Here is a 121896-nt window from a genome sequence, read left to right on the forward strand (position 1 = left end):
GAGGAGAAGTGACAAGGTGGTCTTCTGCGAAGTTCTGCCTGCGCCACGTGCCAGTCCAGGTAAGATTGACATGATTAGAAAGCTTAACGCGTGGCTCTAATCTTGGTGTAAGGTAGAAGGGTGTAGGTTTATTGGTCATTGGGGAGTCTAGGACACGCCGGGTTTAGAACTGTACATGGAGGAACAAACAATACTCTAAAAATAAAAACCCAACTTTTAAATGCAAAAGTAAAATAAGTAACACATTTAAATAGCTTGCCTTAATACTGGGAGTATCAAAAATAAAACAAATGAGTTGGAGTTGTGTGTAGCAGAACGTAACGGAACAATAACAGAGACCTGGCCAAACAACAATGATGGGGACAAGTATAACATAGAGGGATACCAATTTCTAGAAAGGATATAAAGAACAAAAAAGGAGGTGGGGTTGCTGTTTATGTCAAACAGAAATTTAAACACAAGACCTCTTCAGTTGGACAATGAGCCTCACATTAGTGAGGACATGTGGATTTGCCTGGAAACCATTAGAGAAGGAGGCCTTATTTTAGGAGCTTGCTATAGACCACCCAATACAGACTGTAAATTCAACATACATCTTTTTAGTAATATTAAAAAAGAAACTTTACAGGGGGATATTATAGTCATGAAGGTTTTTAACTCTCTGAATATTAACTGGGATAATCTTGCAAATAGCAGAGAACAAGAGCAGGAGTTTTTAGAAGTAATCAGTGACTGTTTTTTAACACAGCATGTTAAAGCACCAACACGGGTGAAGCCTGTCTGGATTTAGTATTTTGTAATAATCAGGAAAGAATTGAGGGTGTCAAGGTGATTGAACCACTAGGGTCAAGTGACCATAATGTAATACATTTCTCAATGTTGTGGAAGAGTGCAGATGCAAAGACTAAAATTATTAAGTTTAACATTGGTTGGGAAAATTTTGAGGAGATGCAGCAAAGTCTAAGTAGGATAGACTGGGATAAGCTTTTAAGTGTGGAGATATTCAAGGAGCAGTGGAACAGTTTTAAAAATGTTTTACATGTAATGCAGGACAGATACATACCTAAATTTGGAATAACAAAAAAATCTGCACTTGTTTAATAAAGCTGCAAAGAAAAAACAGCTGTATAAGGTGCATAAGACTAATAATTTCAGTGTGAAGCATAAGGCGTATGAGAACATGACAGCAATCATTAAGAAGGATATTAGGGAGGCTAAAAGACTGTTAGAGAGAGATATTGCAGATAGATGACCCAAAGAGATTCTTTCAGTATTTTAGTAGTAAAAGAACAGCTAAGGAGGAGGTGAAGTGCATCAGGAATAGTAAAGGGGAATTAAAAAATACAGACAGTAAAATAGCAGATGCTCTAAACTTGCAATTTTCTGAGGTCTTCACACGTGAGTAGATAACCTCTAATCGGCAAAAGGCACTAATAAGGAGGTACAGAGTGATTTGGAAATTGTAGAGGGAGAAGTACTGCTCAGATTAAATAAGATGAAATCAAACAAATCACCAGGAAAAGGTAATAATTAAGTTGGGACATGAACCAGGTTGTCCCATAAAAGCTAAATGGCTTTTATACAAGCAAAACTCACGAAAATCAAACAAAACAAATCGCCACTTGGGCTTAACACGATAGGCTATGCTTAGGCAGCTGCTTGTAATGAAAAGGGTGAATCGTTCAGGAGCTCCGTCCAGCGGTTTGCCCTCTGGAAAATGACAATGGAGCATCTTATGGCGGCACATCCCAGAAGAGGTGAAGCTAAGTGCACTCATTGGACGGTTTCTCTGAGCTGTGAGGAAAGAACATAAGCAACAGTGCCCCTCTCGCCCCAGCGGGTTATCACATACCTTGTCTGAGCCCATAAGGAGTTCCTCCGATGCATATTTTTAAGGAAGTCACTGCTTACTGGGGAAATTCAAAAGGAATGGAAAATGGCAAATATTATTAAAAGGGGTGACTTGGCAGACCCAAGCAACTGCAGGTCAGTAGGATGAACGTGCATCACAGGAAAACTAATGGAAGGAATTACTACGGATATGACTGGGCAACACATGGCAAGAACGGGAGTTTTACTGAACAGTCAGCATGGGTTCAGAAGAGGGAGGTCATGTTTTACCAACATGCTGGAATTCTAAGGGGAGGCAACAAAAGGATACGATCAAGGTGGAGTTTATGGTATTATTTATGTGGACTTTCAGAAAGCATTTGATAAGGAGCCACATGGGAGATTGGGCATCAAACTAAAAGAAGTGGGAGGTTGGGGTTTAATTGTAGATAAGTGCAGAATTGGCTCAGACACAGGAAGCAGAGGGTGATGGTGCAAGGAACCTCATTAGAGCTGGCTGATGTTAAGGGTGATGTTCCACAGGGGTCAGTGCTGGGGTCGCTGCTATTTTTAATATACAGTATATAAATGATTGGATAGGATCATAAGTAACAAGTTGGTTAAGTCTGCAGATGACTCCATAATGGATGGATTGGCAGATAATCTGCAGTCCGGTGAATCTTTACAGAGGGACTTGAACAGCATTCAGGTTTGGGCAGCTTTATGGCAAATGAAACTTAATACATGTAAATGTAAAGCATTACATGTAGGAAGTAAAAAATGTTAGGTTTGAATACAGAACAAGAGGTCTGAAAATTGGCAATACACATCCATGAAAAGGACTAGATGTCATAGTGGACTCATCACTATGAACTGCCAGACAGTGTTCAGAAGCCATTATGAAGGCTAATATCTGGGCTTAACGCCTAGGCCTCATCTGGAGTACTGTGTGCCGTTTTGGTATCCAGGCTACATAAAGGAGACAGCAACTTAGAAAAGTGAGTATTTACAGTACATGCACCTTTGACAGCTATGACAGCTTTAAGTCTGTGTGCACATGTCTCTATCAGCTTTGAACAGTCCAGAGAAGAGCGACTAGGCTCATTCCAGGGCTACAGGGAATGGATTATGAGTCTTTTCTGTTTAAGCACAATAAGATTAAGAGGAAAACATGATTGAAGTATTTAAAATAATGAAGGGAATTAGTACTGTGGATCAAGACTGTTATTTTAAAATGAATTCATCAAGAACACAGGGACACAGTTTGAAATTTGTTAAGGATCATTTTCACATAAACATTAGTAAGTTTTTCTTTACACAGAGAACAATAGACACTTGGAATAAGCTACAAAGTAGTGTGGTAGACTGTAGGACATTAGGGACCTTCAAAACTAGACTTGATGTTTTTTTTAGAAGAAGTGGCTGGGAATGGCGTGTTATGTTGGGCTGAATGGCCTGCCCTTGTCCAAACTTCTGATTTGCTCTTATGATTGGATGTTGGGTAACCTCACGACCTGTGGGGAGAACCTGTCCCTGAAACTACTAGTAAGTGGTCCTGTTCCATTTGCCAGAACAAACAGCAGGGCAGGATGGCTGAGGTTTTTAATAACACTGTTTGCCTTTTGAAGGCAGTGAGTGTTTATACAGTATGTCTTGAAGAAAAGGATGCTGAGTGTTGGTAATATTCTATGCCACCTTCACCACCCTCTGCAGAGTTTTACAATCTTAAAATAAACCGGTGCCAAGACATAATGAAATATAATCTAATCTAATGGGATGAGCACCATATAAAAAATGATAAAGCTACAATTATGGGTATCCATTACAAAACAAGACACAGAACAAATGGCAATATAATATTATTTTATTTCAATCATGTAAAACTTTATAAAGACCTCATAAAAAATCATGATTCGCACAAATAAAAAGCATTAATAAATTTAAAATAACCTTACAAATTGTGATATGCAAGAAGGAATCAGTGCTTCAGTTTAGCATTAAGAAACCACAAAGAATGAAATCAACTGTACAGCACTTTTCTCTTTACTCTCACCAATCAAGTAAATGCACAATTTGCTCAAAATGAAAGGTTCATTAAATTGTGAACACACATGATGCATGATAAAAAATAAGTCAGTTAATTTAAGGTAACCGATGCATGGACACCAAGTAAATTAGAAATTGCTTTGGTCAGTACATTTGTCATTCGTTGTTCCCCTCCACAGTTGACTATGGTATCTCACAGCCTTTTTAACAACTAATTCTCTATAAGCATTTTATTCTGCATCCTGAGGTAGTCCAAAGGCATCTTAAAGCCTGCACATTATGTTGATTTCCTTAGGACATGCAAACATTCAATACACTTTATACTGAAATGGAAAACACTGGATTTCACACAGTGTGAAGTGGTTTCATGAAGTCCTTCACTAAACTGTTTATTTGTATTCATGATTATTGCTGCACCCTCAAAGAAAACTACAATGGAGATAGCAGATGTCCATGTCCTCTGTGTATGTAACAGGTAAGTACAGTATGTGTGCAGCTATCTTTGTTCTGTAATTAAGTATGCTGTGAGGCCCAGATTTTTTTCTTGATCAAGTGATCACCATACTGTCAAGCTGCGTTTCAGAAGTTTCCCTCATCGTTTTGTTCCAGGTGTTCAGCAGTCATTTGCCAATAAGCGCTGGGTCACGGCTAGACAATCAACGCTTAATCATCAACTATCTCTCAATGCACTCAGCATGTGCCATGAACTTAAACTACTCGTGTTGGGTCATTAAGTTTGTTGAAACTGTGACGAAAGTTTTCAAACATTGTCATAATTGAAAAGTAAAACAAGGAACATGTGATTGGAAAACTGTAAAGCTTTTCTGTAAAAACAGTCTGAGACCACCTGATTGTGCTTATTCGAAGATGTTATTATACTGGGACAGATATACAGTTTCATGCTGCATTTTAGCAAAGCCTGCAGAGTCTATTATTGTAGTGGAGGGGACACACTGGACCGTCCCTCTAAGAAGCACACATAGCTCTCATTAATTTGTTTACTTTTGTTTTCTTTATAACAGAATAGCATGGTCTGTCTTTGGCACACTTTCTATTGTGCCACTGAAGTCTACGGCTTTGATTGCAGGAAACAGCAGTTGCTTTCCCAATCTCCAAGCTCTACGGCTCTTTTTTAATCTTTTCAAGTGTAGTGAGTGTGTTGATCATTCTAAAGGAGTCAGGTAAGCACCTAATACTGTACTGTATCTCCTAATGGTTCAGGGATGACCTAATGTTTAATAATAAAATAAACACGTCTTCCACTGTTCGAGGGCAGCATGGCAAAGTGGCCGAAGCATAGGACTTTATCACCATCACTAATTTGAGTCTGATCCTGTGCAAGCTTCTGCTCCCACTATAATATATAGATGGTGCATGAAAATATACTTTGCTGTCTGTTTGGAATGATGTTCCTATAAGGCTGCGTACATAATAAAGTCTGTTTTTTATTTGTTAAATGAAAAATAATCATTGGGTTAAATCTTTTGCACTTTTAAGTATGTTTTAATATGCTTAATATTTCATTGCATACATTATTCATTCAAAGTACAACTTAACTATACACAGTCAAAGGAAATAACAACCAACCACACTTCAAGTCAAGCATTTAAAGTCAATGCCTCATCAAATACAAGCAATTTTGGCAGCTACAGCACCAGAATCTCACATGATGATAATATGTTTGTTACAGGTTCCAGCATGTGCCTCACGATACTGTGGTTGGCTTGGCAGTTTGTTTGGCCATGGTAAGCCAGACTTTAACTGTGCTTGTTCTACAAGACTGTGGACCCACCACAGTGGTTACATTTCTCCTAGCACACTCCAATGCTAATGCGGTTTTGATTTCCTGCTTTTTACTGAAACTAACTAAAGCTTCTGCTAATGAGCTATCTGTTACATGCTGTATGTTAGACAGATACAATACCATACCATTTTCTAAGCCCTCTTATTTCTGAGCAGGGCCATGGGAATGCTAAATATATAATTAATGCTAATAAATAATAAATCTGTGTAAGCATTTTGATGATATTTAGATTTAAGGTTATTTCAATATGATGTGCCATCACTAGACACTTCATAAAGTAGAAGTACTCATTGACTTATGACCACATTCAGTTCTGACGGACCAGTCGTAAGGATCTGGACGTAAGACAGACCAATATATGTATTCAAACTTGACTGTATGTATAGTACTGTACAATAAGTCCCTTAAGTCATAGTTTGTTTAACATGCTTTTTTATCATCATTTTAGCATATTGTGTAGATTTTCTATATTTCTTTTTTTGTAAATTATTTTATTATTTTGTTCAGTTATTACTGTTGCTCACATGGGTGCCAAACATTTAACAGCTTTGCACATCCTTTCCTTGTCTTTGTTATGTTACGTTATCAGTATGAGCCTCTCCTAGTGTTCATAGTGTTAACTGTGAGAGGAGGAGTTGCACTGGCAGACTTTGAACACTAGTATGTTTTCTGTTTGAACATTTCAGCCTGTTAATAATAAGCACTAACAGATAAAGGAGTTCAGTGTGGTTTCATTACCCCTTTGTGAGTCACAACGCAGAACCTTTGGAGGTTAACCAGATTCAAAGCCAAAGTGCAGCAGTACAGCACTTGCAGTGAAAACCGGTTAGAATGGGATAACTTAAAGTCACAAGCAATCACATTTGCTTTCTTTCCTCTCTCATAACTGCTTGACCACCTTAGTTTTTGTGGCAAGATCAATTGTCTTTTTTCTGGCAATTGTAACAGAACATAGTCAAAACAGCTGTGTGTAATAAACTGAGATCGAGATTAATGAGTCACGGCATAGAGAGCTGGTGTGACAAAAAACTGTCATTTGCCTGTGAGATGCAGTAGCGGTCGTAAGTTGAATGGTCATAAGTTGACGACTGCCTGTATATACAGAGAATAAAACCTCAACACTAAAAGAATATGATCAACAATATATACTAACCGACAAATTCAGATGCCCATTCCATCCTACTTAAGTGCTTTGAGTAGTGAGAAAAGTGCTATATAAATATAAAGAACTAGCTGAAGCCCGCTGTAGCATACGGAGGTGTAAGAATAGGAACGGAAAACGGTGAGAAAGGAATTCAGTATAACAAAGGCTTATGAAACCACCGTCGCAGTATAACGAAAATAGCAAGGAGCGAAACCAATGCCAATGGTCGAGAGAGTACCTTCCTGTAGCAGGCTGTGGAAAACATAGACATATTTAGATAGACGGCGCATTAACTGTGTTGCCCAGTTGACACGGTAAGTCAGCCTGTCCGCCCTATTGCGAGTGGTAAAAGTGCCATTTAAAGTAATATAGGTAGATGTGGAAACCGGGTTTTCTGATGCAAAAACAATAACGTTTTAAACAGTATCGTTTTGGCAACTCGTTTACATGCAATTATTTATATCCATTTATACACTAATAATGGCAATTATTAAATAATAATAATAATTATTATTATTAAATAATTCCTCCCATATAAGTAACATTTCTCAGACTGCTTTCTTCCATCTCCAAAACATCTCTAGACTTCGTCCTTTTCTTACGCAACACAGTACTAAAGTATTGGTTAATGCCCGAGTCACCTCATGTATAGATTACTGTAATGGTATTCTATATGTCATCCCACAAAAATGTATCCATCGCTTACAATTTATTCAAAATTCTGCTGCCAGGATAATAACCTGTTCTAAATCCACTGAACATACTACACCTATTCTCTCTCAACTTCACTGGCTCCCTGTTAACTACAGAATACTAAATACCGCTCTTAACATTTAAAGCTCTCCACAGCCTCACTGATCTTCTACAGATTGACACTCGTCTCGCTCACTCTGATTCTCATCTGCAGCTGTACTTTCTGTACCACACATCAGACTCAGTGCTCTGGGAGCTCGAGCGTCTCTCATTGTGCTCCTCAACTCGGGAATTCCCTTCTCTCTCATATACATCAGCTCGATTCAATAACACATTTTAAAACTACCCTCAAAACTTATCTTTTCAAACTGGTATACCAATTGTGAATTTTCCACTGTTACTGCCAGTTATCTTTGTTTGTTTGCTAATTATTGCTGTTTGATCAACAGCGATGGTGGACGCGAAAGTAGGATTAGAGATGGTGGGCGGGGCTCTGTCGTGCGTATCCCATGGTCTTAGAGTTGGTGGGTGGGGCTCTGTGAGTTGGAGGGCATGGCTCTCTGTCTTGCATGCGTTCTCTGTCTTGCTTGCCATTAGTTAGAGTTGGCGGGCGGGGCTCTGTCGAGCGTATCTCATGGTTTTAGAGTTGGCGGGCGGGGCTCTGTGAGTTGGCGAGCATGGCTGGCTGTCTGTCTTGCATGTGCTCTCTTTCTTGCTTGTGCTCACTGTCTTGCATGCCCTTAGTGAATTACTGTATATATATAGATTATTATTATTCTTATTACTAAACAGACAGCATTGTAAAGTAATTATCATCAAAGGAAGGACAGTTCTTAATTTTGTAAAGATGGAACATTGAAAGAAAAAAGTGAGAAGATGTGGATTTTAATCTCAATTGCAAATTCAAGAACAATGGATCCTCATAAATAAGCCTAGGAATGGAGTTCAATAGTGTAAAAACTACTGTGCCGAAAGATTATTTGCCAAGAGATGCTTTGAAAGAGTATGGAGGCCAACATCAGGAGATCTGAGCTGTTCAACACACTGCAATATTTCTTTAGAGTGTTATTCAAAATTATCTGAGTCTGGCAATATAATTAAAATGACTCAATGTTCTTAACTGATTAACTTAACTGGATTACCTAGTGACGGATTAGTAGAGATGACTGCTGCAACTGAAAAACTGTAGAACACCTCTTGATAGTAGGCAGAAAAAAAACTGGGCTGTAGTCTTAAGGTATGTACTTATTAAAACCAAAAACATGCATTTGTGACTAAGATGGTTTGCCACCATTACATGTCATAATGAAAAAAGAGAATGCAAGACTTGTAATGCATTTTCAAGTTCAAACTTTAATGAAGCAAAAACAAGCACATTTAACCTGCTGAAGCAGTGCCACATCTGGGATATTTCTTTGTCTCTAGTGAAGAATGGCACTGCACACTGCGCAGTTTTAGCTTTGGGGTTGTGAGAAAATGAAATGCAACCTGCCTTATGAAGTCCAGTATTTTCTGTATACCTATTTTGCATTTCATTTTGCTTAATCCTTCACACCACTGGAATGGCCCAATGAAGAATACATTAAAAAAAAAAGAAAATGCCTGCCTTTATAAAAAAAAGAACACTTAGATGTCATACCTGTCTCATCATCAAATAGCAAACTCAAAAGCATGCACTGAGGATTTTAAATATAGTACAGTACAAAGACAACTGAGTGGTAAAAATTCAGAAAATAAAAAGTGTGTTTCTCAGGCAAAAATGAGACAAGGACCACAAGGCCTTATGCTGCTCCTTGACTCAGAGGGTTAAATAAATCTTTTGAACACACAGGTATCACAAATGCATGTACAAAGTAAAAATCAAATCCATAGCCACCTTCCTGATTACAGCAGCTCGGACGTTTACACTAGAGAAGCTATGAGGTAGGCTGCTTGCTGTAAACAAAAAACAGAAATTAATTGTCACATTACCATTCATGAACAGCATAAATTATTACCTTACGCAAACGTCATGTAAAAGGGAACCCTGATGTTCACATAAGTATAACAATAGAACATTAAAGATACTTTCATATGAAATAAAACAAAGCCTTATCTGATTATCAGAATTGCAGGACTATGTAAAACTCAAGAGGTAGTTACTAGTATATAAATCATAATTATTACACACTAACGCTACTGTCAGTTTGTTCATAACACAGCAGAGAGGCAGGCTATAATGAGATGGGGGAAAAAAAGATACTTTTTTGGTATATTCCCTGAGTTAAATTATGTATCCTGAGATGCTTTAATTCTTTGTGCTGTATGTGCGTACACAGTGTGTATGCAAATATACAAAAATACACACACACACATATATACTGTGCAGTCATGTAAAACATTCAGAAGGAGATTTGTTTTGGTATGTGCTGTTAGGGATTTATATTTTTTTGGCGCATCTCTGGACTTAATCCAGATACACTCTGAAAGATCAATGGAACTTGTTTTGTTTTAATAAAAAACAAAATCTCAATCCTGATTTTATGTATTTTTTTTGGTTTTATACAAGCAGGGAATTCCAACTGTAAACTGAATCATGCAGTATGTTTCTGTACGAACAAGAAACTTTGGTATACGATTTTTATTTGAATTTCACCTTATATAGACTTTAATTTGTTGCTTAGCCTAGATAAAAATGAAATAAAACCATCCTGATTTGTCAATACACATTAAGCAAAGTACCAGTTCTCTAACAAACAAGGGTGTCACTTCTGCCGGTACAGTTTCACATTCAATATCGTCAAAATAGTGGCAATGTATCACTCTAAGCATACTGATAACCTGTTGAGTGCCTCTTGACAATAATTCAGCAAGTACAAGTGTGGAACTATGTGACTCTTGCTGAGTTTTTGATAGGACCTCACGTTATAACAGACCTATCAAACTAAAAAAGTAGACAGTCAAAAATTTTTTTTAGTGATCTACACTCCACACATTACGGAGGCATTTTGTACAGTACAATTTTACCACTGAAGGGTATGTTTGACAGATTTTGAATTCACACTTAATAATTTAAAGAATTTGATTATTTTTTTCAGTCATTTAGAACACAAACTTAATTGAGATGTAAACACATTATGTAAACTCGATATTGCATTATAAAAACTGAAAACAGTTTGATGAAAATGAGTACTACACTATCTACTGAAAGTAAGGCTCTTCATTTAGTAATACACACAGTCAATACTTAAAATAGTTTGTTTTTTGAGCTAAAATATGTGATTATTATTATTATTATTATTATTATTAAGAGCAGTCAGCTATCCAGAGTATAAAACAGGCTCTTTAGTTATATGCTAAAAGGTGACTCACTCAGATGGCTACTGCCTGAGTATTACACACTAACAACATATAATGATGACATTCTGCTCTGATACATTTTATATACATACACATGCTCCTCACAAAAAGGTAATGACCAGCAGTTAGGGTTTTTTTTACTGTCATACAAACAGTTCATTTGTTAAAAATATTAATCAGGAAAACAAACAGATGTCATATTTCTTTGTTATTTTATGTACAGTGAAATTTTTGATTTTTACACTATAAACATATATTTCTATCTCATTTCTGATTATTGGGACTCCAAATACACATTTATAAGGTGAAACAGGACTTTTGGGAGGAAGATTATAATTGGATTAACCCTGACCTCTTATGTGCAACCAAGTCCCAAAATGAGTGCTACTGGATGTGGTAAAACTACTTAACCACTGATAGTTTGTTAAGAAAAAAAAAACTGCCATTCAGAAGATGAACTGAAGAGCCCCAACATCTGAGACAAACTAACGTGGCTAGCAAAATTTATATACTCAGGTAAATGGCTCTTTTAAGTAAACTGAGTTCATGATTATAATAGGAAGGCTTTCTGTGAGCAGCACATATATGAATATAATACATACGAAAGAATAGGATAGCTTAACAGATATCAACACATTCAGTAAAACAGCACTTGATGAAACACAGGCACACAAAAGAAACATTCATTATTTAGGGTAAGAAAATATCCTGATGGCAAGAGCCAAAAGTGTACAAAAATGTCTAGGCTTGGTGAAACACCAATCTATTATTTGCATTGTATTTTTCTCAATACTTTACTTAACATTTTCTTTGTGTTTTCCTGATTTGTTTAGTGAAGCAATCCTTTGGTTAATTGGAAATTTATTAACAGTCACTGTTGTCTGACAAAAAAGGAATGGTTCAGAATCAGATAAAAAGGCCTTCCAGAAAATGGATTTCCTCATCCAATATAAAGAAACTGATTGAAGGTTTTTGTTTGCAAAAAAGTACAATACATGATCTGAGCACAAAAAAGGATGGCAAGTATTGTTGTCAAGGATTCTATAAAATTGAGGTACGATTGAAAGCCACCCTTAAATGTGCATCTAGGTCCACAAAACATGTGTAGCAGGATTAGTTAAGGTTAAATAATTTAAAAATATATTTATATATATATATATATATAATAGAAATTCACAGTTTTACACAGTAGTTAAAAAGCAGAGCTGCTTTGAGTGAAATTACTTCCCCTGTACTTTTTCAAGTATGAGGTAGATGTGGTATGTATATCCAAAGTTGGTAAAAAGATGTGTATTTTCAGAAAAAATTAAGTTTTTTTTCTTTTCTGGACAGAAGGCCCTTTCCTGTTGGGATCTTCCAAAGAAGATGAAGGCTTACTTGTTGAAGCTTCTTGAGAAGGGCGCCCAGATCGTTCCAAGCCCTCCAGTCTTCCTTCCAGGTGAAATGGTGAGGCAGAATAGACACCTTCTCTCAGGAATGCTGAACTTGACGGCACAGACTCTGCTTCATATCTTCCCTGAGAAGTACTGGGCAGCTGCGTAAGAGTTTTATGAGGGCAGTTGGCTACCATGTGAGTGATGCTTTGACAGTAATGGCACTTCTTTGGCTGAGGTGGTAAGTTGCATTCCTTAGCATGGTGATCAAGACCACCACAGTTGTAGCATCTATTAAAAGAGGAAGAAAAGAGAACCTATATATTAAAAACTGCAGATGAATTAAAGCATAACATTAACAAATGTAAATATGATAGGGTGACAAAAAATCCTTCAAATGGACCCTGGAAAATTTGTACTATCATGAGGCATTCAGTGTCCACTACAGATAATTCACTTCTTTAGTTTTGAAAACTGCACATTGGGAAGTTAACCAGGTTTTTTTTTTAATTCTCAAAGAGTTCTGATTGATTTAGATGATCCTGCAGAATTCTTTATTTATATGATAAACCATATACTCAAAGAAACCACTGGAAAGTAAGGGGGTGTGTGTCCAAGATGAAACCCTGGATGGTGAAAATCAAGAAAAACTCTCAGATCGTGTGGATAAAGTGAAAACCCAGATGGCTTAAAAATGTCTGGATGAGATAGGATACTAAGACAACTTAGCTATTAAGATATCCAAAAAAGTGAAGAAGTGAGTGGTCTACTAGTGTCTGTAAATTTTATTTTGATCTAAATCAAGCTGACAATCAAATTTGAAAAAGAAAACGCTTTTTAGGAACAGTTTCTAATACATTTGAGGTGTTCAAAAAGTTAAGCTCAAAGGGAAAAAAGAAGTCACTATTTGGCTTTATACTAGACATTCCCCTCATTAATATGTATTCTTTATGAATCAACATTACTGTATTTATCAAAATCGATGAAATCTACTGTATCTATGGCATGTATAATAATAGTAATAATTCTTTACATTTATATAGAGCTTGTCTTACTATCAAAGCGCTCTCAACGCAGGACTGGATTTAGAAAGCATTATAACCCCTTCAATTACTGCACATTTTATTGTGTTGTAGATTTTATTTGAAGTGGATACATTTGACATTTTCCCCAAATATATAAACTCAATAACTCAAAATGATCACATGAAAAATTAACAGTCCTTCATGGACACTCTTTTAGGTCCCCCCTCACACATGATAGGGCTACTTCATTTGAAATGCTCCCTTAACTGAAAATCAACTTATTTAATTTTTTTTGGTTAAAGAATAAAATGAGCAGCTGGAAACCTTTACCTTTTCAGCCTAACTTTTTGAGCTCATCTATATATGTTTTAGTTAAATATAGATTTTACATGGCTTGTCAGTTAATTTATAAAACTGTTTATTGGTTACACAGTGTGAAGTGATTTGTGCTATGTAACCTCAAGGCATTTCAGGATGAAAACAACAATGTGCTTGTTAGTTTATTTAGAACAAAGCACTCTGCTTTACCACAAAACTATTCCTGCAACAACAAGATATTTGTAAATCGCCTTTAAAGATTAAATATTTCATTTTTTTTAAATAGTATTTTATTAGCTACACAATGTTTCCAGAGCTGAAAATTTATTTTTTTTAATTTTAATTGTGTATATGCTGTACCTTTAAAAAGAAATTGGTATAATGTGAACATTGGAATTATTGCAGAATACAGAATTTTCCCATTATATATTAATATTAATTTAGAAAGTTCAAAATAGGGTTGGCATTGTGAGCACTAACATCTCACAGCTTAAAATCAAAGGGTTCAAACTGTAGTCTGATCACAGTCACTGTGAGACCATCTACAAAATAAGCATATGGAAATTTACTTTGCTGGGGGCACAGAAAACATTCTGGGGGGCAAGGTGGCACAGTATTGTGTGGTACGCACATGTTCCTGCAATTTTGTTTTTGCAAAGATGTGTGTGTCAGGTTAATTAGTCAACTTAAATTACCCCAGTGTGAATACTGTGAGTGGTTATGGGTTTGCTTTGTTGGTTTATGCCATGTGCCTACATCTCCCAGGACTGGGCTCATCTCCTTGTGACTTTGAATCAGATGGATAGAGACAATGGATGAATGGGGAAAATTATGATACTAAAATAGAGAGGTAACAAACAAAAAATATTTTTTAGGATTTAATATTGAGTGGGATTCAACTAGAGGAAACTTCTAAATTAGATGTATTTTTTTATTTCTTCACCAAAAGACTTCAATGTGCATTTCCATGTTGAATGCATGAAATTGTTTACATTGAAATTAGGACTATGTTAAAACTGAGTTAGTAGTTTATCATATATATTATATAGACAGAAACAACGCTTTCATTCATATTTTGCATCTAACAAGATCTTTTACTTTTTTTCACTTCCTTCACATACTGTTCGAAGAAGTCAATTTTACAAAATTCCCAGTAGATGGCGCCATATCTAACGATTAAATTAGGCAAACTGCGATGAACAATATAAACAGGATTTTACAATGAATTAAGAAGGCCATGCAAGTACTTAAGTGATAAACTGCAGTTATTTGTTATTATGTAACTTAGGTCACTTCCTTATCATTCTATATCCATTGACTACTTTTTTAAGCATAAGAAAAATCACACAAATACTTTCTGGCTACTGTTTCACTATAGTATAGCATTCCAACTCATCAAAACTTGGGAAATACATCAAATAATAAATAACATAACACTAAAGAACATAACATTCTCAAATGGTTAACACAAATATTCAAAAAAATGAAAAAGGACCAACAAACACAATGTAACAAGAGGCTGGAGAACTAACTATGTGTAGCAAAAGAAGACATGTCTCATTCAAGTGTAAAAAACAATAACAGCTATCTATTAAAAAAAGAAATTCTAGTTCCATTTCTACCTATCTTATCCTATACAAGCATCAGACAATACACTTTGACTTTAATGTATACCATAAATATTTTTCATATTAGATATTATTTTATTCATAAACCCCTACTTGCGCGTAACAGGTCAGCTGAGAATCACCAGTCTATGAAACACATCCTTGGTATCAGTAAGGGAAACCATGGTACCTAGAACAAAAACCTATGGACCCCTGATGAATCTGCAGACTCCAAATTCCACACTCTTATATATATATATGTATAAAAAGTGAGAAAACAAGAAAATGCATGTGTTACACTTAATGTATAGACTTTTGTGACACTGAAAGTGCATGTTGGAACTTGCATGATACACAGTAAGACAGCAGAAATTTACATTAAATTAGCAAGAAAATGTTAGCCTTTTAAATACCACAGGTATTTGCTAATGACAAACTACTCAAATACAACAAATTGGAGATTGAACAAATCCAACCATGAATCTGTGGATGCACAAAACGCGAAGATTTCCAAACACAATGGTGCATGATAATTAAAAGGAATCACAAATAAATATTAATGTAAAGAACAGAAAGCTTGAGGAATCTGAGGCAATAAAGGGAAAAGAAAAATTAATGTTAACTTAGAATTCTATTATTTGTTAAAAGTATGTAGATAGTATTCAGATAAAATATAAAAAAATAAATACTGTATATGTCCATTCTGATTACAAAAACAAAATGTTTTACACAGCCTGGCTATGCCTTCTAATATTTACTGACAAATGTAATTTTATGTTTGATATGGCAATGCTTTTGAAGAGTCTAAGAATTTTAATTAACATCATGAACAAATGCAGGCCTAGGCACGTGAACAAATATTAATAATATTTTCAGTGTACCATAATACTATATTATTAACTGAATGAAGTAACACATCTCAAGAACAGTTTAAAAAAAAAAGGGAGAAGCTGTAGCACATGCATTTAAGAAAATGATAGCCAATGGGTTTTGTGAAATTACCTTTATATGTGAATACTATACTTAGATTACAAATCTACACTCGAAATATATTTAACCAATTAAGCATAGAACTCAATGAAAACACTATTTAAGTGTTCCTAAAGGATCACAGACATATTACACATTTACAAACAATACATTGGTACCTTTCTAGAAGTATATACTGTATTTATACATTTGTATGTGTTGCATTCAGATTCTTAAACACAGTTAGAAAACAAAACTATGACATCAGTCAGCCTGTTCACTAGATGCACAAGGATTTCAATGAAAAACAAAGATAAACAGAAAATCCTTAAACATAAATTACTGTGATTACTATACTGTACAATACAAGAACATTTGTTTTTTTCCATATTTTTAGATAACACATGATTAGTCACTTCTGCAAAATTAATAAAGACTTCTGTATTGTAATAACCATATTAATAATAGTTTAATAGTTGGGCAAGTAAACAACATTGTTACTGACTTTAACTTTATGCATTTACATCACTTTCTGAAGTGTCAAAATGTAATTTATTATTACAGTAAATTGTTTATTTGGATAGCTTCAATGAAAACAGCTCTAAGCACTGACATGTAAAATATTCTTTGATAAGAACTGACAATTAATAATACAATAAGAATAATCCTGACTCAATTCTTTCCACTTAAATAATTTTTAAGTGTGAAAATTAACCTCAGATATCTCAAAAATTTCTTCATGATATTTATTTAAGATATATTTCACAAACATCAGTAAAATGAGTAAATTTAGCTAAATGAGTCCTTGTAAGATTTGGCAGACAACAGTTGAGACTGGTATGTTTCACGCTAAGATGTTTTTTAAATATATAAAAATGTGAATTTCAAATGATTGGAACTAAATGAATATTATATGTCAAGAGTTACATGTATATTATTACTTTTCATACATAAGTAAAATGTGTTGAACACCATTCTAGTCCCAATGTTATTTAAACATTGAGAAAAAAACACTGCTTTGAAAAATATTAGAATTATTTTCTTTCTTTTACATGTGGAGGCATGGATGAAAGCAAACTAAGCTTGCAAGCCACTGCAGCTGAATTTGAAGTTTCCTCTTTCTCTTTTATTACATCAGTTTGTAAACCCTAAATTCAATATAGTACACCCTCCTTGTATCTCAACTGTCTTCTGGTGATGAAGAGAAAGTCCTAGTTTGTAGTGTGTCAGAGTAATTTAACGTGACAACAGTTGACAATGGTTGCTAATGGTATATTTCATAATGAGTCCTTTCATTGTTGTTAAAAATGAAGATGAAATGAAACATTTCACTTCAGCATGGGTAGAATATTTGGTACATGAACTACTTGTTCTTGGTATATTAAACACATATCACGATGAAAAATAATACTAAGTACTGCATTCATTATCATCTCACTTCTAATTTTGACATTAACTATTCTCTAAATATAACTGAATTTATATTTAAATTATTTTTCCCAAACTGGAAAAAATGAAGTACTGTATGGGACTTTACTTTCAGAAATAACATACTTCCCTCCAAAGAATGGTCCATGCCTTATGTCTGATACTGCTACTGTAGGGGGGTCAAGTTCCAGCCCCTTGCAACCCAGTATCAGATTAAGTATGTTAAGAAGACAAATTAAAGGAAAAATATGTTTTTATATTTAACCTTACGGAAACTTAACTGAAAAATGTTTTTATACTGTAGCTCCCAGGGCAGGAAAATGGCAAAAATACTTTTTTATTAAATGAACAATTGGAAACACATGAATGCAGCAGACAATAAAAGAATGATTTTTATTGTGAAACTGCCATGACTTTATTATTGCAGCTTAAGTGTTCTTCAAAGATGAGGATTTTAGGATTCGTGTCATAGGGTAGCTAGCAGGGAACAATGGCAATGGACAAACAGATAAGTTACAATGTTAAGCTCTAATAAATACCAATTTTTAATAAATTAAAAGACATTAAAATGTCTGTAATCATTATCCCCTAAAAAGTAACATTAATTAAATCTTTTGAATATGATAAAACCTGCCTGCTTTCATAAATGTAATACAGTCAGAATCCAACAGTAGTAATAAATCATTTTTAAATACAAAAGCACTGCTTTAGAAAAAGCCAATTTAACTACTCTCTGATATATAATTTACTGAACCATTTTACTGCAAGGCTGATGAACCAAACTGCCATTATGCCCTGATTCAACAAAGTCTTCTCAGTCATGTTCTGTATCATCTATGTATTAGTTGCTCAATTTGTTTAATTGGCCACTGCTTCAGACCACTGATAAAAACAGAGAGAATAAACTGCACAAAGAATTACCAGCAGTGATGAACTCAGGTCACACATATGGGTCTCTTTGAGGAAAGCTCTTCTCAAACAACAGGATGGCTTTAAACTGTATGCGCGCCTGTTAGCATGTGCTTTAGTTCTAGGGGGAGGGGTGGTATTTATTCTGTTCTTCTGACTATTTATTCATTCCATGTCAATCATTCCCTCTAGCTGCACAGATCATACCCCTATTCTGAAATGCTTTCGTTCTCAAGGGATTTACAGCAAAATGGAAATGGTCAGCCACCTCTAAGCATAACTGCATCACTGGAGCATGCTCACATTGCCAGTGCTCTTTAACCCTTTTTATTCTGCAAGAGCTTGTCACTACACAACCAGAAATGGAATATCTAAACTAATTATATCAACTACTTATTTAACACACCTACATATAAACAAAATATCAATTCCAGCACATCCAAACAAATATATGCACAAAATACATGATCCATGTTTGTAAAAAAATACATGTTATGAGTTGAAAAAGACATACATTGCAATAAATCAGAATTGTTTTAATGATAACCTTTAAAATTCACCCAATAAACACTGAGAACTAAAGTGTAATGCCATATGCAAGCTCATAAAAAGGCAAATCAGAAAGTCTAAATAGCTACTGCTACTTCCCTCGCTCTTTTTAAAAAGGTACTTCTACAAGAGGGCTGGCTGACACAAAGGAAATAACCCTTCCATTCATTTGAGGCCGCCTAAGTTACTAGGTAGCTTCCTGTTTTTAAGGTATAGCATGTAACAGGGTAACTTTCAGCGTGGAAGGGTATCCATCACCCAAGGAATATGAAAAGAGTTTGGATTTTGAACATGCTTAATAGTATATTATAGTATAGTTAATTCAAGACAAAAAGAAAGAATATATAAAAACAAGAACATTATACACCTACAATGGAATCTCTTTTTCCTACATCCATGTTTTCTCACTGAGGAGCATTTAATTAACATCAAACTGATATTAATCAATAATCAACAGTGTACAAAAATCTTGAAGGTGTTCAGAATTATGCATCTTCACTTTCACAACTGATATGTTAATTATATTTTCAAAAATAGTATGATTACGGCACATCTGTAATTCTGTCACACAAAATGAGTCACATTCTCAAAAAATAAATGCATCCAAAAGCCTCTGTTTTACAGTCCTGGTAAACGTTTTGATAATGTTATTCATTTATTCAGGGAATAAATGAGCAATCCTTAAAATACATAATGCAGTTCTTTTTAGGATACTGACCAACACTGAAGCACGAATAATAAAATACTTAGATATGTTTTAATGGTTAGATATAGAGTATACATCCTAAAAAGAAGTATGATACTAGAGTTTAATCTGTTACATTTTAGTCACATCATCTTAATCATAAAAGACTTAAGAGAGTGGCATTAATGTTGCTGTTAATCATAAAAACTTGATGTAAATAATTTCTAGTATGTCACATAATTAAGGTACTGCACAAATGTTTATGACTTATTTCAAGAACAAAATATTCTACCTTATGGAATTGAAAGAGTAAATGAATAATAAGAAAACATGCTTTTACTTAGGTTAAGAAATGTTTTTCAATCAACCTAAGATCTATAGATTATCTACAAAAACCAAAATGACTTGTAAAATTTGAATTCTCAATCTCAAATCTTATCACTAAAATTTGATTCTCTTTCTTCTTTTATATATATATATATATATATATATATATATATATATATATATATATATATATATATATATATATATATATATATATATATATATATATATATATATAATTTTCCTTTGATGTTGATCTGTACTCTGTGGTTCAGATGTTTCCTTAACTATCAATTCATCAAAGAAAAAAAGAGCTGAACTGGGCCAAGTTACAATTAATAATTAATGAAGTGTTTCAGTAAGTATATTCATGAATGGGGCTTGGTATGACGAACCCCTTTTCCTGAGTCAGCTTTACAAAAATCATTGATGTTTTCATTTATGCTTTCACGGATTTCTGAATAATTTAACAGTTAATATACAAATAATCAAAACTAGTGTTCTCTTTCTGTTAGACAAAACATCAAATTATAATTGCATGTTTAACCAGACACAGCTCCATTTAAATGTATACAAGAAAAAAAATCCATAGACTCAATGTGTGTATATGAAACATATTTAAATGCTTATCAGTTGCTTTTAAATGAAACAAAAAGTTCTACATGAATTATCTGGAAGCCAGCATGGGGTCAAGCATGGTGGCATCTTAAATTAGAGCAGGCAAAGAGGGGGAAGGGCACTGGAATTTAGGTTAGATTTGCACTCCTGTGGGGCCAACTACCTATTCCTGCCAACCCCCACCTTTCACTTCATTCATGCTCTCAAGAAACTGTTTTAGCCAGTGAAATTATCATAGCTATCAACTCAGCTAAGGCACAGATCTACTACAGAAAGAAATGGAGGACCAGAAATCAGCCTTTACCTCAGGTTTCATGATTATAATAACACAAGAAATTCATATAAAAAGAAAATAAGGAAAGAAAAAACAAGAAGAAAACAACTGATGGTTACATGCTACTTCCAACATGCGGTTTGGCTTTATCTCACTAAAGATGTGACTGTGGTTAACTTTGTAAGAAGAAACTGCATTACAAGTTTAAAATGTATACAGAAAATGCACAGTTTGCACTTTACCAAATAATCCGAATGTATTATGTAATAATGTAATAACTGATTATAAAACAAATTAGCTGTTGTAATAAGCTATTAGAAAAACCATCATTTAAGAAATCTTCAATAATGTCAGTAAAACTGAATATAACGTATTGTAAAAGAAAAAAAACAAAACACCTCAATAATTTGAACAAAACTACTGTATACTAATATGAAAACTACTTCATTCTCAAATTCAGAACCATAATTAAATTCAAATAAAAAAAAAACTGTGAAAGCATTTATAAAAATGTAAACGTTTGTTCTGTCAACTTGTTTGATTTATTAACTTTGTAATAAAATCATTTTAGTCCAAAAGTTTCAACTGTTAAAATCAACTAGAACCAGACAAGCCAATATTCTTTCAAATTATTTATAGTAGTACTAGGGTGTTGTACTGTGTTAGCCATTATGAATGTAGAGAAGAGCCAATTATTTGCACATTTTCAACGTGAATTAATCTGACAAAGGGAGTTTAATCACATTGGAGAATTCATAAAGTACAGTATAACTAAAATCTTTTCATAACAAAAAGTTGGAAATCTGTAAAGATTTTTAATGGAAAAATTAATTAATCAGCCAGTCAGCCACCTTTAATATTATAATTAATTGCGTTTAATAAGTACTAACTATAATGCCAGTAACATTTATTTTTACAAACTGTTGTTTCAATGGAGTTCTTTGTGACTTATGTTTATGATACACAATATTGCAAACATTGTGCTAAATCGTTGATTGATTCAGTTAATTAAAATCATTCTTAATAAAAACAAATTTAATCAGCCTAAGCAAAATGAAATTAGTTTTAAATATGCTGTAAATTGTACAGTGACCAATACCTTTTGTTTTTACTATAACATGTACAAAATGAGTATTGCACTTAACATTATATTATAAAGTTAGGTTAATTAAAAACAGAAATTGAAATAACATGCTCAATAGTCACAGAAAGAGACATGATTAAGAAAAGAAAACAGCTATTTCAAAAGGTTAATATATGAGGTTAAAAAAGACTATGACGTTAAAAAAGACAGATGCAGGTATTAGAAAAGATTTGTGAAACCAAGTCATGTCTATCTTTTTACAATTAGTTAAGTACTAAAAATAATGTAATTTGTTTTAGTCTAATATTTTAGTACATTCAGACATGGATGAAAATTACATAATTGGATCAGTATGTTTAATTTTCAAAATCTAATTAATTACATCAAATATGAATAACTATATTCACATTTCATTATCTCAATGAATTACATCTTCAATAAATCTGTTCATCAAAAAATAAGATGGTGTTCAACAGAACTAAAAATTAAATTTAAACAAGAATTGTATACCACCTCAATTTTGAATTTTAATCTAAAGTGATACTATGCACAATGAGTATAAGTAACATTCAACAACACAACACCAAATTTCTCAGAAACATGTTCAATTTACTGACCATAAACTTATAACTTTATAATATATTAATATTGTAAACTGCCAACACCATAATAGCATACAATTAGCTAGTTGCACTCCATAATTAATTAGAAAATAAGCAAACTCTTTGACAACTTTGATATTTTTGCTTCTGAAATGTGCAAGCTAATTTTTCCATTCCAGTTACCATTTCAGGCTTTAAACTGCCTTAATCTCCTGCCCTCAGATGTTGACCTTGCAAGAAGAGAGTTCAAAGGTCAGAACAGGCAGACCATAAAAGATGTGGACTGATAATTCATGCCTGAAAGAACTCAATTTCAAAAACGAAAAAGCTATTAAAATCACACACATTTAGGTGGTTTGAAAAACATGCAATGTGAATTAAGATTCAGTACTTAGAATTAACTTGTTTCCTGAGTTTTGAAATTCTGAAAAAAGGATGCTTGGACATTTCCCACCAGGTTTTATTTTAGTTGTTTTGAAGCATACACTAGTTTCTGCTTCTTTATTGTTAAAATATCTGGATGAAAGTGAACTATCAATGGCAAACATCTTTTAAATAAACATTTAAAAGTATATGAAAATTAATATGTGCATTCCAGCCTGATGTTCAGTTGAGCATGTTTGATTTAAATGCAGACAAAGAACAGGAATCTTTACTAAAAATAAAGTAACAAATTAATGTAATTTACAGTGTTGTCCCCATCTAAATATCTAGGTAACTTTTAGGGTAATCTCACTAAAACATCTTAAATATCATTGGGAAAGTACAGTGGAACTCAATATATCTTCAAAGTAAAATTATTCTTGGCATGGTGTGCTTAACCTGAAAGCTATGGGAGGCCGTGTTGTAACCAGAAGCAATGAAATTAGAGCAGTCTGTGGTTTGTAACTGTTACAACTGTACTGAAGTGTCTGAACCTTAAGATAATGGTTAACAAATTATCAAAATATACCTTCCACTATAAAAAATTCTTAGAGAAAGAGAAGGTTATTAGATTTTCAAGCTTTCTCTGAAATGAGGATTATATCAACAATAATCAATTAAAAACTACTTAATATTGTCTCACTGATTATTTCATATTATTCAAATAAATTAACATTAACAAAAGCACATGTTGATCACAAAATACTAAAATAAGTCATATATAATATCTAAATACAAAAAAAAAACACAACAGTCATTTCAATGCACTTTCTAAAATCATTTACAACTCTACAACAAAGCAAAATATAAGTAATTATAGCTGTCAGTAAAATATTAAACACTTACTGAACCTCTATATGTAATGTATTAATATGTTACTTAAGATATATGGTCAAAATTGAAAGGCACTGTAAATGTGTTCTAATGATATTTCTTTATGACACATATTCACGCTGCATTACGTAAATATGCTTAAAAAAATCAATATAATTTAGAAACAATATAATATCCACCCTATTTTAATGTATATGCTGAAAAGAATAAAGATTTTTTTAAAACATAAAAATATATTCAGACATTATTTTTAAGATGGTATGTTTTCGTTCAATTCATCAATTCATAAAAAAACATCATGATAAGTCTTGATTGCTAAATGAATAGTTCTAGAATTTTTTACATTTACTGTCATAATATATTTACATTTTTGGAAAGGTAAGGATTATGACCATTATGAATGTGGTCTATATTCCACATAACATAACATAACATAACATAACAACATCTTTAAACCAGAGGAGCCAGAGCCTATCCCAGCAGCACTGCATGCATTGTAGGAAATAGCTCAGGGCACAAGTCAAACTAAGTGTCCATGCTTAATATTAGATTCAACAAAATAATACATTTAAGGCTAAGAATAGGGATTCAAGTAAAATGAATATTACGCATTTATGCAAATGTTAAAAAAGTTCAAATTTTCCTTTCCTAATTCTATAGTTATAACTGTGAAAATCAGAGAAGGTAGGTTAAAAACTGTAGAATACCTCAATACAAAGAGTACATTTCAAAATTACAATTTAAACTTTCAAATACAAATTCATGAACTTAAAAAGGGGATTATCCATGAATAAAACACCCAACTCATACATAGTAGATATAGAAAGAACCAAATCAAAAATAAAGGTGCTTACCTGTCTCCCTTTGGTTTTCTTTTTTGCACAATCTTCCCTTTCGGTCGCCTTTCACTACCAACACAGGGGCTGCCTCCTGGACCCGTTACCCGTAATGATTCTAAACCTTTGGAAGATTTTTTAAACGTGAATTCTACCAACTCTCCCTCTTTTAGGCTCCGGAATCCTTCCATGAAAAGTTTGCTCTGCAAAGTGAAATAAAAAATTCCCACTAGAAATGTAAAATCTCTGCAGCATTTTAATGGAATTAAAACAAAATTTAAAAAAAAATTCTAATATGCATATTTTAACAATAAAGTCAAAATAAAAAAAAAAAACGCACATTTAAAATTTTTACTTAGAAATGTATATACTTAGAACTGAAATTAATGGTGCAACCTCATTTAATCACAATTGTTGGAAATAAACCACACTTATACACTAATAATAACAATAATATGCAGAAAGAGATGGTAGGCTTATAAAGGCACAATGGAAGTCCTTTCCACTCCTCTACACCTTCCGTCTTTAACTGTTGCCCTGGTTACAAGTAAGTGAAATAATCACAGAAAATGTGCTCCAAGATGACTTACTGTAGGTTACTGCCTAGACAGCAAGCCTGTAATGGGGGAAGGGGGTGACAAATGGATCATTTCTTTCTGTGAATGGACTTGCCTCTTAGCCTTATGCCCGTCTTTTATTTTACTGTAGTTAATTAAGATATTGTGCACAACAGCCTATTGTAAACAGTCAAAGGTAGTTCAAATTTATACACAAATGCAATCTATGAAAAAATAGCTATGTTCATATACACATTATTAATATTTTAATGTGCATCTAATGTGCACAAAAATATAAACCACTGAACTTCTTTATTAAACTGCAAAGTTAGCTAGTAAATACTGCAGCCTGGAATTGTAAGTTGTACAAAAAATGTATTTTATCAGTTAGTTAGATTCACTGAAGAAGGTCTTCCAGAATTGGAAACATACCATAACTCAAAATAAAACATAATTTAGAGGGAAAGCAATGTTTATCAGCTAAAGGCAGAATATACCACTGAATACTTTCAAATACTTGAAGTAAGCAAATTAAAATAAACACAAACAAAAATATATTTTTGGAAAGTGTTAATCTTTAACCATATATACAGAGTACAATATATTTTTGGTTTATTAACTATAGTGTAAAACATCAAATTATTTTGTCTTATTCAGTTTACTCACAATACAACTTTGAAATGTTCTTTAAATGTGTAACAGTTCAATACATACTATATATGCTAAATTGCCTTTCTAGTGGCCATACATAGTGATACTAATTGCATACTTCATTAGTTTCCTTTACAAACTGTTATTGAATACAAATACAAAAGAAGACTAGCTATTGTTTCACACAAAACAATTTTTAAAGCATGAATTTTTCCCATCTCTGTGTCAGAAGATAGGAAATACATATTTTCTTGAGAATTTTCCTTGGACTCATAAGCTTGCTTTTAATACCTGACACAGTGGTCAAACGTCATTGCCAAAGCATTGCATTATTGGACTAGGCTTAATAAAGGAGAATAAGACCCCAGAATCATGTCTTCTGTGTTGTTAGTTTTCAGGTAAGCAATCTGTATTGTTTGCTTGGAATGCAACTAAGACTATGAAGAACACTTCATTAAATCTTTAAAATGCCAAAAGTGATATGAGCAGTAAGATGATAACATTTGCAGAAGATTATGTGTTTTAAGAAGTGAGAATTAAATTGTGCATTGAAGCTATATAGTACTTGGCTGTGAGGACCCACTAATTGAACCATAGCAGCAACTATCAATTTTTGGTCTACCACACAAAACAGTTCACTGCTGTGCATATTCAATGTATTGCTTGTGTGTTCAGCAGCAGGGGCTTAACAGCTTTTTTCAGTATTTTTGGGCCTTTCAACTTGGGACAAATCTCAAGCAACATGCAAATCAAATCCAAGGGTTTTGCTCTTCACTATCTGTGTCAGATTATTTTTTCAAAATGCTTTGGAGTATAGGAAGGTACACTATTTTCAGATTAGCCATAACAGCAAATTAACTGTATAATTTTGAATTTGAGGTGGGTGGTATTTTTGGCTTTTTGTGAGAAGGTCACTAGAAGTATTCTGAAATGAGTAGTGAGCCAATACAATAATACAAATGAGGGAACTATTTAGTCAAAATGTTTACAAAAATACATTACTATGTTAACATCTTTAGAAGGAGAACTCATAAAAATAAGTGTTTAAGTGGCCCAATTTTTTTTCCAAACCCAAAGCAAATTATTGAAATATAAAAATGTCAACATGTATACAGTGTATTGAATACTTATAGGAATAATGAGTAAAGGTCATACATGCTCATTATAAATTTTATTTATTCATAATGTCCAAAAAATACAGCAAACAGAATATTTTGCTGACTAGATTGTACACTAATGTGTTGCTTAAAAGAACATTGAAAAGGACAGTGATTACCATGCTGGATTGGTTGCAGACCTGCAATTTGAGGATGCTTCCTATGTTTGCAGCTAGGATCAGGAACAAAAGATACCCCTGTTGTCTCTCAGGATAAACTCTAATGTTCTCATGGTCTCTGTTAACTTCATGCAACATTTGGCAAAGTATAGATAAAGAAACATACATAATAAAATACATTTTGTGATAGTGTATCAAAATATTTTGCCAATATCATTTCCACAGCAGTGTCAATATGCACTCACCTAAAGGATTATTAGGAACACCATACTAATACGGTATTTGACCCCCTTTCGCCTTCAGAACTGCCTTAATTCTACGTGGCATTGATTCAACAAGGTGCTGAAAGCATTCTTTAGAAATGGTGGCCCATATTGATAGGATAGCATCTTGCAGTTGATGGAGATTTGTGGGATGCACATCCAGGGCACGAAGCTCCCGTTCCACCACATCCCAAAGATGCTCTATTGGGATGAGATCTGGTGACTGTGGGGGCCATTTTAGTACAGTGAACTCATTGTCATGTTCAAGAAACCAATCTGAAATGATTCGAGCTTTGTGACATGGTGCATTATCCTGCTGGAAGTAGCCATCAGAGGATGGGTACATGGTGGTCATGAAGGGATGGACATGGTCAGAAACAATGCTCAGGTAGTCTGTGGCATTTAAACGATGCCCAATTGGCACTTAATGGCCTAAAGTGTGCCAAGAAAACATCCCCCACACCATTACACCACCACCACCAGCCTGCACAGTGGTAACAAGGCATGATGGATCCATGTTCTCATTCTGTTTACGCCAAATTCTGACTCTACCATTTGAATGTCTCAACAGAAATCGAGACTCATCAGACCAGGCAACATTTTTCCAGTCTTCAACTGTCCAATTTTGGTGAGCTCGTGCAAACTGTAGCCTCTTTTTCCTATTTGTAGTGGAGATGAGTAGTACCCGGTGGGGTCTTCTGCTGTTGTAGCTCATTCGCCTCAAGGTTGTGCGTGTTGTGGCTTCACAAATGCTTTGCTGCATACCTCGGTTGTAACGAGTGGTTATTTCAGTCAAAGTTGCTCTTCTATCAGTTTGAATCAGTCGGCCCATTCTCCTCTGACCTCTAGCATCAATAAGGCATTTTCGCCCACAGGACTGCCGCATACTGGATGTTTTTCCCTTTTCACACCATTCTTTGTAAACCCTAGAAATGGTTGTGCGTAAAAATCCCAGTAACTGAGCAGATTGTGAAATACTCAGACTGGCCTGTCTGGCACCAACAACCATGCCATGCTCAAAATTGCCTAAATCACCTTTCTTTCCCATTCTGACATTCAGTTTGGAGTTCAGGAGATTGTCTTGACCAGGACCACACCCCTAAATGCATTGAAGCAACTGCCATGTAATTGGTTGATTAGATAATTCCATTAATGAGAAATTGAACAGGTGTTCCTAATAATCCTTTAGGTGAGTGTAAGTGATTGAACAGAAATGACAAGAATGAAGAACTGAGATAAAAATCAAAAAGTACCTCAGTAGAATGCCAATGAAGAAAAAAAAAAGACTTACATTATGGAAGAAACAGAAACTGCATTTTGTGATGCTTTACAAATATTCTATAAATTAACTACCTGACTAGCTTGTTGTACAATCTGAGAAAAGTTTTATACTCAACTACAAACTAACTGCAACCTTCTTTATTTATTAACTAGAAAGGCTCAACAGCATTTAATCAAAAAACAAACACTGCTTTTAATTATTATGCTTTTAAGCAATCACTGCACAAGACAAGAGTAGCAAAATCAATTACAAATATTTTTTAAAAAACTGATCCTGCTTTTCCACATATCATTTATTATCTTTCCACAAGTCACATATCACTCATTCTCATTACTTATCATAAGCCTTGGGAACTTTTTGCAGCATAGGAATACCACACCCAGAAAACTGTCTATCTGAGGGTCTAATGAAAGAAAGATCCAAAGGATAGAATAGCAGAGATACAACAGAGTAAAATGGTGTAACCAAAGTATGGATGAAATAACGTTGGTATTAGTAATTTAATTCCATGAAAACTCAAAGAAATGCATAAAACACAAAAAATGCATAGTGAAAATTTAATTATTGTAAGACTCACATTTGTAAAACAGAACAATTTATCAAAATGCATATAACGACAATTTAATAAATTAATAAACAAACCTTATGTAACAAATCCAAAAAAAAAAAGAAATTTGTACTGTGCATATTCAAAAAGACAGAAAATGTTCATGATCATGACCACAAAGATGGAACAAATTAACAAAATAAGAGACTGATGAAAGAGCATACTTTTTTCATAATGGTGAAAGCAATGAGGAAAGCACGGTGGCACAGTGGTAGCGCTGCTGCCTCGCAGTAAGGAGACCTGCGTTTGCTTCCTGGGTACTCCCTGAGTGGAATTTGCAGGTTTTCTCCATGTCTGCGTGGGTTTCCTCCCACAGTCCAAAGACATGCAGGTTAGGTACACTGGCGATCCTAAATTGTCCCTAGTGTGTGTTTGGGGTGTGTGTGTGTGTCCTGCGGTGGGCTGGCGCTCTGCCCAGGATTTGTTCCTGCCTTGCACCCTGTGTTGGCCGGGATTGGCTCCAGCAGACCCCCGTGACGCTGTGTTAGGATAAAGCAGGGTGGAAAATGACTGACTGACTGGAAAACAATGAATAATATAAGAAATAATTAATCAAAAGTGCCCTAAGCACGGAAAAGGAACTATATAAATAAAATGTATTATTATTAATGCTAACATGAGTTTTACAATTAATTGTAGAGTTAAAAAAAAATCATGGTGAGTAGGTGAAAACAGCAAAAAAATGACAACTGCAGATTACCCTGAGATGTATCACATAATAATAATGAGCAAAAAAAGAGCTTGTTTACAACAGTGAAATTAAATAGTATCTGGAGCAAAAATGAGAATGTGAGACAACAAGGGCAGGAGCCCTAAAACAATGCACTCTCAACAAAGGAAGAGTGGGAATTGGGTATATTGTGCAAATAGCAGAGGTGCTGCAAGTGCCTTTTTTAGGACATGCACATCAGAGAGAGAAAGAAGTTAATAAAACATCTGCAATGAGTCAATAAACTGACTTTCACAAGTAGTTAATTTTTTATTATTTACGTTAGCTAGAAAGTAAAAAGGACTTTTATTTTACTAGTGTGCATCATCTCGCACTTGACATTAAACATATTTATTTCTGCATTGAACAATATTATGCAGTACATAGGTTGAAATAAAGAATTTCAAATTTCTTAGGAGTACACTGAAGCCCACTAACTTACTGATAAAGCAGTCTCAAATGTGCTATTATTGGTCCTTTGTACCATTCAGCAACTTTCAGCCTTTTCTTTGCATTCACATACAGCACTACTTCTCTGACAGCCATATGGACAATCAATGAAGTGCTTAGAAGTTTCAGAAACAGAGTTATAGACGGAACATTCCCTCTAAATGTAATCATGGGATTTCTTTGGCAATACCATTGTGTTTGCTTGTTTATATGCGTATAGTATATAATTTTACTGCAGCACACACTGATGGATACAACTTAAAAGAATACATTTTTCAGTTCTTTAGACTACTTTTCAACTATTACTTTTTACCATTTCATTATAATATGACTACTCTATGACATTTGTATTTTGTTAGTCTGTCTTTTCCTTCTAAAGTTACCCCTTCTGATTTTTCTCCAAGTACACAAAACATACAGTATGTCCTCAAGATTCTAACACAAACTCCTACAAATCATTTAATTTCCATGCAAAAAAATTTACGATGTAGTAGCAAAGGTGGAATAACCATATTACTTATCCTGAAGCTAAGGATCACCTGTTGACAGAGATTGCAACTTCACCACCCCTTTACAGCTTGTGCTTTTAAAATGATGTTGAGAAGCATGATCTCTTGTTAACTGAATGTATCCTGTTAAACAACTAGGTTAACCTCTGCAAAAGAAAAGTACAGGGAGATTCATTCACTTTACAGAGTATTCATTTTGTAAATGTTATTTAAATACAGTAAGTACAACCTTTTCTTTTATTTTTTATAGTTTTTTCCTTGACATCAAAAAATTATTGAAATTTTGCTTTGGGGATTTGAGTGGTCAAAAATCCGTTAATTGGTGGCTTAGATGTGCTATAATATTATTCAGTCAAAAGAGGCCCTGAATATTCTGTTGTAACTCCATTTAGGATGAAGCAATCTGAACCAAAAAAATACGATATATATCTTGACGTATGTGTAATCGATTGCATTACATGTGATGCTGGAAGTAGTTTCCATTATCTGCCAGACACATTTCGACGTGGCTCTCCATGTTCCTGAATATATCGACAAGTGTCTCTCGGGGGATAGCAGCAATTTCATGTTGGATGTTTTTCTTCAAATCTTCCACAGTGTGAGACTGATAGACTTATCATCTGAGCATAACTCAAACGAAGTCTGGTGGTTTCAGATCTGGCGACTGTGGTGGCCAAAGCCCCTGTCAAATTACCCCGCTGCAGAAGAAGGACTCAATTTCTGCCATGCTCCTTGCCAATGTGTGACACATTGCTCCATCTTGCTGTAAGTAACCTTCTGTTAACTCACAATCATCCAGTTGATTCTGACATCACTTAAATGAATTGGTGACCCAATAGGTTCACATCAATACTGTACACCACCATCCTGATGAGAAGTTGAGTGACTGAGTGACAGGCGGTATGCACCTAAAAGTTGCAAACAGAGGTTAACTGTCGCAACGGTTGTCCAGCGCCTACCTCATCGCTCCGATGCAGGGGCATCACTGTTTGTTTGAAGCTCCATATACTGAGGAACACAATGCACATTGTTTCGTTCAGAGTTCTTCGTCCTAGAAAGAGTTATTACAGAATATTCAGGGACTCTTTTGAGTAGAACAAACTTTACTGCTACTGGCAATGCCTCCTCTGAAAAGAATACATTTGGAACCTCAGTTCCCGCCCATAATTTGTTCCAAAACTCTGGTTGTAAACCGAAGCAATTTCTCCCATAGGATTGTTTGTAAATACAATTAATCCATTCCAGACCATACGAACTGTATGTAAATATATATTTTTAAAGATTTTTAAGCACAAATATAGTTAATTAATCGATAGAATGCACATCTAATAGTAAAATAAATGTAAAAACATTGAATAACCGAGAAAACCTTGAACAACAGAGAAAACTAACATTGCAAGAGTTTGCGCTATAACCTTATGACCCGATCGCTGTAAACACTTTTTTTAAAATGAGTTTTAAGCACAGGGAAAAAAAAGGAACATTTGAACAAATCCGAACTTTATTTAAAAACCAACCACAAGCAACCAAGAAAGTAACATTGCAGGAGTTCACGCTAATAGCCTTACAAACCGATCGCTGTAAACACTTGTAAAAATGAGTTTTAAGCACAGGGGAAAAAAAGGAACATTTGAAAAATCCACAACTTAATAAACAACCAAGAAAAGTAACATTGCAACAATTCACGCTACGAACCGAAAAATTAACATTTGAAAAATCCGTAATACAAAAACTAATCATAAACCACCAAGAAAACTAACCTTGCATGAGTCGAGTTCTGGCATGAAGTGAGGATGAACTGGGTGGAGAGGAGGTTACAGTGCTTAGAAGCCATGGTTAACTGCAAAAGCACACGAAATACTGTAGAGCACAAAGAGATCACAGGTAAAGCGCGCACGTCTGACTGAGAACAATGAACAGGGAGTGGCTCAACACATGCTTAAATACAGTAATCGGTGCGTACAAACCGGAAGGGAAATGGAATAGAGCACAAAGAGTTCACAGCGAATGCAAGTCTGACCGAGAACACTGCAACACGTGCGGAAATCATCAGCGCACACAAACCAAAAGGGAAACTGGCTTGTTTGCATATCGAGTATGTGGTTGTGAACTGAGGCAAAAGTTTGCCAAACTTTTTGGTCGTAAACCGAGTTATACGTGTACCGAAACGTTAGTGAACCGAGGTTCCACTGTACGTCTCCCAGATTCAGAAATTACTCAGATTCCAATCTTCAACCTATAAGAACATTATCAATAAAGAGTAAAGCTATTTCATCCTTAAAGAGAACAGCCTGAGTGATAACTTCATTGTTCCTTCCTAAGTTGTGAAATTTTTAAAGCTACCTGAAGATAATTATTTTTGTCCACACCAAATGCAACCTACAGTGCATCCGGAAAGTATTCACAGGGCATCACTTTTTCTACATTTTTTTTATGTTACAGCCTTATTCCAAAATGGATTAAATTCATTTGTTCCTTAGAATTCTACACACAACACCCCATAATGACAATGTGAAAAAAGTTTACTTGAGGTTTTAGCAAATTTATTAAAAATGAAAAAAACTGAGAAATCACATGTACATAAGTATTCACAGCCTTTGCTCAATACTTTGTCGATGCACCTTTGGCAGCAATTACAGCCTCAAGTCTTTTGAATATGATGCCACAAGCTTGGCACATCTATCCTTGGCCAGTTTTGTCCATTCCTCTTTGCAGCACCTCTCAAGCTCCATCAGGTTGGATGGGAAGCGTCGGTGCACAGCCATTTTAAGATCTCTCTAGAGATGTTCAATTGGATTCAAGTCTGGGCTCTGGCTGGGCCACTCAAGGACATTCACAGAGTTGTCCTGAAGCCACTCCTTTGATATCTTGGCTGTGTGCTTAGGGTCGTTGTCCTGCTGAAAGATGAACCGTCACCCCAGTCTGAGGTCAAGAGCGCTCTGGAGCAGGTTTTCATCCAGGATGTCACTGTACATTGCTGCAGTCATCTTTCCCTTCATCTTGACTAGTCTCCCAGTTCCTGCCGCTGAAAAACATCCCCACAGCATGATGCTGCCACCACCATGCTTAACTGTAGGGATGGTATTGGCCTGGTGATGAATGGTGCCTGGTTTCCTCCAAACGTGACGCCTACCATTCACACCAAAGAGTTCAATCTTTGTCTCATCAGACCAGAGAAGTTTGTTGTTTCTCGTGGTCTAAGAGTCCTTCAAGTGCCTTTTGGCAAACTCCAGGCGGGCTGCCATGTGCCTTTTACTAAGGAGTGGCTTCTGTCTGGCCACTCTACCATACAGGCCTGATTGGTGGATTGCTGCAGAGATGGTTGTCCTTCTGGAAGATTCTCCTCTCTCCACAGAGGACCTCTGGAGCTCTGACAGAGTGACCATCGGGTTCTTGGTCACCTCCCTGACTAAGGCCCTTCTCCCCCAATCGCTCAGTTTAGATGGTCGGCCAGCTCTAGGAAGAATCCTGGTGGTTTCGAATTTCTTACACTTACGGTTGATAACAACAACAATATTTATTTATATAGCACATTTTCATACAAAAAATGTAGCACAAAGTGCTTTACAAAATGAAGAATAGAAAAATAAAAGACACAGTAAGAAAATAAAATAAGTCAACATTAATAATAAGTAAGGTCCGATGGCCAGGGTGGACAGAAAAAAAAAAAAAAAACTCCAGACGGCTGGAGAAAAAAAAAAAAAATCTGCAGGGATTCCAGACCATGAGACCGCCCAGTCCCCTCTGGGCAATCTACCTAACATAAATAAAACAGTCCTCTTTGTATTTAGGGTTCTCACGGAAGGATTTGATGATGATGGTCACGTAGGCTTCTGGCTTTCAGTCCATCAATGATGGAGGCCACTGTGCTCATTGGGAACTTCAAAGCAGCAGAAATTTTTCTGTAACCTTCCCCAGATTTGTGCCTCGAGACAATCCTGTCTCGGAGGTCTAAAGACAATTCCTTTCACTTCATGCTTGGTTTGTGCTCTGACATGAACTGTCAACTGTTAGACCTTATATAGACAGGTGTGTGCCTTTCCAAATCATATCCAATCAACTGAATTTACCACAGGTGGACTCCAATTACGCTGCAGAAACATCTCAAGGATGATTAGGGGAAACAGGATGCACCTGAGCTCAATTTTGAGCTTCATGGCAAAGGCTGTGAATACTTATGTACGTGTGCTTTCTCAATTTTTTTATTTTTAATAAATTTGCAAAAACCTCAAGTAAACTTTTTTCACGTTGTCATTATGGGGTGTTGTGTGCAGAATTCTGAGGAAAAAAATGAATTTAATCCATTTTGGAATAAGGCTGGAACATAACAAAATGTGGAAAAAGTGATGCGCTGTGAATACTTTCCGGATGCACTGTATCACTACACCTATCTGGTGTATCTCCCTCAGCACAAACCTGGAGAAAATAGCAGACCATCCTAGATCAGTCTAGTTTTAGGGAGAATGCTGTGTGAAGAGATAAAGTGAAATGATGTAGCTGACATTTCTACTTTGTGCCATTCCCCACCATAACCTATCATCTATGGGGGAGGAGTGAAAGGTTTAGATTCATCAAAAATTTTGATCTCCGTGTTTCGATGGATCTCGATGTTTAAGGGTCCAAAATATACCGAAAAATATCGATATCTCAATTATAAGTTTGTGTATGTGTGTCACAGTTTCTTGAGGATGGTCTAGAGAGAAAAATACCCAACTTGAAACTTGAGCCTGTTATGAGATGACATTGAGCTAATTATTTTTTAAGCCAAATCGTAAAAGAGAAAGAGGCATTCTAGAGGAACCCTCAAATACTGTTATTCTGAAAATTATGAATAGTTCTTGCCAATTGCTATTGTAATGACCTATTTTATGAACAGAAAGATCAGCATCAGAGCTGTAAATAATTACTGAAATTTTATATAATAGCTCGGGTAACTTGGTTCCTAGGGCACAAAGCCTACTGATGCTCACGTTCAAATTTTTAAATCTAATACACAATCACTGGATTCTTCCTTACCCAGTGAACTGACATTCTATATTGCAAGAGCCAGTTTCTTATCCTCTCTTTTTGATATGAGGATGATGAACTCATATAGTGACTTCTTGTGCATTCATCACCCTAGGCTTGATGGGGCTATATGAGTCACTTAGCCAATCAGTGATTTTTGGGATATACTAACCTAAGATCTGGATATACACCAGTTTTAATACATCAGTTTTTAAGAAGAAAAATTAATAGAAAACAAATTCTGGATTGACAGTACAGAAGGGAACAAAGAACCCACAAAACAATAAGACATTAGAATTTGTGGATTGTTACTTAAATCATGCATGTAAACACTGAAACTGTTTGACATACTTCTTGGAAACACTTAAGAATTTCAACCTCTCTACTCTCCTCCTTAATCTGCTACTGTACTGATCAATCACATCATGTTAAAACTATAATACTAAGTAGTAATGAGTGAAACATGCAAGTTTTGATTTGACAAACAGTTTCACAAAAATGACATTAAAATTAATTCACAGGCGATTGCCCAATTACAAAACACAAAGGTCAATATATTGAGTTTTTTTTGAGGTTTTAAAGGTTTTTTGGAGGTGGAAAAACAAGGAATATTTATCCCAAAAATATGCTTCACACTTCCATGTTTACCTGTTAACATCACTTCATTTTTAAAAAATGTAACATGTTGCATATTTTCCACATAAAGACACTTCAAAATGCTCAATTATGCAGATTACTGTGAGATTACCCATGGAAAATCTCACTACAGGGGAAGCTGCCCACACCCCACACAGTTACCTCGCAAACACCCTTTCCTGTTTTTTGATTCCCGTGGAAGAAGTTGAAGATATGCACTCTCCAAGTGCTGTGCAATTTCAAGTTTCCTTCCTGTCTTTGACGCATGTTTAGGATTGCGATTACCAAGAATGTTATGATAATTAGCAAAGTGGAGGATCGTACTACCACAATGTTTCTTTGGCTTAACAAAATGTCTATTTGTGACAGGAAATGAATCAGGTGATTTTTTTATTAGAGATCTTTATTTAAATATTAAATGACAGGCAGATACATGAGCAATTAAAGCATGAAAATCAATGGCACAAATTTCACTGGAAGTGAAACAGTTCTTTTCTTAACTTCATGACGAGTTCAATTCTGTGTGAATCGTTTCGCTCATCACTAATGCTAAGCTTCTGTGCTTTACTTTGCTTAACTAATTTTGTCTCTGTTGTATATTAAATGTGATTTTATGTTTAATGGATTTTTGTGTATTGGTGTAGATATCTACTGCCACAATTTATATAAAATAAAGAATATTAACATGGTCTCAGAAACCAGAGACAAGTATAGTTCCAGCAACAAAAATGGAATTTTTAACATGTTTGACCAACCAACCAAATTTGCCCATGTTTCTTCTCCATAAAATTTCCACTACCCCACTGACCACAACAAGCAGAATAAGGAGCAAAACATGAACTGTGTAGCTACTTCCACTAGTTGAAAGTGAGGGGACAGCCAAGTCATTATGGGAATTTTTCATCATTTACAAAAGGAAAAGATTGCTCCTTGTCATTGGATAGAATTCTGTAACATTGATGACAGCATATCAATAATGATGACAATATGTTACGCAGTAAAAAATACACACACTGTTCCTAGAAGTGATGCTCAAAAACAAGACGAAGTCTTAATGTACAGTTACTCATTTTCTCCTGTTATCATACAATTAAAATAATATTTAAAATAAAACAGTACTATATCAGTAAGTGAAAGATTTCTACTTAATTCATTAAATAGTTGCTTATTAAAACAAAATATGATTTAAAATAATATTAGTTATAAATCATAAACCAAACTCCCAAATATATCTACATCACATTAGATTTTAGAGTTCATTAAAAAAATCCCTTAACTATGAGTAAAACCAGGAGTAGTGATTTGGAAACCTCATGCATTTTTCTCTGAGGCTGGGCTAATTGGCACTTCTAATTGGATCCTTTGTGGTTGTGGTTGTGGGTTTATTTGTGAATATGTTGGCGAGGCAAATGATTGGTGCCCAACTCAGCAATGGTTCTTGCCTTGTGCTCATGGCTGCTAGTATAGACTCTGGTCCACTTATATCATCATGTATCTGTCAAAAGAACACCAACTAAAGGTATTTCCAGATGTGACATGAATTTCTGAACCTGCTTTTTCTATACATTGTGATGTGAAGCCAGAAGCAATCTAGACATTATCAAGTAGAAGGCAAAAAACCAACCTTGGACAAGACACAAATTAATTGCAGGACACAATAACCTATAAATTCACACCAGATCCATTCACAGTCAGTAATCAACCTAGCCCAAGTAGCTTTGGAATTTAGGAAGAAACAAAAGTACACAGAAACAAGCGGAAAACTCCAAAGCATCAACCACTACACCATCATGCTTGCCATTAATGTACTTTCCACTTGCAAATATTTCCACATAAATCAGTGGCTTTAATAATGACTGACATGAACAGTTCAAGCATGATAAATGGAACAAATGGAGATTTTTAAAGTTCAAAGGGAAAACTGTCTAGCTTATTAAAATTTCAGAATAGTAAAATGTTGAAAAATTGTTTAGTAGACATAAAAGTAAGCATGAAATTTGAATTTTAATGTTATGCTATGTGGAGAAATACAGTATGTAATTCATCCCTTCAAGTTCAGAAGTGAAACCTGTAAAACTCAGGTGTAAAATGATGGGAGACCACCAGATTTAAAAAGTAGCCTGTTTAAACTATTGTTACCTTAAAATATCAGATTCAGTTTTATTAAGACATTCATATTTTAATATCTGTCATATGTTTCAAGTATTTTAAAAAAACTAAACTTGCAAAAAATAAAAAAAAAACAATGAAATAATATATTGAACGAATGTGCCATTATAACAAAACATGTAGAATTGCTCTAACATGGAGCTTTATGCAGTGCAGTAAATTTTACACCAAAAAATCTGCCCATACAAACAAATGGCACATCCTAGAATAACAGCCTCTATGTGTACCTTCAATCTACAGTATCATAACATATAGCAGAACATAAGAACACAACACAAAATATAAAAAGGATGGTGATATGTCAGTGCTTTTTCTAACTGAAGGGATTTTACTGTATCATGAAAATGTCTGAAAGTACATGGAATTTCTCTATAAAGCAACCTGGTTTGAGAAGTAGTACTAGGATATTGTGCTTTGGAATATCCTATAATTACGTATTTTGTATGATATGAATTCTGTATGTTTTGGGGTATGTATACATTGTTTATGCACCATATATTCAAGCATTATCATAGCTTTTTTATTATGTTGCCCTCAGGATGTGGATTCATAATTACATAGCAATTTCTGGAAAACTTAGCAAACCTGACTTATGATGAAAGATTTTACAATTCTGTCTCCTACTTACAACATTTAAGAAACCCGTCAGAGATAATGATGCATCCTGTGGATGAACTGAAATTGCTATTCACATACAACGATTTCATAGTGAATGACCTTTTATTCCCCGATTAGAGAGTAATGTACTATGTATGGGTAAAAACATAACAAAATAATGCATAATTAAATTTCATAATGTACATTAATTTTGAATCTGCATGACAAAGGCCAGCCCAGATGGTAAACAATAAATTTACTGTTGCTAACACAAAGTCTGATCTATAAATTATTGAAAAACATACAAATATTTATCAGTACAAAAAAGATCATCCCTATTAAATGCCCTCCATCACACTGCATTTTTATTATTCCACTAAAAAATATGAATATCTATCTCCTTCTTATTTATGTAATTTTACTGTAACTTGCATTAGAATTTAATAGCAAAAGCAGGAGTTTGCCTTTGGTACAGTTACTGTTACTTGTATTGATTTACTTTTTTTATCGATGCAAAACCATTGTTACACAAAAATAAAAATGAAACCTACAATAGCTTGAAAATTATGCAGTAGGCAAAATTATATATTTCAGACTATTTACCCCAGCACTCCCTATAATTCAGAACTTTATTCTGTGAAATATTAATGTTTCTCTGAAACATACTAAATCAGCAATTTTAGCTGACAATCTCCCTGGTGCACCAGTTCTTAATGTGTATAATCCTGCAAACAATATGTTTTCTTATAAATATTACATAGACAAGGTAATTTTATTGTCCACACAGGCACCAATAATAATAATGTAATGGAAACTAAGAAACAAAAATTAATAAAGAAAAGACCACATAAAAGGTAACAATTTTTGGTCCCATGCTGTTTTTCAGACGTGGATGTGAAAACTTTATTGTTCTTCCCTATCCATATTTATGGTCACCTATTTTGTACACATAATACTGACTTAATAGACATCTTACCTTTTCTGGGAACAAAAACACACTTGTTTCATTGAGATAGCATACATTACACTGAGTGAGAATATAGTATTGTGTGATTTATTATGAGATAACAAATCATATGTTCTAAAACAACACCTAACTATGCTGAAGTTTTTGTAATCTACAAAGTCTCCCAAATCAATTTGCATTTTGTTATCAAACTCAATTCACTTGAATATATTGTACAGATGCTGCAGCTAGACTAGAATATTTATTTTTTTATTATTGTATTATTTTTATTTATTATTTATTATTTTACTGACCCTATAATGAAAACCTTAGGTCAAATCCGAACTGACTTTTAAATACCATATTTGGATACCTTAATGTCAGGACAAATAAATAAATTATTGTATTATAACCAAATTAATACAAATTATTTATACAATGCTTTATGTTGAAAATTTAAAACAAAGATAAATGAATCATCCAAATCTTGCTAAAATATGGAACATTTTCAAAAAAATAAAAACATAAGATGGTATTTATTACTGGACATTTCTGTAGACAGTCTGGTAATTATGCATGTTAACATTTTCTTCATAACCCAGAAAAACTAAATTACACAATAATTGCATTGTCATCTATGTGTTTTTCATTTGCTTCAAATTTCAGCATTTAATTAAATGATTAACACCGATTATTTTAGTACATTATACACATATTTCCTATAATTGATTACAAGGCTGTTTATATTGCTATTTATGGCAATATAGTAATATTATAACTCAGTGCTCCTGAATCCTTCTCATCTTTTTCACTTTCAGCATGTTCCATTATAGTGTTTAGTATTCACTATTATTTTGATCACATAATCCTTCCTATCAATAGAACGAGACATTAAATGTTGATGTATTGTTAGCATTTATAAGCCTAATGAAAGAAAGCTCTCCTCAACATTTGCTGGTATCGCTGGGGTGCCAAGAGAAGTGTTGGATGACCAACTGTTTGAGGAAAGATAGAATATTCAGGATAATGTTACATAACAACATTTTCAAACCTACTTATTGCAGTTCAGAGTCATAGTCAGTCAAAGTCTATCCTGGCATCACATGGAGCAAGGCTATCACAGGCCAACCCCCCATGTACACACCCAGAATCACACACATACACTATAGGGCTAATTTAAGTAGTCAGTTAACTTAACCAACATGTCTTCAATGATGTGGGAAGAAAACTGGAGTTCTGCTGGGAAAACCCACACAGATGTCAGTAAAACAAGTACAATGCAAATACTATGGAGATTTGTTTTTTTCTTTTATGTTTCCGTCTGTATCCTAAATTAATATATCTATACTATACCATTGTATTATTATTATTAGGTGTATTATGGTCCAAAATTATATGAAAAAGTCCATAGATACGTAATATATAGATAATGTTAAAATGCATTTTGTTTGTATTGAACAGTGTATTTATCTGAAAGTAATTCTGTATTTTAACTACATTAAACTGTTTTTATAACTTTGCATAACATAACTGAAGTAACTAAAACATTTAATTATTACATTTCAATATACAGTATGTACAGTACACCACTCTGTTCGACCATTAACATGTGAATAATAGCAGGGACAGAAAAAGAAAAATGTAAGTTAAGTACGTGAAATCAACATTTCTTTTTTGTTTTTCCAATGAACAAACAAAAAATATGTGAATCAATAAATTAATCAATATAGATATGCAGAGAGGCAGAGTACGGAAGGCTGACATAGGAAAAATGTTTTAACCCTTTGTAAGTAGCACTCAGGAAAAAGTCTGCCAGCGAAATGCAAGCAGGGGCTTAGTATTTATGCTTGATATCATGCCTGCTTCTTTGAAGTAAAAAAATATCACTATGATGGATAACATCAGGAGAAAGTACACATTTGAATGTCAGATTAATTATAGAAAATCTATCAAATATGTAATGCAATGTTAAGAAGAAACACACCAAAACAAATCTAAATATATAAAGTGAAATGAAAATAAGTGAGCAATGAGAAATAAATATAAAAGGTGCAAGTAACTCAAAATTAAGACTATAAAGAAGGAAAAAATCCAAATAATTAAAGTATATTTTATGCATAGAAATAATTCCACTGAACACAAATAATATATGCAAATAGAATTTTAATAATGATTTCCAATTCATAAGCAGAGTTGATGTGTGTGTGTATGTATGTTTGTTTGTCCGCCATACAAATCTGCACCGGGTGTCCGATCGGCACCAAACTGGGCATGGGGCTCCTTTATGACCAGGAGAAGGTCATGGGGTATGTTTGGTTCGGAAAAATGCTCGTGGTGAACCGCAGGGCACCTTTTCACCAACACAACCTTCAGCACACGTCCCGGAACTTATCATTGACAAGATGGCTGCACGTTCCAACAGACATTCACCGCAGTGCCATATAGCGGCAGCTTTGGTCTCTGTGCGTCGCTCTTTACCTATGTTTCTTTAAATTGCCAACAGTATGAGTATGAGAAGGCAGTATGAGTATGGGGATTGGCCACTGACACACTTCCTAGAGGTTCCTAGAGGACCCGTGAATTGTGAAAAAATGCGACTTTTGGATGTGGTTAAAAAAAAGCCTTTTAAATGCCTATTTTTATAGTTTCAACCCTAAATACAGTATGCCCCCAAAGTACTTTAATTTCATTGCAAACTCAGCTTAATACATTAATACATTACCTAAAAATTTACCTTAATACATTACCTAAAAGCAGAATGTAAAGGTACACCCATATACTGTACAGTACTGCACTGTTATGTCTCCCGCAGTGAAAAATGTAAAATACCGATGTTACCGCTATACGTACTGCAATTCATGCATGCGCGTTTTCTTTGGTATGTGCTGTAGTTTTCTTTGTTATAAGTTACGTAAATACATAATAGTTTCATTCAATTAAAATATAGTGAAATGCACGGGTACTCACCAATGATGAATGATATTGATACGAAGTACGATGCACAGGATTTAAAACTCCAAGGGTGGCACCTCTTCTTCGGGCACTTCAGGAGGAGTCGTATCTTTGTACGGGTCTCCTTCTGGTAAGGTTTCGTGTTGGCCTTTCTTTATACAGTAGGTTTGAGGAATATTGTGATAAGAAGTTGTTACATTATCTCCTGTAGCGAACTGCTGGTACAATTTCCGTGCTTTCTCACAGATGATGTTACCGTCCAATGGGATGTTCATCCTGCAGTCGGTGATCCACAGTGCCAAGGCAGATTCCATCCTGACGATATTTTTATTCCTTACGGTCGTTACCTTTTTGGCACTATCACTGAAACTTTCAGATACGGTACTCCAGATTGCTGCTTTGTTCTTCTTTATGTAGCATACGGTGCTTTCATTAATGCCATAGTGGCATGCTACTGCAGCATAACTTTTTACTTCCCGGAGCAAATCCAGTAGTTCAACCTTCTCCTGGAGTGTTTTAAACTTCTTCAGGTGTTTCCTTAGAAGGTGCACAGCTATTCGTCGACATTGTGTGCATTTAAGTATAACAAAACAATAACAAAATGGCAAACACGAGGACACTCAGCTGGAGACGCGTTTCAAAGCAACAGTCAATCAGCAGCAAGGAGAAATGAATAACACTTTTGGATTGGCTACTTTCACCATCCCAAACCGCGGTGGTAAACCCACTCACCAGGAGATGCGTCACATGGCAGCAGTCAATCAGCAACAAGGAGAAATGAATAATGCTCTCGGATTGGCTACTTTCACCATCCCAAACCGCGTTTTCCTCAGTGGTTGCTTCCTATTCTCTCTACAGCACAGTACTGCCATGAAAAAAGCCATAAAAAATTGTGGAGGATATTTGCGCTTTCCACTAACAATTACTAGATAGGTTCTAAGAAAAAATCTGCGAATGACTGAGTCCGCGAACCCTGAACCGCGATTTTGCAGGGGTCTACTGTATTTCATTCGCCAACATCCATTATATGCAATAATGTTTGAACGGACACTCGCCTTAAAAAGACACTATTTTCCTCAAACGCAGCACTGGGTATGTCACTTCTCTCTGTAGTTATCATCGCCAAAGTCTGTTAGATGGCATCACGGTTCAACACAGATGCTCCTTACAAATAGAGCACCCCTCCCCGGCATTTTTCCCAGTACGGTTTCAGTGCTACTCTTTCTCACTGGCATTCCATATTTGTAGTGCTATTTGCTCCCTTTCCAACTGACAGTGCGATTTCAGTGTTGCTCTTTCTGACTGGCTGCTGCTATTTGTTTGCTTTCTGATGTATTGTAAATAACGTAAATTCATCTCACTGTGGTGCTTATTCCATACGTAATACCATGCAACACATTATAATTGTCCTGCTTTTCGCTAATATACCCATGCCACCGATAAAAAGACGTTGAATTGGAAGGTCCAATTCAGATGCCACAACAAAGTCTATTTCAAGCCTGTCTCAAACGCCACACCACACAGAATCCAGAGTAGAGGAACTTACAATAAAATGTCAATCAGAAAAAGGTTTGTTCTATTTCTATGTTCTGCTTCTTTTGCCTGCTTTATTACACACTGTGTTCTTAAGACTCTGAAATATTCCGCAAAAAAGATACCAAAAAAAGTGAAAGAAACATGAAGAACTACTAAAAATATATTTGACATAGAAAATGTGGTGGAAATAGTAAAAAAAACAAAACAAACTTTGTTCATAAAAAATAAACAAGGTGGTAGGTTGACCAAACCACTGAAATGCCAAGTATTTGTTTACTACATACCAAAATACACTTCGATAGAGAAAAACAAATACAATAGAAGAAAATGAAAAATAAAGAATCATTGAAAATATATTTACACATAAGTATGCACAAAATAGTAAAAAGTATTGTTAAAAAAACAGAACACTTACTTTGATTTTCTACTAAAGGGCAAAAAGGATGGAAGTGAGCTCAGATCCCACTCTTTTTACAAAATTACGTGAGATGCAGTAGGAAGGAGTACTTCCTCAGCAAGCCACTCAGTTACCAAGGTGTCCAGTGTCATGTTAACCATTGCACAATACTGTAAAATTAAAATTTACAGATGAACTGATAATTTTAATAATGTATGCTTCCATTAGTCCTTCCATCCATTTTCCAAACCTGCTTATCTTGAGTAGGGTCACGGGGAAGCTGGAGCCTATTTTAGCAATCACTGGGTGAAAATCACGAACAATTCCTTGATGGGAAGCCAGTACATCACAGGAAAACACACTCATAATTACACACTAGGAAAAATTTAGCATTGGCAATCCACCTAATTCACATGTCTCTGAACTGTGGAAGAAAGTCAGACACAGGAGAAACCTAAACGGACATGTGAAGAACATGCAAAATCCATATAAGGAGCACCTGGAACCCTGTTCTCTTTGCAAATTTGTCAGTTTAATATTTGAATCACCTTTAAAAGTTGTATTTTAAGGTTAAAGCTGGATTTACCTTAATAGTGGAACTTTATGTGTTGTGGCTGGCTCTGTGAGGGATGCAGAAGTATAGGGCAGATTGAAAATGAAAAAGACAGCTTTTGGTCTATATTAACAAACTGCTAAATAGACTTTCTGCTTGCATCAGTTTCTGTATCTCTAACCAGCATCAAACAAATCCAACTTTTTACAATAGCAAATAACATGGCCCACAGACAGTAAAAAATGGTTCAATACATATATGGGTTATCTCTTTCCACATATAAACTTTTAAGGGCTACTTTAATACTGGTAATTTAACTGTGTGAAATCTGTGTATTTTCAAATACAGTGTGATTTGTCTTAGTGGCAACAGCTATATTAGAATTAAATCCCACATGAATTTATGTTTGTAGAAAATTATTTTCTTCCCTGAATGTGCAAATCATCTGTTATAGAAAGCTCAATGTAAGGAACATTGTTGATAAGTGGCCAGGACTTACAAAAGATGCACCATAGCTTTGCATCAGTCGGGTGGTGCCCAAGGGTATTTTGCTATAGCCATTTTTTTTTTTTGCCTGATAACAAGTAATCAGTCAGGATTAATGACAGATCTCTCATTTTCACCCACTGGCGTCTCAAATCATTATCAATATATATGTTTACCGCTAATTGGAAAGGTATCCCAGGACCTTTCCACTGTTACTAGTACAGATATTACACATTCCCTATGCAAATGCCTTTGCACCATCTCACTTCTTTGACATCACAGTTTTTTAATGCACATTTAACAAATTAGATACATGTGTCAACAATTTAATTACTGTATTGTTTTGTTCTGTTTTTTTTTCCTTTCAATTTTTTTTAGTGACATTCAGATTTGGCCTAGAAACTTGACTTCAATTTTCTCATACATTTCATGGATGATTAATTTTTTAACATTTTTCCTACATTGAGACTGCGACTGTTCTCATTATTTTAAAGTTTAATTTGCATTGCTGTATATCGGATCCCTATTTTAAAATGTTAATTACATCAAAGATACCACAATTTTTAAAGAAAAGGTGTTTTAGAGGATGGCTTCATTTCAATGGAAATGTTGTTGCAAGCCTTCAAGGAACAGACAAAACACCTTGGTAAAAAACTAGTGAGAAGAGAGTTAGTATAGAACTCACCATTCTTTACTGAGGACCTGGCCCCTGATGTTATGAATTCAGGTCTCAGAACTACAACAAATTCAAAAAGGCCTGTATTGAAATAATATGACTGAAACATCCAAACAGACCAGGGGCCTCATGAAGAAACGGTGCGTACACTCAAAACTTTCGCGTACTTCCGTTTCCACGCTCATATCGCGATGTATAAAACCTAAACTTGGCGTAAAGCCATGCACATTTTCATGCCAGCTAAATGCTTGGCGTACGCAAGTTTTTGCAAACTGGCGGCACCCAACGTCAAAGCAGCGCTTTTGTTCAAGTGAGGGTTCCCTTTCTTTTTTAGATCCATATCCCTGACTCGGCTTTATCAAATACACTGAAATTAACTGCATATTGTTTATTAGTTTAAGGCATCTGATTGTAATTAAACTGTAACAATATAATGGTCCACTGAATGGCCAAACTATTCCAAATACCATAGCTGCTTTAGCGTTGTTACTCTCAAGTATTTATCCCACTGTATCTGAGTGTGGAATCACAGCTCTACAGCATCTGATCGGAAAGAGAATTATTGGTATACAGCATCAAGCACACGCTGCATCAGCCATGCACTATTTGAATTACTCTCATATGACAAATACTTCAGAGCCTTTCCTGTACGGACCTCGCAGTTCAGAAACAGTTTCATCCCAAGAACTATAAATGCACTCAATCAGTCCATCAAGTGCTCCTTGTAGAACTGTTTGTACTTATTAGTACAATTACCTCACTGTAAACTTGCGATACAGTTATAATATTGCTCAACTTAAGCCACTTTATAAAGCGAGTATTTACATATGATGACAATATAATTTTTAAGATGAAATGAAGCAAAATGTGTTTATTACATTATACAGATAAAATGTTAACATCATTTAAATAATCTATAAGGTTCTCCAGGACCGTGGTGCAACATATAATTAAAAACAGGAGAAATGAAAGACAAACTATAATATACTACATTATAAATAGATAATAGGTAAACAAGTAAATAATAGGTAGTACATTATTATTTTGCACAGTTTTGTGAACAAGGGATTTAGATTTGAATTATGGACTGGATTTTATTTTGTTTGCTCTGAGTTGCAGTTGTAAAGCATGTTAGGGGTCAGTGGCAGTGTGAGATTAGTTTTTAATAAAATTGGTGAGGCAGTGCAGACCATGTGAATGTAGGTGTGTGAAAGGAAAGCTGTGCAGCCACAATTAACATGATGACAGAATGTGGTGATTGTGCTTAACATGCATTAGAGTGGTTAACACAGTGATTGCTCACTGGAGCTATGTGGGTTGTGTGGCACACCTGCACTTACAGGGAATAAAAGTGGTCTGAAAGTGGTAGATTGAGGGAGAAAAAAAGAGCAGAAAAAAATGTGAGGTCCAGGTTGTCTGAAGCTCCTCCTTGAATCCAGGGCATCAATTGTCATACACCAAGGATGGATTGAGCAATGAGAACACACACACACACAGCAAGGGATGGTGCAAACATGCTTTTTCATTTAAACAATAAAATGTTCAACAATAAAGTACAATGCAATCTTCATTTAATTAATATGGTCAATACATAATTCATAAAAACAATGTTTGAGTGGAGGTTAAATGTCACAATAAATATACCAACAGATAGGTTAAAATTCCCAAATTAAAAACACAGAATCTGTCCTTAAAATACCTCTTGAGCCTCTGTGCTTCCTTCTAAAAACCGAATGCCTTCTCTGCTTACCCATTACAGTCTTCTCAGTAAGAAGAGATGTCTTCTAAAAGGTACAGTCAACCCTTTAAATCCAGCTAGTGTCCTGAACACCATTCTATGGGGTTCAGCAGGGACCCTTTGAATCCTGCTGCTTTCTCCCACCAACATCCCTTGGCCTTCATCGGATCCCACTTGGAAAATTCTGCTTTGTAAGCTTTCAGCAGGAGTGACCCAGTCCTGTGAACACCCAAGGGCCACTCATCTACACTACCATATGTACATACACCCACCCAGAGTCTATGCACAATGATTTCATTTTAAAACTGTGCACTGCTTCAGACTCCAAATGTGTTTTAGCACAGAAACTGATAGACTGAAGGTCAAGTCAAAGTGTAGAGGAAACTTCAGATTGAGACTGAGTTGGGTACAGAGGAAAGAATGCCCGGCATTTGGGTAAGCTCAGTGGTGCGTGAGGGGAATATCATTCCAGGACTAGGGTCATTCCTGGTAAGCTTTAGAGAGGAGCAGGAGAGGTGATAGCTATGTAAGTGTTCCACATACAATATGCCAAAGGATGGTGGTGGGACAAGTGAGCAGGGCTCGGAATTCCAAGGGTCAAAAGTGATTGACCACTCTTGCCATCGTCTCCATCTGTTCAGTAGAGCAGACAGGTTCGAAAGAGGGGTGCACTGGTGCTAAAGATCTGGAGGAAAGAACAATAATAACCGATCCTGACTGCATTTTAAATACTTGGTCTTAACCATCTTAATATATTTATGGGCTTAACTATATATGGATTTGGACCTCCATTGAGACACTTTTTATTATGGATTACATACATGTTTATTTAGTTATTCAGAAATTTGCACTACACTTTATTTTTTTGACACAATTTGCTGTGGAATAAAACGCAAAAAGTGCTCACATAAACCTTGTCCTGTCATAAACCCAAGTCTCAACAGCAGTCACCAAACAAAGACAAAATTCACTTGGTCTCCACAGAGCATCTCCAAATTCTCCTGACAGCACTGGAGCCTCATGGCCTTCTGACATGGTGTCAACATTCTTGGACCTTATCTTGGAATTATTTTCCAAACTGTACCTGCTGAGACACATATTTCTTCACCTCTTTGGAAACCTTAATTCACCTGTGTGAAAAAAGTTAATCCTCAAGTTTCTTGCACATTTCTGTGGAAGTTGCTTCCACAGGCCGTCCAGTTTGCTGGCTGCAAAATTTTGCATTGTAGGATTGATGGGGCAGACTCACCATAAACCGTAGTCATGCATTCATGGATCTCCTTTGGCCTTTTCCTTTCTTTTGTGAGAAATTTTAAGACTGAACATTGCTCCAAATCTAGCATTTTCTTACTTGATTCACATGAAGATTCTCCTGACATTGTGTCTCTTGGAATATTAGACTCTCACTCAGCAACAACTGTGCATGAGTAACCTTGAGACATGTCACAATATACCTAGACTTGTTTCAACATGCTTGCTACTTTCTTTCATACTCAGGTAGATAAATTATTGAAAACCCCTCATAATAAAAAACATAAATTATAACAATAGTCTGGCTTTTTTGGATTTAGTTGTATATAGCTATTGTTGGGCTTTCTAATTAATGGATTTTTTTTCTAGCTAAAGGTTCTATTTCATTTTTTGATTTTGACATTGTCCATTTTTGAGTTTCCTTTTTGAGGGAACTTTCAATATTTTTGCCATTTGAATTCATTGAGGTTGATATGCTTTTACCCCTTTTTGTCTGTGTGGGAATACAGGCCTGTTCTGTTTTTGAAACTAAGGCATGCCACTATGGCTTTTGTGAGACTGGGTATTGTAAAATTGTCTTTATGATAAATAATTAGTTAAAAGTTATAACTAATGGATGGTATGCTTCTGTACCATAATGAAGAACAAAAAGGGAACAGGCCTCTAAAAAAACCTTCAAAAGGCCAGAACTACACTTAATTCAAGTCTGGGCCCCTCAATTTAGCCTGAATTTAGGAAGCCTAGTCTCCAAAAAACAAACAAAAAAAAACAAAAAAAAAAAACACACAAAAGGCCAGGGGCCTCATGTATAACACTGTGCGTAGAACTTGCACTATAACATGGCGTAAGCACAAAAGCCGAAATGTGCTTATGCACAGAAAAATCCAGATAAAGGAATCTGTGCGTACTCCAACTTCCACATTCTTCCGCTACATAAATCCCGATCAGCGTGAAAAGAAACGCTTATGTAATGCCCCAACTCCTCCCAGAATTACGCCTCTTTGAATATACAAATCAATATAAATCACCCTTAAGCGCAGCCTTCAGTGAAAAGACAATGAGAAAAGCACGGGGGAAATATATGAATTTCAGCAAATACCAAGCGGAGGCAAAAGAAAAACATACTATTTGTTTAATTAAACTGTGGTATAATCAACAAAAGGAAGTTGATTGGATGACATAGCGTGTTGGAGAAACTTGAAAGCTCAAGTTCACAAAATCGCACAGTGCCGGAAATAAAAAAGAAGTCACATATCAAAGTCGCCGTGAAAAGGCGAGTTGTAGCCCACTGTCTGAGTGTCAAATGAAAGCTTATTAGGGTAAAGAGAAAAAAAAGGCACAGAGTGGGGAAAAAGCACGAAATGTCAACTTCAATCTCGAAATTTCCACTTTAATCACGTAGTTTATTTGGTCATTAAAATAGAACATCATTAACTTCATCTTAAAATCGTTTAATTAAGCAGTTTCTCAAAACACATCGTAATTAAAGTAGCACGTTAAATGCTTTGTTTTGTATGTGATCTTCTATGTGCTCTATGTGTGTGAATCACTACTTGCTTCTTAAACCGGCTCTCTTCCTCCAACTGGACACAGGATCCATTACATTAATGATATTACAGCTCTCTGAATAATTAAAATACTGGGTTGTATACGTGAAATCATTTTTATGATGATAGGAGTTAAAGCACGTTATTAAACATGGGTTTCACGGTGCAGTGATTGTGTGCGACCTTCGATGAAATAATTTATTGCAGCAGTACTCAGGGGCGGCTCTAGGCTTGTGGTGGCCCTGGGCAGAGGAAGAATCAGTGGCTCCTTCGCCCGCCAATGTCAATAAGGTAGCTTATGCACAGTGGATGGCCACGTCTGTTGCGGACACTGCATAGCCGCCTCGTGCTCATGACATAAGCATTTAACTTTTGCCGAAATTTGTTGCTGCGTTTTTAGCTGTGTTGTTATTTTCTCTTTCTGTTTTATATTCAACTAGCAAAATACCCGTGCTTCGCAGCGGTCAAGTACTACCTTAAAATTTTTATTAAGAAAAAAATTAAACCTTTTTAAACTGAGGGAAAATATACCAATAATTATTTGTTAAGGATCTCTTTGTATACCACATTGTGAGTTCGGCCCTCCAGTTGTAATATGACCAAGCTGTGTGCTGAGCTTACTCTTGAGCATGCAACGTACATTTGGCAATGTGAACAGTAATCTTGTTTCAAATCTCACAGCTTGGATTGCTGCTGTCATAATCGGTTTGAGTTTCATGGTTTCTTTCAATTACGACAGTATTTGTAGGACTTGTGTTGAAGAGACATTCGGCATCTGTCAAGCATTGCAAGTATACAACCGGTTTCATCGATAACTTCACATCCAGCTTTTGAGAGATTAAACATTCATAAACATCAAAGTGTCCACTACTGAAATCATCACCTGTCAATCTATTTAAATATCAAATATTTGGCCATTTCAGTACACTTGAAAGCGACAACCGAACAATTCAGCGGCAGCTGCAGTGCTCCTGTGTAGTATAATTATCTCCTGTACCGTCATCAGTCCACACCTTGAACCTGTCCCAGTCATTCAATACATAATTGAATGTTCCTCTTAATATCAAGAGTGAGCCTGATATGGCCGTGCAATATGTAACAAAGAGAATGGAAAAGGCAGGTGCCATCTCTGGGCATGGAAACCACTAGGTAAGTGCAGTTCTTTGATCGATGGTGATCACCTCAATAGAAATGTTAATGGGGGTACGGTTGGAATGATAAAGGAAATGGGTACCTGAACAATGTAAAGTAAGTCTAAAATACCTAAACAATAACTATAATCGTAATAAATGAACAATAAAACAGCTGAGAAGCCGTGGGTTAAATAAAAAGGCTGTAGTTATCAGCATGGAGACGTGAATCCCGTGGCGAAGCAAGGAAGGGAATGTAGAGACTGGAGCAACGGACAGCCTTATATAGGCAGACAGCCAACAACGTGGGAGGTGTTGGTATGGGGGACCCAACGCCGCCTCACACGGTGACCGAGCTGCAAGCTATGGACATATATATATACGTAAGTGCAGTGGTGTGAAAAACTATTTGCCCCCTTCCTGATTTCTTATTCTTTTGCATGTTTGTCACACAAAATGTTTCTGATCATCAAACACATTTAACCATTAGTCAAATATAACACAAGTAAACACAAAATGCAGTTTTTAAATGATGGTTTTTATTATTTAGGGAGAAAAAAATCCAAACCTACATGGCCCTGTGTGAAAAAGTAATTGCCCCTTGTTAAAAATAACCTAACTGTGAAGTATCACACCTGAGTTCAATTTCCGTAGCCACCCCCAGGCCTGATTGCTGCCACACCTGTTTCAATCAAGAAATCACTTAAATAGGAGCTGCCTGACACAGAGAAGTAGACCAAAAGCACCTCAAAAGCTAGACATCATGCCAAGATCCAAAGAAATTGAGGAACAAATGAGAACAGAAGTAATTGAGATCTATCAGTCTGGTAAAGGTTATAAAGCCATTTCTAAAGCTTTGGGACTCCAGCGAACCACAGTGAGAGCCATTATCCACAAATGGCAAAAACATGGAACAGTGGTGAACCTTCCCAGGAGTGGCCAGCCAGCCAAAATTACCCCAAGAGCGCAGAGACGACTCATCCGAGAGGTCACAAAGACCCCAGGACAATGTCTAAAGAACTGCAGGCCTCACTTGCCTCAATTAAGGTCAGTGTTCACGACTCCACCATAAGAAAGAGACTGGGCAAAAACGGTCTGCATGGCAGATTTCCAAGGCAAAACCACTGTTAAGCAAAAGAACATTAGGGCTCGTCTCAATTTTGCTAAGAAACATCTCAATGATTGCCAAGACTTTTGGGAAAATACCTTGTGGACTGATGAGACAAAAATTTAACTTTTTGAAGGCAAATGTCCTGTTACATCTGGCGTAAAAGGAACACAGCATTTCAGAAAAAGAACATCATACCAACAGTAAAATATGGTGGTGGTAGTGTGATGGTCTGGGGTTGTTTTGCTGCTTCAGGACCTGGAAGGCTTGCTGTGATAGATGGAACCATGAATTCTACTGTCTACCAAAAAATCCTGAAGGAGAATGTCCAGCCATCTGTTCGTCAACTCAAGCTGAAGCGATCTTGGGTGCTGCAACAGGACAATGACCCAAAACACACCAGCAAATCCACCTCTGAATGGCTGAAGAAAAACAAAATGAAGACTTTGGAGTGGCCTAGTCAAAGCCCGACCTGAATCCAATTGAGATGCTACAGCATGACCTTAAAAAGCCGGTTCATGCTAGAAAACCCTCAAATAAAGCTGAATTACAACAATTCTGCAAAGATGAGTGGGCCAAAATTCCTCCAGAGCGCTGTAAAAGACTCATTGCAAGTTATCGCAACCACTTGATTGCAGTTATTGCTGCTAAGGGTGGCCCAACCAGTTATTAGGTTCAGGGGCAATTACTTTTTCACACAGGGCCATGTAGGTTTGGATATTTTTTTCTCCCTAAATAATAAAAACCATCATTTAAAAACTGCATTTTGTGTTTACTTGTGTTGTATTTGACTAATGGTTAAATGTGTTTGATGATCAGAAACATTTTGTGTGACAAACATGCAAAAGAATAAGAAATCAGGAAGGGGGCAAATAGTTTTTCACACCACTGTAGGATTCAGTTAGCGTTGGGAACCCGCGTGCCAAATCTCTTGAAGATGGGCCCATAAGTAACAAAGACTGTTGAAAAGTTCAATATGGCGGCCGAAAGTGACATCATACCACTGAAATAAGTACGGAGATCGGTTTTGGTTAGCGCAGGGAAGCCACCTACCAAATTTCATGAAGATGGGGCCATAAATAAGAAAGTTCAACATGGCGAACGATGTCAACCATTATGACTGTTACGCGTAGAATTTCGAAATTAAACCTGCTTAACTTTTGTAAGTAAGCTGTAAGGAATGAGCCTGCCAAATTTCAGCCTTCTACCTACGCTGGAAGTTGGAGAATTAGTGATGTTGGAAAGTTCAATACGGCGGCTGACAGTGGCGTCATACCACTGAAATAAGTACGTACATTGGTTTTGGTTAGCGCAGGGAAGCCACCTACCAAATTTCGTGAAGATGGGGCCATAAATAAGAAAGTTCAACATGCGGACGTTGTCGACCATTATCGACCGTTATGTGTAGAATTTCGAAATGAAACCTGCTTAACTTTTGTAAGTAAGCTATAAAGAATAAGCCTGCCAAATTTCAGCCTTCTACCTACACTGGAAGTTGGAGAATTAGTGATGAGTGAGTGAGTGAGTGAGTGAGTCAGTGAGGGCTTTGCCTTTTATTAGTATAGATATATATTGGCGTAGCCGCCCCTGCAGTTCTTGCTTTTCTTTCTCCAAGTAACCAATCGCCACACAATCAGCTCTGTAATAGACGTTAAGCCATCTGTAAGCTTAGAGCGCTGATTCTTCAAAACGTTTAAGAAACATTGAAATCATCTTCGTAGTACATGTTTAATTATCCTATCCTACACGACAGTCCCAAAGAAGAATATAGATTATTTAAATGAAGTTAAAGTTTTATCTGTATAATATAATAAACATATTTTGCTGCATTTCATTTTAAAAATGATATTGTCATCATATATAAATACGCGCTTTATAAAGTGGCTGAGGTTGTACGATATTATAACTGTAGTGCAAGTTTACAGTGGGGTGATGATTGTACTTATAAGTACAAACAGTTCTACAAGGAGCAATTGATTAAGTGCATTTAAAGTTCTTGGGATGAAACAGTTTCTGAACCGCGAGGTCCGTACAGGAAAGGCTTTGAAACGTTTTGCCGTGACTGAGACAGTGTGTGCTTGAAGCTGTATACTAATGATTCTCTTCCCGATCAGCTGTTGCTGTGATTCACACTCAGATACAGTGATATAAATACTCTGAGTGGTGCAGTGAGAGTAATATGGAAAAAGATGATCCGCTGTGGCAACTCCTAACGGGAGCAGCTGAAAGAAGAAGAAGAAGAAGAAGGTGCAGTGAGAGTAACAACGCTAAAGCAGTTATGGTATTTGGAAAACTATGGCTATTCCCTGGACCATTATATTGTTACAAGTTAATTACAATCAGATGCATTACACTAATAAACAATATGCGGTTAGTTTCAGTGTATTTATAAAGCCGCGTCAGGAAAATAAAAGAGTAACCAGACAGGAACAGTAGCACTGCTTTGACACTGGATGCCTCCAGTCTGCAAAACCTGAGCGGAGAACTTGCGTACGACAAGGTATGAGGAAAAGTGCGTGGCTTTACGTCAACTGTAGGTTTTATACATCACGATTTGAACGTGGAAAAGTTCTTGCCCAACATTTCTGTGCGTACGCACCGTTTATACATGAGGCCCCAGAACTGCCCTTAATTCAGATCTGGGGCCTCACGTATAACGCAGTGCGTAGAACTCACACTATAACATGGCGTAAGCACAAAAGCCGAAATGTGCTTACGCACAGAAAAATCCAGATGCAGGAATCTGTGCGTACTCCAACTTCCACGTTCTTCTGCTACATAAATCCCGATCAGCTGAAAAGTAACGCTCGTGCACGCACTTTATGTAACGCCCCAACTCCTCCCAGAATTACGCCTCTTTGAATATGCAAATGAATATAAATCGCCCTTAAGCTCAGCCTTCTGTGAAAAGACAATGGGAAAAGCACGGGGGAAAATATAAGAATTTCAGCGAATACCAAGTGGAGGCAAAGGAAAAACATACTATTTGTTTAATTAAACTGTGGTATAATCAACAAAAGGAAGTTGATTGAGTGACATAGCGTGTTGGAGAAACATGAATGCTGACGTTCACAAAATCGCACAGTGCTGGAAATAAAAAAAGAAGTCACATATCAAAGTCGCCGTGAAAAGGCGAGTTGTAGCCCACTGTCTGAGTGTCATATGAAAGCTTATTAGGGTACAGAGTAAAAAAGGCACACAGTGGGGAAAAAGCATGAAATGTCAACTTCAATCTCGACATTTCCACTTTAATCACGTAGTTTATTTTGTCATTAAAGTAGAACATCATAAACTTCATCTTAAAATCGTTTAATTAACCAGTTTCTCAAATCACATCGTAATTAAAGTAGCACGTTAAATGCTTTGTTTTGTATTTGATCTTCTATGTGATCTATGTGTGTGAATCACTACTTGCTTCTTAAACCGGCTCTCTTCCTCCAACTGGACACAGGATCCATTACATTAATGATATTACAGCTCTCTGAATAATTAAAATACTGGGATGTATACGTGAAATCATTTTTATGATGATAGGAGTTAAAGCACGTTATTAAACATGGGTTTCACGATAGCGCAGTGTGCGACCTTCGATGAAATAATTTATTGCAGCAGTACTCATGGGCGGCTCTATGTCCAATAGAGAAAGTCCAATGTCAGTAAGGTAGCTTATGCACGGTGGATGGCCACGTCCGTTGCAGATACTGTATAGCCGCCTCATGCTCATGACACAAGCATTTAACTTTTGGCGAAATTTGTCGCTGCGTTTTTAGCTGTGTTGTTATTTTCTCTTTCTGTTTTATATTCAATATATATTGGCGTAGCCGCCACTGCAGTCCTTGCTTTTCTTTGCCCAAATACCCAATTACCACACAATCAGCTCTGTAATAGAAGTTAAGCCATCTGTAAGCTTAGAGCGTTGATTCTTCAAAACGTTTAAGGAGCATTGAAATATCTTCGTAGTACATGTTTAATTATTCTATCCTTCACGACACTCCCAGTGAAGAATATAGATTATTTAAATGAAGTTAAAGTTTTACCTGTTAAATATAATAAACATATTTTGCTGCATTTCATCTTAAAAATGATATCGTCATCATATGTAAATACGCGCTTTATAAAGTGGCTCAAGTTGTGTAATATTATAACTGTAGTGCAAGTTTACAGTGGGGTGATTGTACTTATAAGTACAAACAGTTCTACAAGGAGCAATTGATTAAGTGCGGAGAACTTAATACGACAAGGTATGAGGTACCGTGGAAAAGTGCTTGGCTTTACGCCAAGTGTAGGTTTTATACATCGCGATTTGAACGTGGAAAAGTTCTTACGCAACATTTCTGTGCGTACGCACCATTTATACATGAGGCCCCTGGTCTCCTGGATTTGGCCTGAAACTAGGCAGCCTAACCACTGGTCAAAAGGCGGGCTTTACTCTGTACAGGCACAGAAATGGGGCTAAGGCTGTTAAACACAAATTCACAAAATATGGAGAAGGGGAAAACTGTGAAACCTCAAATTCAAAAAAATTTGTACTGTATAATCCAAGAATTAAAAGAGCACCAAACGCAGTACTATAAAAACAGAGCAAAATAGATTTAAGCAAAATCAATCTAGGAGTAAAAAAAAATCAAAGACAGACATATCAACACCAGAAAAATGCAACAATTACACACAAAATGCAGGAATCAAAATAAGCCAAAAATAAAGAACTAACCACAATCAATGCTGTAGTTACTAAACACTTTTCAGCTTATGCCTAAGTACTACATGAACTTCCTTAGGCTCCACATTTATGAGTCAGGGCTGATAACAAAAAATAAATCAAAAATAAAAAATAAACATAAACTTAACATAAAACAAAACAGTAAAATTAAAAACTATATCATTAATATGACATAAGTACAACACAGACATTGTTGTAAAAAACAATAACAGAATTAATAAAACAATAAAAAAATATTTTAACAGGAATGTCTAAATAAAAAAGAAATTAACTTAAGCCAGAGCAAAAACCCTTCCTGTAACATAACACTGGATATGTTAACATTAACATATAAAAGAAAATTACTGGGATAATTATTAGCAAGAACAAGAAAACACCATTAACCTGCATTATTAAAAGCAGTTGTATGTAGGAAACATATTTCAGGTTTTATTGTTGCAATAACACCAATTTATATGAAATCAATGATTGAATATAACTTTCATGTAAGATTCAAGTAAAAAACGAAATAAAAGGAAAGCCATTTTTAAGTATTTAACAGTGACCATTGGGCCAAGGGCAGAAGTAATTTGTATAAATGAGAAATTTGTTTTTTCTGTTTTATTTTCAAGGTGTTCTTAACATAGATTATGTTTAAATACAAATTTTTAACAAATTGAGAATCTACTTCATTTAATCTTTTTTCTAATTTTTATACATATACAGTACAGCACATCATTTCTGGTAATTATGTTTATGCATTTTATTTTAAACATAGCATACTTGTAAATATAAGCAGTGCTCTCTATTTATAAATGAAATTGTGCTGTATCAGGGTGAATAGATCTAAATTGAACTGGATAAAAAGCATACACTTGATTCAAAGAAGGACTGTGGAAAAGAAAAATGAAATTATACAGCCTCTGTGATACAGCCCTGTAAAGAACTCATAGTTAAATCCAACTGGCAGTTATGGCTGTAAGAACTAATTACTTTCCAAACTGATTTTAGAATACATGTACAATAAAACAAAACTGTTTTTCAGAATAATTGAGTATATTTTAAAAACCTCTTTGAAATATTTAACTGAGCCATTTGAAAGATTTAAGTTATTTTTTTATTGATATGATAATTTACATTGAAATGTTTATTTCTGTATGCTAAAATATGAATACTTTAAATTAGACAAATGAAACAGTTCTCTCCTTTAAACTTGGTCTTACTTCAGTCACTTTGAATGAAAGCACATTTCGATTTTTAAACACAGCAGAGCAAAAATACTTTCTAAACATTTATCTTCTTTACTGGTCAAAAACCTCTTTGCAAATTCAAACTGGGTTTACTTTCACCATATGATACACATCACTATTGAAAGTAGCCAACTATTTTTTCATAGCACTGATAGGGTTATATTTTTTTGTTCAGCAAGATTTAAGAACTGTGTTTAACACAACAGATTGACCAAACTTATCTGAAAGCAAAAAATAGGATAATATTAGTGATACAGTTCTAGGCTAGTTTTTGTCTTTCATATTTTACATCCATAACTTTACAGACATTATGTCATGTCAACACTGACTGCAGCATGTGGAATCTTTTGCCACCATTTTTGGGGTAATTTCTAATCTTTTATAATTATTCTTCTTTGAGATATTATAAATAAACATAATAGTTAACTAACTTATATGTTTGCTTATCTGACATAAATTGATGGATGGTCACACATTTTAAATTTATCAACTAATTTCTAAGTTTGTTTATTTGACATAAATTGATGGATGGTCATAAATCTTAAATTTACCTAAGACAAAATCTAACCTTTATTTGTTGGTCTTTAGTGGTACACTACAAAATTATGCTGAGTTAAATCTGACTTGAGGAGTTTTGGCATTACCTACACTTAGCATATGAACTTCATGTTAGGTGAAATTGTTCACTGTACCTCTAAGAAACACAGACAAAGTAAGGACAGGTCTTTCTTCTCTTACATAGTTCCTTGCATGTATTCAGCAAAGCTAACATATTGCTCATGTACGAGGTGACAGAGTAAAAGCCTGAACAAGCAATATAAATAAATGGCTTCTAATAAAAAAGTCGGTTGCAACAAAAACATACATCCACTGCAGGCCTTTGAGAACTGCATTTATAACACATCTGACCTGCCGTCATTTAATGACCTGAGAGCAATCCTTTGGACTAAGAAGAAAAACTGGTGTCCCTTAAAGAACTCAAGAAAAACATGCACACTCTATTAATAAGACACTTACAACCATTTCTTACTGCATTTGTACACCAAATGTTGTGAGGCAGAATAACTACTTGTCATCTCACTATAATGACCAGAAATTACAATTAAATAAAAGCAATAATGTTGACAATTTTCATGTTTTTTAAAACATTGGCCCTTTTATTATACGTATTTTGTAATCTTTCTTTTGGCAGTTTTTAAACTATGTTTTGCAGTTACACTTCAGTTTAAGTATCAGTTATATACAGTACCAGCTACTAAGAATCACCAAAGATTTTATTAGCTTAACAATTAACAATAATAATCATTAAAAAATAGACTCTTTAAATATGTCACTGTCATTGTTGTATACCTAAAGTAAAGCATTACCAGTACATACTAATAGCTATTTCTGTATATTCAGGTAGAATACTGTTGTAATGAAATTAATGCAACCATAAAAATATTTTGTTATAACAGAAATTTCGGTATAACAAATATTGGAAAAATATGTATACTATTGCAACTCTGGTCACTGGCAATTTGACATCTCTAATGGCTGTGGCACAAGGACATCTCTGTAGCTGCTCTGCTATGTCTAGTAAATGGTTAACCAAAGGCAAAGTAATTGGTTGTCCACTGCAGGATCAGGTTTACCACGTAATGTGCTTGTTGCATGATGTTTAGAACATTTAACACTGGGTTTTGACCTGCTCTTTCTGGCACTCTCCTGGCTTGCCACAGAGTTGATTTCGTAGCTAAAGCAGGACTACTGCCCATGTTACGACTTCTATCTTGCGACTGTACCTGCCTTCTCTATACAGTAATAAAATACTTATATTTTCCTTGGAAACCTGGACCCACCTTCCTGTCTCTCATGCAACTCTGTGACCCAAGCTTGCCAATACCTATATCTGTAACATTTACAGAATTAGCTTTTACAATTTCATTTTACTGGTAAAATAACAATAAAGGCTTTCTATTTGTTCTGTTCTATTCTATTCTAAAAAAAACAGCACTTCTGAAACTGCAAAAAATATTTTACTTGAAAATTAATATTAGATGTAACTTTTTTATAGAAATACAGGTATGAATACATAACAGTACAGTATCTGCACATGAAACAACTATCCATGTGAAAGCTTAATGGAGCACTAACTCAGAATTTGGCTATTAGTATGATGTCGTGCTTACGCTTTCACTGAGACTGCCCGAGACCGGAAATTTCTCAATAGACTTGGTCTAACATGAAAGAAACAGCCTGTTGTAGGGTTCTCGGGACTAGGCAAAAAGTGTAGGCTCAGCATTAAGTATTTTTGCATCGCATTATTATCTTTGTTGGCCATTTTTGGTCAAAAAAAATTTGTGGTACTGAAATTTACATTTCGTTAAAATTAAACCTGTTAAACATGATGTTGTATGAACGTCTGTCCGGTCCCACAAAAAGTATTCATTATTCTGAAAATGTTGTTATTTCGGTATTCTTTATTACAGGATTTCCCCTGTATATATAATTTTAAATGTCACTTTCATTGGTTTTACTTATTCATTTTGAAGCTCCTTAATACAACATAGAAGTGGAATTGCATATCAACAGAATACATGAAGATTTGGGAAAAAGCTTAAGCCTGTGGAGACACAGAGCCGATCCCAGAACTGGTCTCAAGATGTGGGACATGAATCTTTTTCATGGTACATTCAACAATTAATTGAGTCACCAAATGAAAATAAACCTACATATCACTTTGATGAGGGAAAAAGCTAAAATCCTTGGAGAAAACCCACCCAAATATCCAATTGCACAATCTGAACCTAGCTATTAAAATAAATATACAAAATGTATGCCAAATTGCATTTAAAAATGTGAGCATCCAAAAATTCCTTGGATTGAGTATCTATGCGGTGATGTTGGTTGTTTATTAATGGTTATGAGTAAAGGAGATAACTACTATTATTAAAATCACTCCCTACTTGAAGAAATAAGGCAGGTTGGTATGACTTGGTTAATAGCAGAATGAAATATTGTTTACATTTTCTTCAGTATAACAATGCAAAAAGTTTAGCATGATATCAAATAATATAATGTAAAATGCTGATCTTAAATTGAACTTTAAACTGGTAATTTGAATTATTTAACATTTCATGTACAAATAACAAGAATTATAACCACTGTTAACACATCCCATAATTTACTTTTAAACTAACTACACCCCAAACCACTTCTAAGCCTTTTACCTAAGCTACTGTTTGCTGGTTAAGTACATAATTTGGTTTTTGAGTAAAATGTCCTGGTAATGCAGATTTCAGTGCTGCTTGTTGGCAGGCTCACTTAATGTACAGGGTTTCAGAAAAGGAGGCATGGCTTATGCTAGAGATAAGGAAGTCTGTAACTGTTAAGGATAAAAAACAAGTACAGATCCATGAAGGAGAAGAAAGATGTTTGTTTTGACTTCTTGGGAGAATGAGCAATTGATTACTAGTCCTTCAGCTTCACTATCCTACTCTGTATCACAAACATACATTATCTTTTTGAAAAGATAATCTATTTGTATAAATAAAGGTCTGTTCTAAAATCTTCATACACAGTTGGAAGTAAATTCCTTGACAATGTTGTCAGAATGGGGATTTTTAAGTGTATTTGTAAATGTTCAGGCCAAATTCATTGACATGGAAAGCAGGAATAAAACGTTAGGAAGAAAAAAGATTGAGGGCAAACTTGGGAAAGATGACAGTGTAAAAGAGACAGAGAAGGAACGAAAAGACAAGTATAAAAAAATAAAAGAAATATCACAGATGACAAATCTGAAAAGAAGAGAGTGGAATTTAAATTAATGGAATTAGAGGTCAAAAGAATGCAAGATGAGTTGGCGAAAAGTGAAGAACAGAAAGATCATTTTATAATGGGAAATAAATAGTTTCTTAAATGGAACCATAAATAAAGGGAAAGAGGGTTTAAGGATGATGCTGGAAGAGGGGTGAAATGCTAGTGAACAGAAAGAAGAACATGGAAATAACAGATACAATGAATTGGCAGCAAGTGAACTAAAGGTGGTGTGAAGTAAGAAAATACTTAAGAATGGGTGACAAGGTAAGTAATTAAACAAACTGAAGCAGATGTTGGATTGAATATTACAAAATAAAAAGCACAGTGATAATCCAAATGCCTTAGGATATGTGGAAATCATTATTTTACTTAAGAAGAAAGATGGCAATGGGGACCTAGAAAAAAAGAGGACAATTGATTATGAAGAAATTTCAGAATAGATATATGTAAAAACACAATTTTGAGATGAATGTGTATACAAAACAAAACATGATGATGAGTATATTTATTAAGAATAGAAAAAAATATTTTAAATAACCTCCATCCATCCATTTTCTCATTTACTAATCAAGTGTAATGAGGAAAAAACAACCTCATGCCCTTTTTAATAAAGAAAATGTTTGGCTAAACAAAAAAGATTTTAAATAAAGTATGTTTATCAGAATTGATTTTCATCCCAATGGATTAAAACAAGCTCTATGTAGTAGCAAAGATCATTGTTGTGGATTATAAATAAATAAAAAAGGACAAAGTAAAAATCTAAAATGTGAAGGTGGAAAAACAAAAAAACATTGTACACTGTAAAACAAAACATTTAGGAAAACAAGAAATACTACATTAAGTGAATAAACAAAGGAACATAAAAATAAAGTTGAAAATGAAGAAATAAAAAAATGCAATAAAGTATAAAGAAGACATTTAAGGCAAGTTTTTAAGCTATGCTTAAACTAATTTATGTTTGAAAATTTTTTAGTTATTTCTAGGAAAATTAAATATATAAAAGATGAAATGTCAACAATCCACTTTTGTTTTACTAGTAATCTATCCTAAATGGAAATTGAGGTATGGATGATGGAGGTATTGAAGCAAAGAATAGCAAAAATTGATTTTAGAAAAAGATGATCATGGAACATACTGAAAGCTATTATAGAACAGTGCAAGATTTAACACAAGAATATGATAAAAAATAAAGTAAAAACAGAAATAAAATATGACAATATTGTGTCTCATTATGCTTGGTTTTAGGAATAATTACATAATATAAACAAAAAAACAGATGGATATTCTGCATATCACAAGATGATTTACATTACTTGAATAGGCACATATTATAAAGGAATGCTAAAGTATTTTGGTATAATAGTTTAATGAACAATCAAATTACCATCAATGCCATTTTTAATCATAAACATGAAAATTATTTTTTAATTTGCTCTGATTTAAAACTAAACAAAACAAGAAAAACAAGTTTTAAACCTCTTTTAGCCTAAAGTTTACCCTAAAAAAGTATTTCAATTTCTATTCAGATTTTACATTTAAATATAAAACTGTACATCATTAAACACAATACTAATAAACATAAATCAAATAAAATAAATACAATTTAAGAAGTGTTTATTAATAAACCCTTTCACTTTTCTTGTAATGGCCATGAATGCATATCATCATTAAGAATTAAATATTTTTAATGATAAAGCTATATTAGTTTATCCAAAGATAAAATTGTTTGAATACCAAATTATTAAAAAGTCATAAAAATGTAATGATTTCTTACTAAAACCAACAGTGCTCATTAAATGTTTTACATGTTTTAAATGAAAGGCATGACCAACCTGAAAAGTACTCAAAAACTTCAAACTCTTCTGCATTAATCCATTGTGAATAATGCCTAATAGAATTTAGTCACTGATTGTCATGTATTTTACATATGTAAACTAATACTTAATAAACTTAAAATATGTAAACTTATACTTAATTTTGAGCAAATCAAAACAATTTAATATGTATATACCTTGCTCAATCAAACCCTGGTTACTTTATTTAAAAATCTTTAGCTTATTATGACAGCTGTGGCTACAAATTGGTTATAAAATTATATTACAAACACTAAAGAAATATTAACTGCAAAGTTTCTATTAAACAAAACAGTTAGCATTTCCTCTTAACAAATAGTTCATTACATGATGATTTGACAAACATAGAGCATAATCATACATGGTGGAAGAGATTCAAGTTTGCTCCACACTGAAAGCAAAAGGAGATGATTGAAGGAAAGTTGACAATGGGAATATTTTCTATTTAACTTTCCCTCACTTTTAATTTTAGCTTGAAAACATAGTTGACCTAGTGCTTAATTCATTATCTCTTGTATTTCTTAAATTATAATGCCCATTTTTAAGTAAAATTCTATATTTTTTTCATCATAAAATTGTATTTTTACTGACTCAAAATATTTTAGTTTGTAATTTTAGTAAATAATGATTAAAATCAATTACTTGTTTTTGTTTTCTGCACATTTTTCACTACTAAACTATTTTATTACAGGAATAAACAAAACTGGTATTTAATTTATATATGAAATATTAAGAAAATAATTACAATTAATTAAAATATTTAAAAGTGAATGCATTTGACATATCTAATCCATTGAAAACTAATGCTAAAACCAATAAAAAAGTGACAATTTCACAATGTTTTCTGCATGAGCAGTTCAAATGTTATTGTTCAAAAATACAGTATAAATAATGTGTACTAAAGCAAAAGGAATTATCAGAGAAATGAATATTAAGTATTGGGCCATGTTAAGTTTATTAATTCGAGTTATGGGGAAACAGTATTACTTAAAGCAAAGAATCACAGAGAGATTATTCTATAAAAGGTGTAAAAACAAGGTCATTTTATTAACACAACTGCTCAATGGAAAATGCAGAATTCTCCCTATATATAAACTTTGGTCAACTGTTAAACTTCCTTTACTTCTATTTTAAATTCTGAAAATTCTTAAATTGAATTCTTATGAAAAAGTGCATGTGCTAAAAAAAATTCCTATGACTTATGTAAAAGTTACATCACAAAAAAAAAAAAAGTACCACTTTAAGTTTTAATAAAATTTGCTTGCAGGATAAAGACACATTAAAAAACATTTGTAGGCAAGGACCTATGTGTAGCACAGTTACTAAAAATGATACATGTTCTTTGTTCTCGCCATTTGAAATCAGCAAAGCAAAAGCATACATTTGAGTTAATTACAGCATTGTATAAAATAACAGCTAAAATAACCCTATCTCTGTTGAGACTGTAATACATTTATATTTAATGATAGCTGTCAGATAAGGAAAGAGGGTATAATGCAACACTGACACTCCTAAGTGGACACAATTTTAATTTTATTAATTAATATTTTTTTTAACTCTGCTTAATGAAAGCCCAAAATAAATGCAGTGTAAGATATATATAAAGTGAATTTTAGCTAAATTCTGGTAAACGCCATTTTTATCAGGTTATTGGACTGCTGTAAATAAAGCATTTATGTAGCAGTGTCCTTTACTTCAAATGCCTAGTATAATACAGTGCTGCTGTCCACTAAAAAAATAATTTAACATGCTTTTAAAAACTTGATTTTTAAATTTAAATGGAAATTAAAATATTTCCGATTTACTTCAACCTCAGTTGCATTTGCACATGAGCAGCAGACATGTTTATATGTCTGCACTTAAACAAAGTAAAGAAAAGTGGAGTTCAGAATTACAAATTTTTTTATTTTTTAACAAGTTTATAATTACTTTGCTTAGTAATATCAGTATTATTCATCATATGTTTGATGTGCACATACTTTAATTCAGTTAAAATGCCCTAAATCTGTTAAAACACTTTTTTGTTTTCATTTGCTAATGAGATTGATTCATTCTGGTTAAAAGTACTTTTGGTCTTTTCCTTCTCTGAGACATTACTTCAGGCAGACACTGCATGCTGCGGCAGCCATTTTGGATATGTACATTTGTGGGAGAGAAGGCAGCTTTACTTTGGAAAGGAAAGGATTAAGGATTAAGGGAAACACCAGTTCCTCCTGTCCTTCAAATACATGTTCTTAAGTGGTCTATAGGGGACATGAAATCAACACATTTTGCATGAATTCATTAAATTAATGTAAAATCAAATGTTTACAGATCATCAGACATCTTTGAATTTAAGAATGAATTGCACAAAGTTATTATGTTTGGTGGTTAATCCATTGGCCTTCAAAGCAGACAGATAATCACAAATGACAGTACAAATTTAGAATACAAATTACTGTAACATCCTGTTTTCATAAAGAGATGTATACTTAACACTACAGAATTAGAGGAGACTATTTAACAGGAAAATGCTACATAGCATTTTTATACCATATATGTATGTTAACTCATAGACAAATGCTATTTTATATTTAGAAATGTGAGGCATTTTCTCACTATATTGGTAAGTAATGACTTTACATAAGCAGTGATGATTTTAAATACGGTATATTTATTTTTGCATTTTAATGTGTAATAAGGGTTGATATAGTGGCACAGCCTCCACCTTCCTTTGATTAACTTCTAATTCTGGAACAATGAAAATTTCAGTAATGTGACATGCTGACCTACTGTTTGCTCTAAACCTTTATTAAAGAAAGCTGTTTCATGTCATATCAGTAGGATTGCTATTTATACTAGCAGGCATTGGCCATTACATTGTGTGCAACTAAGAAATTATTCACAAACCAAAAATACTGTTATAATATTGGATTATATGTAAACCTATTTTAAAAGTGAATCAGATTCTATATTTTAGCATATAGCTAACAAAGTTTCATTAAAAAGGTTAAATGTTAAGTTCCAAAAAAATGTAGTAATTGTTAGTTGAGTAAAAAAATAAACATAAAATACAAAACAACAATAAAACACTGTGAAAGATTTTATAAATGTTGCCAAATAATTTCACCCAATTTATCAGTATATTACATCTTGCGTGAAGAAGGGGCCTGAGTTGCCTTGAAAGCTTGCATATTGTAATCTTTTTTAGTTAACCAATAAAAGGTGTCATTTTACTTGACTTCTCACTACATTCATGATGGCTAACATTGTACCACACCCTAGTACTACCCCATTTATCAGAATAGCTTTACTAGTAAAATCAAAACAAACGCTGCTGAACACTGCTTATGCACCAGCCAATACTTTTTTACTACTTGAATGTAACCAACATACAACTCCACTATTTCCACCTATCTATCTCATTTACACTAGTTTCAAAGTTGTAAAAAATTTTTTAGCCATCTCAAATAAAAATATTATTCAATTCATAACCCATTCTGATTAGTTAGACAAATCAAAAAAAAAAAAACTCAAGCAATATATGCAGACCAATGAATTCCGTTAATCTAATAAGTTTACAATAATATGATAAAAATCACTAAGAGGCAGTCATACAATAATAATATAATACCACTTACAGCACTGGAAAATGCAAAATGGAAATTTTATTTCAGAATTTGGAGAAATTACTACAAATCCTTTATTTACTAAAATACAAAGTGCCAATGATTAAGTTGTGACTAACAGAAAAATATCATTGCGTTTAATATTATGCAGTGGGACAAGAACTGGATGCCCACTTATTTTTTTCTTTGAATTATTAATTAAGCCTATTGCTTCTTGATATGGAGAGTTATACAAAATGCCTAAAAGGTCATATGGCTTGATGAAAGTGAGATTCAGCTTAACACAACCTGTTGGACTGAGTTCTCAGCAGTATAACTGAGTCCCCCACTACCTTGTGGGTAAAGACTTAAATTAGGCAAAGGGTAGAAAAAGGGAACTCTGAATTCAAACCACCTGCTGCCTTGCAAGTAAAGCCTTTATCAGACAAACAGCTGTAAAAAAATGAACCAAAGCTTTATTTTGTAGGTGTTAAGTATAACTAAAAGAAACCCAATCTATGTTACATTCTCTCTCTCTATGCTAGACTGTGAAGATGAGGTGTTGAGTCCTCACCTGAACTTCATGAAAAGATGGCCAGTGGCTGCCATGTCCAGAATGGGATGAAACTATGGAAGTGAACAGAAGGATAGATTGGTTGATAAAGATAAAATGTTTGTGGAATGGGAACTCCTGGAATACAATCAGTGGTTGTGCACCACATGTGGAGAAGAAATGGTTTTGGAAAAAATCTGAATCAATAATAAGGAATATTTAAAAAAAGAGACTTTTTTTGGTAGGAGACACAAATGTCAATATTGGAGATAGGTATAAAGATTGGGAAGAACTGCATGGTGGACATGTTTTAGGAGAAGTAAAAGAAAGGCAGAAACATCCCAGAGATCGCAAAGTGAAATGAGTTAAAGAATTTAAACACTCAATTTGAAAAGAGAGAAAATCACTTGGTAACATATACAGTAGAAGTAGAGGTAAAAGAACACAGATTGACTGTATTGTCATGAAAAAGAACTTAAGTGAGAAGAACTGAAAAGATCACTGCTGAAACTATAAGAGCAGAGAATCAGAAACTTAAAGAGACTAGAAGACTCTCTATAGAGAGAATTTAGAGGGTTGGTGTACATGATAAGGGATGTAGGAGATGCTAAATGAGGAAGAATGTTAGGTAACAAAAGGGAAGGAAAAGAAACCTGGTAAATGAATAAAGAGATGGAAATTATGTTTCCATAAATTATGAAAACAATCAAAGATAAAATGAATAAATGAGGGGGAGAAAAACGGTATATTTTAAAAAATGACTAAAATGAGGGCAATCCTAGAAACCCAAAGAAGGTAATGTAAAATGGATAATATCAAAACAGTGATACAAATCAGGAAGAATGAGAAAGCAGCTGGTGGATACTTCCAGTGGAAGTGTGAAAATTTATGTGTTATGATCTTCATAACTGAAAAGATGTCAACAGAATGGAAATGAAGCAATGTAATAACAGTATAGAAGGAAAAGAGAAACAATACATTGCAAAAATTACACAGGTAATGCACTAGTAACTGATGCCTTTAAAATATGAGAAGAGGCAACTGAAAAAAGATTGAGAAACAGTGAATTTTTAAGAAAATCAGTTTTCTTTCTGACTTGAAGAGTAACCACAGATTCAATTCTTCCATTGTAAATCCTAATGAAGAAATGCAGAAAATAAAGGAAAAATGTAGCAATGGCTTTTGTAGACCCTGAGAGTGCCTATGATAGATACCAAGAGTAAAGAGCAAGTAAAGCACTAATCAAAAATATGTACATTAAAGCAAGGATGGTAGACACGTATGATGCAAGAAAAGGAAAAGAATTTGTGAGAGTGGAATAACTTTGGGGATCTGGATCAAGGCCTTACCCCGCCCCCACCTTGGCTATTCAGATCATATCAGCGTTTTTATGGTTCCTGCATACAAGTCCCTGCTAAAGCGCACTAAACCAGCCCAGAAGAACATCAGAGTGTGGCAGGTTGGTTCTGTTTCAGCTCTCCAAGACTGCTTTGAATTCACAGACTGGGACATTTTCAGGGAGGCTGCTATGGATGTTGACTCCATCAATCTGGAGGAGTACACAGACTCTGTGACTGGCTATATCTCCAAATGCATGGAGGATGTTACTGTTACCAAGGATATTACCACAAGAGCCAACAAAAAGCCCTGGATGACGAGAGAAGTGCACAAGCTGCTCAAGATCAGAAATGCAGCCTGCAGATCTGGAGACAAGGCCGCCCTCGGGTGACCAGAGCCAACCTGTCTCGCGCTATAAGGAGAGCTAAGTGGGCATACGCGCAGAGGATTAACAAAAAATTCAGCAGCACCAGAGACACACATCGCATGTGGCAGGGCGTTCAGACAATTACAAACTACAAGTCTAACCCACACAGCAGTGACGGTGATGCCTCCCTTCCGGAATGGCTGAACAACTTCTTCGCATGGTTGGGGCGGCGAACAAAAAAACCTGCAAGAAAAGCAACACCTCCCTTCACTGACCAGGTAATCTGTCTTTCCATAAATGATGTGGAGAGGACTCTGTCCAGAGTCAATCCACGCAAATCTGCAGGACCTGACAACATACCTGGTCGTGTGCTCAAAGAATGTGCCAGTCAACTGGCTGGTGTCCTCACAGACATCTTCAACACATCTCTGAACTGTCGTCAGTCCCAGCATGCTTCAAGTCGACCACCATCATATAGTTATCAGTGACATGCCTGAATGACTACCAGCCAGTTGCACTCACGACAATCATAATGAAGTACTTCAAAAGGTTAGTCATGTCACAAATAAAGACTAATCTCCCTGCCTCCCTTGACCCTCTTCAGTTTGCATACCGCTCAAACAGGTCAACTGAGGATGCCATATGCTCTGCCCTTCACCTCTCCCTGACACATCTGGATAAAAAAGACACATATGCCAGGATGCTATTCATAGACTTTAGCTCTGCCTTCAACACAATCATCCCTCCAAAGCTGGTTGTAAAACTGAGCAGGTTGAGCCTGAACACCACCATCTGCAATTGAATCCTGGACTTCTTGACAGAGAAGCCCCAGTCAGTTCACATGGGCTGCAACACTTCCAGCATCATTACACTGAGCACTGGAGCACCGCAGGGCTGCATGCTTAGTCCACTGATGTTCACCCTGCTGACTAATGACTGCACAGCCACGCACAACATCAACCACATCATCAAGTTTGCGGATGATACGGCGGTACTGGGACTGATAAGCAGGGATGATGAAACAGCATACAGAGATGAGGTGGAACGGCTGTCTGCATAGTGTGAAGGCAACAATCTATCTCTCAATGTTGACAAGACAAAAGAGATAATTTTGGACTTCAGAAAGCCATTTTCCTGCAAAGACTAGTGTGCATGTAGAAAAGAACTGAAAATCTCATACTGACCTTTAAGTATTTTGACACTCTTGATATCTTTCTGCTGTGAAACATTCTGACCTGTCATTGTTTATGCATGTTTTAAAAAACTATTACCATACACTGATCATTTCTTTATTATCTATATCTATTATTTATTTATTATTTATTTACTATATTACATATCTTACACATCAACATTGCTGCTACTTCTTTGTCTTGTCTTTGCACAATGTCTTGTCTTGTTTGTGTTTTAATTTTAAAATGTAATTCTATTTTTAATTTATTATTTGCACGTCATGTTGTTACACTGTGGATCCTGAGCTTCGCAATTTTGGCTGTCTGTATACATGTATATGGTTGAGATGACAATAAAGTTCACTTTGACATGAATATTGTTTATACAAATCTTAGGTGAGATCATAATCAATGATTTTTGCAGATGATCCTGGGCTAAGTGAATGTACAAGTAAGGAACTGAAAATGGAGTTAGAGAAGTGGAAAGATGGTCCAGAGGAGCAGGGAATGAAGATAAGTAGATCAGAAACTCAATATATATTTTGCAATTACAACGAAAAAGGCAAAAATTAAAAAGTGAAGCTAGGAGAAGATGAGCTAGAAGAAGTGAATTCTTTGCAGTACTTAGAATCAAAGATTCAAAAGGAACAAGAGCTTGAGGCACAAATCAGCCAGAAAATGATGTTGGATGTAAAAACTTTAGAACGTGTTGACCAAAAGGCTAGAAGCATAGATAAAACGGAGAGATATACAAGATAGCAATTAGATCAGCAATGCTGCATACTGCAGAGAACAGTTGAAAGACCAAAACAATGAAAAAGGATGAAAATACCAAAATGGATTTAGTATGAAAATGTACATTAGCAACTTAAAGGTAAAAAGTGATATGGTGGAAGATGATAGAGAGATGACTTCAGTGTGTTGGACACATATGGAGACAAGAAGAAAACAGTGTGTTATGGAAAACATTTGAGTCAGAACTGCCAAAAGAAAGAAGGAGAGGGTGACCAAAACCAGATGGAAAGATGTGGTAGTGAAATATATGCAGGAGATTAGGTGTAATAAAGAGATGACCACAAATAGAATGCAATGAAAAAAGAGAGATATACCTTTGCTGAAGCTAAGGGAAACTCCACATGGAAGGAATAAGAATTGAGCATCTTGCTGTCGCATTACAACATAAAGAGAATCTCCCAAAGAAAGACTCTCAAACCTTATCATAAAACAGCAGATGATACACTACTATACCTTCAAGATGCAGTCATTTCTTCACAAAAAACCATCAAACTTATTGACATATTTTCTACATGTGTATCATTCAGTAAATGGAACTAAACATAAAATTCATTGTTTAAGTAGCTATAGTTGCAATTTTTGTATCAGAAACCACCATTTCTCTTTTTCACAGCTATACTGTAATTACATTTCAATTTGTTATTACAAATAAAACAAAATAAAAATTGACATCTTGTATGGGCTTTTCCCTCTCCATAAATAGTAGAATACTAACTATTAAAATGATAAAACTAATTTTGAAATTTGAAACAATGAGGAAAATGAAAGGTTTTATTAAAAACAAAAATCACAGTTCAAAGAAATATGGGCCCCATTTATCAGCAATCAAAATGTATAATTGAACTTGTTTAATTAATCCCACATGTGCATACCCACACAACCATTCAAAGTGATATACAGTACATGCATACACTTACAACACATGCATCATACATCAGTACTCTTTTTATTTTTTTCTTATTCCTAGTCAGTCTTTATTTCATTATTATTGTATTCGTAGGTATTGCTGTTATTCATTTAATCAATATAACAGACACACTATACAGTATACACCTTAAGCACTTACACCTTGCCTTATAAAGTTCTTATATACTTCACCCTACTTGTACATCTGTCTTTCTACTTGTCCATTTTTCAAAATTTGTTATCTTTGCATATCTGGTGCTGTATTAATACTTATACAACTGGAACCACCCCAAGGCACTAGAGTAATGAGGACAGTTCTGTATAGGTGTTTTCACAGTAGCACTCCAATTTGGTCCATAACCTCTTTTTCTTAAGTTTTGTTACGTGTAGTATGAAAGCCAGTGCCCAGATTGAGCAAAAATTGAACAAAGAAGAGCAAAAATTGTTGTTAATGTAAAAAATTGTGTGGGAGTACACAAAGATATGGCACTCACAGTTATATTTCACAAATGTTTAACCACTGTGTACAGATATTTATTGTGTTGTTACAGTAAATGTGGACAACAATTAAAACTATTATCTCTATATAAAAGTAAAATTACTGATTACTGAAAATACAGTTGTTAAAATGGGTAAGTAGGCACATTTAAATCTGTTGTATTTTTTATGGAGTTCATCATGTAATGTTTATAAAAACGTTCAAACCAGAATAAAGAAAATATTGTAATCAGTGTTGGTGGCACCAACAAACAAAAACTTATTAGAAGCAGTATCATGCATTATAGTTTTGCTCCTGAAATACAGTAATATACTGAGCATCTGTGGTAACCTTTACACTTCTGATTATGTTGTTGGTTTGTTTCAAGCATGTTCACAAGTAGATAAAGAAATGAAGCACAACGTGCTAATAGAAATCCAATATTCCTAATAATTTAATAGATTTTTTTAAAACTTTTAACTTCAGCATCAGCCAAATCACACATCACTGGAACAAACATCTTTAAACTGAACTGCAATTCACCTATGTTCAGGAGTCCTGGGGTGCAGTCCCAGCCTGGGTCCTGCCTATATGTAGTTAGCATATTATCCCAATGTCTGGGTGACCTTTTCTCTGCATACACCAATTTCTGTCAAGTATCTCAAAGATATGACTGTTAAATTAACTGTCAACCTGGGTGTGGGAGTGCTTTTGTGTGTGTATATGTCCTAATATGGACTGCTGCCTGCTTCATGGTTTGTTTCTGCCTTAAGCTCATGGTTGCCAGGCTCCCTACTACCCTAAAGTAGATATATGTATGGACAAATCCACTCAGCTGTATTCTTAAATGAGGCAGGTTTAAAACACTATGCCTACTGAATAATGCTTCCAGATTGATTATTTTCATAATATCTATATATTACAAGATTTTAAAACTTTAATGCAAGTTAGAAAACGTCTGTCAGGTAGCAGTAGAGTTTGTAGTAGAGTTTGTGCACAATGATTGTTGTTGTGCTAACCTAGAAGCTTGTGTGGTTCCTTCAACCCTTAGTTTTGAATGATTCATTTTCAATATTCAACAGTGCTTTATTGCCCATTCTTGACATCAGGTCTTTTCCAAGCTCCTTCAAGAATATATAACCTGTCAGCATCTCATTTAGGATGAATTTTATTCCAGCCATATATTTTTAGCTTCATATCCTATTCTGATCTTTCTTGCCTTGTGATGGCTTGAACAAAAATTCAAAGTTGAGAGGTCAATGAAAAGTTTGTCAATAACACTAGATGAAACATTGCAAAAGAATGTATCACAAAGCTTCATAAATATAAAATTTTTTGCACAAACCTGAAATCTTTCACATCAGAACATTTTTAAATCTATTCAGCCTGATTTTCCCATTGAGTCTAGCAGGTGACAGTTATTTTAGAAGTATATATTTTTTGTTTCAGTTTAATTAAAATTAAACCAGTTGTCCTCGAGAAAAGTCCAGAGAGTCTTTAGAATATGAGAAATTCATCATTACTGTACTAAAAGAAATAACTTCTGCTTTTTGTTGTTTCAACATATTGTCACATGTGTGCACAATGGGCACAGTTTAAGGGTTCAGATAATTGTAATTTCCCGCTGGAATGCCAGAGGGTGCTGTTGATTGATACATTTTCTCCTCTCTCTTGCAGACCAGGGGCCTCATGCATAACGTCATGCATAGAATTCACACTAGAACATGGCGTACGAACAAAAGCGGAAACGTGCGTATGCACAAAAAAATCCAGATGCATAAACCTGGTGCGAAGCACCTAGTGCAAACCTAGTTAGTGCGAACACTAACTTCCACGTTTTTCTGCTCCACAAATCCCGGTCAGCTTGAAAAGTAACACACATGCACACGCCTGCTGCCCCACCCCATCTCCTCTCAGAATTACGCCTCTTTGAATATGCAAATCAATATAAATAGCCCCTAAGCTCAGCGTTCTGTGAAAAGGCAATGATAAAAGCAAGGGGAAAATAGAAGAATTTCAGCGAATACCAAGTGGAGGCAAGGAAAAACGTACTATATGTTAGTTTAAACAGTGGTATAAACAACAAAAGGAAGTTGATCGAGAGACATAGAGTGTCAGAGAAACTTGAAAGCTCAAGTTCACAAAGTCGTACAGTGCCTGAAATAAACAAGAAGTTGTGACATATCAAAGTCGTCGTGAAAAGGTGGGCCATAGCCCACCATCTGAGTGTCATATGAAAGCTTATTAGGGTACAGAGAAAAGAAAAAAAAATAGCAACACAGTAAGAAAAAAGCTTGAAATTTTAACTTTAATCTTGAAATTTCCACTTTAATCACATAGTTTATTTTGTCATTTGTTATTTTTGTCATTAAAGTAGAACATCATAAACTTCATCATTAAATTGTTTAATTTACTAGTTTAATTATTAACAAAAGAGATGTTTTAAATGATGTTAACATTTTATCTGTATAATGTAATAAACATATTTTGCTGCATTTCATCTTAAAAATGATATCGTCATCATATGTAACTACGCACTTTATAAAGTGGCTCAGGTTGTGCAATATTATAACTGTATCGCAAGTTTACAGTGAGGTAATTTTACTTATAAGTACAAACAGTTCTACAAGGAGCCCTTGAAGGACTGATTGAGTGCATTTATAGTTCTTGGGATGAAACTGTTTCTTAACCGCGATGTCCCCACAGGAAAGGCTGTGAAGTGTTTGCCGTATGAAAGCAGTTCAATAGACAGTGCGCATGGCTGAGTCAGCAGGTGCTTGATGCTGTACACCGATAATTCTCTTTCCGATCAGCTGCTGTAGCCCTGTAATTCCACACTCAGATACAGTGGGATAAATACTCTGAGTGGTGCATTGAAAGGAACAACGCTAAAGTAGCTATGGTATTTGGAATAGTTTGGCCATTCCGTGGACCATTATATTGTTACAGGTTAATTACAATCAGATGCCTTAAACTAATAAACAATATGCGGTTAATTTCAGTGTATTTGATAAAGCTGAGTTAGGGATGTGGATCTAAAAAAGAAAGGGAAACTAAACTTGAACAAAAGCACTGCTTTGACGCTAGGTGCCGCCAGTTTGCAAAACAGAGCGAAGAACTTGGGTACTCCAAGCATTTAGCTGGAGTAAACATGTGCGTGGCTTTACGCCAAGTTTAGGTTTTATACATCGCGATTTGTGTGTGGAAACGGGACTATGCAACATTTTTGTGCCTACGTATTGTTTATACATGAGGCCCCAGATGATTGACGACCATGAAATATATGACGTCAATTCCGGTGTCTGGCTGCCTGGACCCACGTCCTGCCAGGAGCCTTTATGATCCAATGGTTCACCATCTTAAACAGTCTATTTTTAACTTGCGTTTTTATGATGTTTCCTTTTGCCTTTTTTCAAAACGTTTCAACCCGCGTTTTATTTCTAATACCTGTATACAGGATTTGCATTTGGGTACTCCAAAGATTTCTAATCTCTTTAATCTCTTTATTACAATATATAAATGTATATTATATATTGGTCTTTTAGTTAACATAATTCTTCAAAATGGGTAGGGGAGGTTTTCTGGTATTGATTTATTTTGATTTGATAAGGAATATTAAAGTATGGGAAGTAATGTTGATTTAATGATTGATTGTTCTGTGTCTCATTCATTGTAATGTGATCCATAATATTAATATAATAAAAAAGATCTACTAATCATACAAATAAATTTGCCAGTCATTCCAAAAATCATTTAGATTATATATTTTACAATCACAAATGAAATGTTATGCAATTCACCATTGACCAAAATGTCTTGTACTCAGATTCTAACACATACTTTAAATCATGCCCTTAACATAATAACCAAGTTAAATCTTGTGCTAGAAGGACTGCTCTAGCAACCTTTGTCATACAATTTTCCAATTATAGCTTTTTTACGCTTTTCTCAATGGTAATACATCTCACTCTTCTAAAATGAGAACTTGCTACTAAGCAGTAAGATACAGTCAAAGAGGTCTCTTGTCTAATTCTCATGTTCACCCAAAGCCTCTTTTACAGAGAGTGAACTACAATAAAATGTTATCTTCTTAAGATTCTAATTAATAGTCAAAAAGAGCTAGTCTGTTATATTTCTAGGTTTAAGACTGTTGAAAAGGAATTATAGATTATAATACAGGTAACATTTACATAGATCAATACACAAAAGGGAACATCCTGAACTGTATTACGAGATTTAACATATGTAAAGACAATTATCCTTAGAAAGTGTTGCATTAATACATTGCTTAACAGCCAAACAATACTATTTTTTTCCCTGTACACAAACATGTTTTTATAGCTAGGTAGTAAATTATTTTGTGAAACTATCACTGCACATTCCAAGGTTTGCTTTATTTAACACTGGCTACTTAACAAACAGTACAATCACAATAACGATAATCATACAAGCAGCAAATAAATACTGCAGTCAAAACACACTTTCAAGCAATTATTCTGTTATTGTGGTACTTCGTACATTTTTCTTAATCATATTTCATAGAGTTTGAAATGTTTGGTAGTAACTAAGGAGCTCTTTTTAGTACTGGTTTGACTTCAAGTGTCTCACAGTCAGAGTTGTTTTCACCTTCTTTGTTGTTTGGCCAGTGGCTTGGATTTATATCAGGTGGTGATGGCTCATCATGTGTGGGTCCAAGTAGTGAGGTGTTAATAGGTCTGCTAGTACTGCTGGAGGTCTAGATGTCATATCAGTGTTGATGTTTTAATTTACACACAGCTCATGTCCTACAGAAGCACTTATTTTACACTATGAGCTTTAGATAGAGTAGCATAAAAGAAACCTGTTAATATCTTCTTGTATTCTGCATTTGTTTTAATGTTAGTTTTGTCTGCTATTATTGCAGTATCTTAATAGTTTTATTGTAATGTATGTATGGTTCTTTGTTAAAGAAACAGTTGTAAGAAAAAGAAAATTGTCGTGACAATTGATTCAATATTTTGCAGAACCTTGGAATTAAAGAATAGAATCTGGCATGTTTTTGCACATTTGTAGTTTTAAACACATTTTTTGTTTGCTGAATCAGGTAGCAGGCATTTTTGTGTGCTGTGGGCTGGTGAGGCTTACAAGACAGTTTCACAATGACAGAAAAAAAACTTAGTATCCTAAAATCTACCAGCATCCTTTTTATTCTGTGTCTCTAAAGTTTATTAGCTTTATATCCACAGCAAGACCTCCAGAAATTAACAAACTTTCATCCATTTTACCATATTTTTGTAGAACTAGAAATTCAACAATAACTATTCCAGATTTTTAAAGACCTATACAAGCACCTTACAATATAATATTAAAGGAGATTCATAATATTAGTAAAATACAAAGTGAAATTACGAATTATTGGAAACATACAAACTGATGAATTAATAATTTCCCTGAAAAAAATACATGCAGCGTTTGAAAATTTGTACTGGTATCAGCAATGTTAATCGATAATCAAACCTGTGTTCTTTTAATGACAAATGAAAGTATTAGGCCTATTTTAGAAGGATTTTTTTTTACAAAATATGTGGTTTCACACATTCCATAATTACTACATATCATTAATTTATTTTCCTGATGCACTTAATTTAACAGAAGATCCTCCAGAAATGGAGCCTAGCCAAGCCACCAAACTGAAACCGGCACTGAATTTTACTGTATTTAAGATACACGTACTTACACATCACCACCAGCAACTGGAAATCACAAATCAACTTAACATGCACATCTTGGGCATGTGGAAAAAAAACAGGGATCACTGAGAGAGCTTATAACGTGTGAAGAATGTGTAAATTCCACATTGATCTGCATGGGACTGGATTTGAACTCTGGACTCTTAAAGCTCAAACACAGCATTACTAACAATTGTGCCACCCACAAAAAAATGACATTTTAAATTCACTTTGCATTCTCTTCTGGATTTTACCACAACTGTAAGGATTTCAAGATTCAAAATCCTCAAAACACATCCTCCATGAATAACTTAATACCACCATGAGTGTTCTTAAAAATGAGCCTTCTTAAAAAGATGCATAACCTCATGGAAACATTTAGTGACTCTATTACCAATTACTCAATTTTTATTTAACTGTTTCTGATCATGCAGGATCCTTTTCACATGAAAAAAACATGCATATCTGGTCAATTGTCTTTTCTTAACTTGCCCGAGTATGAATGCAACAGTAAGTGTGCTTTGTGATGGACTGTCTTTTCATCATGAACTGGTCCCTGCCTTAATTCTAATGCTACTAGGATAAAGGAAAAAGGAAAAAAGGATAAGGAAAAAAATGGTTTCATAAAATGGAGGGAGAGATTGTCTGAAAGCATGTAATCCATGAGAGGAGATTCAAAATATTAAAAAAAATAATTTTACATCAATAAATATATGGTAGCTAAAAAATAAAATAATAGGTTAAACATTTGATCAGTCTACAATAATCATGACTCGGCATCATACTAGTTTTGTTTGCTTTTCTGGAGAGTTTTTCAGAATATGTGCACTAAGAAAGGTTGTATATTTTTAAAAAAAGATATAAACTGGGAGTTTTTATATATCAAAACAATAGGTCTTAACATTTGGAACAACTTAATTAATTATGTACGTATTTGCTTGATAATTCCATGAAAAAAGAGTCATGTTTCCAGAGCTGGTTGTCCCTGTTTTGGAAAAATGAATGCATGTATTACATAAGAGACACATGTACATCTCAGAACATAGATAACAGAACAGATGTCTGAGTCACATTATTGGGCAGTGGTATTAAACGGAAATGATGGAAACCAATACATGCACAAATGGATTCTCAATAGCCTTTTTGGAGTTCCCTATTTTGTGCTAGACCTACACATGAATAGGGTCTGCACATGTATAGCACAACCCACTCACATCCAATATCATCAAGTAACTCAGATTAAAATTAAGCCAAAAGTCTAATAGAATACACATAAATGGTTAAGAAACTCCTGTTTAAATAAATATATTAAAATGTGGTCAGAAGTCAATATTAGAAATATTTAAACTTTCAACAATATATCTAAACAACCAAGAGATTACGCTTTGGAATTTTGGGCAGACTATACTATTATTATGGTATGGACATTAACCCCAACAATTTATAAAACAAAATCACTCACAATATGAACTATTGATGACTGATACTTTTATGTTGCTTAAAAGAAAAACACTTGGTACAGTATATTACAAGTTACTTGGGCCTAAACTAATTAAAGACAAATATAAACAGAACAGTATAATTCCCAAATCTTTAACAGAACATAAAATAACTTTTGTTAGACAGTAGAATACTGGCTCCAAATTAGTATTTACAACAGTGAATCAGAGGCAACTAACAACATTTACTTGCACCTAGGTGCTCCACTATTGTTGACTCAATTTACACAATGAATATACCTAACCAGAATTAGGTGATATATATATTCACGGAATAGACAAGTCTATAAGCAATGGACTATGTATGACAGATATAACAACCTTGTCAATGAATCATCACAATTTTACTGCCTATTTTAAAGACTTTAATTAATTATGAATTTCAGGTTAGTGTTCATGCCAAGGTATGTGTACTTTTAAAATATGCCCAAAGTTTTTTCAAAGATAGCAAGATCATGTTTTTTAGACTTTTAAGCATGTTTAACAAAACTAAAACAAACCTATATGATCTACTCAACCTTCAAAGAAGAGCAGGGTGCTACTACTGAGACATGTAATGACTGAATACTTGCAACACCAATGTTGCATTCTGAAATGTTACATTCTACAAAGATGTCACAAAATCATGACATTTACTATAAAAAAACAGCTACCATATTAAAAACCAAACCCAGAATTAAATTACATTGTGTTATACCATTAAAATATTTTTAAAAAGTGCTTAATAAAACTAAGGCATAATTATTTTCATTTAAAATTAAGTAAGCTAATGTCAAAGGGAGGCAAGTATGGTGGTGCAGCTGTCTTCACTGCTGATTTATAATTTCTTGATGTCAAATTTCTTTCAAGTTTCCCTGGTAAGCTAGCAAACCCCTTTCTGTACAGAGTGTGCATATTTTCCACATGACTGCTTCGGGTTTAAGGGTGCTTCGGCTTCTTCTCCCATCTAAAATAGTTGTGTCTTGCCATTCCTTGTGTCCAGTGCAACAGGAATAGGCTTTTTCATTCTACCATATTGGTCAGATTGCACTTGCTGTCTTGAAAGATTAGGTACTGCTTTGCACAATGCCAAGTACAGCTGGAAAGGAGAGTTAAATGAAATACATGCTGGAAATGTGAATTCTCATGTTCCTAAAATTAGAGATACATACAACAATAAAAGAGATATTAACAGTGATGATATCAAATTCAACGCTTGGTTGTTATAAGTATAGAGTTTGCACCCTCTCTCGAGTCCAAAAATTGCTCATGTTACATTTACGAGCAGTTTTAAACTGGCCCAGTGAGACTGTGGGCATTAGTCGACCCTTTGATGGACTTGCAACATGATTAAAAGGTTTATTTGTGCCATGTGTCCAATTCTGATATGATAGGCCATGGTCTCTGGATCACAGTTTACAAAACTGACAATAATATGTCATGTTATGAGATATATATATATATATATATAAAACTTTATATATATAAATACATAATTTATAAAATATATAAAAATAAATATATAATTATATATACCTGTATATATATATATATACAGTATATATAAAATTCTGTAAGATTTATATTTATATAGAAATAAAATATAAATATAAATTATTATTGGCTTCTAATGCAGAATATGCATTAATGTTTCTAGTTTCATTTTTACCAATCATATTAATATCTTCTAATATATTTTGAGCATTTCCAGACTTAAGGATTTTAGCTACCAAACATTGCATGTTTCTGCTCTTACTAAATACAAAAATTCTAAGGAGCATCATGTTATTGTTTTTTATTTTCTTGTTGAACACACCATGATAATGCACATTTTGAAAGGGGAAATATAAAATAAAACTGGATTAAAAAATGGATGAATGAATGGATAAATATACCTATAAAAATATTATCATTTGTTGTTTATAGGAAGTTGTCCAACATAAACTTAAACAAACCTGGCATAATTTAAAATTAGTCAGTGTAGATTTTGCAAGTGGTACTGCCTCACCTAACAAGAATGTTTAACAGGAATTTCCTAAAATTATAGGCTAGCTATTTCCCGTGAGCTCTTATATTTGTGAGGTCAAGCAGTCAAAGGTCAAAGGTTGAAGTGTTAACTGAACAATGTGGATACTAGAAACCTGACTGAAGCTTTCATAACGATGATTACTTTTGCAAGTAGCTTTAGTTCATTCATACAATTTCATTTTTCAGTTGGTGAAATAAGGTAATTATCTTAAGAGTTTTTAAGAAATTTGCTGATTATAACTATTTACTTATATATTAAAAAATATTTATTTTTATACATCTATTAACATGGCTGGTCTAATTAAAATAATAAAATAACAATGAATTACAATGACACAATAATAATACATCTTCAACATTCCATATATCAAGCAAACAAAAATGAAACATGAAAATAATACAATACTTATCTACTAAATTTTTAAAGTAAAAATATATGCATTATCTTTGTAGTGAATCATTTTTTATCTATCAAGTGTGTATTGTCCTTTTATCACAACTAGTCCAGCAATTACTGCAAATCAATCTATTCTGATACATCATCAATTTTAATGTAAACTTTAATCCTGTACACTCTTAAATTTAGCCAGGTTCTTCACAATTTACTTTCATGCAGAAAAGCTAGGTGAAAAAAAAGAGAGAGATTGGCTGCTTGGGGCAATGAAGAAAAGGTAATAGGAATGCTCCAGTGAAGAAGCATTTCCTTTTCACTACTAAACAACAAAAAGATTTCTGAGATATCATTTAAAGTTAAATGTTTAAAGGCCAAATATAAGGGGTTTCAATTTATAACTTTATTACAAAAGCTAAATACACAAATACACACATATAAATAATAAGTCAATTGACAAGAAAAATCTCAGTAATTTAATGACACATTACACTCTACTTGTGTAAGTGCTGTTTATTTTTTTATGATTATTATTTTAAAATTTTCAGTTTTGCCTGCACTTGTAAATTTCTTTTGCTTAATTCTAAAGTATTAAACAAGGTGTTTATAATATATTTATTTTTATCTAATAAAATTGTGGCAGTGGTTTGTTTAGTACAGTGAAGCAAGCTCATGAAGCAATGATTTCCTTCATAAAATGGATGCTTGATTAAAATTATTGAGAGTTTTGATTGGACCAGGTGGTGAGCCATAAAGAAGCTTTAAAAGACAGGAAATGCTAAATGGACAAAGCTGTCCACGCTGCCAGATGGAGACACAACTTAACAGGATGCATGGAAACCAGAATGAAAGACACCAACAAAAGTCTAATAGCCATGCTGAATTAGGTCCTTTGACTGGTCAGTTTTCATTTTAATAAGCTATTCTGATGCATTATTTCCAAACAGATGCTAAAAAGGAAACATAAACAATGTTGTATTAAATGATGGAAGCACAGATAGGAAGTGGTTCTTGATCTGACAAAAAATATAATACCTCCATTTCATTGATAAAAAAGCCACCCATTCTCAAATAAAGACAGGTATTAAAATATATCCTTATAAGTATGGATCGTTTGACGAATAAGTAAATAAAAAGCATTTTAACTTCAAGCATTCAGTATTTAATCATAAATCCTAGACTTCAAAACATGGCTGAAAAAATTAAAAATGTAAGAAATGGCAGTGATTTTTAATTCATTACAGAAAGCTGCAATATTAAAAAAATGTCATTTGTATAGACCAGTGTTTCCCAACCTCGGTCCTGGGGGTACACTGTGGCTGCAGGTTTTTGTTCCAACCAGCTTCTGTTTTTAATTGGACTCCTGGGCTAATTAAGTGCACTGTTATTTCCCAAGTTCTGTGTTTTGAGAACAATAAATAAATAAATTTATTAAAATGTACCAAGAAGTTATATGGGAATATTGTAATTTTTTCTTTTTAACAATATTTTCATTTTGATTTTCATTCTGCTTTTCTAGGTGTTCTAATTGTTTAATTAATCCATTATTTACTAATTAGTGGATCTGATGCTAAAGTACTTGCCGCCTTTGATTATTGGTGTTGTTCACAAGCATGTCTGCTCTGCTCATTTTTAATTGTCATTCATAAGATACAACGAAGGGGAAAACTAAACAGAGAAAGGGCAAAATATAATGAAATCAACAAAGGAGAGTTAAGCGTTTAAATCTATAGCAAAAGCAGAAATATTTCTAAATGTCTTATAAATGTAAAAATCATGCTGCTGTGCTTTTCTGAATGTAGAATAAAAGAAAAACAATACCAGCTAAGTAAATGAGATTAATGTTATCAGGTGTTGTCACTGATTAGGAATCTGGTTGGAACAAAAACCTGCAGCCACAGTGTGCCCCCAGGACCGAGGATGGGAAACACTGGTGTAGACAGAAGTAATTATAATGCAGAATAATAGAGCCTTGGCTACTCTGAATTCTTAAGTGCTTAAAGTACTAAGTATGAATGTTACTACTTGGTCACCTCTGATGGAAGATTCAAGTAGCAAACACTTGATGTATGCACAGAAAAATTAACAACTTAAATTACTTTAATTGATTTTAATATTAATGACATCTATAGCCCAGGTCTACACATTGTCCACTATCTTGACTACCAATGAAACAGAGATGTATTACATTTTTCAATATATATCTCTTTTATATTATACTCAAACCTATACAATATTAGATCAGAACAAATATTTTGTGAGTTTCTATGGTACAGCATGTTCTGTGTATTCTGCTGCTAAAAGAAATCCAAAGTATATCATGAACATAGACAGAATTTTATAAACACCAAGAATACACATAAAAACACAATGTTACTGAATTAATGTATGTATTACTACATGTCATTTCATTGCCTCCTCCTGCATTTATGATTCCTTGAAACTGACTCACATTATCAAACCTGACACTATGACTATCTCAATACCAATCTCCTTATTGTTCCTTTTCTCTCCTTCTCTTTTAAATAAATCTTTTTGCTAGTGAAACAAAAGCTTGGTATTAACCACCCAGGGCCATTCAAGGGTGGGGCCCAAATCTCACAAAACACTGAAATGGATGGAGGTTAATCTTAATAGAGGCCCACTTTAACCTCCTCAATGAATCAAAAATGCAAACCCTTTCATCCACTCTCTTGGTCTACTGCCCCATGCCTTTGTTTAAAAAGGCAAACAACAAAATTAATAACAAGGACAATTTTAAAAATCTTTACTATTGTTTTTTATTAACATCTATAGGTCTTTTTTTATTTTTGTTTTAACATATTAGCAATACTACATGCAGTATACAGAGCCATTGGTTTGCTTTGTTTTCTTTCTCTCTTTTTTAATAATCATGACTCTGTATGCTTCCATCTATGAAGAAAACTGACCATCCCCCACTACACTATCTACCCCAAGAAACTCCTTGAATAAATGAGTATCCTGTGACAAAGGTGATGGGTGGTCTTACAGTCTTTAGTCAAGGCAGTAATTTATTTGGACTAAGGCAACTGCTGTCTTAGTTAAACATACAAATTAATCTATGCATCAATTTAAAAACTAAAGGAAAATATTAAAATAGTACACAACAGTGAACACATATCTCTTTTAACTACCCCAAACCATACCTGGTTTAAATTAACCTAGAAATAACACTCATATAAAAATTATTTTCTTTTTAATATAAAACCAAACAATCGACAAAAGAAATATTTACTGTGAGCAAAAAAGAAAGAAAATTTTTGTCAGAGCCCTATTGATACTCCAAAATTCCTTCTGAATAAATTCAAATCAATATATTTCCATAATTGTGCCTAAACAAACTCCATATAAATGTATACACCTTCAACAAGCAAAACTAAAAAGTCAAGAGCTGACATGCCTGTGATGTATTTGAAACAGGTATGAAACAGCACCCACTGCAAAGTGAAACCTTTAAATAATAATTTTTTTACATTTTTCCTTGAGACACTGGACTATTAAAAACAGGGGTCATTAATGGTCCAAGGAAGTGATAGGCAATGAATTGCCCTGACCCTTGCTTTCCTGGTTTGATCAAGAGAGCTTGCAACCTGAGCCAGATGGTGCAAATTCCTACTCCATTCAAAATTCTTCAATGGCATGGGGGAGGAGACTGTTAAAGAGGCATGCATGCAATTTTAATAGCTTATATGTACCAGCCCTCAAAAGATACCAAGCATGTGGCAAAAGACAACAATCTATAATGCATAAATAGCTATATTTGCCTCTACAACAAACACAGGCATTAAAACAATAAAAAGCAGTCTTAAGGCAAGCATGATGTACAGTGACAAACTTCATATCCTAAATTTTAACTAAATTCAGTTAAAGTAAATAAATTTCAGGACAACAGTAGACATATACAGTGCAAACTGCATTGTATACTTATAAAGTGGATGGGAAAATGAGATGAGATAATATTTGAATGCAAAGCATGCATATTTTGTATTCAATTATTTATTTATTTTCTACAGGATGCACTAAAAGAATGACCTGCATAAAACTGACATATTTGTAAAGTAAGTTATTTAACATTATTAAGCAAAACAAATATTAGACCAGCAACAAAACTTCTTCAAGGAAAGTAATATTGATGACAAGATATAAAAACATATCTAGCCTTGAAATATAATCTGAAATACTGAAGTTATTTGACAATATTAAAATAGCATGCACATTAATATCAATTTCTTAGAAATATTGAGTGCATGACAATTTTTACTTAATTCTTATATATATATATATATATAATAAGCATCAAGTGTCTACGCACAAAAATATTCACCATATCTGTTATCATATTATCATAGTAACTAAATTCAGCCATTTACCTTTTAAAAAGGTTTTATGAGCAAATAGAAAGTGACATGTTCCATACTGACACTACCAGGGCAAGGCAAAAATAAACACAGATAATTAATTGGATAAGAATTAGCCTTCCTTTTCATAATGTTAAAACCATGTGTAAAATGAAGCTTCATGAAAAAAAAATGACTTAATAGTATTTAATAAGAAAAAGAAAAAATGGCATTTATAAGTATCATTTTCAAAGAATGTGTTACAAATCTCTCACAAAAGTCTCATATTAAAAAATGTCAATGGCACTATTCATATATTTCTAATAAAAAATAAGCCCTGCACAGCTAATGTCCAACACTTTTTATTTTACATTTACAACATTTTATCATAACAACAAACTACCATTTGCAAACTCCAAATTGTGTTACTCATGCACTTGAATGAAAAACTGTGATCCTTCCCCTCCCTATTCATTATAATAAAAATGTATAAATCCAATTAGTCCTTATTTTATCACTACTTTGAACAATTTTAGGTTTAATACTGCAGTTGCTGTCTGTCTTTTCGTGGTTTTACACAGACTGCTGCCAGTATAACACCTGGAAATTACCATTTTCAAAATGCATACACACATACCAGCTAAATGCTAAAGCCATCAAAACCGGCATGCTGTTTGCAAAAACAAAACTCTATTTAGCAAGCAAAAGCATTCCACAATACTAACCCAAGATCATTTTTATTTGTTCCTCCTCTTTTGGCACATAGGTTTGTATCAGCAATAATGATAGTATTACATTACCTTGTATTTTCACATTTTGAACTTTTGCTGTTTAAATTAATAGTTGGTGATGCCATTTTAAGATACATTTAACATTGTGAAAACACAAATAATTAATTTCGAAACATATTCATCTAAATATTAAACTAATGCACTGTTGTATTAAAGCATCACATAAATGTATAATGGAACAAATGATTATTAAAAAAATTTAAGTTTACCATGTCAATTACTTAAGGCCATGTAGAGTCCAGAATACTGTATATTGCTTTTGTAAAGAATGGCTAATTATGACATATTCTCCTGCCTCACAGATAAAAGCACAGGGCTGTATTAAAAGGAAGCTATTGATTGTGGGGGCAGCTTATTGTAGAGGAATACCAAACAAAGGAGCCACCTGACAAAATCAAAGCACTGAACAAATTTGAATCTATTGAAATCAGTATCCAGTACAATGGCTTTGTGAAGGTTTTCTACCACATTATGGCCTTTTCAGTGACATGTATCTCTCAAAAAATCTATTAATTTTTGAAAAATAAAAATTTAGGGAGCAAACTGTGTCAACCACAAAGAATTTCAATAACACATGGTAAGAACAGCAAAAAAGTCTAACAATAAAAATATAAGATGATGTTTCTTTGCTAGGTAAACATCAGCAATAACGTATTAATAACCACACCTCTTTAAATAAACCATGATGAAAAGAGAGTTTAATGCTCATCACAGCCCCTTGAGTTGGTTTCACATTTACAAAGCTCGTCTATTTGGGAAACAAACTGGCTTAGCATCAACTGATTGAACATTAGCAAAAATATGTTTATATTAAGAAGCTTATGCAATCTTAGCATATGTTTCATACACCTTTAGAAAAATAACTACTATAAGTTAAAATTGCATTTAGGACAATGTGTAATATTTATTTAATATAGTGTTTGATGCTGTCCACATTAAAGCTATGCACAGAGAAACATTCACAATTTTAAACAGCACCCTTAAGTAAATGTCAGTGTTCATAGCACTTTACACATGTTAAATCCCATTTAACAAATCTAAAACTCACAGATTCAATAATGTACTTGTGACATATAATATCTAAAGTCCAAAACTTTAAAGTACACTATTCACAAGCACTATATTAATACCTAATTGTCTTATAAAGCAACAACCATAATGCTGGAAATTTAGTCTGAACTACTTTATGGTAGTATTGTACGTCACTTCCTTAGACCACTTGCTCCCCTGCTTACTTCTTATTTTGTGACAGAACTATTTTATGAGTAAGTATACATTACTGATCCTGCTATGGCTATCCACTTGCCAAAAAGGAGAATGATGCACTGCTAATAAACATTCTATCTATTGACTACAACACAGTAGATGTTGCCTTTCAAAGATAGTGCCAAAGAAAACCAACCTGAGGAATCTAAACAATAATATGAAATGCAATCAGATGAAATGCTACATAGCTTTCATAATGATGAGGAATAAATTAATATTTGCACATTATAAACATTACAAATCATATACCACAAGAATTACTGTGTAATTTCCATAGTGGAACTGCATGTCACTTTTCCCCAAAACACAAAGCAATTGTCAAAGATAACGGATAACAAAAACACAACAAAACAAATAGTACTTCCAACAAAAATCAAACAAGTAAAACTAAATGAATGAACAAAAGAATTGATGAACGAGTGCATGGTTGAATGAGGACATACACGTGTAGAGAGGCTGGCATTATTATTATTACATCTTACTGTTATGGGGTACAAAATAAAACCAATACAAGAATACAACAAACCAGATGTATGAAAGCAGTACTGTACATTTCGTAACATTGGGACAAAATAAAATCTATCCGTTTACAAGTCCTAGAATTAGACAGATTATGTTATTTCGTTCTACTCTTCAATCATATGTGCATGCATAGGCAAATTTGAGCTAAAAATAAGATACTTTTTTCCAACACCCCCACCAGAAAAAGCAACTTGATCACTGCAGTATCCAACCTGTGGTGTTCTGCCTTGTGTTCTGTAAACTCGAGACCAGTGTTCTCTTCCTGAGAGCTATCGTTCGCTACATTTACATTTTGAAACTCCTACACGTATTGTATTTGTAACAAAACACCTGGGGTAATTTTCCGGTGCAAGTACGAGTACCGAGGTATAGCTGGACACGGCGGCTGTTTCGCGTATTTCACGGATATCAACTGATGGCTCCAACCCAACCATTCACTGTGCCAATTTTCGAACCATGGTAAACGCGACAAAATTACACCCATTTCTACCACGAGACTATCCACGGTGCCAAATATAACTGTTCTGTAGTTCGGTGTGCAAAAAGTACATTGGGTTTGATTAAAGGCAAGAAAGGCAGCTCTTAGTTACAGACAATATATAAATGAAGGTTAACGCTACGAATTACAAACTTGTAACATAAATTTTTATAATATAAGGATTATCGAAAAACGGCTGTCCCTTTCTTCTCATGTCCTCGCACTCATCAATAAAGCTACTTTATGAGATCGTAAAAACTGCTTAACGACTTGGAGAATTTTCAAAGAAAAAGAGAGGAGGGGGATCAAATCATGTAACCAATGCAGCCATCGACAACCATACATAAACACAAACAAACGTGAAGTAACAACACACAATAATCAGGACTTTAAAAATAAGAATAAAGAAAGAAAGATGTCATAACTTGTGATGACATTACTGCAGTAGTTATATTGTAGCTCATACTAAGTAGCATTTATAGTTTAAATACTTTAAAACCGTAAAACAATCCAAGGCAGTAAAGGAAGAATGCAATATTTGAATAAAAAATGGCAATTTTACATTAGGATAAAAAGTTCACCAATACCTATACAAACATACAATTCTATATAACAGTATACAAAATACTACAATCTAAAAAGAAAAAACTCGAGCGGCGTGAAATTAGGAAGCATGCCTGCTACTTAGTTTGATTTGCACACGCTTTGAAATGCTCAAGTAAACTGTGGTGATTCCAGAGCATTCCCGATGTTCACGGTGTTGGTGTAAACTTTCTTATCGCATCCAAACTTGGCTCTACAATACATAATCTTCAATACTACAATTTAAGATAAAAAGGGAACTCATATAATGCAAGCGTAAGAGCGTACGTTTAACAATCATAGAAGATCTTCTCCAAAGGCTGGGATTTACCATTGATCATTTATGCAGCTATTATGATCGGATCCCAATCACGTTTAAAATACAGTCATTTTAAGAAAGTAACACATTTTCATATACCATGGTCACAATACTCCAAACTGCCCAAAAGTAATGAAACGTCTTTCAGAGTAGTCATTGTACTTTTTATAACTATACTCAGCAAAATACGGCCTTGTTTTCTTTACCCAATTGCTTTTTATGATGACTGGCCAGTTAATTTTCAAAAATATAAACAAGAACCGCCTCTGTCCACACGCTTTACGGAGCTCAACTCCCTTAAAGGAACCGCGCTCCTTAAATAGACAACCGCTTTAAAACACAAGCCTTTCAAAATAAAACATTAAAATTAGTATCAGTCACGCTTCGCAGTCATTCAAAGTGAATGTGATAATACAATAATTTCAAATGGATCTGTAATATTCGATGGCAAAATGGATTTAAAAAAAAATCGTATAACTGCGTTCTTACTTGGTGCACGAAGACATCTACTGGGGTCTCCAATGGGCTTCCTTCCCGGTTAGTCATGGAAATAAATCCGAATCCCATACGAACGTTGAACCACTTACAATGGCCTGCCCCATGCAGAACCCGACAATCTTCATCTGCCCCTTGTTTAGTCAGTTTTTCTGGATCGTTTCCACCACCTTTACCAGCCCCTCCTAGAAAAGGAAAATATATATACACATATAAAACTGAAACGGCAGGAAAGGCTCAACCCACCACGTTGTCTATACTGTGTAGCCCAACGTGTAACAAACCAATTTGGTTTGGGTTCTCTGTCAGTGTAGTTGTATAGCAACTTATAATTCAAGTAAAATATATACTACAATTAGGAAATTGCTGTTTTACTTGTGTATTTATGATTTAGTACCGAACCCATCTTCACTTAAAGTACTTGATATCTCATCGGCACGAAGAAGCATTCAAGAGCAAAGAAAAATTTTCGCATCTATTTACTAAATATACAGTGTTAATTGGCAGCGTGCACCCATAAAATAACTTTCTGTGTAACTCAAGGGCAGGTGTATATGAAACTCGGCCACTACGACAACCCCCACCACCACCACCACCCCAAAAAACAGTTTAATCACACATAAACAACTCTTAACAATAGTCTCAGTAAGCTTTTCATTTGTGAATCAATGGGGGCGGTACGTAGCATTTTGGAAATCCACAACAATAGGTTAGCTGAGTGCCCCCTTATACGAGTAGATACAACGTGAGGTAAAAGGAGAAAAGCGAGAACGAATTATTAAAAATAGAATAACCTTCGGCCATTTTTCCCCACGGGCCCTCTGTTCCAAACTTGTGAGATGAAACTTTTCTTTTCAATTGGGTCAGTCTTCTGCATCAATCCAACATCCCGATTTTCAGCGATCACAAATTTAGCTCGCATGGTCTAGCGTGCTTTCCCTCTTTTGATTTTTCCTTCTCTCTCTCTCTCTCTCTCTCTCTCTCTCTCTCTCTCGCTGTGGCCCTGTACACACGTGACTTTGTCAATTACATGCTTTCTTGCTACTAATTTCACTTCGGATACTGAACAAGGGGAGGGAAGGGGAAGGGGGTAAGAGAGAGAAAGAGTGGGAGAGAGAGGGAGGGAGACAGATAGAGATAGCCAATAGCAATTTCTTTTGACCATTCACCAAAACATTCAGTCTTTGAAGGGGGAGTGGTAAACGGGGGGCTCAGGATTCCGCACATGATATTTTACAGATAATTTAAATATTCCTATTGTAGCGACTCCGGGAAGATTCACATCTACCCTCACGTAACTTTTTTTTCTGTGTAAGGAGCACCTTTGACTATAATCGATCTAACACTTAGGGGCGGCATTTCTCAACATTTCTCTTTCTGTGAGCCGTATTTATGAGCACATTTACAATCAAACACATATCGAATGGATTAAACAAAATTTCGTAAATGGCATTTTAATCGCCAAACCAGAAGCAACTATGTTATATAAATACAGTAATTGTACATATATGTAGACCATTAGGACAAGATAAAAGCAAAAAAGGAATTTTGAAAAAAATATTAAATAACTACTGTTTCATAATTAAACGGAATACTTGTTTACATCAGGAACTGGTGTTTCATTATAAAATGGGAGTCTTATTAACAATACGAAAATTGCTTGTATATCTGTCATAAAACCACTTGATGAACAGTTGATACTGTGAACACAAATATAGATGCAATCACGAATACATGTAAACAAAATACAAATGTGTATTATAAGAGTGACATTTGACCTGACATTAAATGTTTTAACTATGATTTGTTTTAGGTATTAACTCCACATATTCAAGTATTATACAGTAATTTAAATATTAGTTTAGTAGAAATAACAGGAAAGCGTTTTGGAAGTATTCGATAAGGTTTTAAAAAATCTTTATACGTTTGACTAATTTAAGATTACAGTGTAATACAAAATTACCAGTGTTAAAATAACAAGTGCATATATATATATAAAAAATAATCAAATGCAAATTTATATACACACTTGTAACTGTAAATGAATCTACTGGATCAGTCTCTACACTTGTATACAGTACTTGTATTCACCTGTAACAAATTACTTTCTAGGCAAAGAAAGAATACAATAAAACGAAAAATGACCTCAACTTTCTTGATTTACGCAGGTAAAAAGATCAGTATGATCTTAGTACGTTTTTACTTCGTTATGTAACAATCGTTGGCAGTTATATAAAATTAATCATACATAAGCGACTATGCAAACAGATTTTTAATGTAAAATACTTAACTGTGATTTTTCTTCCGCTAGAAAATTTACACAGTTCAACACTACATAGACAATCAGTTCTTTGTGCGTTCCTGTTTTACATTTCGGAATACATATTATGCGGCTGCTTGTGTGCTAAGGGACAAAAGATGAGAGTGTGTAAGTTGGATAAGCTGTGCAACAAACTTGTGAAGTCTGAGGTTAAGATACAATAGTTTATAGTATGGCTAAATACATCAAAGGACACTGTTGTTATTTTAAGTAATTGTTAAACAGTTAACAAACATTCGATAAGTCCTGTTAAACTTAACAAATTTTTAAAGTAAATAATTACACGTTTAGTATTCAAAAGTGGCCATTCTCTGCTTTAATTGGCCTCTTTTCGGGGTGGCCAAATGATTAGGCCACGCCTTTTGGCTGAACCAGAAATATGCTTGTTGAAATGTTTGCTGGAGGAGAAAAACGAGAGAGAGAGAGAGAGAGAGAGAGAGAGAGAGAGAGAGAGAGAGTCCAGCAATTGGAGCAGAAGCTCTAAATCCTGAAATTCCTTTGCCGTCTTCATCCGTAAACTTTCTATAGGATATCCCAACTAGGCTTCATTTTTCAAGTCAAGTGTAGAAAATTTCAAAAAAGGTTATGTCGTTAAAATTAAAGAAGTGTTTTTTCTTTTCCAAAACATTCGTTAAAAATAGCTGATACTAAACCAATGAGTGGTCTATTCAAAACTATTCACATTATTAAGAACTTGCTTATGGGCTTCAATTACATCAACAGATTATTGATTTGCACTATTAAAGGAATGCATGCTCAACATTTTGTATTTTTTCAGCAGAAAGACTATAGGCATAGTACTAAGCTATGACGACTCATTACTGAACAATGCAAACGTTTATTTAAGCATCTCTGTCATGTTTATAAGAGATATATACATATAAGTAATACAGATCTCGTACTCATAATCTTAAAAATAAATTCCATTGTAAAGCCTTTAAACCGAGGCAAAGAATTTAAATACTCTAGTGGTGGGTTTCTTTTTAAAATTTTTACTAACAACTGTATGTCTGAGGATAGGATGAGTTTTGATATAGATATACACACGATGTATATTACTATAATTGGTATTAGCTTATTTGTTACATATGATAATGCTGTGTACGTGTGATAAATTCAAACGTGTGTCGGTATAGTTTTCTAATTTTGACAGACATTACTTTTAACTATAAATTGTAGGTGAGACTCCAGGGTTTCATGGATTATTGCAGAGTTGACGTGAACCCCCAAACCCCTCCCCCCGCGGAATAGCCGGAGCCTTGTGTTAATTCGTTTCCATGAGCTCTGAAAAGTCTGGATCACCCTTAGTAGTTCATCCATTCAAGTCTCCGCCCAGACATGTAATCATTAAACCATTCGAGTTTTCACAGATGCTAGCTGCCAGACACGTTATTCACAACGCTGCCATTAGTTTTAAATATCTACTCTGCTTACTGGGTGTCATCAAGAAGAGATAAGATTTCGAACAAAGATCAAAATTACGGCTTATAAACTTCTCATGCAAGTATCCAACTATAAGATGGTTTCAAAAGTAACACTGTTTTACTCTTAAATTATTAGTCAGTATTGATTAACATTTCCACTAACTTTAAAGACAGAAACCTATTCACTTATAATGAAAAGTCAATGAACACTACAGAATATTCAAAATCGCAAATCGTTTTTATAAATTATCCGTAAAGGTTTTAAGTGTGTATCCATTTGTAAAAATGTACTTTAGTCACGCATGGGATTAAATAGTGGGTATTAGGATCAGTAGTTCGTTTTAAATATCACTTTAGAGCAAATGCCACATTGATGGTTACTTTGTATAAATACAAGGTGAGTTTAAAACACGAGCAAACATGACTACAGAGTACAAGACGTTTTACAAAATCACACGTTTTAATTGATGCTCTCGTGAAAAAACAAACACAATTCCGGGAAGAAGTAGGGGGAAAACATACAATACATACTGTATAGCAATATTTTTGAATTGGTACACATTCATTCTAAATGTACTACTTAAAACTGACTTTAGAAATCGTTGGTGAATATAAATAGTTTTAAAGAAATTTTAAGGTTTAAGTTAATAAAGAAAAACAGTAAGCTTACTCAATAAAACACAATAATAAACATGACGCCTGATTAAAGAGCCCACAAGTACAATGTTTAATAGATGTGCAATAATAAGAAACCGGCTCCTGCTGACCTATACGTCCGAAGGGACCAAACTAAATCGGTTCCTTCCCAATTTACTAATGCAAGATAAACATTGGCAAATAAAAATCTTGTATCTTTGTAGTACTGGGTCTCTACAATTCTACATTGAGAACTAAGACTACTTCCAATCATCCAAAGAGTTATTACTGAAGATACAAAAAAACTTCCAGAATAATCTCTTTCAGGTGACTCACAATTTACTAATTAAGTTAGGTCCTGGTCGTGAAAACGGTTACAATTTTCAACAGTTTAATTTAACATTTGTCATAAGTACAACATTAGCATTCGGTGCAGGTGGCTTTGGCTGTTATGTTGCTGTTTTCTACTAAGATGTGCGATTCATTTAAGAGAGAAGGCTAAAGAATGACAAAATACGAAATGCGTATCACAGCCTGTGATACCGTCAGGCAACCCCCACTTCCTTCGTCTGTTAAAAAACGAGACCCCCTTATCTCCGCCCCCGACCAAAGGTACCGCCCCTCTACGACATACCTCACCTGTTAAGCAGTTGTATAAATTAGTAAACCGTCCAGATTAACGTATAACAGTATAATAATTAAGGTCATTCTAATCCTTCATTTGGGAGAGGTACAGTATACGTGTTTATTAACTGATTGAAATAGATAGATAGATTAAATAAGCACATAGCACAATTATGAGAACCTAATCAAGATAATATACATAAATGTATAAGGGTAAATTCTATTAGGGCAAAGGGCTAGTTGCATTGTTTTAGTTGGGGATCAAGTATACTGTATAATCAAGGTTTAAACCAATATGCATTACTTAACTCTATAGTCATGTTTCCGAGACACATCTAATTAGTCATTCTAAAGTAACGAGTACAAAAAGTACCTTTTGATGATTTGACAAATAATATAGATGTATTAATGTGGCTATGGCAGCAGCAACGCTGTAAGAAAACTACGTCTCAATTTCAATTTACCAAAAAAACGAATAGGCATAAATTACTTTATTCTAATATTAAGTGTTGTTATTAATGTATAAAATTAGATTACTGATTCTTAAAGTTTGGCTTTCAACAATACATTTCCTCAGGGCAGTGTCCTTTTACATGACATGCTTTATCCACTAAAAAGCGCCTAAAGACTTAACCAGAGAAAACCCCTGTTTGGACAGCGACGTCAAGCTACGCTCTGTAAATTGTAGTCTCACTGAAGCCAAGCACTGATGTGTCATTATTTAGTGAAACGTGCATGAGCTCGAATCGTATTAATTCAAGGTAAGTCCACACAGCGGTCTAGTTATAGTTTAATTCGGAACAAATCATAAAATATTGGATTTTTCAGCAGTTTAGCTTTGCGCCCGCTCTAATCTCTGCGCTTTCTCTGCCATGCGTAGTAAGATGCTATTTAGTTTACTTTGTCTTTATGAACAATTTAAAGCGGAGTTAAAAGGCCGCACTTTTTCGTGCTAGTATTTATTAAAGCCAGTTTCAAAATTTTCAGTTTTCTTGAATGATCAGCGTAACGGTTTCACATTTTCTCAAAGAAATTGTACTGAGATTTTACCAAACTTAGCAGATAACGCTGTTTCTTTATTACATATACTGTTGATGAAATTAACACGTTGCGACATTCAGTTACTAAAGCCATGAATCATCGTTAAAAGAACAGCAAGAATTTCACACACATTTCTTTCGGTAAATACCTCCCAATACAGAAGGAAATAAATAATGCTGGTAAAGATTATATACAATGTTGTCTTGAAAATTGGTTTGTGTTCATTTTCATATATCATTTTACATGGCTGTAGTCTGTGAAATGTTTTCATTCAACTACCCAAGTGTTTTCCTTTATTCCGGGTGGTAAGTAACATTTAAAACTGTCGTGTGCCAATCATCTGCCAGCACAACGGGCTGCAAGTATGCTACATTACCGACCTGAGCTTACGGGGGCCTCCTTCGTTGTGCTCATAGTCTTCCGGGAAATCTGTAAAATAAAGAACAACATTCATTCGAAACGGAGGGATGATTCGTGTACAAAGACAGTCGACAGTGTTTTGTTCATTCCTTTTGCTTCACTGATAATTTACAACGACCTAAATAAAGAAATCAAGGCCTTTGGCGTTAACTGAATTTATCGATGGCTTACCTTTGCATAAAAAGTCAGCTCGATGGGGTAAGATGTTGTTGCTTATGCAAATTTAATTTGCGAAAATTGTGGTCGGTCCCTGTAAAATGCAATTCACTTTTATAATAGACAGAATTGGCTCCATGACAGTGTAAGGTATCCTTTTCGTTAATGAATATTTAATTAGGGAGCTGTAACTTAAGAAGGTTTACTTACTGAAGCTTTTCGTTAGGCTTTTGCTTACATTGTTTGCCTTTTTGGGCTGTTCATTTGTACAAGTGCAGTACCTTTAGCACATCAAGTTAAACTGTTGTGTGTGGAAGCGACTGTAAATATGAGAATGCACAGGGACAGGGTAAACCGCATCCTAAATATTCACAGGAACTATCTGCTCTTTAAAGGGACATTATACATAACGCCAACTAAGCAGCTAATAGTATAGAAGCTGGGCATCCGAAAATTTAGAAGAAGATTAAAGGCTGCAATATAGTCACAATTGTAAACAATTTGATTATAACTTTAAAAGCATGAAATAATGTAAATGATCTTTGATTAATTTTGTCCACCAAGTGCCTCAGCACCACTTATGTTAACGTGGCTCACAATTGTCCATCTTTAAAGTTCAGATACATTTGTTTGTCATCTTTAAATAATCATAACACTTTCTAATTAAAAGTTCTGTTTCATATGTTAATTGCTTAACATCAGTTCTTGATTTTAATTTACAATGATCTGTTTTGTTTCAAAATGGTAAAGATTTGGCTAAATTGTCCATGATTGTTTTTACATTTAAATTACGACTTTAAGGACCACAACAATGATACCATATAGTGTCAAGGAATGCATTTAGAAGTATTGTTCCCTTAGTGATGATAAATTGCTGACTGTAAACTATGATGATTTTACCACTTTAAGAACAGATCTATGTCAGATCTTGGTTGCAGTATTCATACAGTGAAGTGCAGTGCAGTGATTATTGGGTATATCTTCTTAGTAATTGAAGCAAAAATAGAATGTGCAGTACTTTAAAAAGAACTAACTAATTTGCTTTAAGTATTCATACTGTGCATTATATTGAACAACAAAGATAAAACATATGTAACTGCTAATAATGTATGAAAACAAAAATAACATATAAGCAACTGAAAGTTATTTTGTTTCTTAAAACATCTCATTAAAATAGTTTTAATGGCTAATGACTGATTAGTGCCCTGTCTAGTGTTGATTCCTGTTTTGTTCCCAGTGTTACCAGGATAGGAGCCAGTTCCACAAAACTCTGTACTGGAATAAGTATGTTAAGTAAATGGATGGACATAAAGAGTACTTTACAGTTTCTACAGAATTTTAAATAAATCAGAAATTATATATAGTGTTCTTCCCATTTTATCAGTTATTGAAACTAGTAGAACCTTTTAAATGCAAAAATGTGGTTGACGTGGTTGGCAATTGATCTTTCAATAATATTAATTATTTGGCTATTAATATAACAAAATTATTATCAAGATTTAATATGCATGTTTGTTACCTTCAAAATACATGTTTCTTTGCAAATTTACCTTATATATACTACAACTCTTTAATGCCATTGATATTTTTTATGCTATAATTCATTTATGTTATAAAACTAGCACAAATATATGCAACATCATTAAAGAGAACACCAAGTGATTTAAAAGTAGAATTGCTGTTACTATGCCCTTACAAAAGTTTAGATTTCCCATTTTTTATGTTTAAAATATTATTGAATATTGCCTTCTTTTGCTGTTTTGTAGATCCATTCATGAATGTTCCATGACCTGATTTCTGGATTTTTAAACAAGAGAACTAGAACATTAACTTGAGAAGAATAAATTCACTTATTGAAAATGTTTACACAAATTATGATGGAATGATCTGAAATTTTCTCAAGGTTTAAATTGTTAAGAATGTTTTTTTTTTTTGTTAAGAAGCATTAAGATTTTGAAATAAAAACATGTTTTTTTAGCTCTGTCATATAATTCAGATGTTCTTTAATAGTAAAGATTAACGCAGCTTTCTTTGTTGCATTTCAGAGTAAAGATTTCCAAATTGGATTAATATTTATTCATTATTCATCATATATGTATATAAATGTATATGTTATATTTGAAGCCTAAGTATTTCATTTCATATTTGTCAAACACTCATAACACACTTGGCAGGATGACTTCATTAAGTATTTACACCTAAAACACTTCCATATATATATATATAAATGGAGATAAATCCATCTGACTGTGTGACAAACTGGATTACTGGAAGAATTACACCTGAGTCTATTATTTTTTTATTGCACAGCCTGTGCATTAGAATTCAAATTACAAAATCCAAAAACCTTAATTTCTTACAAAGGGAAGGTTTAAATCAAGTTCCCCCCCAACATTTCTTGCAGTGTTTACACAGAGTATTCTTCTAATTTCTGTTTTCTGTAAAGATACACCAAAATATTAGATGCTGACCACTGTGAAAAGATAATGTTTGAAAAATCTTGAGTCCTTTGAACATTTGTAGTTAAAATGTGAAATAATGCTGCTATAGCAAGAATTTTAATAACAGATATTTGGAGTACATTGGTTCACACTGATCATGAATATATTCACTAAATCAAATAAATCTACTTAAACAGATGTTGAATAAAAATAATGCAAATATTTATGTATATAACAGAAATATTTAATCTTTATTTTATATGATTGTTTTTACCAATATTTTTATGATGCTGTTTTGTTGTTACATATATTATCGTATATGAGCAAATTACATATAAATAAAAATTACAATATAGGATGGTTTTCATCATTTTCTTCCCTAATCCATGCACTTTGTGATGACCAATCACCAATAAAGGCTTCTCCACACTGCATAATGAAGTCTTTGTTCTGTGAAGAGCAAAGCTTGCAACTCATTGCCTAAAATACACTGCATAACCTTTTCCCCTAATGTGTAACCTATGACCTTTAATCTGATGATCCTGCATATCCTGTACTCTATTTTTAGGGCCAGGGTGTCAATAATATTCCTTGTTTTGAATTTCAAACTCAGAAGTGTCAATACTGAGGAAACAAACAAAATATAGAAGGTAATTGATGGTGTTTTGTTATTTGTTAGATTCTTTTTAAATATTACATTTGTTAGAATCTTACATTATGTTTTTCAATATTAAATTAAGCATAAAATACCACTACTCAAATACTTGTATTTAAGAACATGTAGGAATGTATATATGTATAAATATTACTATGACATATTTGTTTTCTGCTTTCTGACTAAAATAATATTGGTTAATCCCATAATCTCCTGTGAGATTCAAACTATTGCTTTCATACTTTATTATGTTTAAATAAAACAAAATAACAATCAGTTACAAATCATTTATCTTCTAATTCAAATAAATGAATGAAAGCTCATCTGCAAAAAGCAGGTTGTATGCACACTAATTACCATAGAACGAATTTGTACTTTTCACTGTAGATCTTAATTGGCATTTAAAGTTGAAAAAATGTCAAGTCTAAATGTTAATACAGATAAGCCTATAACATTTTGTTTAATATACTGGTTCTTAAAATCTAAATTAAATGTATATACCAGAATCTAGATAGATAGACTGATTGATATTCTGTATTCTGTATGTATCTAAATTGCATTTACTTATGTGTTTATTTAATGATTCAGCAATCTGGTCAGCAATGTTCCACATTGATTTTATGTCATCATAAGGACTTGTGTCACCTTTGTGCAGAGATGTGCATGTTTATCTATTGTACTAGCTTTTTTTCTGTTGAAAGTCACTCATCTGTATATTGTTTGGAAGGAAATTTCAAACTAAATGCATCACATTAGAAGAAAGCACTGTTCATTTATTTTTTAACAGACTGTAACATGTTTCATGCAAGTTATTTTACATGTCATTTCCTGCACAGTAATTGCTATAATGATGCCAGATTTTTTTTTCACAGAATACAGAAGTGTATAATGTATTAATTCAATTAATCAGCATATTTTTTCTACAAAGGTAATTAGTCTGTAAGTGTCCAAAATGCAAAATTTGCTTAGCAAAATAAAATGATTTAAATAATTCCAGTTTGTCTATGGTATATTTGAGAATAAAAATACATTCATACATGAAAACAGCAGACAGTATATATTTAGGATCTGTTTTTCTGAATCTTCTGCACTTTATTGTCTGTGGTGTCTCAAGTAATACAACAATTACTCAAAACAAAGGACTATATGAAAATTCTATCAAATATTAAGGGCAGATGCATGAATTTATAAGATACTGATTGACAGGCTACTTAAAGTTAAAAAACAAATGCAAGAGAGCATGTTCTAATTGATTGTGTACACTTAATGTCACTTTTTAAGCTAGAAAGTCATAATTTGAAGTTAAAGGAATTCAATTTTCATGGCACATATTTGAGTGATGCAACTAAAAGATAAGTTATAATAAAGACGTAGCAAATAATATTTTGCTGTTTTTCTTCCACACAAGGCAATAAGAAATACCACACAATTAGGCAATTAGTGAGAGCCTCAAGAGTCACAAATCATTGGGGTGCAACTGATCTGAAAAATACACTGTTAATGGTAAAAAAAATAAAATAAATCATTGTAAAATTCTGAGATATTTTCCATGGGTTTAGTTTTAAGAGTATGAACAGCTTTTTAGTGCTAAAGATAACTATATATATATATGTATATATATGTGTGTGTGTGTGTGTGTGTGTATATATATTTATTTTTTTTTCTAACTTTTGCTTCATAGCTTAAGCAAAACAAAGGGCATTCCTGAAACCCTGTTTTCCAACAATGTTCTTTTCTGTATGTATGCAATAAGGGAAATTAAATTTAGAAACACTTTTGTGGTAGGAGGCCATTAAACCCTTTACTCGGCTTCTGAAATGGCAAGTACAGTAATACTGCAACAGTAATAACCATGTTTCAATTTTAAAATTAAGCTGGAGGCTTTACTGCTTTGAATACACCTGAAATAGAGACGTGTACAATCTGTTTATATTATAAAAATATTAAATCTCTGACTTAAAAAAAACCTAGGCTACTAAATATCAGTTATACCTGCCAACTAGAATTCAGAGAAGATATTTTATGGTCGGTGGCACGATATTGTTTTCTTGCATTTACTACTTTAAAGGTGTATAACTGGCGCCTGTCACTGCGACTGGGTGCCCCCTAGCGTTTAAACCCTGCTTGTGCGCGCAAGGCATGTAAGTCAACCGAACAAGTCGAGCAGAAGACATGGAGTGCTCAGCATGTGGGCAGCTGCTGGCAATGCTCTGCAGCAGGATGCGCTCCTGTCTGAAAGGAAATGATATTTCCGTCCACCTTCTCAAATTAAATTGACTAGCTGGACAACGGGCGTCGTATAAGGATTCCAACTCTTGGAGCCTTGCCAAAGAGTTCGGCGTTCTCTATGTTAAAGCCATGAATGTGAACCCGGAAGAACATGAGGCGACTTAACGTCTTCATGGCAACGCATCGATTGCTCATACCCGGTCTCTGGGCGTTTTGTTTCGAAACACATCACCTCCTGCTAACCCGACCCCACCCACGGTGTGTTATCATTTCCGTTGTCATGCTCAGCTAGGTTAATTTGTTGCTTGCATTGTCATTAAATTAAAGGTAAACGAGGACTCTTACCTAATATTCGCCATTGCCGTAGTGTAATTTTGTTAAAACCCTGGTGCTTTTACTTCCTGAGTTGATTGGGACTTGTAATTGGAGCAGTCCCGGTTATAGCGGAGAAGACGCAGCAGACGGGTAAAAACATTGAGAAATGCAGCGATGTCTTACCGCTAGCTACCCCGGCGTGGCGTCAGACCACGCTCACCTGCTCTCCACGCGGAGGCAACGCCGATTGGTCGCCGGCCTTCACGGCGCCACTTTAAATTGGACTAAGCGCCAGGACCACCAGCGCGATGCGACACGCGTAACTGAATAAAGCTCGATGGCAGCGAACGTGGACATGTGATTAGCGCCTTTGATACGATGGCTGTCGGAGATGCTGCAACTCTGCTAAACCAGATTTGCCCGACCCGATTTATCTTAGCTTATAAAACAGCAAATTTCTGGAGAAAATGTCAACCCGTGCGCCTGTAGTTTTGTAGTACACACCTCTGAAATACGTTTCTGTTTTTGTTTTAAAAATATCTGTATCTATGACTGTCCATTGGTGACGCTTTATGGGATATGCCGTGTACCTTTAACCAAATCATTCAATAACTTGATCCAAATTTTCAGTGGTTTGCAAGTGGTAAACCTTTCTATTATTCCTAAGAAATGTATTTTTATTTCAGGCAATACTATAAACAGAGATTACTATATTGCCTTATTGTTAATTTTACTTTAATTGACAGCTATTCATTATGTGCAGGAATAAATTCCAATAACAATTTTCACTGCATTGCAGACACTGGACAAATCTCATTGATGCTCCATTACAAAACAAACCCTGGTCAAATGGCACCATTATGAGTAACATGTAAAATGTATTTTTGAGATCAGTCTCGGTGTTTGAAAAAGTAGTATAATTAGCTTAATTCTCACTCAGTCAAAATTAGAAGGGGCCTAACATGACAATCTCATACCTGCTTAATCCAATTCAGGGTCAAGCAATTTAAGGTAAAATGTAAGATTTGGACCCTGTACAGGGGAAGGGTCCACATATGCATACGCAGGCTTGATTTAAAGTCACCAAATGCCTCGCTAGACTGTCATCAGAACTGTATAGGAAGAAAACCCCATGCAGACTCAGGCAGAACTCCACACAAGAAGACCACAGCCAGTATGGTACAGGATTCAAACCAAGTATACTTAGTCTTAAAGACAGCATTACTAACGACTGTGCCATCATGCCACTCAGAGAAGGAGCATTTAAAAATTGTTTAGCTAAGTACATTAAACATCTATAAAAGCTCAAACACTGTTGTTTAGTTATTTCAAAACACACATACTGTAATTGAGTACAGGACATTTTCTTAAATATAATATAAGCTATGGAACATGTTTGCTACAAAGTTTTAATTATATAAGTACTTTGACCATACTTTTACAAAGAATGTTTACAAATATTATAGTATTTATGGTATAATTACGGAATAAAAAATTAAACTTTCTTAAATTACCATTTGACTTTTCTAATAGTACAATACAGTAAATTAGTGGTGGTTTATAAGTTCTGTTCTGGGGCCCACTGGTGTTATATGTTTAATTTCATCCAACCTCTGCTTTTAATTGGACTTCTGTCTTAACTGATCAAGTTTTACATTTCCTAGTTTCTCTGTTGTGGTGTCAATTCAAAATTTACAAAACCGTGTTTGCTATATTTTGATTTTATTGTAGCAAGCATTTACTTATGTTGAATGAAAATAATTTTGTGTTTTTTACCTTAGTTTTTAAGATTTTCATTGTGATCATTATCTTGACTTTCATTTAGCTTTTACAGTGTGTTGTTATTTCAGTCGTTATTGATTAATGAGCAAACCAGGGGATATGATATGAAGTAGCAGCAGTCCTATTCAGTTATTGTTTGTAATGGTGTTTACTCTATTTGTCATTAATTTTCATTATTAGAATGCAACACTTGGAGCAATTTCCACAAACAAAGTGAATCAATAACACATTTTACAAAACAGAATTTAAAACTATGATAAAAATGTTAATATTTATACATTTCTTAAAAAAAGTAAATCTTACTCTCCTGTGTATTTCTGGACTTGGGATAGAAAGAAAAGTAATTAATTAATCAATTAGATTAGTTAGAAGTAAAATGACTGTATAAAAAAGATCAGGGCATATAGCCAGAGCAGTCCTCCCTGGCCGAACTTGATACTGGTAAGTGGTGAAGTGGTTCAGGTATTGGACTTTAAACCATAACCCATAAATGAAGTTCCTTCTTCTGACTAATTGTGTGCCTCTGAGCCATTTATTTCACAGAGGTATGTGCAATGATAATTTGGAAAATTGGATGATCGGGTAATTTTCCACATATTCTTAAAAACATTTTCATTAAAATGTATTAATTGAATGCTATGACTAAGACAAAATTTCAGACAGCAATGTGTAAAATTAATGTATTGGTTTGGTCCTAAGAAAAAAGTGACTGAGATATAATGGTGCTTAAAATTGAGTACCAGTTTTAAACATTAGTGCTACATTGAGGAATTTACCTTTGTATTAAAAGTCATGTTCTTTTTGTTAGAAACTGATCTGTTATGTACTATAGTTATTTTCAGAATAAATACAAAATATATTTTATGTTTCACCTTTCTTGCACATTAATTTATCATTTTTATGCAGCATTTAGAAATGCATTGTAATATTTTACTATTGTGCATATATGCATCTTTTCAGATAAATAGCTTACTACTGTAATTTTTTCGTAATTTGTTAATTTTGTAGTTTAGAAAGGGTACTGGAAGAATACAGGTATCTTTGTTTCTTGCTTCTGATGTAAGGCTTTGAGATCATCATAATAGAGCATAATTAAAATGGGAAAGCTTTTGGTCTTAGTTATTTTTTCAGCCTGTTTATTGTCTTTATTACTAAGGAAGAGAATTGATGTTGGTGTTACTGCCATCTAGTGTCTGACTTTTTTTTGTTATTGTATGCGTGACTTGTAATTTTGTGTCTATGTTATTGCACAAATGACGAAAATATACGCTACACAGGTTCACTATGAACCAGAACATTAAATTAGTTAAAAAAGCCATATAATGAGTATAATTGCACAGCAGCCACGCAGTGCTGTTCTTGTTCATGAGGAATCTATAGTATAGAATATACTATAGCTAAATTATTAAGTTGCAAATTTGTATAATTGTAAAGATTTAAGAAAACGAATCCATAAATTTGTTGTTAAAATATTTGAGTAAGAATTCGTGGACATGAAGCATATATTTTATTTAAATATACTGCATGTCTACCTATGATATAAATTCTTGATTATTAATGATTTTGATTAAATAAAGGAAAATGCACATCTGAAAAGTTGAATATATTCGACGTTGTGTTATTCAGTTATTTTATAGTGTGGAAAAGTCTGTTCCAAGATGCTAAAAAACCGAATAATTTAAACTAGACTTAATAAAGACGAATTATTTTGTAACAATTCCTACATGTGTTATTTAAAGAGATGTTTTTCTGCAAAGAGTTTTTTCTTTTTTATTATTTATGTTTAAATCTCTTTAACATTTGTGACAATATTTAAAGACAGCATAACAGTGTTTTAAATTAGAAAACCGAGGGGAATTGCCCAATTATACTTGTAAACTGAAGTGTTTCCGTTCTTTTGTGCTTCAACTGCTGCTCCTTATTTGCATACGTGACGTAATACGTAGGTGTGAGGCTAAGATTTCTTTTTTTTAACATATTGTTGTTCTTTGTATCACCAACAGACTTTGTCAATAATCTATTAATCTCTTGAAAAATTCTCTTTGTTTAAAACAGAACCTTAACGGATACGGTGTAAATTGGATTGATACTTGCATCTCGAAAATAAAAAGTGTGATTTTTACTGTTATCAGTATTTGTTTTTATTACTTTTTATTTGCTTTAGTTTTGATTATTATTCGGTTTCGGGTATGTTGTTGTGCAAAATCCTTCAAAAACCTCTTATTGTAATGCCATAGTTGAAAAGGTACAAAGAAGCAAATCCGAAGTCGGATTCAGTAATACTTAGCAGGTGTACTTTATATTTCTGGACTTCTTCTGTGTGAATTTGTCCAGTAACGCTAGATTCGTTTTCCTCAAGACTCGTTCACATATTTAGGCAGTTTAATCTCATTTTATACTGACTGTGCATAGTGTGGCATATATAATGCTGGCACTTTTACTGGTTCTATTATTTTCTAGAATGTTGTTTCTTTTTGCTTACGAATTAAATACTTCACAGTAACTAACTGCCTGGGTAAAATAAAAGTTCGTTCAGTGTGTTATAGCCAATTTTTTTCAATCTTACGTGCTGGGCGTGTCTCATTTTTAGATTGTTTGTTATTTCTGTCGTGCTTTATTTTATTATGATGCAGCATATTTGCATTTTCTGTCTTCTTTTTGTAGATTTGGCAATAGAGCAAGTTGTTTTTGACAAAGTAATCAACAAAAAACAGAAATTTAATGGTAGTTTATTTTCTTTCAGTCTATGTTGCCATTCTGTGACAAATTTGTACAAATTCCTAATTCTCAAGTTTTATATACTGCACCTCTTTAAAATATTGTCTAAAATATTGCATTTTATTCTGTTAAAAAGTCGGTTCATATTTTTCACTTGAGAAATAGTTATTAAATCTAACTTTATAAATTATTAAAATTATAAATATTTTTAAAATATTACTTGGAGATTGTTGTTAATAGTAAAATGAAATAAGGTGCAATAAGAGTTGGAAATTAGGTTTTACTTTGTATTTTATTATTTACTAGCCTTATTGGAATGTTGTGAAATTAATATGAACATAAACATTTTCTGCATGTCTGCTTTTTAGTGTAAAGACAGCAGTTAATAAATATGCAAATTTTAATTCCATGTTGAAAAGAATAAAAAGAAAAAACAAAGTTGTTAGAAATGGGTTTTAGATTTTGTATCTTTATTTAAAGTGTCCCAGAAAACATGACACAATAATTTACTATCAGTTTACTAAAATAAAAAGAAGTTTACATAGATCTTGACTGAAGTTAGGTTACAATATTTTACTTACTTTTGTCCCATGGACCTGAAATACAAAAAAAAAAAAAAAGTCCTGAAAATGTATGGATGAAAGAATAGTTGGACAGATATTTATTTAGTTAGTATTTTACAGGAATAACATACAGTTTTGAGTTTTGCTTTGTCTAAATATTTAGGTCACATATGTGAATACTGTTATTAACATTTGGTTTTTGATCACCCCTCTCCCTCACCAGGACATTTATTGTTGTTACAGCTTTCTGAAATGATTAATCCTGGAAAAAAGATCATATTGATTAAACAAATTGTATTTATAGTTGTAGGACATTAGGAGAATGATTAAATTAATACAAATGAGGTCCTGTAATAATTCACTTTGTTTTAAAGTGTTTGTTAATTCATAGTAATCTTAAAACAAAGCTGTAAATATATAAGTGTACGACAAAAAGTTTACAATTCTTACTATTAAAATTCCAAATAATCAAAGTGCATAGTATAACTAAAATGCAGATAATATTTAAAATGAAATTGTCCAGATGGTTTTTCAGTAGTTGATGAAATGATAAATATTTTCTTGAGATAATAATACCATTATAACTATAATTTACTTGTCTCTAGTAATGTGTTGTGTTGCTCTTGTTCCTAACAACAGATGTCCATTGAAGTAACCAGCATCAGGCTATCGTGGCAATATGCTTTTATCGGTTTGAATTAGGTTATTACACCACATGTGTTAATAAAGAAATGGACTGAAAAAGAAAACCCCGTTCAATGTTGAGAATCCTCACAAAAAATTGCCATGACAACCATTCAATACATTGTGAATCCTGAACAATCAGAGCAGTGGCTTTTTAAAATGAATTTAAAAGATACATACTGTATCTGTACACCTCAGCCAGAAGAGCTTTAAAATGAATTATAGATTTTATGCAAATACCCAATTTGTACATTGCTTTATTAGTTTAGTATGGCATACTTTGTGCTTTCAGATGCTTTACAAAATGATTGGTTCTGGCTGTTAATCTACACAATAAAAAGGCATTTGCATCTGCACTCAAAGATGAGTGTTAGTTAGAGCAACATACTTAAAATTAATTTAATTCTTGAAGTGGAATTTAATCACTTATAATCTTGATTTGAATGACAAATAAGACAAAATCAAAAGTATTTGCACAATTTTAATCTTGTGACAAAGGCAATGTGTTGCTTAAAAGCATTGATTTATACATCTGAACTACAGTATACAGCTCTTTTACATTAGACATTTCGTCTGTTACATAGTAGTTGTTGTTTCTTTACCATTTTAATGTTTTTGTGCAATTTGAACAAAATTGGTTTGACTGTTCCTGCATTTTGGCTCACCATGTTTCATTTAATCAAGCAATACTAATGATATTTGTTGTACTACCAGTATATTTATATTAAATACCTTTTTAAATCTTTTCTATTTTTTCTTATTTAAAAAGGTGCTGTTTGAGAATATCAGTTCTATAGTGTCCAGACATGAATGAGGCATTGGTAGCTCTGGAAAATTTGATCATTTTGACATATCAGAATTTGGCAGGAGGCAATTGTACAGAATTTCAAAATGGAGAACTTTCATTCTTTTTGTAACATTTTGTTGAAGCACCTTATACTAACTTGAAGACCATAGGCTGTTCCTGGTGCCTGCCTTGCAGTCAGAGTTCTTTCTGTACACCGTCCTCAAAAGGTTCCATTTGACAGCACGACCATTCAAAGGGAGACTCCTAAAGGTTAAAGGTCAATTTGAAGAATTGTAGTTTCTACTCCCCCTTTCTTGGATCCAGCTGTTAATGGTGGCCTTTTTGCCCTGCTTACTAGAATGGTGTTTTCTCCGGGTTTCTTTCATTATTCATCTTCTTATCACCTATTTAACATGTAGCTATAGTGCTATAGGAAATCAAAAAATATTCAGTAGCTGATAATCAGAGAGTAAAGTAATTGAGCCTCCTGGCATTTGTTAATGGTAAAATATGATGCAATTAATATTTAGAAGTAATTGATCTTGATTTGAACTTATGTGATAATGTGAATGTTGATGGTTTCTGGTGAGGTAGTATAGGAAAAGCTATTTTTTTGCCTAGGTATATCATATGTATCCAAAATTCCTAGTTAATAGCTTAGTTTAAAAAAATCAGTCCATATTAGTCCAGCTCCTGATCTATACGTTCTGTCAAGTACCAGGTACAGTACTAGAAGCCCAGGTTTTCATAATCCAGACTGCACCATAGGTCACACAACTGGCAACAATGACTTGTAAATATGGAGCAGAATAAGGGGAAATAATATGGAAAAGTTCTCATGACTATTTGTTTAGGCATTTTGTTAAGGGTACTAAATTCTGACATGTAACAGTATGCATAAAAGAAACGATTATGTGTTACCTTTATTCATATGAAGAAATCTGAAGTAAAGGCTATACTTTGGCATAACAAACATTACAGAAAAAACACAGCACCTAGTTCTTACTAAATCCTAAAAATTATTAAGAATTAGCCATGTTCAGATTATATCAGGTTAAAAGAGAGTCTACAGTACATAAACTGATGGAAAATCTTGAAAAAAAACATTAATACAATTTTATAAATTAAAATATTAATGTTAATTTTCATAATTTAGTTAATTAAATCACTTAATTATCAATATAAGTTAAAAATGAGTTATTGACATTTGATGCCAGTTCTGGTACAGCATAATGGTTGCTGTGTATTTCTTTCTTCTTTTCATTTTCCTGAAGACATATAAAATATCTAGCTCAATAGTTATATAGTAGCAAGTATAAGGATTTTAGATTAGCATGATTGTGCTATGTAAGAAGTTATGTTGTGCATTTAATTAGAAGTTGATCACATTTTCACTAGAAAATTCTAACTTTAGTTCGCCATATCTGTTCAATGTATTACTCTGTGACTTTATTATTGATGCCAGAGAATGCACTTTTAAAGCAAAGCAAATCTAGTTATAATGTTCCATTTTAGGAGAAAATATTTATATAGAATAGCAAATTCACAAATACTGTACATATTAAAAAATGTCTTTTCTTTGAGAGGAAATGTATATATTTTAATGCCTACATTGACTTATTATAAGCTTTATTTTTTTCTTTTGAAAATTAGGAAAGTCAACCAATGCCCAGTTTCTATTATGTGGAATCCAATTAATGGAGGACGAGTTGTTATCAATGTATTGGTTCATCAAAATAATAGAAATAAGAGTAGTCTTCTACTGTATATTTTCAATATTAAAACAACTGAATATAATTTTTGCAAAAACTCTAAAATCAATTAATCACTTAAACAGACATTAATAACTAAATCTTGTAGATCAAAAGTTAAAAAGGAATCAACTATCACATTGTACACTGAATCAGTTTATAGTGATAAGGCACACTTACATAAGTCACTTCACAAAGCAGGCCAAGGGAAGTTCAGAATACTGAGATAAAATATACACACTTATTTATTCTCCATCTCACTTATGCAGAAGTTCTGCTGGTGCAGAGCCTGTTCCAGAAAGTACTCTGTACACTCTGGAGTAATGGGATATTAATTCATCAAATTGTTCTGTCACACACCTATTAGACACAGTTGAAGAAAGTACGAATAACAAAGCTTAATAAAAAATTAACCAAATTTGCATGCTATGTCTTCGTAATGATGAGCAGGTCAGCAATTGAAGATCTCAAGTGTTTTTTATATTGGTTTGAGACAAATATGGAAATCAGGCAAACACCAAGTTAGCAGCAAAATTTTTAAGTAATTTGACACTGTTCTGGGGATCAGTGCAGTTCAGTTAAGTGAGGAATGATGTGTTCATTACAATTTTTCTGTGTCAGACCCCTTTAAAGAGTATTTTGAACATGTCATTATATGTTGAACTTCATGCAGAGAGAGTAATGAAAATGAATTGCATTAAGACTTGACATTGTTTTTTCTGTGATAAAGGAAGAGATAAAGGACTGTACCCTGGCAATTTTCCATAGATGGTAGAAAATGACCTAACTGCTGTAGAGGTATGATTTGCAAAATGTTTTTTGGCATGACTCCAAGGCTGGTAACAGAGGAGGTTGGTAGACGTTTGTGGGAGCCAAGTTAGCCAACCTAGTTAAAAGACACATGTTGGGAGCTGAGCTGCCCCCACAAGAAATAGCTTACTTTTTATAGCATTCAATTGTACAAAGTTAGCAGGCATTCATGAACTAATATTAGTAAGGTGAGCACTGAGATTACACATAATTGATATGAATCGAATAGTTGTAGGGTAAAAGGTTTAAAAAGTCATTATTGAGTATAGAGAATGTTTGCTTGCATGTGCTAATCAAAATGCTGCATGTCACTAGTCCCTGGAGCCATTGTTAATGAGTATAATTACCTTTCCCCAAAATTTATTTTTTCCTTACCTGAAAAACCTTTGTGTTCCTTAACTGTAAAATCTCAGAAAACATTTGCCATAAATCTATTACTGATTCTAAGATAAATTTATGACAGAGTTAAGTTTTATTTGCATACAGATGAACTTCATGTGGTGATAGCAGAACAAAAGTAGACCGAGCACAGAAGAGGCACAGCAAAATAGAGAGGCTGAAGTTAACATGATTCCCTGCCAAGTACAAAAAACTACTTGCATTTATGAAGAGAACATGGAGTAGCATGATTTTAATTTTAGTGCTGCACATGTTCCCTGAAAAAAGTTTTTTGTATTTTGTTTTCCATAACTGAAACACTCATACATCAGAACAAGCAACCTGAACATTGAAGAAAAGTAGTACTTGGATAGACTTTTAGTTTTGGTTTAACTTGTTAAAACAAACTGATGTTAGGGAAGATGAACATTTACATTTATCCTCGGAACAAGAGTCTGTAGTATCTCAAAAACAGGAATTTTTGTGAAGATTTCTTCTCTATTGTACAGTTCTTACCTCTGCTGTGTCTAGTTGACTTGGTTCAAGCAAAATTTCCAGAGACCGCAGTGCTTTCTGAATTATAGGAAAATATTAAAGGAAGATGCTAAGCTATTACAACAAACATAAACTGATGTGGTTGATACTTATTTATCACTTTATTCAGATTGTTTACAAGAAGATCAGAGATGTCAAATGGTGAAAGAAGTTGGAAGTTGGCAAAAGGTATGGGAGAAGTTAGGAAAACATTTAAATGAATAGGTTTGGGTGGGGACCAGTTTACTGTGCCATAAGTGTGTGAATTGCTACCAGTTTTTAATCATGACTGCACATCTATTGATTTGCACCAAAAGAACAGAGAAATGATATAAAGTTTATGTGGGTACACTCTTAAAAATAAAGGTGCCAAAGTGGTTCTATGTAGTGATATCATAGGGAGACCATTTTGAGTTCCCATAAGAACCATCCACATGAAAGTGCAGAAAGAACTTTTGTGTATTTAAACCCATAACAGCTTCTATAAATAACAATGAATATAGGAAAAAAGATTTGTGAAATATCAGTGCATTTACTGTATGACTTTAAAAGGACTCTTGCTGCATACAATCACACATTCTAAGTTTGGGTTTTACTAATCTTTTAGTGTCTTGAAGGTCTTCTACTATACATTAAAGGATTCTGTTTTGTCTACATAACCAATTTAATGTGCAAAAAACAAGAATGAAAAGGTGCTTTGTGAAGAAATATTTCTATATTGAACCACACAAATCAGTAAAATGCCCTTACAGAGCCAGTATTTGCAAGAGTGTAGAACTTGTTAAAGGAGCTGAAACTAATGCCAGTTTATGCCATTCATTATGAGGACAATGCTTCTCTCACTTTGATGTATATACATGGATACAGATATTCAAAAGTAACTGGAAAACTATGATGACAGGGCATTTTATCACACACCCTCATAGATGTCTACATACTGAACATACTTCAAAATATGAAACCAGCCATCCTACAGTCTGGACCTATCCCCTTCTCTGTTTTTATCTGTTTGGACTACTTCAAAATGTGCTGGGAAATAATTGATTTGCAGAGGACGAGTGTAGTGGATATTATATATAGTTGATAATCAAATGGTCACTGTGTTCTGTATTTTGAATTATTTTCAAGATAAAGGTATTTTTGCCCTATCCATATGTGTATAAATAAATTTAGCTTTTGTTCACACACATCTATAAAAATAAAGTGTTTGAGGTTATACTAATATTTAAACACTATTGAGAATGATCAGTAAGTTGTAGTAAAAAGGCCCTCCTTAAAATAAATTAAGAGCCAGATTTTTTATGCAACCAAGAACATGTTAGAATTCTTTCTTTCAACAGAAAAGGAGGAAGAATGGCATAATGGAATATTATATCACTTAAGCAGATAAGTTTTGTAAACCATATTTAAATAAGTTCATAAAAGAGCTGACAGAATATACTGTGTTTTGTTGCCCTCCTATCGGTCAAGTTTTTAAATGTTTTTCCTGAAATAAGCCACATAGGCACAGCTGGAGGACCAAGTCCTTAGCAACAAAAATAATTTTTATTGATAATCTTGTTTTCTTCATTGGATGAAAGATTCTTATTCTGATGATGATGATGGCATGCTGCTTTACTGTGTTTTAACAGCTGTTTAATTGGAAAAGTTAAACTAGCATCAAATGCTGGTTTTACAGTAATTTACAAATAATTTGACCTTCACTTGGTTATTTTATTGTGTGTAAAGAATGATTAGACAATTAGTGCAGGATACAAGTTAAAAAACAGAATTGTGAGCTTGTGCCATTGCCAAATATAATGACAAGGTGAAAGAATTGGTATATAATTAGCTTCGTGCTCAACCAAAACGATGTTTTACTGAAATACCTCAGAAGATCATAGGCTGTTGGTATATGTGTAATGAGAAGAGGGGGAGACTGTATTGAGAAGTGCAGAAGTACAATTTTAGGTAAATAAAGACCCCTTGTATTTTCAAGAAGTAAGCCAGTTTGTTATTTTATATGTACTTTAAGCACATATTAATTTTAAAAATGGACATTAATTAACTTAGTGGTATGCAATTCCCTTGGAATATTATGAAGTAAGCATAGGAACTCCTTCGAAACAAATAACCGTCCATTGCATTTTAGTCATCCTGATAAAGGAGCATTATGCTATTGACAGCAGCATTTTGAATAGTGTAATTGCCAGGTGATATTTCTCAGATTGCTGTATCTATATATACCCATAACACTCCAACTTAAAGAGTGGATTAGGATGACTTTGTCTGTTTCAGTTCTTCATCATTTTAATTGCTTTAAGACAATCATAAATTAAAATTATTTCAGTTAAAAATATCCATGGCAGTAAGAAGATGCTTATATTCCTGAGTGTTGTGGCTTTTAAAATGACATGTATTTGAGCAGACTGACTCGTCTCTGGTTCACTTATCAAAAAAATAGCTGTGGCAATGTTTATTTCAAATTGTCAATGTGTTAAATAGGTTATAAATGTATAGGACAGAATATTTTCCCAGCTGTTCAGTCTATGCAAGAAAACATACTTAGCCTAGGGATTTCAATCTATTTATCTAGTATAATAATATCTATTTACTGAAATTACTCAGTCCATCTTTTAGGTATGAACAAACCCTGCTTGGGATGCTAGTCCAACAGAAAACATGCTCATTGACACACGTACATTCAGTGACACCAGTCTGATCTTGCCAGTCAAGTCAAGGCAAATGTCTTTGGGATGCAGGAGGATGATGTAGGATTCTTTGAAGAGTAACACATGCTGATATCAGAACAACTAGGACACTCCTCACAGACATCGACCACACCAAGATTCAAAGTTACTTATTATAGTAATAAAAGTCATTTGTTTAGTTCTAAAAAAGTAATTTGTTGATGAATTGTAAAGACTGATTTCTGAATTAATGTGGATACTTTATAATGTAAGAAAAGGACTTCAAAAGTATATCTGACTGCATATTTCTGATACAAATAATTCTTTAAAATCTGGGTTTTTTTTCCTTTTAGAAAACCAGAGGTGGTTCCAAAAAGTGAGATAATGCTAAGGAAGAGAAGATTTTTATTATTCAAAAGATTTTTCATCTCTGAAATTTACTGCTGTAATATAACAAGGAGTGAACAAATGGCACATTTGCAGACGCGTGCCTTTTCTAGCATTTGGGAGATTCATGAGTCACCTACAATATCATACCAAACATGATGAAGCTAATATTGGAACAGTGTTGTATGAGTAATTCCATCCCCCTGCCCTACATACTGTACATCCAAATGCTAAATTAAATAAAATTATCAATTTTACTTCATCTGCATGTCTGGCAAATGATTTCCCAGGGTAAAGGACCCAGTAAAGCCCCAAAGGAAATGTATGAACAGTAAAACCCACACTGTCAAAACAAGAGATCCTTTACTTGTCAGTATAAGATGACAGATAGCACTACACTCTTTCTTGAGGGTGGTGTCCCAGAAGTGAAATTTAATGGATCTCCAAAAAAGAGAGGGCATGGAACCTTGGAAGGACAATTGAGCAAGTCCCTCAGAACACTGTAAGGCTGGCAATGCAGCAATGTTTTTTCTTCATGAAGTGTAGCCACAGAAGGATGGTAAGGGGATCATCCGGCCAGTACTGTAGGTGTCAAGAAATGGTTTATGCATGTTAGTCTGTTGCCCAGATGAGAGGGAAGGAGAGAGCGAGAGAGTGAAAGGGTAGGCAGCTTAGGAACTACCTGGAAATCCACACTAAGACTAGACTGGTTTTAGGACCAGGTTGCACAGGGACAGTAGGGCTGCTATTAGAACTTGTATGTTGGTACCCAATGTAGGTGATTATGCAGCTTGTCATAGAATTAAGTCCAGGAAAAATTTAAAGCTACTTCGGTTCAGGAGTCTGGAGAAGAATGAGACTAACAGGTAAGAGGAGTGTTCCACAGTCGATTGAAAGAGACTACAAGTAAGAAGGAGTCCATTAGTGTGATACATAAGATGTTGGCACCTGTATGAGGCCCCTCCAACACACAGGTAGGGTTCAGTCCTGTGTAAGGATAGCCAATATGCATAGTAGGTTATTAATCTTGCCAGTTGATTTGTAATTTAAGATCCCCCTCTATTTCCATCCTTGAGTTTAATGAATGCTCCACTGTGAAGGGCGGAGAGACACTAGGAAGGCACAAGGTTTTCATAATATTTAGAATGTTAAAAACAATCAGAACAAAATAATCCATTTCAAATACTTTAAATTCAAGTAAAATTGTATCCCCAAGCTATAAAATGTCATCCTTTTATTTCAGTGGTCACCATTTTTTGCTATAATACAGATACTGATTTTGTGATATGGATGCATAAATAAACACCAAATAGTTAAAATTTAATTTGTTGTAATGGTGTTCTCTCCTCTAATAAGAGTATGTCTAAAATTATTGTATTAACCATTTATTAAGTCCAATTAACCAATACACTTCAACGACTAAATATAAGTTAATAAATGTAAATAATAATAATTTAACCTGCAACACAATTAAGTGTTTTCTGATTTCCATGCAATAGTAATTATTTTTTAAAGTATGGTGTGATAGGCATAAGCTTAATGTAATCTTTGAAAATAACTGTTCCTTAGTCATTGGCTTATTGATGACTAAACAGTTATTTTCAAGCTGCACAGTAATTTAATATGGTTGTATCCAAACTGCTCTTTGGAAGAGTGGCTCAAGAATGTCAATATTTATTCATAAAATTATTACATTTTTGACATAAAAATCTTCTGGAATATATCTTATGAAATATTTGCGATATCACCCCCATTTTAGATAGGAATGCAAACCGTTAATTAACTTACATATACAGATTAAAATATTGCATAAATTGACAATAAACCAGCAGTAGAGTTGTACCTTAACAGTAATCTTTAAACCTTGCATTAAAATGGATTAGCATTCCTTTATGTTAATTAAGGATATCGATTGCCAATATTTTTGTCGTCATCAGCATGCACTGTCTATAAGTAATTGATCTTTCAGTAGGAGATTATAAGCTTGGGAAATCAAATAGGTGTTGTAAATTTGTCTTTGATATTTATTCTATTAGAAGTAGAGTCTGTGGTTCCTTAAAAAAGAAAATCTGGGTCCAAGCACAGGGAATTAAGCTTAAATATGCTTATTGTAAGAATATCAAAAATTCAGTTCAGTTTAATAATTCACAAATATGAGTTATTTTTGAAAGATGCTGTTCTTTCAAGTTTTAGTATAGGGCTTTGCAAAATAACTTTAAAATATGCTCTGATTTTTTTACCTTTTGTGAAGAAATACTTTATTGATATTACTGTAATGGAGTGAATTAAGAAATAAACTGTTTTATATACAGTAGTATGTGATTATCATGTCATCTCCAGTATGACTATTATATTTTATTGTAATTATATACTAATTTAAATAGATTGGTTTGTTGTTTTCTGCTTGATCTCTCTGATGACACACCTTTTAATTTGTTTTATAAGGTAATTTATGTTTGTATTACATGTACGATTTTATTAACATTCCTCTAACACTTAGAAAGCCACGATGGCTGCACCCTTTTGTTCCAATGAATTTCTAATTTACTGTCAATCATATAATTAATTGAATGTCTCCTTTAATCAGAGATCAGAAAGATGTCTCATTTAGCTTTTTTTTAACTTTTTTGTTAAATTTTATTTTAATTATGTAATAACAATTTTGTGCTCTTTATTTTTTCTGTTCCCAATAACCATTCTGCTATAGTGGTGCAATTTTCAACTATATGTTTGATCATCCTTTTCGAGTAGCATTTAATGATATATTTTAAACAAAACAAATCATTCATATATTTATTGATTTAAGTAATCCTTAATACATGCTGTTGATTTCTTCTGGAAAGTGAAATAAAGACTGTCAGGAATATCTGACACAGTTAAATGATAACAGGCATAAGAAACAGCATACCAATTAAAAGGCAAATACCTAGAAATAGAGGACAATCATCCTGCTTTAGCTCCCTTCTTCAGATTAACAGAACACAAAACCTTCTTCCTCGAGCAGGTTCAGTATCTGAGAAACACTGGATGGGGCAGAAACAGTCTGAAGAGAACAGGAAAGGAGAGGCCACAAGGCCAGGTGAAAATTCAGTTTTTAGTGTTCTAAAGCATGTTATGTGGTAAGTGTGCAGCTGAGCTTTAGAGGGAAAGTTAAGAATATGTGTGTTTCCCATTTCCAAAGACTGGTTGCATTGGTTTACTGTGTAACAGTGTGTCAGCGTGCAGCTGATGGCGAATATGCAGTGACAACAGTCACAATATATATACAGGTACATAAATATATAAGTAAATAAATAAATTAAGAGAGAGCTAGCTGAATTGTGGCTCTCTGATTAAAACGCAATTAACAGACACTTTGACGTGAACCCAGCATATGCAGGCTTAAAAAGGAGAACACCTAAATAATAACAACAATCAACACCTTCCAAACCCCACCTTACTAATCCACCTCAACCCCCTTACAACCTCCCCTTCCATCCCCGCCCTTCGCCAGCTATATATTGTCTTTGATCGCTGTATGTTTAATCATTTTTCTCTAATGATGACACCTGGCAGTTTGTCAAAAGCTTTGGATTAAAAAACTATTTTAAGACGTGACTCATTTTTT

General features: G+C 34.0%; 1 protein-coding gene across 3 annotated transcripts; it reads right to left on the reverse strand.

Annotated features, from left to right (window-relative positions):
• Nucleotides 1-12076: 12076 nt before the first annotated feature.
• Nucleotides 12077-105350, reverse strand: lin28aa (lin-28 homolog Aa). Of its 3 annotated transcripts, XM_039749952.1 has the most exons (5): nt 105257-105350; nt 99391-99439; nt 92960-93150; nt 24736-24920; nt 12077-12520 (listed from the first exon to the last, which is right to left on the reverse strand). In XM_039749952.1, exons 2-5 carry the CDS (start codon nt 99422-99424, stop codon nt 12163-12165), a joined length of 768 nt encoding a protein of 255 aa, XP_039605886.1. In that variant the 5' UTR covers nt 99425-99439; nt 105257-105350; the 3' UTR covers nt 12077-12162. The 3 variants fall into 3 exon arrangements, with proteins under 3 accessions (XP_039605886.1, XP_039605885.1, XP_039605887.1); XM_039749951.1 differs by lacking the exon at nt 105257-105350 and having other exon boundaries at nt 99391-99505; XM_039749953.1 differs by lacking the exons at nt 99391-99439; nt 105257-105350 and adding an exon at nt 93760-93923.
• Nucleotides 105351-121896: the final 16546 nt, after the last annotated feature.

The sequence above is a fragment of the Polypterus senegalus genome, chromosome 3 (assembly GCF_016835505.1).
Source record: "Polypterus senegalus isolate Bchr_013 chromosome 3, ASM1683550v1, whole genome shotgun sequence".
NCBI lineage: Eukaryota > Metazoa > Chordata > Cladistia > Polypteriformes > Polypteridae > Polypterus > Polypterus senegalus.

What these genes read in the sequence shown, in the direction of transcription:
- lin28aa (XM_039749951.1), bottom strand. Translation starts at nt 99,460, where the DNA reads ATGTTGTTCTTTATTTTACAGATTTCCCGGAAGACTATGAGCACAACG. An exon ending in GGAGGCCCCCGTAAGCTCAG is followed by an intron (nt 93,151 to 99,390) that starts GTCGGTAATGTA and finishes TTCCTTTTCTAG; the next exon opens with GAGGGGCTGGTAAAGGTGGT. An exon ending in AGAAAACCAAAGGGAGACAG is followed by an intron (nt 12,521 to 24,735) that starts GTAAGCACCTTT and finishes CTCTTTTAATAG; the next exon opens with ATGCTACAACTGTGGTGGTC.